The sequence below is a fragment of the Puma concolor genome, chromosome A2, assembly GCF_028749965.1.
Source record: "Puma concolor isolate L17-30 chromosome A2, mPumCon1.1.hap2, whole genome shotgun sequence".
NCBI lineage: Eukaryota > Metazoa > Chordata > Mammalia > Carnivora > Felidae > Puma > Puma concolor.
In genome coordinates this window covers 161,208,079-161,352,257 of record NC_141668.1, presented here as the reverse complement: position 1 = coordinate 161,352,257, position 144,179 = coordinate 161,208,079, and the positions used below count along the sequence as shown (strand labels likewise).

General features: G+C 40.5%; 10 protein-coding genes and 1 pseudogene across 10 annotated transcripts; 6 read left to right on the top strand and 5 right to left on the bottom strand.

The window, feature by feature from the left end:
- Positions 1-3,500: 3,500 nt before the first annotated feature.
- On the top strand, positions 3,501-4,475 carry LOC147583717 (olfactory receptor 7A10-like). Its single transcript, XM_086682769.1, has one exon. The coding sequence runs from the start codon at positions 3,507-3,509 to the stop codon at positions 4,473-4,475; it is 969 nt and encodes a 322-aa protein (XP_086538895.1). The 5' UTR covers positions 3,501-3,506.
- A 14,591-nt stretch (positions 4,476-19,066) lies between these two features.
- Positions 19,067-20,020, top strand: LOC147583716 (olfactory receptor 7A17-like). Its single transcript, XM_086682758.1, has one exon. It carries the CDS (start codon positions 19,082-19,084, stop codon positions 20,018-20,020), a length of 939 nt encoding a protein of 312 aa, XP_086538884.1. The 5' UTR covers positions 19,067-19,081.
- A 10,255-nt stretch (positions 20,021-30,275) lies between these two features.
- On the bottom strand, positions 30,276-31,244 carry LOC147583715 (olfactory receptor-like protein OLF4). Its single transcript, XM_086684889.1, has one exon. The coding sequence runs from the start codon at positions 31,242-31,244 to the stop codon at positions 30,276-30,278; it is 969 nt and encodes a 322-aa protein (XP_086541015.1).
- An 18,196-nt stretch (positions 31,245-49,440) lies between these two features.
- On the top strand, positions 49,441-50,409 carry LOC112852559 (olfactory receptor-like protein OLF4). The gene has a single exon (XM_025916073.1). It carries the CDS (start codon positions 49,441-49,443, stop codon positions 50,407-50,409), a length of 969 nt encoding a protein of 322 aa, XP_025771858.1.
- A 16,204-nt stretch (positions 50,410-66,613) lies between these two features.
- LOC112852326 (olfactory receptor 7A17-like) lies at positions 66,614-67,567 on the bottom strand. Its single transcript, XM_025915815.2, has one exon. The coding sequence runs from the start codon at positions 67,550-67,552 to the stop codon at positions 66,614-66,616; it is 939 nt and encodes a 312-aa protein (XP_025771600.2). The 5' UTR covers positions 67,553-67,567.
- Positions 67,568-76,175: 8,608 nt separating this feature from the next.
- Positions 76,176-77,153, bottom strand: LOC112852327 (olfactory receptor 7A10-like). Its single transcript, XM_025915816.2, has one exon. It carries the CDS (start codon positions 77,151-77,153, stop codon positions 76,185-76,187), a length of 969 nt encoding a protein of 322 aa, XP_025771601.2. The 3' UTR covers positions 76,176-76,184.
- A 13,268-nt stretch (positions 77,154-90,421) lies between these two features.
- Positions 90,422-91,400, top strand: LOC112852587 (olfactory receptor-like protein OLF4; annotated as a pseudogene).
- A 6,029-nt stretch (positions 91,401-97,429) lies between these two features.
- LOC112852328 (olfactory receptor-like protein OLF4) lies at positions 97,430-100,359 on the bottom strand. Its single transcript, XM_086682744.1, has 2 exons — positions 99,405-100,359; positions 97,430-97,665 (listed from the first exon to the last, which is right to left on the bottom strand). The coding sequence occupies exons 1-2, from the start codon at positions 100,357-100,359 to the stop codon at positions 97,430-97,432; spliced, it is 1,191 nt and encodes a 396-aa protein (XP_086538870.1).
- An 8,848-nt stretch (positions 100,360-109,207) lies between these two features.
- On the bottom strand, positions 109,208-110,140 carry LOC112852329 (olfactory receptor-like protein OLF4). The gene has a single exon (XM_086684854.1). It carries the CDS (start codon positions 110,138-110,140, stop codon positions 109,208-109,210), a length of 933 nt encoding a protein of 310 aa, XP_086540980.1.
- Positions 110,141-128,078: 17,938 nt separating this feature from the next.
- LOC147583714 (olfactory receptor 7A17-like) lies at positions 128,079-129,035 on the top strand. Its single transcript, XM_086684844.1, has one exon. It carries the CDS (start codon positions 128,103-128,105, stop codon positions 129,033-129,035), a length of 933 nt encoding a protein of 310 aa, XP_086540970.1. The 5' UTR covers positions 128,079-128,102.
- Positions 129,036-134,569: 5,534 nt separating this feature from the next.
- Positions 134,570-135,580, top strand: LOC147583713 (olfactory receptor 7A5-like). The gene has a single exon (XM_086684835.1). The coding sequence runs from the start codon at positions 134,570-134,572 to the stop codon at positions 135,500-135,502; it is 933 nt and encodes a 310-aa protein (XP_086540961.1). The 3' UTR covers positions 135,503-135,580.
- The last annotated feature ends 8,599 nt before the right edge of the window (positions 135,581-144,179 follow it).

Below are 144,179 nucleotides of genomic sequence, written 5' to 3'. Positions count from 1 at the left end.
CCTTCCACATGCAGTGACTTTTTCCTCAGTCTTCCTTTGTTCTTGAAGCAATTGATAGTGCTAAGAGTACTGGTCAGGCATTCCGTAAGTCTTTTGGACTTGCCTTATTATTCTTTCTTTTCATGAGAAGACTGGGACGTGGATGTTGGACAAGAATACTAGAGAGGGAAAGAGGCATGTTCATTTCCTGACATCAAGGGTACACACTATCAGCATGACTATTTCTCATTGGTGTTGATATCAATGTCCTGGATGACGCGGGATTTGTCAGATTTGCCTTTCCCCTTTCTTTCCATCCTGTACTCCTGTAGGAAATTTCTACACACAACCCCATCTTTAGGTAGTGGTAGTTATTGCACACCTCCTTAAGTGTAGAATATTTCTGTAAATCATTGGGTTTCTTCTACACTCGAGATTGTGTCTTCCATATTTTTTCAATTATTTACATTATATACTCTGTGTTATAACCCAATACTACTTTATTTTGTTGCTCAGATTGTTGCAGCTGTGGCAATGGAGAGCTCCTTCAGTTACTGACATGTCCCTTTGGCATGTCTCCATCATTCTTGGCTTTTGGAGGGTAGCATTTCATTACTGTCTTACAGGAAAAGATGCTTCACCTTTACCTTCAGCTTACTGTACTTTCCTGCAGAGCTCTACAATCAGTCATTTCTGCAAGGAGCCCTGTTTTATTTTGTTGGACCATGGGATGAGATTCAAGAGATTAGTACCTGCTGTGCTTGTTGCTACCAGGGTCTCTATATCCCCTCAACTGACCTGGCAAAGACACATGAGGGTTTACGACTTTGTGTACATGTAGACATCCATACATGTGTCTATATGTAACCCTCTGTATTTTTATATAAGCTGAAGCAAGTTCACACTGATGGCTCCAAAACTAGTTTATCACCAAAGGATCATAAGAGCTACACCACCTTGCTTACATGTAAAATGACACAACAAATGTGATACCTCATTCCCACCATTTACTATCCATTTCCTTATATGTTCAATTTCAGTTCACATGTGCAGGAGTATCAGCATTGCTAACAATAACTTCTGGATACACTTTAACAAGGATGGTGCTGGAGACCCATGGGGGAGGGGAAGGAAAAAAAAAGAGGTTAGAGTGGGAGAGAGCCAAAGCATAAGAGACTCTTAAAAACTGAGAACAAACTGAGGGTTGATGGGGGGTGGGAGGGAGGGGAGGGTGGGTGATGGGTATTGAGGAGGGCACCTTTGGGGATGAGCACTGGGTGTTGTATGGAAACCAATTTGACAATAAATTTCATATGTTAAAAAAAAAGAACAAGTATGGTGCAGCACCTGTGTGCAATTTCTTTCAAGTCCAGTTTTACACCCTTCTCTTTTCCCAGATCTTGCCTTTCTTCACATTTTTTTGCTTCACATTTTTTGTTTCACTGAGAATGTGTCATGCAATTGTAATACAGGTAGATTGTTTATTTTCACTTGGTGCACTCCATTCTAGGATTCCATCGGCCCCCTGAGTTTTATGTTTGCATTGACTTATATTCCGCAACTTTACTGAATTCGTTTATTACTCTAACAGTTTTTCTTGTTTTTAATGTCTTTTTTCAGTAACACCACCTTTTGTGAAGAGGAATCATATTGGTTTTCCATTCTGATTTTGATGCCTTTTATTGCCTTCTTTCCTTTCTTTTCTTTTTTCTTTTGTTGGCTAGTTGCTCTGTCTGGAACAGGCAATGCCACGTTGCATAAAAGGTATGAAAACAAACATGCTCGTCTTGCCTTATCTTAGGGGTCACTCTCAGTGTTTCGCTATTGAGAATGATTTTAGAGGTGGGTTTTCATATGACCTATTTTGTGTTGTGGAAGCTTCCTTCCATTCTTAGTTTTTGAATGCTGTTACTATTAAGGAGCACTCCACTTTGTACCATTTTATTTACCGTCAGTTGATATAATCATGTGCTTTTGCCCTTCATTCTGTTAATGTGCTGTACTACACTGAAGGAGAGTTATTAATTAAACCATCCTTGCCTTCCAAGTATAAATCCCACTTGGTCATGATGCAAAATCCTTTTCTACACTATGATCAAAAGCCTGCTATGCTTAAATAAGTTCTCATCAATATTTCATGGGAATATTGCTCTGTAGTCTTCTTTTCTTCCAATGGCTTTTCATGGCTTTGGTATCAGTGCAATGCTGACCTGATAGAATAAAGTACGAAATATTTCCCTTTGAAGACTTTGAGAAAGACTGGTGTTAATTCTTTTAATTCTGTGTGGTTCTAGAGGTCCTTAGCCATGGCCAGTACACTGGAATGCCTACATTACAAAATGCAATTCTCCTAGGAGAAAGGAGCTCTTTGACTTATGGTGTAGCCTGGCCTCTGCTTTCTAAAAAGATGTGCTTCAGCTACAAGAGTATACGGTACCACAATAATGGAGAACTCTGTCTCTCTCCCTACCCACACTCGTGTGTGTGTGTGTGTGTGTGTGTATGTAGATGTGTGTGTAGTGCAAAGAAAATTTATTAGTGAAATACACACCCATAAAGCATTTATAGAAAGATGAAGCTGTCTTATGCAATAGAAAATGCAGAAATTAGACCAACTGGGCCCAGAGTAAAGGTAGAGAGAAAGACAGAGAATTATGCAGGAATGAATTATGTTCCATTTGTATACATTACATAAAATGTATCCTGTTGTAGACAGACATCATATATAACATATACATATAAAAATGATGGTGAACTGTGGTGTCCATTGCCTTAGAATGTTTCCACAGATGCAGAAGGCTTTGAGCTCTTCTCTCTGTTATTTGTATCCAACTCCTACTCCTGTTGTGTTACCTGCTCTTCTCACAACATTCTCTTTGATGTTGCCTGATGTTTTCATGTGAGCTCTTGATTCAAGTTCTTTCCACATGCGATTTCTCTGCCTTAAGTGTTTTGTTCAAAGATATCTGCACGGTTCATATATTTCTTAGTTTTCCAGCTCAGAATCTCCTGATCGCACATGATACAAAGGCAGGTTTCCTTCCACTTAGGACAACGTTGTCCTGAATTATTTTACCTGTTAGTTTAACCACCACTTGAAACGTCATTTATTACTTTATTAATATTCTATTCCTCTCTGTGAGACACACACATCTTAGACTCAGTCTTGTTAAGGTAAAACACACATCACTACTTTTTGCTATGCTTTCAACAACACTTGTCACAATATAATTTGTAAATTTTGTTGGGTCAAAAAAAAAAAGGTCTCAGGAAATTTATGGAGAAGAACATTACTTTGAACAATTGTTTTGATTCAGCACAAGAATTGCAAACAGTTTCAGACTCCTGGAAAACATGGAACATTCAGATTCTCTGAAATTTTCTGGTACCTATTCAAGAATGGTAGGGAATTTATAATAATTAATGAGTGAAGTATGTTGAAAACACAGCATTTCTTTCAATTCTGTGATCACTGCCTGTGCCTTTACAATGCTCTTGTCTCTGTTCCAGCTGTTTTCACCAGACACATGGAAGGAAGAAATCAAACCCGTGTGACAGAATTTATCCTCTTGGGACTCTCAGATGAGGGGGATCTGCAGTCACTGCTCTTTTGGGTGTTCCTGTCCATGTACCTGGTCACCTTCACTGGGAACCTGCTCATGATCCTGGCCATTATCACAGACTCCCGCCTCCACACACCCATGTACTTCTTCCTCTCCAACCTGTGCTTTTCAGACATCTGTTACACCTCCACCACCATCCCAAAGATGCTGCTGAACATGCAGACGCAGAGCAAAGTGATCTCCTACAAAGGTTGTCTCAGTCAGATGTACTTTTTCATGCTTTTTGGAGTATTAGACACCTTCCTCTTGACCGTGATGGCCTATGACCGGCTTGTGGCCATCTGTCACCCAATGCACTACATGGTCATCATGAATTCCAAGTTCTGTGGCATCCTGCTCCTGGGATCCTGGGTATTGAGTATTTTTAACTCTCTATTACATGACTTGCTGATTTTGCGACTCTCTTTTTGCACAGATCTGGAAATCCTTCACTTTTTCTGTGAACTTAATCAGGTGATCCAACTTGCTTGCTCTGATACCTTCCTCAATGACCTGGCAGTGTATCTGGCAGGTGGACTTCTGGGTGTTGTTCCACTCACTGGCATCCTGTTCTCTTACTCTAGAATTGTCACTTCCATTTTGAGAATTTCATCAGTGAGGGGCAAGTATAAAGCATTTTCCACGTGTGGGTCTCACCTCTCAGTGGTCTCTTTGTTCTATGGTACAAGCCTTGGGGTGTATCTGAGTTCTGCTGCTACACAAAACTCCAGGACAAGTGCCATAGCCTCAGTCATGTACACAGTGGTGACACCCATGCTGAACCCCTTCATCTACGGCCTGAGGAACAGAGACATCAAGCAAGCCCTGGGAAAGCCCTTTAGCAGAGGGACGTTCTCAGCATATAAGATTCTTTGTTTCAGGATAAAGACTTGAGTAACAGGGCTCAAGACCTAGAAAACCTAGATCATGATATTTGTGTCAGTTCATAGGCTGACAATCTGCAGTTTATCTTCTTTTTTTTTATTTATATATGAAATTTATTGTCAAATTGGTTTCCATACAACACCCAGTGCTCATCCCAAAAGGTGCCCTCCTCAGTACCCATCACCCACCCTCTCCTCCCTCCCACCCCCCATCAACCCTTAGTTTGTTCTGGGTTCTCAACAGCCTCTTATGCTTTGGCTCTCTCCCACTCTAACCTCTTTTTTTTTTGTTCCCCTCCCCCATGGGTTTCTCTTAAGTTTCTCAGGATCCACATAAGAGTGAAACCATATGGTATCTGTCTTTCTCTGTATGGCTTATTTCACTTAGCATCACACTCTCCAGTTCCATCCACGTTGCTACAAAAGGCCATATTTCATTTTTTCTCATTGCCACGTAGTACTCCATTGTGTATATAAACCACAATTTCTTTATCCATTCATCAGTTGATGGACATTTAGGCTCTTTCCATAATTTGGCTATTGTTGAGAGTGCTGCTATGAACTGGGGTACAAGTGCCCCTATGCATCAGTACTCCTGTGTCCCTTGGATAAATTCCTAACAGTGCTATTGCTGGGTCATAGGGTAGGTCTATTTTTAATTTTCTGAGGAACCTCCACACTGCTTTCCAGAGCGGCTGCACCAATTTGCATTCCCACCAACAGTGCAAGAGGGTTCCCGTTTCTCCACATCCTCTCCAGCATCTATAGTCTCCTGATTTGTTCATTTTGGCCACTCTGACTGGCGTGAGGTGATACCTGAGTGTGGTTTTGATTTGTATTTCCCTGATAAGGAGCGATGCTGAACATCTTTTCATGTGCCTGTTGGCCATCCGGATGTCTTCTTTAGAGAAGTGTCTATTCATGTTTTCTGCCCATTTCTTCACTGGGTTATTTGCTTTTCGGGTGTGGAGTTTGGTGAGCTCTTTATAGATTTTGGATACTAGCCCTTTGTCCGATATGTCATTTGCAAATATCTTTTCCCATTCCGTTGGTTGCCTTTTAGTTTTGTTGGTTGTTTCCTTTGCTGTGCAGAAGCTTTTGATCTTCATAAGGTCCCAGTAATTCACTTTTGCTTTTAATTCCCTTGCCTTTGGGCATGTGTCGAGTAAGAGATTGCTACGGCTGAGATCAGAGAGGTCTTTTCCTGCTTTCTCCTCTAAGGTTTTGATGGTTTCCTGTCTCACATTCAGGTCCTTTATCCATTTGGAGTTTATTTTTGTGAATGGTGTGAGAAAGTGGTCTAGTTTCAACCTTCTGCATGTTGCTGTCCAGTTCTCCCAGCACCATTTGTTAAAGAGACTGTCTTTTTTCCATTGGATGTTCTTTCCTGCTTTGTCAAAGATGAGTTGGCCATACGTTTGTGGGTCTAGTTCTGGGGTTTCTATTCTATTCCATTGGTCTACGTGTCTGTTTTTGTGCCAATACCATGCTGTCTTGATGATGACAGCTTTGTAGTAGAGGCTAAAGTCTGGGATTGTGATGCCTCCTGCTTTGGTCTTCTTCTTCAAAATTTTTTGGCTATTCGGGGCCTTTTGTGGTTCCATATGAATTTAGGATTGCTTGTTCTAGTTTCAAGAAGAATGCTGGTGCAATTTTGATTGGGATTGCATTGAATGTGTAGATAGCTTTGGGTAGTATTGACATTTTGATAATATTTATTCTTCCAATCCATGAGCAGGGAATGTCTTTCCATTTCTTTAAATCTTCTTCAATTACCTTCATAAGCTTTCTATAGTTTTCAGCATATAGATCCTTTACATCTTTGGTTAGATTTATTCCTAGGTATTTTATGCTTCTTGGTGCAATTGTGAATGGGATCAGTTTCTTTATTTGTCTTTCTGTTGCTTCATTGTTAGTGTATAAGAATGCAACTGATTTCTGTACATTGATTTTGTATCCTGCAACTTTGCTGAATTCATGTATCAGTTCTAGCAGACTTTTGGTGGAGTCTATCGGATTTTCCATGTATAATATCATGTCATCTGCAAAGAGCGAAAGCTTGACTTCATCTTTGCCAATTTTGACGCCTTTGATTTCCTTTTGTTGTCTGATTGCTGATGCTAGAACTTCCAGCACTATGTTAAACAACAGCGGTGAGAGTGGGCATCCCTGTCGTGTTCCTGATCTCAGGGAAAAAGCTCTCAGTTTTTCCCCGTTGAGGATGATGTTAGCTGTGGGCTTTTCATAAATGGCTTTTATGATCTTTAAGTATGTTCCTTCAATCCCGACTTTCTCAAGAGTTTTTATTAAGAAAGGGTGCTGGATTTTGTCAAAGGCCTTTTCTGCATCGATTGACAGGATCATATGGTTCTTCTCTTTTTTTTTGTTAATGTGATGTATCACGTTGATTGATTTGTGAATGTTGAACCAGCCCTGCATCCCAGGAATGAATCCCACTTGATCATGGTGAATAATTCTTTTTATATGCCGTTGAATTCGATTTGCTAGTATCTTATTGAGAATTTTTGCATCCATATTCATCAGGGATATTGGCCTGTAGTTCTCTTTTTTTACTGGGTCTCTGTCTGGTTTAGGAATCAAAGTAATACTGGCTTCATAGAATGAGTCTGGAAGTTTTCCTTCCCTTTCTATTTCTTGGAATAGCTTGAGAAGGATAGGTATTATCTCTGCTTTAAACGTCTGGTAGAACTCCCCTGGGAAGCCATCTGGTCCTGGACTCTTATTTGTTGGGAGATTTTTGATAACTGATTCAATTTCTTCGCTGGTTATGGGTCTGTTCAAGCTTTCTATTTCCTCCTGATTGAGTTTTGGAAGAGTGTGGGTGTTCAGGAATTTGTCCATTTCTTCCAGGTTGTCCAATTTGTTGGCATATAATTTTTCATAGTATTCCCTGATAATTGTTTGTATCTCTGAGGGATTGGTTGTAATAATTCCATTTTCATTCATGATTTTATCTATTTGGGTCATCTCCCTTTTCTTTTTGAGAAGCCTGGCTAGAGGTTTGTCAATTTTGTTTATTTTTTCAAAAAACCAACTCTTGGTTTCATTGATCTGCTCTACAGTTTTTTTAGATTCTATATTGTTTATTTCTGCTCTGATCTTTATTATTTCTCTTCTTCTGCTGGGTTTGGGCTGCCTTTGCTGTTCTGCTTCTATTTCCTTTAGGTATGCTGTTAGATTTTGTATTTGGGATTTTTCTTGTTTCTTGAGATAGGCCTGGATTGCAATGTATTTTCCTCTCAGGACTGCCTTCGCTGTGTCCCAAAGCGTTTGGATTGTTGTATTTTCATTTTCGTTTGTTTCCATATATTTTTTAATTTCTTCTCTAATTGCCTGGTTGACCCACTCATTCGTTAGTAGGGTGTTCTTTAACCTCCATGCTTTTGGAGGTTTTCCAGACTTTTTTCTGTGGTTGATTTCAAGCTTCATAGCATTGTGGTCTGAAAGTATGCATGGTATGATTTCAATTCTTGTAAACTTATGAAGGGCTGTTTTGTGACCCAGTATATGATCTATCTTGGAGAATGTTCCATGTGCACTCGAGAAGAAAGTATATTCTGTTGCTTTGGGATGCAGAGTTCTAAATATATCTGTCAAGTCCATCTGATCCAATGTCTCATTCAGGGCCCTTGTTTCTTTATTGACCGTGTGTCTAGATGATCTATCCATTTCTGTAAGTGGGGGTGTTAAAGTCCCCTGCAATTACCACATTCTTATCAATAAGGTTGCTTATGTTTATGAGTAATTGTTTTATATATTTGGGCGCTCCGGTATTCGGCGCATAGACATTTATAATTGTTAGCTCTTCCTGATGGATAGACCCTGTCACTATTATATAATGTCCTTCTTCATCTCTTGTTACAGCCTTTAATTTAAAGTCTAGTTTGTCTGATATAAGGATGGCTACTCCAGCTTTCTTTTGGCTTCCAGTAGCATGATAAATAGATCTCCATCCACTCACTCTCAATCTAAAGGTGTCCTCAGGTCTAAAATGAGTCTCTTGTAGACAGCAAATAGATGGGTCTTGTTTTTTTATCCATTCTGATACCCTATGTCTTTTGGTTGGCGCATTTAATCCATTTACATTCAGTGTTATTATAGAAAGATATGGGTTTAGAGTCATTGTGATGTCTGTATGTTTTATGCTTGTAGTGATGTCTCTGGTACTTTGTCTCACAGGGTCCCCCTTAGGATCTCTTGGAGGGCTGGTTTAGTGGTGACAAATTCCTTCAGTTTTTGTTTGTTTGGGAAGACCTTTATCTCTCCTTCTATTCTAAATGACAGACTTGCTGGATAAAGGATTCTCGGCTGCATATTTTTTCTGTCTAGCACACTGAAAATCTCGTGCCAATTCTTTCTGGCCTGCCAAGTTTCAAAAGAGAGATCAGTCACGAGTCTTATAGGTCTCCCTTTATATGTGAGGGCACGTTTACCCCTTGCTGCTTTCAGAATTTTCTCTTTATCCTTGTATTTTGCCAGTTTCACTATGATATGTCGTGCAGAAGATCGATTCAAGTTACGTCTGAAGGGAGTTCTCTGTGCCTCTTGGATTTCAATGCCTTTTTCCTTCCCCAGTTCAGGGAAGTTCTCAGCTATTATTTCTTCAAGTACCCCTTCAGCACCTTTCCCTCTCTCTTCCTCCTCTGGGATACCAATGATGCGTATATTATTTCTTTTTAGTGTATCACTTAGTTCTCTAATTTTCCCCTCATATTCCTGGATTTTTTTATCCCTCTTTTTCTCAGCTTCCTCTTTTTCCATAACTTTATCTTCTAGTTCACCTATTCTCTCCTCTGCCTCTTCAATCCGAGCCGTGGTGGTTTCCATTTTGTTATGCATTTCGTTTAAAGCGTTTTTCAGCTCCTCGTGACTGTTCCTTAGTCCCTTGATCTCTGTAGCAAGAGATTCTCTGCTGTCAGCTATACTGTTTTCAAGCCCAGCGATTAATTTTATGACTATTATTCTAAATTCACTTTCTGTTATATTATTTAAATCCTTTTTGATCAGCTCATTAGCTGTTGTTATTTCCTGGAGATTCTTCTGAGGGGAATTCTTCCGCTTGGTCATTTTGGATAGTCCCTGGCGTGGTGAGGACCTGCAGGGCACTTCCCCTGTGCTGTGGTGTATAACTGGAGTTGGTGGGCGGAGCCGCAGTCAGACCTGATGTCTGCCCCCAGCCCACCGCTGGGGCCACAGTCAGACTGGTGCGTGCCTTCTCTTCCCCTCTCCTAGGGGCGGGATTCACTGTGGGGTGGGGTGGTCTGTCTGGGCTACTTGCACACTGCCAGGCTTGTGATGCTGGGGATCTGGCGTCTTAGCTGGGGTGGGTAGGCAAGGTGCACAGGGGCAGGAGGGGCAGGCTTAGCTTGCTTCTCCTTAGGTGATCCTCTTCAGGAGGGGCCCTGTGGCAGCAGAAGGGAGTCAGATCCGCTGCCGGAGGTTTGGCTCCGCAGAAGCGCAGAGTTGGGTGTTTGCGCGGAGCGAGCAAGTTCCCTGGCAGGAACTGGTTCTCTTTGGGATTTTGGCTGGGGGATGGGCGGGGGAGATGGCGCTGGCGAGCGCCTTTGTTCCCCACCAAACTGAGCTCTGTCGTCCGGGGGCTCAGCAGCTCTCCTTCCCTTTGTCCTCCAGCCTTCCCGCTTTCTGAGCAGAGCTGTTAGCTTATGACCTCCCAGACGCTAAGTCGCGCTTGCTGTCGGAACACAGTCCGTCAGGCCCCTCCGCTTTTTGCAAGCCAGACTCGGGGGCTCTGCTTGGCCGGCGAGCCGCCCCTCCGCCCCGGCTCCCTCCCGCCAGTCCGTGGAGCGCGCACCGCCTCGCCGCCCTTCCTACCCTCTTCCGTGGGCCTCTCGTCTGCGCTTGGCTCCGGCGACTCCGTTCTGCTAATCCTCTGGTGGTTTTCTGGGTTATTTAGGCAGGTTTAGGTGGAATCTAAGTGATCAGCAGGACGCGCGGTGAGCCCAGCGTCCTCCTACGCCGCCATCTTCCCTACAACTTGCAGTTTATCTTTTTACAGTATTTGATTGATAGAAGTTTTTCATACATTACGAGCAACTATTTCTTCTGTCATTTTTAGTGTTTATTTATTTATTTTGAGAAAGAGAGGAGGAATGGGTGTGGAGGGACAGAGAGGTTGAGGGAATATCCCAAGCCACGTCTATCCTATCAGCACAGAGCCTGAAGTGGGGCTCAATGCCACAATTTGTAAGATCTTGACCTGAACCAAATCAAGAGTTGGACACTTAACTGACTGAGCCACCCACGCACCCTGCCATAAAATATTTCATAAAGGAAATTCGGTGCATATTAAATGACAGGAAAAGACAAAGGAATGAGGGTATGATGTTATTCCTGCCAGGGGAAGGCATCTACCCCCTTAGATTATCTGCTTTAGGAAAAAGGAAATTTGTTATACCCAAGTCATACCAAGTATGAAGGTTTATGTTAACCACTCTAGGAAAAGGTCATATCTGGAACTGGAATCAACATGAAATTAACTCTATAACAACTCATATTTAGTCTCCAAGATCTAATTTTCTTCAACACAGTTGAAAACAGAAGTTCATTGAAGATAAAAATAGAAATCACAACCCATGATTCTTCAATTACTTTGTCACTGATCTATGTGATTCCCCTCGGCAGGCATTACTGGCTTTCTTCTAATGTTTTGATAGGCGGGACCATCCTCAGGATATATCCCTTGTCAGTTCCTACCATAATAGTCCTCATTTATAGATCACAAAAGCAAGGTGGGTATTCTGTCTGTCAGTGGCCAACTTTGTCATTTCTAAACATGCATCTCAGAAAGTGGGTATGAATAACAGAATAAATCTGTGGACTTGCCATGGTCTTTGTGAGACAGAGTAAGTGAACTCCTTCATTCACCACGCAACCTTTATGCCACCACTTTGATTGGGAAGCTGCAATGGCATTTTGCTTTAGTGTTAGAGCCAGAATCCAGTTTTCAAAAAAAAAAAAATGATCTTAGTATTTTCCTTTTTACCCCGTTCACTCTTTTCCAGGTAGAAGGCCACAGGTCTTTTGAATTCTAGCATTTTGGTCAATGTTAACTCTTGCTAAGAAAAAAAAGAGAGAGAATGCACAGAAGGGAGGGAGAAACAAAGGAGTGATGCAAGAAGGGCATAAAGAAAAATAGAAAGAATGAAAGAATGAGAAACAAGTGGAAGCCAATTTCTATGGAATAAATAGTCCCTCTATGACCATTAAGTGAACAATGTGCTGTCACTAAGGCAGGAACAGAATGGCATTACAGCTGGCACTCATGAAACATTAGGAACCTGCTGGTTCACGTCACTGCCTTTGGGTAAGGTTAGGAGGAAAATGTTGATCATAATCCATGGCGGTTTTATAGTCCATCCTCAACAGGGGTGGGACCTGGATCACTGAAAAGTCTCAGGTCTGACAATCAAGTGAGAGATTGTGACTCTTCATTTGGGTGACTCATGTCAAACCTCCTCACCTCGGAACTAGAGTTGTTTTTCTTTTAAGTGTATTTATTTATTTTGAGAGAGACAGAGAAACCTAGAGTGGGGAAGGGGCAGAGAGAGATGGAGAGAGGGAATCCCAAGAAGGCTCCATACTGCCAGTGCAGAGCATGACTTGGGGCTCGAGCCCATGAACCATGAGATCATGACCTGAGCCAAAATCAAGAGTCTGCTGCTTAACTGACTGAGCCACCCAGGCACCCCGAACTAGAGTTTTTATATTTACATAGATTGTTAGGTCTTTGAAAATTCTATTTTATGCACCCAAATACCATGATCAGTCGCCTTTTCCAAAGATCCCAGTGGCTTAATGTGTTGGAAAGAATAAGCTGGCTGTCCTGCTTATCACATTAATGCCTCTGATGGCCACGTGATTCACATATGGTGTTTGCAGTTCCGGACCACATTCTGTCTCCTGGGGTCAGAAGGAACTCATCTCAACTTCAGCAGCTCCCATCTTAGCTCTATCATACGTGGAAAACCATTACACAGCTGCTGTACTCCTCACAAATTCTTTTCTCAATCTCTTGGTGAATGTAATGACCTTTGAACCCATCTGGAGTGATATTTGGGTAGCGAGTGATTGTGCAAACACGAGAGATCTAATGCCACATTCCTGTTGGCTTGTACCTTGCTTTCCTTGTTATGTATAGCTCTATATAGCTGTACATAGTTCTCTATCTATCTATCTATCTATCTATCTATCTATATAGATAGATTAGATAACTAGATTATCTAATTTGTTGGCGTACAATGTTTCGTAACATTCTCTTATGTTCATTTTTCTATGGTCCACACTAATGTCCACATTTTTATCTCTTACTTCAGTAACTTACATCTATTCTCTTCACTTCATTTCAGTTTATCTTAACTTCTGTCATTTTTATTATTGTTCTCAACAAACCAACTTTTCATTTCATTGATTTTCTTTCTTGTTTTACTGGTTTATAGTTTTATTATCACAAATCTTTATTATTTCCTATATACATACACATATATACTGTATAATAACATACTTAGTACCCTGAACTGCTTTTAGAACAGACCATCACTGAATGCAAACTTCAGTCAACTAAGTGATAAAAATATATTTAAATATTCTCATTTGTTCAAGCTGCCATATGGACCTGGGTTTCTGTTAATCACTCCATCAATATATTTGGTTTGCTCAAAAATTCCTTTCCATATTCCATCAAGCATGATCAGTAGAATGCATTCTGTTGTGCATTCATTAAATTTTTATTAAAAAACTAGAAAAATCTCACAACTACTTGGATACCTTAATTTCCATCATATATATATATATATATATACACACACACACACACACACACACACACACACACACACACATATATATATATATGTAAATGTTTATTTTTGAGAGAGAGAGGGAGAGAGCAGGGGAGGGGCAGAGAGACAGGGAGACACAGAATCTGAAGCAGGCTCCAGGCTCTGAGCTGTCAGCACAGAGCCCAATGGGGGGCTCAAACTCATGAACCACGAGATCATGACTTGAGCCTAAACTGGACACTTAACCAGTTGAGCCAGCCAGGTGCCCCTTAATTTCATCTTATCTAAACTTTGCGTTTATCTCTGTGGTATCCTGAGATCTGATGTCAGATGTTGGTTCAGGGAAGAGGAAAAGGAATGGACATGACAAGAATCGGCAGGCATCCCCTTGCAAGGTGAGTGTGTTTTAGGTGAAGTGATTACAAAGCTTTTAGACAAGGTACTGTGTGGCTCATCAGACAGGTCAAGATGTGCTGTGTGGGCCAAACTGAAGCCTCTGTGTAGTTGGACAAATCAGAGTATTCGAATTTACCCAAATCCTAGATTCTTTCTACTCATTATTGTTCTCAACTGCCTCTTTACAAATGAGGCCTTGAATTTTATAAAAGATATTTAGCAGGCTATGAATTCAACTTATTTTGTAGCACATCCATATGTGAGATCTGACTTTGTTTTTTTTCCATTCCCATACTGAGATACAGCTTTGAGAGATCAGAGATTTGATTTATGCAGTTCTGGATATGTCCTGATTATTGTATTCTAAATAATCTGAGGATCTAAAACCCCTATCTTTGTCATGTCTTTTTGTAGCCTCTGCAGTGCAATTGAAAGCACTCAGCACACTCCCAACTTTATTCCTTTTCATGGCTGGATAACGTCCCATGTATGGATAGACTACCGTTTGTTTATTCATTCATCATTTGATGACCATGTGGGTAGTAACCATCTGTTGGCTACTGCCAATCTTTTCCCCATGTAACTACTTTACATTCCAATCAGCAACGCATGAGGCTCCCAATTTCTCCACATCCTTGTAAACATTTCTCATATTCCATTTGAAAAATAGTAGCCTTCCTATGAGTGTGATTTGGTATCTCACGGTTTTGAGTTGTAGTTCCCTAATGACTGTTGATGTTGAACACGTGCCTCTTGACCCCTTGTATGTCCTCCTTGGGGAAATGTCTACTTAGGTCTTTTGTCCGTTTTCAAATTGGGCTGTTACTTCTGTTGTTGAGTTTTTGTACTTGTTACATATTCCTGATATTCAACTCTTACCAAATGTATAATTTGCAAACATACTGTGCTCTCCTATGGGTTGTATTTCTGCTCTCTTCATAGTGTCTACTGATACACTAAAGGGTTCAATGTGGTCCCATTTTCTTTTCTTTTTCTTTTGTTGTTTGTGCTTTTGGTGTCATATTTAAGAAATCAATGTCAAAATTACCCCTTGGTCACAGTGTAGGATCTTTTTAACATGTTCCTGGATTCCATTCGCTAGTAGTTTGTAGAAGATTTTTGCAGCTATACTCATAAGAACACTGGACTGTAATTTACATTTCTTGTTTTCTTCGGTTAGGTGTCAGGGCGGTCATGGTATCATCAAATATGTTTTGGAAGAGTTTGAGAAAGTTCAGTATAAATTAAGGTTTGATAGGATTAACCAATGAAGCCATCAGATCCTGGACTTTCCTCTGTTGGAAAGGTTTTTTTTTTTTTTTTAAATTATTATTATTATTGTTCTAATATCCTTATTTGTTATAGATCTATTCAGATTTTTCATTTCTACTTGAACCACTTTGTTAGTGTATTTCTAGGAATGCATCCGTTCAACTAGATTATCTAATTTGTTGGTGTACAATGTTTCATAACATTCTCTTATGTTCATTTTCCTATGGTCCACACTAATGTCCACACTTTCGTCTCTTACTTCAGTAACTTCTGTCTACTCTTTTCACTTTATTCCAGTTTATCCTAACTTTTGTCATTTTTATTAATGTTCTCAACAAACCAACTTTTCTTTTCATTGATTTTCTTTCTTGTTTTACTGGTCTATATTTTTATTATCATGAATCTATTATTTCCTTAAGTAGCTTGGAGTTGAGTTTGCTATTATCATTATTAATTATTATTATTAATTATTTCTTTAAGGTGTAAAATTAGGATATTGATTTGAAGTCTTTCTTTTCTTTTCTTTTTTTTTTAGATGTAGACATTTATAGCTATAAGCTTACCCTCTGATCATTGCTTTTGCCAAACTCATAAGTTCTGGGAGGTTGTATTCTTGTTTTTGTTCTTTTTTTAAAACTTAATGTTTACTTTTGGGAGAGAGAGAGACAGAACACGAGTGGGGAGGAGCAGAGAGAGACGACGACATAGAATCCAAAGCAGGCTCCAGGCTCTGAGCTGTCCACACAGAGTCCGGCATGGGGCTTGAACTCATGAGCCGTGAGATCATAACCTGAACCAAAGTCGGATGGTTAACTTACTGAGCCCCCCAGGTGCCCCTTGTTTTTGTTCTTATCAAAGTGTTTTGTAATATCCCTCATTGTTTCTTCTTGGACTCACTGGTTGGTTAAGTGTGTGTTTTTGAACCTTCATGTATTTGGCAATTTTCTAGTTTTCCTTCTGATACTGATGTCTAGTTTCCCTTCATTTGATTGGAGAAGATATTTTATATTATTTTAAACTTTTAAAAATTATTGAAGCATATTCAACATTTTGATGTAGTAACAGGAATCATCAGAGTCTCCACTCTCCGCCTCCCCCCACCCCCACCCCCACCCCCAGGAATTATCTCGTTGTTTGCTGGGGGTTATAGTCTGTTGAGTATTATTCTGAACTGTTTTTGTAATGACTGCATTCTCTTTCATGTGTGATCTCTGATGTCTCTGTTCTTATAGCTTGGGTGTCAGCCTGCAGTTTGAGAGAGAATTTGTTTAATGTCATGATTGAGGACAACACCAGAGAAAATAGATGGGAGAAAGAAGATATTCTGGTATAATCATAGTGTCCCTCCAGAATCAAGGCTAGAGCAGGCATTGTGGGTTTCTCTGCATTACAGCGGCCATACCTAAAAAGTGGTGGTCTTTTTCTGGGAGGAAAGAGTCCAAAGAGATAAGAACTCCAAAGATGTCTCCCAGGATTAAATCCAGCACATGAGCACATGTCTGCACCGTGTTTTTCTCTTTTAGCTCCAGGGAACAAAATCTCTCAAGGTATAGAGAGACAAAAGAATACTTCATCAACAGGACTGTTGGGAATTCAGCTCCTAAAGCCACAGAAATTCTTAAATGCTTCCACTAGGCCCTCTAAAGTCAATTCTACTAATTTCGGATGATGAGGAAACACAGTTGTGTCTTCCAGAGACCTCATGAGTGGTTCCATCACCCTGCCCTTTCTGGGGGCAAATTTATTAATCTCAGTGGGATGGAACTTCATGAGTGAGCTCAGACATTTTTGTGATAATATCTGGGTGAACCACAGCATTTTCACAGGTACTGGGGAATATGATAATGATGCATAGGACTCTCTTTATTGGCAGTAACTTTATGTTATACAAAAGGATAACAAGTAAAGAAATGTTTGTTAATACAAAATCCTGGCACGTTTAAGTCCCAGATTTTGGAAGTCAATAAGTGGGATGCACTAAAATATCTTTTTGCACCCATCAGTCTCCTCTGGTGTTGGCTATCCATCATGGGGCCTCCCTGTCTCAATGGTTTGTTCTGTTGTTTCACGGTTTCTTCCTTTTCCCTGTTAGTGGTATCTCTTTTTTTTTTTTTTTATAAATTTTTTTTTTTCAACGTTTATTTATTTTTGGGACAGAGAGAGACAGAGCATGAACGGGGAAGGGGCAGAGAGAGAGGGAGACACAGAATCGGAAACAGGCTCCAGGTTCTGAGCCATCAGCCCAGAGCCTGACGCGGGGCTCGAACTCACGGACCGCGAGATCGTGACCTGGCTGAAGTCGGACGCTGAACCGACTGCGCCACCCAGGCGCCCCAGTGGTATCTCTTTTTAATGCCACTCAACCATTCGTTCTTTCCACAAACACTTATTGAGAAATTACTGCATGGTAGGAACTAACATATTCTGGGAATAAAGAAATTAATAAGGTATTGTTTCTTCTCTCAAGGTGCTCCTGATCTAAACAGAGGAAGAAACATAGAAATAAGTAAACGCAATCTCTGATATGGTATTCCAATTCTGGTGAAGTGGGTCCTAAAATAGTAGACTTTTCCTGAGGAGATTAGTGAAGGCTTCACAGTCAAGGTTTTAAATGTACAGAGCTTTGGGGCATCTGGGTGGCTGAGTCGATTAAGCATCCAACTTGAGCTCAGGTCATGATCTCACCTTTTGTGGGATCGAGCCCCACATTGGGCTCTGTGCTGACAGCCCAGAGCCTGGAGCCTGCTTTGGATTCTGTGTCTCCCTGTCTCTCTGCCCCTTGATGAAGGCCTTGATGAAGCTGGAGAATTGAGTCCCTAAGTCTTCTTTGCCAGTGGAAGCTGCCTATCTACCCCAATGGGTTTGGCCTCCCCATGCCTAGTGATAGGGTCACCCGTCGCCCCAGTGGTAGTAGCCTCCATACCCACAGTGGTGTCACCTCTCCACTTCAGTCTGAGGGGTTAACCCTGCTCTGCCTGAGGAAACGAATGCCTCCCCACCAGGCAGTTGCCACCCAAGACAATGCCAAATCTCCTCATGTCCCACCCTTAACACTCCTCTTTGCTTCTAGACCCATAACTAGACTCATTTGCCAGCAGGCCCCTAAGGATAAGGTGCAGTGTGATCTGTGAGAAAGTGTTCTACACTCCAGAAGAACGACTTGAGTTTTCTAATTTATACAGACAGAAATCCAGGGAACATGTGTGGGAAGGGATAGATTCAGAGTGTGGGCTAATGTGGGAAAGAACATAAAGTTGGAACGGGCTGAATGTATTGATATGGGCTCACTAAGCAGAGATTCTGCGTTTAATGTTGCAGCCTGGGAACTTACAGTTTGTTTGGTGGAACCCGGACCACAGGTAGCCCACAGTGAGTGAGTTGGAAATGCCAGACCTGCCTTGGTTTAATGTAGAGTTGTGGATTTAGAGGCTTAGGGAGATTGGAATGTTAGAATGGGTTTATCGGGTTAGACCTACTCACCCACGCTGGAAGAGTCCAGAGGACATACCTTGCACAATGACTATGAGAAATGGATTGTGAGGGGAGCCACAATATCCTTGATGAGCTCTGGGATTGCTGTTCTCTGTAGGCTAGATCTTACAGTGGAAACTTCAGCCACCGTGTTGGAAAACTTAAATGAAGTGGGAGTAATTGGGTCCTGGGATGACAGAGGCCAAGTAGCAGCATCAACAACCAAAGGCAAAGTGCAAATGATTGCTGTAGTGGACTGGAATAGTCTGACTTACTCCAATGGTTGGTGGTGACTAGTTGACCGTGGTGCTCCTGGAAGAGAAATTAGGTAGAAAGTCTACTAAATTCTTGCTTGATCTGTTTAAGCAGAAAAGTTCAAGGTCAAGTAAACAAAAACTAACCTTAATCAAAAACAGTGAGTCCCAACCTCTCAATAAATTCCCAGAGCTGGTTTACAGACCTAGAACTTTTGGAATGAAAGGGGGCCAAGTCCTCTTGAGGAAGGACCCCTGTACACTGCCCTATGCTTATTCCATTAATCTTTCTCCTCACCTTCCCAATCAGGACCTTCAGTGTTTTACCAGGGTAATTGTAGAGGGTAACTGCTTGAGGTTAAATCTGCATTTCTTTGTCTCTTTTCCACCGTTTCATCAGCCACATGGAATCAGAAAATCAAACATGTGTTTCAGAATTTATCCTCCTGGGTGTCTCAGAAGATGTATTACTACAGCCCCTCCTCTTTGGACTGTTTTTGTCCATGTATCTGGTCACGTTCATTGGGAACCTGCTCATCATCCTGGCCATTATCATGGACTCCCACCTCCACACGCCCATGTACTTCTTTCTCTCCAATCTCTCTTCGGCAGACATCTGTTTCATCTCCACCACCATCCCTAAGATGCTACTGAACATCCAGACACAGAGTAAAGTCATTACCTATGCAGGATGCATCGCCCAGTTGTACTTTTTCATGCTTTTTGGAGATCTGGACAACTTTCTCCTGACTGTGATGGCCTATGACCGGTTTGTGGCCATCTGTCACCCCCTCCACTACACGATCATCATGAACCCCCGCCTCTGTGGCCTCCTGCTTCTGGCATCCTGGATCATGACTGCCCTGCACTCATTGTTACAGAGCTTAATGGTTTTGCGACTCTCTTTTTGTGAAGAGTTGGAAATCCCTCATTTTTTCTGTGGACTTAATCAGCTAATCCATCTTGCTCGTTCTGATACTTTTCTCAACGATTTGGTGATGTATTTTGCTACTGGCCTTGTAGCTATTGTTCCACTCACAGGGATCCTCTTCTCTTACTCTAAGATTGTAACCTCCATTTTCAGAATTTCATCAGCTGGAGGCAAGTACAAAGCATTTTCTACATGTGGGTCTCACCTTTCAGTTGTCTCCTTGTTCTATGGCACAGGCCTTGGGGTGTATCTGAGTTCTGCTGCTGCACAAAACTCCAGGGCCAGTGCCATAGCCTCAGTCATGTACACAGTGGTCACCCCCATGCTGAACCCTTTTATCTATAGTCTAAAAAACAAAGACATAAAGCAAGCCCTTAAAAAGCTCTTTAGCCAAGAAACGTTCTCTACATAGGGGTGTTATTTGTATGAAGACAGAGACTTGATCGTGAGTAACAATGCTCAAAACCCCACAGGACCTAAGTCATGATAATGTTATAAGCTCACAGAATGGTAATCTGCAGTTTATGTTATCTCAAGGGTTCAGCCTCTTTAATTTTTCATACATGATAAGTAACTGTTTCTTCTGTATTTTATTTAAAACTTTGATCTCTCATATTTTGGGAGGTCAGTGTGGGAAATAGAATCCAGTGCATGAGTTTTCAGCAGCAAATATATGTAATACAGGAGGTTTAGTACTTATAATATTATAGGAAGAGCTAGAGGAATAAATGTGTAATGCTTCCCGTGCCAGATGAGAGCAGCTGCCCTCAAAGAAAATTCTGCTCTCAAAGAAAATTTACTTGACATATCAAAGGCTATATAGCAATCACTAAAGTTTGTGTGAATCCACTTTAGAAATTGAACACATTGCAGAACAGAAGGAACTGGAGTCACCATTGGGTAAAGTCTACAATAATCCACATTCACTCTCTAAGATCTAATTTTCTTCTGCACCATCTAAAACATGAGTCTGGCACAACAGAAATGACAGCCCTTGACATTCAAGAATTATAGTGTCATTGATCTTTGGAATTTCCCCAGGGATGCGTTGCTATTCTTAACATTTTTATAGGCAAGAACACTATCAGAGGATCTATTTTGCTCCCTCTTAACGTAATGTCCCTTTCTCAGATTATAAAAGCATTGTGGGTATTTTGCCAAATTCCATCTATGACTTTTCCATCTCTTGATGTCAGAAATTAGGTCATACTAACAAGATACAGTTGTGGACCTGAAATACACTTTGTGAAACATAATGAGGCTGATACTTTATCATCACCTGACCCAGAAGTGACATCACTAATTTGTATGCTATAGTGGTAATTTCCTATTTCAGACTCCCTACTTCACAATTTTCTGATAAGTTTCCACAGGAAGGAAGGAAGGGAAAGAAAGAAAGAAATGAAAGGTAGAAAAATGCCTACTTACATTATTTGCCAATTTCTATAGTATAAACCTCTCACTTTGGCTAAGTTTAAGCTACCCATGTGACTTTTACCCAACAAAGTGGGATGAGACATGCACAGTCACACCTCATAACCCATTAGGAACCAGCTCCAGCACATAAACATCTTTGTGTAAAGTCAGGAGAAAAATAAAGAGCATTAGTCTGTTGCAGTTTTAATGTTTTTTCAAGGTGAGCTGGTCCCATCATTTGAGGGTCAATGAAAAGTCTCAGGCTTGAGCAATTGCGACCCTTCGTTCTGAGGACTTAGGCCAACTTTCTTTGTATGAGAACTTGAATTTTTCTTAGTTATACAGATGGATGGGATCTTAGTAAGATGCCCATCACTTTTAATTAAGAAGGCATCAAGATCAATTGCCTATTCCAAAAAGTCCCTATGGTTCAATCCATTTTGATTAACATTTGATCCTTCTACCCATTACATTAACGATAAATTCCTCACCTCTCACTTTGCGTGACATCTGCTCGGTCTCTGCCAGTTCGGGATGTCATTCTCTCTGTTGAACCTAGGTTGAACGTGTTCCAATGTCAGCACCTCCGATGTTGTGATAAGTCCGTCACGCAGAGGACAACCACTACAGAACTCTGCAGAGATGTCACACACCTCACCAATGTATTTCTCAATCTCTTGTTGATACTATGGCCTCTGACTGCTTTCTTAAGGCATTCTTGGGAGTTTGGATGTTGAATCACTGGAGATAAATCTACACAGCACTGCTTTGGTCTCATCCCATAAGTTTATGTATGTTGTGATTTATCTGAAGATCATTTCTAATTTCCCCTATGATTTCTTCCTTAGTCAATTGATTGAGTGTGCTCTGCAATTTTCACATAGGTGTAGATTTTCCAGTTTTCCTCCTTATATTGATTTCTAGTTTCATTCCCTGTGGTTGGAGAAGATACTTAGAATAATTTCAACTTAAAAATGTACTGAGAATTGTGTTTTCAGGCCTTTTTTGGTGTCAATTTGATTTTTGTATACTGACACACTTTAACTCCCTTCTCATTTCTTTTGGCCTGTAGTTTATAGATATTTTATGTGTAGTTACCATGGGGATTACGTGTAACATCCTAAGCTTGTAACAATATCATTTGAAGTGATATCAACTTGACTTCAACCATATATAAAACTCTACTCCTACACAGTTCTACCCATCATTTTATCATTATCAAAATTCACATAATTATTAAAAAATTTTAAAGTAGGAGTATTTTTATGTATTTTTTAAATTTATCTGAGGGAAAGTGAGAGAGCGAGCAAGAAAGCATGTGAGCAGGGAAGAGGATCAAAGGGAGAGAAAGAGAGAATGTACTAAGTGTGGACCCTGACTTGGGGCTCAATCCCACAATCCTGGGATCATGACCTGAGCCTAAATCAAGAATCAGATATTCAACCAACTGAGCTACCCAGGTGCCCCCATGTAATTATTTTTAAGCAGTTGTGTTGTAAGTCCTTCCACATATGGAATGTGGAGTTAAAATCTGATATTACAAAATGCTGGTTTTTGTATTTTCCCATGTATTTAACTCCAACCAAGATATTTCTGGCCTCCTAAGGCATCACGTTACTGTGTAGTGTCCTTCCATTCTGACCTGAAGCACTCCCTTTGGCTTTTTTTGTAGGGCGGGTCCAGTAGGAATCCAACTGCCTTGGCTTTTGTTTATCTGAGAATGTCTGAATTTCTCCTTCATGTTTCGTACACTTTCATGAGGTGTAGGTTCTAAGGTGACAATATTTTCTTTCAGTAATTTAAATATATTATCCCATTGGCTCTGGCCTCCAAAGTTTCTGTGGAAAAATCGGCTTACCATCTTATTGAGGATCTCATGCATGATGAGTTCTCACTTACTGAACTCAGGATTACCTCTTCTATATTTGGCTTTCAGTAGTTTGATTATGTGTCTCAGTGTGAATCTCTTTGTTTATCCTACTTTGAGTTCACTGAATTTCTTGGATATGTAGATTAATTTACTTCATCAAATTTGGGGAGTTTCAGCAATTACTTCTTCAAATAATTACTTCTTTCTTTCAATTACTTCTCTTTGCCCATTTCTCTCTTTTCTTTCTGGACTCCCTTAATGCTTGTGTTGGTTTTGGTAATGGAGTCCCCCAAGTCTCTTAGGCTCTGTTTAGTTTTTCTTATTTCTTTTTTCTTTCTGCCCCTAACACTCAATAATTTCAACTGGCCTGTCTTCAAGTTCATGAATTATTTCTGTCTGTTCAAAGCTGCTCTTTTTAAAATAGATGGTCGCTTTCTTTATTATGATGAAGATATGTTACTTTAGACCTACATTAACATTGTACTAACTGGGGAAACCATACAAGCATTCCAATAAAATCATAAACAAATCAAGCATTTAAAAAATCATCTTTATTATAGTTCCTGCTACAACATAATAAACAAGACAAATAAAGAACAAGTAATCATTATTACATTCAGATAGCTAATACTTACATGAGACTTGCTATATGTAAATGTTGTTCTAAGCGTTTTACATACATACAGAAAAAATTTATTTCTCTCAAAAACTGTGGGGTATTTGCAATGGAGATTACGTGTTACATATGAGGAAACCAAGGCACAGAAAGGTTAAGTAACTTCTATAGTCACACATCTAACAAGTGCTAGAGCTTAGATTTTGGAATTCTTTCCAGAAATGATCTATCATATTCAGTATCATCTCAATCAAAATTCTGGCAGGCAATTTTGTAAAAACTGTTAAGCTGATTCTAAAATGAATATGCGTTTTGGAAGATCTAGAAAACCCAAAAACTATGGAAAAAGGAAAAACAAAGTTAGCATTTTTATACTACCTGATTTCCAAACTATTACAAATTTATAGTAATCAAGATATTGTGATATTGGCTTACAACATATAAATAAATCACTATAAGAAACAGAGAGCCCAGAAATAAACCCACACATATACAATCAAATTATTTTAAAAGGTGACATGATAAGTTAATAGGAAAATATATTCTCAACAAATAGTACTAGAATAATTGGATATCTATATGGCAAAAAATAAACATTGATGCCAATTTATACTATATTCAAAAATTAATGTTAAATGGATTATAGACCTAAACATAAAAGATAAGACTATAATACTTCCAGAAAATCATAAGACAGAAACTTTGTGACTTTGGAGTACCTAATATTGCTTAAAAATGAGATACTAATTATTAAAAAATTGATCGGTATTTTTTAGGAGGTAGCATTAAGAGATAGGATGAAAATATCTACCATATTATGTCTGATTAAAGGCTTGCATAGAGAATACACAAAGCACTCGTAAAACTCAATGGTAAGAAGACAAATAATGTAATAAAAATGGTTAAAAGACTTGAAGAGATATTTCACACAAAATATATATGAATGTCCAATAAATGTATAAAAAATTGCTCATCATTAGTCATTTAGAGAAATATAAACCAAAGTACAATAAGATGCCGTTGCAGATGCCATTGAAGTGGCTAAAGTGGCATTTTCAACCTGACAACACCAAATGTTGACCAGATGATGAGTGTGGTAGGCAGACTTCTAAGATGGTCTCCTGTAGTCTTCATCTCATGTTATTCATGCCTTGAATGTGAAACTGATGTAGCGAATTGTTTCTAATAAATAGGGTACGGCAGAAGTGATAGATAATTTTTGTGATTAGGTTTTCAAAGACTGTGACTTCCGTCTTACTAGCAGACTCTATTGCCTTCTTAACTTTCACATCTTGATGAAGCAAGCTGCCATACTGGAGAGTCCCATGTGGCAACTTGTGGCATGTATCAATAGTTTGTTCATTTTTATTGCTTAGTATTCCTGCTTGTTACATGCTTTCCAGCGAACATCTACAGGAGAAATGGAGCCATCAGGCCAAGAGCTCCTGAAAATTGAATGCTTCTAAAAATGATGTAAACTTAGAAATATAACTTTCCCCAGTCAAACCTTCACATAAGACCCTGACCACTTCTGATGGGTGGATTGTAGCTTTTTGAGAGATCGTGATTCAGAGAATTTAGCTAAGCCATGCCCAGATTCCCAGCCCACAGAAACTTTGAGATAATCAATATGTGAGATAATCAAGATGTCTTTCCTGAACTAATATTTACATGGGTGCATACATTTGTGAACACATTGAGTTAAAAATATTTCTGAGGGACACTGGTCCACAGGTGGCAAGTTAAAACAATAGTCATCCTAAAAGACCTTCTCTGAGTGGCTTGTGTCTTAAACCGTTTTCACAAAAGCAGTTTTTGTTTCCTTTTAATGCCCACTTCATAAGCACAGTTGAAGAAATCATCTTTTATAGATTGGGTAGCCCTATGATTGGGGCTTGGGGGAGCCTACACGTAGGCTCTAGGTAAGACTGTCCAAGAAGAATGACTTATATGGATAATACTCTACCAAAAAAGAAAATTATTCCTGGAGTATTGCTCTGAAGAGACAAGAAAAGCTTCTCCCGGGACTCAGAACCAGAGTCAGGGCACATAGAATATTACTGCCTTATACCATATATAATCTTTTCATCAAAAGACAGACTTCCATAAAAACTTCCATATATGTTTTTCAGAAATTGAAGACCATTTGGGTAATTTATCTAAGGGAAATGTACTCCTCCTTCATTCATCAAATGGGTGCTACACATTAGCTTAGATCACAGAAGTTTATTTTCTCACAGTTATAAAGGATGGAAGTCCAAGATCATGTGCCATTATCGTTGAGTTCTGGTGAGAGACTTCTTACTGACTTGTAGGAAGCCACCTTCATGCACTGTCTTCAACTGGCCTTTCCTTGGTTCATGTGGGGACAGAGAGAGAGAGAGAGATAGTGAGAGAGAGAGAGAGAGAGAGAGAGAGAGATCTTTCTCTTCTTATAAAGACACCAACCCAACTGGGTTAGTACCCCACCCTTATGACTTCACTTAACCATTATCACTTCCTAAAAATCCTATCTGCAAATACAGTCACATTGGGGATTAGATCTTCAATCTAGGAATTTTAATGGGACACAATTCAGTCTATACTACACAGCTCAAGTGTATCAGGCTCTGTGTTGGGCATGGAGGGGGAACAAATATACTTTCAGCAGAGTGAGGGTGTACAGAATTTATAGCAGCTGTATTATAACTGTTGATTTTGCCATTTGACTCTCAGCTGGCAATCTATTTCCCTTACTCTGGCTTTAGAATCTTAATATCCTTTCATTTTTATTAATGAACAAAAGAAAGGAAAGAGTCAGTACTCTATCTAGAAGGACTGAGTTAGGGAATAATTTTAATACTTGAGGCCAATTGAATTCAGTTATCTCTGCCCAAACCATCTTGAATTGCCTCAAGGCAATTCTGTAATCCAGAATCTCAGTCTGGGAGGTTTTTGCTTGTCTTATTTAGTGATGCTGGGGAAAATCAGAAAAGAGAGTCAAAAAAGATCCAGCCGGAGTTTCTACCCACTTTGCACATTTCTTTCAGCCCTTTCAACTAGCTAGCATTACCCCCGATCAGCTAGCTAACACTGGGAGCTAATATTGCTCCCTGATACGTCTTACATGGCTTCTCCTTGGACAGGTTTTTTTACTTCTCATTTACTATTCCTAGCTGACTCCATTCCTCAGTGATATGTTTTCACACTCCTTAGATCTTTTCCTCCATAGTGCAGAAAATCACACAATGCTTCTAGTTTTGTTGACAGTAATCTACCAAAGAACATGTTCACCTGACCTTGACTCTGACCTAGTCATCTTTGTCATTGACTTGGAATTTCATGTCTATTTGTACGTGTGACTTCAGAATATCATGTGACATATGTATGACAGCACAAACAGGCATGACTTGTTTTATTGCACTTTACTGCACTTCGTAGATATGGAATTTTTTAAATTTTTTTTTTTCAACGTTTATTTAGTTTTGGGACAGAGAGAGACAGAGCATGAACGGGGGAGGGGCAGAGAGAGAGGGAGACACAGAATCGGAAACAGGCTCCAGGCTCCGAGCCACCAGCCCAGAGCCCGACGCGGGGCTCGAACTCCCGGACCGCGAGATCGTGACCTGGCTGAAGTCGGACGCTTAACCGACTGCGCCACCCAGGCGCCCCTGGAATTTTTTAAAAAACAAGTTAAAGGTTTGTGGCAAGCCCGTGTGAAGGAAGTCTATTGGCACCAATTATCCAACAATACCTGTTTACTTCATGTCTCTGTATCACAATTTGGAAATTCTTGCAATATCTCATTTTTTTCATTATTATTATTGTATTCGTTATGGTGATCTGTGACCCTAATGTGACTATTGTCATTGTTTTGAGGCTTCATGAACCACACACATATGACAGAAAACTTAATGGATAAATGGTATGTATTCCGACCAATCCACTGTTTGATTGTTCCCCATCTCCTTCCCTCTCCTTAGGCCTTCCTGTTCCCCAAGACACAGCAATATTGATATTAGGTCAGTTAATAATCCTACGATGGCCTATCCATATTCAATTGCAAGACTCAGATGTCTCTCGCTTTAAATCAAAAGCAAGAAGAGAAAGACAGATACCATATGTTTTCACTCATATGTGGATCTTGAGAAACTTAACAGAAGTAATTATGTCCGGTGAGGGAAGAATGTAGAAAGCCAAGAGAGGACTCCCTGGATGGTTGATGTTGGGGACTGAAGCTCTGTCCCCACAAGATGGCACGAAGGGGTCAGGTGCTGGTCTCCCAGCCAGACTTGGGACTCCAAAGAAAGAACAATGTCCTGTACAGCCCAAAGTTGCACACGCTGTGGGACTACAGAGGAGATATTTACAGCTCCTGTGTCTGCTCATTAAGCAGCTTTTACTCTAACCTGTAAGCACATGATCTCCCTATGGGGCAATGATCCAGACACAATGGGAAATTTTCCTGCTGGTTCTCTCTCTGATCCTAGGACACTGTGTGCTAATCCAGGTGAATTCAGTTTTGATTCCTTCTTCTCCATTAATCTCCTACCTTCCAATGGTCCACACCTCCCAGCACCTCATCACAACCCTGACTTCAAGTTTTCCCAAAAATCTAATACTGAGGAACTCATCTGATTAGTTCCCTTAGGTTTTCAAAACATTGATTTATGGTGGGGACACAATCCCTGATGTCTCTAGAAAATTACTATTTCCTTCTTCAGCAGAGGGGAGAAATTTGATCCTGTAGTATAAAACCTTGGGTACTGGGCACCTGGGTGTCTCAGTCAGTTGAGCGTCCAACTTCGGTTTGGGTCATGATCTCACAGCTTGTGAGTTTGAGCCCCACGTCAGGCTCTGTGCTGACAGCTCAGAGCCTGGAGCCTGCTTTGGATTCTGTTGTCTCCCTCTCTCTCTGCCCCTCCCCTGCTCTCGCTCTGTCTCTCTATCCTTCAAAAATAAATAAACATTAAAAAAAAATTAAAAAAAAAAACAACCTTGGGTACTATACTCCTTAGCTTCATGATAGTTTAGCCAAAACAATTAGGAATTTAATGGTTAGATCACAAGTTGAGAACTGTTGTTTACTCCCTCATGATGAAGTGTATTTTAATTATAAGAGATCCGTTTAGATTTTTTGCAGCATAGGCTAGCTTAGCACACTAAAGCGATTCTATGATTTAATTTTCACAAAAGTATTATCTATGAAGTCATCCTTTCATCAGCTCTATTCTCTATTGTCTAAATGGGTCTCAGAGGAAATTAATGTTCTGCTCAAAGGCATAAACCAAGCAGGGATGTAGTCTTAATTGGAATTATCTTGGGAGCTTCCAGTTCTGAAACTCTGGGAAGCGGTTCCCAACCAGAGTTGCTCTTGGGATATTTGGCCATGTCTGAAGGGATTCTGCTGAGTACCTTCCTTCACAGGACAGCACCCAACAACAATAATTATCTATGTCTAAAGGCCAACCGTGAGAAGGTGAGAAAACCTGTTCCCCACTGAGGCTTTTCCAACCTCAGTGTGCACGCAATTCACCAGGGACTGTAGTTGAAATGCAAATTCTTATTCCTCAGGTCTCCAGGGGCCCCAGCAGCTCTGCTTCTCTAACAAGCTCCTTGGTGGTGTTGATGCTGCGGGTCCTGGATGTGGAGCACAGACTGAGAGCAAAGCCATGGTCCTTTGTTGGAGAAAATTTAAATTTAAATTTACAGTTGTTAAGATGGCAATACTACCCCAAATATCTACAAATTCAATGACAATATGAAAATAACAAAAAGGGTTTTTTTTTGGGAAAAGTTTTTTAAAAGCCATCCTAAAATTAAATTTTAAATTAAAAATTTCCAAGCATGAGCACAGAATGCCATCCCATTTATTGATGTCCTCTTTAATTTCTTTCAGCAACATTTTATGGTTTTTATTTATAAGTCTTTTGACTGTAACACCTTAACCAGTTATTCACCCCAGCAAATAAATCCCCTTAAACACTGCCACTGGTGCACCATACTTGATTGAGAGATGTACTTGAAAAGAAAATGTAGTGCCTAGTAATACAAAGGACACTTTAAAATTTGCTTTGTCATATTCGAGGTCATCTTTGACTCCAAAGCTATATTAAGTCATTCTATTCATTTGAATTCCCGTTTCCGTAGACTCCACTAATAGACGTGTATTTGATAATCAGTTTTGCCAGTGACTAATGTAAGCACTGGGGACATAGGACCTGAGAAGAGAACAGAATCCTAATTAGGGGAATAAAACCAATGGCCTGTTATAAACTATGCTAATATGTTAATCAGGAAGAGCAGTTACGTTAGTGATTTACAAAGGAATGACAGACATAAAGTGAAAAACTGTGATCTTAGAATAGAATAGAATAGAATAGAATAGAATAGAATACAAATGATCTATTGCCAGATTGAATTTTTTTCCATCAGAGCCATAACAAATGACTACTTTTTTTAGGAAAACTACAGACATTACGTGGGGTGATTTTTGTCATTGGAGAAGAAATTATTCATAAGAAATCCAAGCAGTTCCAATAGATAACTAGGAATTGCTAATTTTTTCATAAAACAGATTGGGAATTAACTTAGAAATAACAGAAGAAAATGAAGGGAAGATGGTTGGATATCAGAGAGAGGTAAAAAAAATTAATAAAATGAGTAACTACATTGTACTGTATTGAAAAAATGAAAATTACAGGGAGTTAATGAAAGCAAATTCTATGTCCACAATTTGCTTTAAAAAGATCACACCTTCTGACTCAAAGTCTTTGAGGACTGAAATCATGGGAAATTCTTCAACCGCAGGACAATTGGACCTTTTCTAACTGCCATTGCAGAGAATCTCCTCAGAGCCCCCTTTATATCTTTGTTCCTCAGGCTGTAGATGAAGGGGTTCAGCATGGGCGTGACCACCGTGTACATCACCGAGGCTGTGGCACTTGAGTGGGAGCTCTGGGTAGCAGCAGAGCTGAGGTACACTCCTAGGCTCGTACAAAAAAATAAGGAGACAACTAAAAGGTGAGATGCACAGGTGGAAAATGCTTTATACTTGCCCTGAGCTGATGAGATCCCACGAATGGAGGAAACTATCTTGGAGTAAGAGTAAAGGATCCCAACGAGGGGACCACCAGCCAGCAGCACAGCTGCAAGATACATCACCACGTTATTAAGAAAGGTGTCAGAACAGGCAAGTTGGATCAACTGATTGAGTTCACATAAAAAGTGGGGGATTTCTACCTCTGTACAGAAGGACAGCCGCAACACCATTGAAGTTTGCAACAAGGAATGCAGGACACTCGTGATCCAGGACACCAGGACCAGCAGCCCACAGAGCCGGGGATTCATGATGACCGTGTATTGCAGGGGGTGACAGATGGCCACAAACCTGTCATAGGCCATCACAGCCAGGAGATAGATGTCCAACACTGAAAAGATTAAGAAAAAGTTCATCTGGGTGATGCAGTCCTCATAGGTTATGACTTTGCTCTGGGTCCGGATGTTCCAGAGCATCTTCGGGATGGTGGTGGACGTGAAGCAGATGTCTACAAAGGACAGGTTGGCCAGGAAGAAGTACATGGGGGTGTGGAGGTGGGAGTCAGAGCCGACAACCAGGATGATGAGCAGGTTCCCAAACACAGTGATCAGGTACATGGAGAGGAAAAGCCCAAATATGAGGGGCTGCAGTTCTGGACCGTCTGAAAATCCCAGAAGCAGAAATTCTAATAGTCGTGTGTCGTTTCCTGGTTCCATGAGGTTGAACTGGCCCCCGGAAAAAGATATCAATTTTCACCTGAAGGCATTACTCACATAGTTGAAAGGGTCCAATTTATATCGTGCAGTCAAGAAATTAAATTCAGTATCTTGTGTATTGACTGTCCCCTTGAAGGGATTCCTTCTCATTTCATCTTTGATTAGGCGTTTCAGTCCCTTTCTCTGCATTCCCCAACAGAGGTCATGCATTTTACTGTTTTACCAAGAATATCTCTCATGCATTCGAAGAATATGTACTGAGTGTCAAACATGTTCCGGGTGTTGTCTAGACAATGAGCACAGGAAACTGAAAACCAACAGCCACTATGATGCAGTGATGGAGACTGAATAGAAACAAATCCAAATATTAATAGGACATCAGAGGGTGTCAAGTGCTGTGAAGAGAACAAGAGTAGGTGTAAAGGAGAGCGTGGATACAAGTGTTATTTTGTAATTGGTGTTCTGTTAAGACCAGTAAACAGGTGACATTTGAAAGGAGACCTCAGGGAAAGGAAGGCAGGAGCCACGAGCATGTCTGGGGAAGTGTGTGCTGGCCGAGGGAATGATCTCTGCAAAGACTCTGAGGATGATACTATGAGCTGTTCAATCCAAAATAGGTAGCATGTGTGGGAAGGGGAAGGAAAAGGAGAGAGATCAGATGGGGTATCAGGCAATTTCAAGGAAATAGGTGTCCTCACTGCTGGTTAACCTTCAAGAGGAAGGAGTCACTCGCCCACGGTATACACTGCTTGTATTTTAGAATCTACTTACAAAAGTGTCCTGTAAATTGACACAGAGCCCTCCTGAATGCCACGTGTTGGTTTAGTTCTGGCCTCTGTATTACAAGAATCACCTTAGAATATATTAGACCATGTCTAATATACCCCCTGCTCTGAGGATTGATCTCACTCCACAAGGCGCTCACACACGCATGCGCATGCACGCACGCACACACACACACACACACACACACACACACAGGTACACACACAGACACCCACACACACCAAATCATTGCTCCCTGGGCTGTGCTCTTAGCCTGACTTCTGACCTCCAGCCCCAATGATTAAAGTCGGAGTAGCTATAACTCAAGCTGGCCAGATCCATTATAATTCCCCCAAGCAATGTGGAATTGTACCTGAATTCCAATGCTCATGTTTCCCATGGACAAATAAAATTGACAAGTCAGACTGGCATGCTCATATTCCGTCCTGTATTTAATGAAACACAAACAATCTGCTCAAAATCACACACACACACACACACACACACACACACACATGCACACACGCACACACACACACACACACACACAGAGAGAGAGAGAGAGAGAGAGAGAGAGGAGCAAGAGAGGGAAATGTAATAGAAGTGGCACAAAAGATCTAATGGTTCAGGTAGTCACTGAAACCTAAGTGTCCATGAAGAAGAAAGCCCATCCCTGGTTCTGACAACATTCCAAGTCTTGTTACCTCCCTGATGCCCAGCAAAAATAGTAAGGAGGAACCTTAAATTCAGTCAGAAGACAAAATTAGTGGGAACTTCAGGGCGTTGCTCACCTTACAGAGTGAATGTTTCAAGAGAAACCTGTGCCAAGGAATAAATCAACACTTCAGCACAGGAAATATGCAAAGCACAGCAAAAGTTGGGCAGGTTATAATGAATCAGTAGAGGACTTGTTTTTTTTCTGTGCCTGTTTCAATCGGATGTCCTGTGATCTTAGAGAAGGTGGACAAGTCCCTTTCACTTTTCAGATGTGGCATCTTTTCTTCGTTTTTCCTGGGCTTTGCGTTGTGATCTCTTTTTTGACAATAGCAGTGGGCACACTCTGGTACTGTTTCTGGTCTTTGCACAACACTGTAAGCTCTGTTCAGAACTTTCTCTACAAAATTCTGCACATACTACGACAACCATTCTGGCTCTAAATCACTGTCTTCATAGGATTTCTGCCTGAGACTCTTACACCACACACTTATTTCATTCTACTGTGATTCCACCATAGAAGGCAAGTACCAAAGGAACAGGGCCCTCTCTGACCTTGTTCGCTGTAGTTTTTCAGAATGACATGGTCAGGCAAGCAAATGACCATAGAGATCTCAGCGTTCTGGGCTAGGCTGGTGGCCGTGTGGTGACCTCAGGTAAATGCACCTGACTTTGAGTCTCTCTGACCCTTTCCTGCCGGACCTGCCAGGCTCCTGGACTCACCTGTTTGGGAACTCTGAGGGAGAGGTCTCTGTTGGAAGTCTGAATTCCTTTCTGGATGGTTCCTGATGGTGACTAAGCTCTGTCCCCACTCAGGATGGCAGGAAGGAGGCTAGCATGAGTCTCCTAGCCAAGCTACAGGCTCTGGAAGCAACAGCCAGGTCCCATCCGCCCAAGGTGGCACAGGCAGAGGGACGGCACACAGGAGATATTTATAGTTTCCTTTGTCTGTTCTTGAGGCACATTTCCCTCCTGCTTCTCCAACACAGAGCACATGATTTCCCTGGGGGACACTGGTGTGGACACAAAGAAATGTTTTCCTAGAGATTCTGTGTTCCCAATAGATCATATTATAACCACGTGAATCCAGTGTTGATTACTCCTTCCTCATAAACTCCACTGTAGGAGATAATAATACATACAGAAATAGTTAGCTGATCATATATTGGTTCAAGAGAAAAGAGCACCATAGTCACACATGACATCATGGACGAGCCTTAGAAACACAAGGTAGAGACTCACGGCTGACTATAGACCCACGAGGAGACAAGCACAGCTCAGAACAAACTGCCAACATACAATATCATTTGGTAATAAGGACATTAGATTAAACTGTTTTCTTTTAGGATGGCTTGTTATGCAGCAATAGCTAACTGATTCAATCATCAAAGTGAACAGAAATAAAGATAATTATCACAATCTGCTACTGATTGTTCTTGGCATTTATTCTTCTATTTGAAGAATACATTCATGGTAACTGTTTTATTTTGGTTTAGTTCAGACAACTGCATATAAAAGCTCTCCTTGAGGGGTGCCTGAGTGGCTCAGTCTTATTGAGTGTCTGACTCTTGATTTTTGGCTCAGGTCGTTCTCATGGTCCTGGATTGAGCCCTGCATCATGCTTCTTGAATGTGGAGCTGTGCACTGTTTATTCAGTTCCTCTGTGCAATTTTAAATCAGATTTTTTTTTGTTACTGAGTTGTATGGACCACAGGCTTGATGCTTAAAGAGTGGCCATGGACCAGGACCTGTGGCATCAACAACTGGGAGCTAGATCCAAATACAGAATTGCTGGGCCCACGTGAGCCCTGCCCAGTCAGAATCTGCATTTGGGTAAGATAACCAAATAATTCTCATATATACTGAATTTGGAGAAGTGCTGGTCTAGTGTAGTGTTGCTCAACCTTCACACTGTTGACATTTGTAGTGGATAATTCTTTGTGATGAATGTATCCTGGGAACAGTAGATGCTGTGCATCATTCCTGGCCTGAACTGTCTAGGGGGGGCAATTGCACCTGCCCAGTTCTGACAACCAAACATTTCACTAGATCCTTCCAAGTGTTCCCAAGAGGCAAAATCTTCTCTAGATGAGAATGATTAGGTTAGAGCAAGAGGCCTGTAAACACGTTGAAGGAGTTCCAATCAAAGCCCATCCTTACTCAGTTCACAACATTGGGCAGACCACTCAACCATTCTGAGCCCCATTCTGCAAATGTGGAATGAGACTCATAAGAGTATTGGCCTCGGCAAATGGACTTGTATAAAAAATTAAAGTCAACTGGTAGAAGGTGTTATAAATATCAAGGCAATGTGCATAAGAGTTCCAAATATATATTTTTTTTAGTTAAATATTTTTTTATTGTGCTAATAATACATGTCACATATGATTTGCCATTTTATTTTTTTTATTTATTTTTTATTTTTTTTAATGTTCATTTATTTTTGAGACAGAGAGAGACAGAGCATGAGTGGGGGAGGGTCAGAGAGAGAGGGAGACACAGAATCTGAAACAAGCTCCAGGCTCTGAGCTGTCAGCACAGAGCCTGACGTGGGGCTCGAACCCACGAACCGTGAGATCGTGACCTGAGCCGAAGTCGGAAGCTCAACCGACTGAGCCACCCAGGCGCCCCTAATTTGCCATTTTAACCACTTAGTTATTCACTCTCTATATTTTTCTTATTTCATTTTTAATTCCAGTATAGTTAATGTACAGTGTTATAATAGATTCAGGTGTACAATACAGTGATTCAACAATTCCATACATCACCCAGTGCTCATCATGACAAGTGCCCTCCTCAATCCCTGTCACCTATCTCACCCCCACCTTACCATTTCTAAGTGCACAGCTCAACGGCATTAAATACACTCATATTGTTGGGCAGCCATCGCCACAGTCCATGTCCAGAATTCCTTTCCTCTTATGAAACTGAAGCTCTATACTTAAATATATACCTTTTAGTTACCAAAATATATTATAAATTAAATTGACTCAATGACAGCTCTTATTTTATGTCAAAGCATTGAACACTTAACTGTTTTGGCAAAAGTGTTGCGAGAGCCAAGGACTGTAGTACTCGTGGTTTTATGTCAAAGGAACACAGTTCTTCACATTGTTGAAGGCGGGAATAGTAATCCTCTGGGGGTATCAGTGCTGTGTTCCATCACGAATCAATATTTGGGAGACCCAAGGAACCTAGTAGGAAAACTCTTCATTCTTGGATTTGGAGAAAACTTGAACTCAGGGTTGGGCTAAGGTGCCAGGAGGTGCTAGGGAGACAGGTGAGTTCAGGGAAGAGTAATAACCAGATTCACCTGACTTGTAACCTGGTCTCTTGGGGACAGGGAAGCTACAGGAAAAAATTTTATCTGTGCAGAGCAATGTCCCATAGGGGATGGTGTGCTCAGGGATGGGAGCGACAAGGGGGAAATATGCCTAAGGAACAGATAAGGAGCTGTAAATATCTCTTCCATTGTTGTCCCTCAGCGTGTGCAACCTTGGGCTGAATGGGACACGTTTATTTCTTTTGGAGTCCTAGGTCTGGCTAGCAGACTCCCGCTGTATTGTTTGAGAACAGAGCTTCAGTCTCCATCATTAATTATAGAGGGAGGGATTCGGACTTCCACACAGAGATGTTGATCCCAGAGACCCCCTGCAGGTGAGTCCGAAAACACAGTAGGTTCTGCAGGGCAGGGCCAGAGAGAATAGAACGGTGAGAACATTTACATGAAGCCACATAAAAGTCAAGACAACCTAGCTCAGCACTGGAACAACACTGTGGTTGTTGGCTTGCTTGATTAACTAATTAATATATTTATTTAAAATCTTAGGAAAGTAAACATTGAAATCAGCAATGCAGGGGAGATTGTTGAGAATTAATTGGTGGTAATGAAAGAATGTAATGGGTGGCACAACATGGTCCCAGTAAAAGTAGAAAACAAGTCCAAGAATATTAGCAATTAAGAGGAATAGAGAAGTAGGGTATTAGCTCTGAGGGCTATGCAGTCAAGTGAGGGTGTTCCTTTTAATATTTTTAAGCAAGGGAAAATCTGAGTATGTTTCCATATAGTGAGAAAGATTTGGACCTATGGATCATGAGACAAACATTTCAGTGTCCTTTTTCTTGCTGGGTATTCCAACCAATTAAAAACAATTAATAGGTGAAAAGGGATATACCAAAAAGCTTTGCATTGCAGTTATTTCTTTACTGGTCGGGATGAGTATATTTCTGTGTTTCTTAGACATTGACTTTCTCTGTTGCAAATTGTCTGTGCCAGTTCTGTGTTTTGTTCAGTAGGTTTGGAATGTTTCTATTCCTGTTTCTGATTGCATTTTTTCAAACATAAGAACTAGAGTTTTCCACCAACTTTGCTGTTTGCTATTCAGTTCTTTTATTTACGTACAGATGTATTAGAGGGTAGTAGGAAAGTTAATACATTTTGTGTGCTCAAACCTATCATTCGGTCATATTTTCTCCCCCTTCTTGTTTTTTTAAGTGTAAAAGTTTTTCTACATTGTTTGAATTAATAAGTCACCTTTTATACATATTTTTAAACTGTCTTCATTTTCTGTTATTCCTTGTTGTACCTTTTGGCCTTTTGTGATTAGATCTATTTCTCAAAGTCACATCACCTTCAGCCATGGGTTGGAAGGGAATTCTTCTTCGTCATTTGACTAATGTTCACCTTTTCTTCCTAAAAAATATGGATTAGTGTATACATATATATATATATGCAAATATATATGTATATATATACATACACACACACACACACACACACACACACACACACACACACACCATGTTCTTTATCTACTCATTGGTTGAAGGATATTTGGGCTCTTTCCATAATTTGGCTATTATTGATAATGCTGCTATAAATATTGGGATGCATGTGCCCCTTCGAATCTGTATTTTTTTTTGGTATCCTTTGGGTAAATACCTAGTAGTACAATTGCTGAATCATAAGGTCGTTTTATCTTTAACACTGTTTCCCTGAGTGGCTGCACCAGTTTGCATTCCCACCATCAGTGTGAGAAGGTTCCCCTTTCTCTGCATCCTCACCACCATTGTTGTTATCTGAGTTGTTAATTTTAGCCATTCTGATAGTTGTGAGCTCATATTTCATTATGGCTTTGATTTCATTATGGCTTTGCATTTCCCTGATGATGAGTGATACTGAATGTTTTTCCATGTGTCTGTTAGCCATCTGGATGTGTTCTTTGGAGAAGTGTCTGTTCATGTCTTCTGCTCATTTCTTAACTGGATTATTTATTTTTTGGTTATTGAGTTTGATAAATTCTTTTTTTTTGTTTTGTTTTTGTTTTTTTTTTTTATTTTTGTTTTTCTCAATATATGAAATTTATTGTCAAATTGGTTTCCATACAACACCCAGTGCTCATCCCAACAGGTGCCCTCCTCAACACCCATCACCCACCCTCCCCTCCCTCCCACCCCCCATGAACCCTCAGTTTCTTCTTGGTTTCTAAGAGTCTCTTATGCTTTGGCTCTCTCCCACTCTAACCTCTTTTTTTTTTCCTTCACCTCCCCCATAGTCTTCTGTTAAGTTTCTCAGGATCCACATAAGAGTGAAAACATATGGTATCTGTCTTTCTCTGTATGACTTATTTCACTTAGCATCACACTCTCCAGTTCCTTCCACGTTGCTACAAAGGGCCAGATTTCATTCTTTCTCATTGCCACGTAGTACTCCATTGTGTATATAAACCACAATTTCTTTATCCATTCATCAGTTGATGGACATTTAGGCTCTTTCCATCATTTGGCTATTGCTGAGAGTGTTGCTATAAACATTGGAGTACAAGTGCCCCTATGCATCAGCACTCCTGTATCCCTTGGGTAAATTCCTAGCAGTGCTATTGCTGGGTCATAGGGCAGATCTATTTTTAATTTTTCAAGGAACCTCCACACTGTTTTCCAGAGTGGCTGCACCAGTTTGCATTCCCACCAACAGTGCAAGAGGGTTGCCGTTTCTCCACATCCTCTGCAGCATCTATGGTCTCCTGATTTGTTCATTTTGGCCACTGACTGGTGTGAGGTGATATCTGAGTGTGGTTTTGATTTCTATTTCCCTGATGAGGAGTGACGTTGAGCATCTTTTCATGTGCCTGTTGGCCATCTGGATGTCTTCTTTAGAGAAGTGTCTATTCATGTTTTCTGCCCATTTCTTCACTGGGTTATTTGTTTTTCGGGTGTGGAATTTGGTGAGCTCTTTATAGATTTTGGATACTAGCCCTTTGTCTGATATGTCATTTGCAAATATCTTTTCCCATTCCGTTGGTTGCCTTTTAGTTTTGTTGGTTGTTTCCTTTGCTGTGCAGAAGCTTTTAATCTTCACAAGGTCCCAGTAGTTCATTTTTGCTTTTAATTCCCTTGCCTTTGGAGATGTGTCAAGTAAGAAATTGCTACGGCTGAGGTCAGAGAGGTCTTTTCCTGCTTTCTCCTCTAGGGTTTTGATGGTTCCTGTCTCACATTCAGGTCCTTCATCCGTTTTGAGTTTATTTTTGTGAATGGTGTGAGAAAGTGGTCTACTTTCATTCTTCTGCATGTTGCTGTCCAGTTCTCCCAGCACCATTTGTTAAAGAGACTGCCTTTTGTCCATTGGATATTCTTTCCTGCTTTGTCAAAGATTAGTTGGCCATACGTTTGTGGGTCCACTTCTGGAGTCTCTATTCTATTCCATTGGTCTATGTGTCTGTTTTTGTGCCAATACCATGCTGTCTTGATGATTACAGCTTTGTAGTAGAGGCTAAAGTCTGAGATTGTGATGCCTCCCGCTTTGGTCTTCTTCTTCAAAATTACTTTGGCTATTCGGGGCCTTTTGTGGTTCCATATGAATTTTAGGATTGCTTGTTCTAGCTTCAAGAAGAATGCTGCTGCAATTTCGATTGGGATTGCATTGAATGTGTAGATAGCTTTGGGTAGTATTGACATTTTGACAATATTTATTCTTCCAATCCATGAGCACGGAATGTTTTTCCATTTCTTTATATCTTCTTCAATTTCCTTCATAAGCTTTCTGTAGTTTTCAGCATACAGATCTTTTACATCTTTGGTTAGATTTATCCCTAGGTATTTTATGCTTCTTGGTGCAATTGTGAATGGGATCAGTTTCTTTATTTGTCTTTCTGTTGCTTCATTATTAGTTTATAAAAATGCAACTGATTTCTGTACATTGATTTTGTGTCCTGCAACTTTGCTGAATTCATGTATCAGTTCTAGCAGACTTTTGGTGCAGTCTATCGGGTTTTCCATGTGTAATAGCATGTCATCTATAAAAATGAAAGCTTGACTTCATCTTTGCCAATTTTGATGCCTTTGATTTCCTTTTGTTGTCTGATTGCTGATGTTAGAACTTCCAACCCTATGTTAAACAACAGCAGTGAGAGTGGACATCCCTGTCGTGTTCCTGATCTCAGGGGGAAGGCTGTCAGTTTTTCCCCAGAGGATGATATTAGCTGTGGGCTTTTCATAAATGGCTTTTATGATGTTTAAGTATGTTCCTTCTATCCCGACTTTCTTGAGGGTTGTTATTAAGAAAGAATGCTGAATTTTGTCAAATGCTTTTTCTGCATCAATTGATAAGATCATATGGTTCTTATCTTTTCTTTTATTAATGTGATGTATCACATTGATTGATTTGCGAATGTTGAACCAGCCCTGCATCCCAGGAATGAATCCCACTTGATCATGGTGAATAATTCTTTTCATACGCTGTTGAATTCGATTTGCTAGTATCTTATTGAGAATTTTTGCATCTATATTCATCATGGATATTGGCCTGTATTTGTGGATCATTAATGCAAGAATAAAGTGCTAAAGACTGGAACTAGGGGTTTCTGAGGGAAACAAAAGCAAAAATGAACTATTGGGACTTAATCAACATAAAATCTTCTGCATAGTGAAGGAAACAACCAACAAAACTAAAAGGCAACTGACAGAATGGGAGAAGATATTTGCAAATGACATATTGGATAAAGGACTAGTATCCAAAATATATAAAGAATTTATCAACAGACCCATAACCAGTGAAGAAATTGAATCAGTCATCAAAAATATCCCAACAAAGTTGGGTCCAGGACCAGATGGCTTCCCAGGGGAGTTCTACCAGACATTTAAAGCAGAGATAATACCTATCCTTCTCAAGCTATTACAAAAAATAGAAAGGGAAGGAAAACTTCCAGACTCATTCTATGAAGCCAGTATTACTTTGATTCCTAAACCAGACAGACACCCAGTAAAAAAAGAGAACTACAGGCCAATATCCCTGATGAATATGGATGCAAAAATTCTCAGTAAGATACTAGCAAATCGAATTCAACAGCATATGAAAAGAATTATCCACCATGATCAAGTGGGATTCATTAGCCAAATTAGCCAAAGTAATTTTGAAGAAGAAGACCAAAGCGGGAGGCATCACAATCTCAGACTTTAGCCTCTACTACAAAGCTGTAATCATCAAGACAGCATGGTATTGGCACAAAAACAGACACATAGACCAATGGAATAGAATAGAGACTCCAGAAGTGGACCCACAAACGTATGGCCAACTAATCTTTGACAAAGCAGGAAAGAATATCCAATGGACAAAAGGCAGTCTCTTTAACAAATGGTGCTGGGAGAACTGGACAGCAACATGCAGAAGAATGAAAGTAGACCACTTTCTCACACCATTCACAAAAATAAACTCAAAACGGATGAAGGACCTGAATGTGAGACAGGAACCATCAAAACCCTAGAGGAGAAAGCAGGAAAAGACCTCTCTGACCTCAGCCGTAGCAATTTCTTACTTGACACATCTCCAAAGGCAAGGGAATTAAAAGCAAAAATGAACTACTGGGACCTTGTGAAGATTAAAAGCTTCTGCACAGCAAAGGAAACAACCAACAAAACTAAAAGGCAACCAACGGAATGGGAAAAGATATTTGCAAATGACATATCAGACAAAGGGCTAGTATCCAAAATCTATAAAGAGCTCACCAAATTCCACACCCGAAAAACAAATAACCCAGTGAAGAAATGGGCAGAAAACATGAATAGACACTTCTCTAAAGAAGACATCCAGATGGCCAACAGGCACATGAAAAGATGCTCAACGTCACTCCTCATCAGGGAAATAGAAATCAAAACCACACTCAGATATCACCTCACACCAGTCAGTGGCCAAAATGAACAAATCAGGAGACCATAGATGCTGCAGAGGATGTGGAGAAACGGCAACCCTCTTGCACTGTTGGTGGGAATGCAAACTGGTGCAGCCACTCTGGAAAACAGTGTGGAGGTTCCTTGAAAAATTAAAAATAGATCTGCCCTATGACCCAGCAATAGCACTGCTAGGAATTTACCCAAGGGATACAGGAGTGCTGATGCATAGGGGCACTTGTACTCCAATGTTTATAGCAACACTCTCAGCAATAGCCAAATGATGGAAAGAGCCTAAATGTCCATCAACTGATGAATGGATAAAGAAATTGTGGTTTATATACACAATGGAGTACTACGTGGCAATGAGAAAGAATGAAATCTGGCCCTTTGTAGCAACGTGGAAGGAACTGGAGAGTGTGATGCTAAGTGAAATAAGTCATACAGAGAAAGACAGATACCATATGTTTTCACTCTTATGTGGATCCTGAGAAACTTAACAGAAGACTATGGGGGAGGTGAAGGAAAAAAAAAAAGAGGTTAGAGTGGGAGAGAGCCAAAGCATAAGAGACTCTTAGAAACCAAGAAGAAACTGAGGGTTCATGGGGGGTGGGAGGGAGGGGAGGGTGGGTGATGGGTGTTGAGGAGGGCACCTGTTGGGATGAGCACTGGGTGTTGTATGGAAACCAATTTGACAATAAATTTCATATATTGAGAAAAACAAAAATTAAAAAAAAAAAACAAAAACAAAACAAAAAAAAAGAATTTATCAAACTCAATAACCAAAAAATAAATAATCCAGTTAAGAAATGAGCAGAAGACATGAACAGACACTTCTCCAAAGAACACATCCAGATGGCTAACAGACACATGGAAAAACATTCAGTATCACTCATCATCAGGGAAATGCAAAGCCATAATGAAATCAAAGCCATAATGAAATATGAGCTCACAACTATCAGAATGGCTAAAATTAACAACTCAGATAACAACAATGGTGGTGAGGATGCAGAGAAAGGGGAACCTTCTCACACTGATGGTGGGAATGCAAACTGGTGCAGCCACTCAGGGAAACAGTGTTAAAGATAAAACGACCTTATGATTCAGCAATTGTACTACTAGGTATTTACCCAAAGGATACCAAAAAAAAATACAGATTCGAAGGGGCACATGCATCCCAATATTTATAGCAGCATTATCAATAATAGCCAAATTATGGAAAGAGCCCAAATATCCTTCAACCAATGAGTAGATAAAGAACATGGTGTGTGTGTGTGTGTGTGTGTGTGTGTGTGTGTGTGTATGTATATATATACATATATATTTGCATATATATATATATGTATACACTAATCCATATTTTTTAGGAAGAAAAGGTGAACATTAGTCAAATGACGAAGAAGAATTCCCTTCCAACCCATGGCTGAAGGTGATGTGACTTTGAGAAATAGATCTAATCACAAAAGGCCAAAAGGTACAACAAGGAATAACAGAAAATGAAGACAGTTTAAAAATATGTATAAAAGGTGACTTATTAATTCAAACAATGTAGAAAAACTTTTACACTTAAAAAAACAAGAAGGGGGAGAAAATATGACCGAATGATAGGTTTGAGCACACAAAATGTATTAACTTTCCTACTACCCTCTAATACATCTGTACGTAAATAAAAGAACTGAATAGCAAACAGCAAAGTTGGTGGAAAACTCTAGTTCTTATGTTTGAAAAAATGCAATCAGAAACAGGAATAGAAACATTCCAAACCTACTGAACAAAACACAGAACTGGCACAGACAATTTGCAACAGAGAAAGTCAATGTCTAAGAAACACAGAAATATACTCATCCCGACCAGTAAAGAAATAACTGCAATGCAAAGCTTTTTGGTATATCCCTTTTCACCTATTAATTGTTTTTAATTGGTTGGAATACCCAGCAAGAAAAAGGACACTGAAATGTTTGTCTCATGATCCATAGGTCCAAATCTTTCTCACTATATGGAAACATACTCAGATTTTCCCTTGCTTAAAAATATTAAAAGGAACACCCTCACTTGACTGCATAGCCCTCAGAGCTAATACCCTACTTCTCTATTCCTCTTAATTGCTAATATTCTTGGACTTGTTTTCTACTTTTACTGGGACCATGTTGTGCCACCCATTACATTCTTTCATTACCACCAATTAATTCTCAACAATCTCCCCTGCATTGCTGATTTCAATGTTTACTTTCCTAAGATTTTAAATAAATATATTAATTAGTTAATCAAGCAAGCCAACAACCACAGTGTTGTTCCAGTGCTGAGCTAGGTTGTCTTGACTTTTATGTGGCTTCATGTAAATGTTCTCACCGTTCTATTCTCTCTGGCCCTGCCCTGCAGAACCTACTGTGTTTTCGGACTCACCTGCAGGGGGTCTCTGGGATCAACATCTCTGTGTGGAAGTCCGAATCCCTCCCTCTATAATTAATGATGGAGACTGAAGCTCTGTTCTCAAACAATACAGCGGGAGTCTGCTAGCCAGACCTAGGACTCCAAAAGAAATAAACGTGTCCCATTCAGCCCAAGGTTGCACACGCTGAGGGACAACAATGGAAGAGATATTTACAGCTCCTTATCTGTTCCTTAGGCATATTTCCCCCTTGTCGCTCCCATCCCTGAGCACACCATCCCCTATGGGACATTGCTCTGCACAGATAAAATTTTTTCCTGTAGCTTCCCTGTCCCCAAGAGACCAGGTTACAAGTCAGGTGAATCTGGTTATTACTCTTCCCTGAACTCACCTGTCTCCCTAGCACCTCCTGGCACCTTAGCCCAACCCTGAGTTCAAGTTTTCTCCAAATCCAAGAATGAAGAGTTTTCCTACTAGGTTCCTTGGGTCTCCCAAATATTGATTCGTGATGGAACACAGCACTGATACCCCCAGAGGATTACTATTCCCGCCTTCAACAATGTGAAGAACTGTGTTCCTTTGACATAAAACCACGAGTACTACAGTCCTTGGCTCTCGCAACACTTTTGCCAAAACAGTTAAGTGTTCAATGCTTTGACATAAAATAAGAGCTGTCATTGAGTCAATTTAATTTATAATATATTTTGGTAACTAAAAGGTATATATTTAAGTATAGAGCTTCAGTTTCATAAGAGGAAAGGAATTCTGGACATGGACTGTGGCGATGGCTGCCCAACAATATGAGTGTATTTAATGCCGTTGAGCTGTGCACTTAGAAATGGTAAGGTGGGGGTGAGATAGGTGACAGGGATTGAGGAGGGCACTTGTCATGATGAGCACTGGGTGATGTATGGAATTGTTGAATCACTGTATTGTACACCTGAATCTATTATAACACTGTACATTAACTATACTGGAATTAAAAATGAAATAAGAAAAATATAGAGAGTGAATAACTAAGTGGTTAAAATGGCAAATTAGGGGCGCCTGGGTGGCTCAGTCGGTTGAGCTTCCGACTTCGGCTCAGGTCACGATCTCACGGTTCGTGGGTTCGAGCCCCACGTCAGGCTCTGTGCTGACAGCTCAGAGCCTGGAGCTTGTTTCAGATTCTGTGTCTCCCTCTCTCTCTGACCCTCCCCCACTCATGCTCTGTCTCTCTCTGTCTCAAAAATAAATGAACATTAAAAAAAATAAAAAATAAATAAAAAAAATAAAATGGCAAATCATATGTGACATGTATTATTAGCACAATAAAAAAATATTTAACTAAAAAAAATATATATTTGGAACTCTTATGCACATTGCCTTGATATTTATAACACCTTCTACCAGTTGACTTTAATTTTTTATACAAGTCCATTTGCCGAGGCCAATACTCTTATGAGTCTCATTCCACATTTGCAGAATGGGGCTCAGAATGGTTGAGTGGTCTGCCCAATGTTGTGAACTGAGTAAGGATGGGCTTTGATTGGAACTCCTTCAACGTGTTTACAGGCCTCTTGCTCTAACCTAATCATTCTCATCTAGAGAAGATTTTGCCTCTTGGGAACACTTGGAAGGATCTAGTGAAATGTTTGGTTGTCAGAACTGGGCAGGTGCAATTGCCCCCCCTAGACAGTTCAGGCCAGGAATGATGCACAGCATCTACTGTTCCCAGGATACATTCATCACAAAGAATTATCCACTACAAATGTCAACAGTGTGAAGGTTGAGCAACACTACACTAGACCAGCACTTCTCCAAATTCAGTATATATGAGAATTATTTGGTTATCTTACCCAAATGCAGATTCTGACTGGGCAGGGCTCACGTGGGCCCAGCAATTCTGTATTTGGATCTAGCTCCCAGTTGTTGATGCCACAGGTCCTGGTCCATGGCCACTCTTTAAGCATCAAGCCTGTGGTCCATACAACTCAGTAACAAAAAAAAATCTGATTTAAAATTGCACAGAGGAACTGAATAAACAGTGCACAGCTCCACATTCAAGAAGCATGATGCAGGGCTCAATCCAGGACCATGAGAACGACCTGAGCCAAAAATCAAGAGTCAGACACTCAATAAGACTGAGCCACTCAGGCACCCCTCAAGGAGAGCTTTTATATGCAGTTGTCTGAACTAAACCAAAATAAAACAGTTACCATGAATGTATTCTTCAAATAGAAGAATAAATGCCAAGAACAATCAGTAGCAGATTGTGATAATTATCTTTATTTCTGTTCACTTTGATGATTGAATCAGTTAGCTATTGCTGCATAACAAGCCATCCTAAAAGAAAACAGTTTAATCTAATGTCCTTATTACCAAATGATATTGTATGTTGGCAGTTTGTTCTGAGCTGTGCTTGTCTCCTCGTGGGTCTATAGTCAGCCGTGAGTCTCTACCTTGTGTTTCTAAGGCTCGTCCATGATGTCATGTGTGACTATGGTGCTCTTTTCTCTTGAACCAATATATGATCAGCTAACTATTTCTGTATGTATTATTATCTCCTACAGTGGAGTTTATGAGGAAGGAGTAATCAACACTGGATTCACGTGGTTATAATATGATCTATTGGGAACACAGAATCTCTAGGAAAACATTTCTTTGTGTCCACACCAGTGTCCCCCAGGGAAATCATGTGCTCTGTGTTGGAGAAGCAGGAGGGAAATGTGCCTCAAGAACAGACAAAGGAAACTATAAATATCTCCTGTGTGCCGTCCCTCTGCCTGTGCCACCTTGGGCGGATGGGACCTGGCTGTTGCTTCCAGAGCCTGTAGCTTGGCTAGGAGACTCATGCTAGCCTCCTTCCTGCCATCCTGAGTGGGGACAGAGCTTAGTCACCATCAGGAACCATCCAGAAAGGAATTCAGACTTCCAACAGAGACCTCTCCCTCAGAGTTCCCAAACAGGTGAGTCCAGGAGCCTGGCAGGTCCGGCAGGAAAGGGTCAGAGAGACTCAAAGTCAGGTGCATTTACCTGAGGTCACCACACGGCCACCAGCCTAGCCCAGAACGCTGAGATCTCTATGGTCATTTGCTTGCCTGACCATGTCATTCTGAAAAACTACAGCGAACAAGGTCAGAGAGGGCCCTGTTCCTTTGGTACTTGCCTTCTATGGTGGAATCACAGTAGAATGAAATAAGTGTGTGGTGTAAGAGTCTCAGGCAGAAATCCTATGAAGACAGTGATTTAGAGCCAGAATGGTTGTCGTAGTATGTGCAGAATTTTGTAGAGAAAGTTCTGAACAGAGCTTACAGTGTTGTGCAAAGACCAGAAACAGTACCAGAGTGTGCCCACTGCTATTGTCAAAAAAGAGATCACAACGCAAAGCCCAGGAAAAACGAAGAAAAGATGCCACATCTGAAAAGTGAAAGGGACTTGTCCACCTTCTCTAAGATCACAGGACATCCGATTGAAACAGGCACAGAAAAAAAACAAGTCCTCTACTGATTCATTATAACCTGCCCAACTTTTGCTGTGCTTTGCATATTTCCTGTGCTGAAGTGTTGATTTATTCCTTGGCACAGGTTTCTCTTGAAACATTCACTCTGTAAGGTGAGCAACGCCCTGAAGTTCCCACTAATTTTGTCTTCTGACTGAATTTAAGGTTCCTCCTTACTATTTTTGCTGGGCATCAGGGAGGTAACAAGACTTGGAATGTTGTCAGAACCAGGGATGGGCTTTCTTCTTCATGGACACTTAGGTTTCAGTGACTACCTGAACCATTAGATCTTTTGTGCCACTTCTATTACATTTCCCTCTCTTGCTCCTCTCTCTCTCTCTCTCTCTCTGTCTCTCTCTCTCTGTGTGTGTGTGTGTGTGTGCGTGTGTGCGTGTGTGTGTGTGTGTGTGTGTGTGTGTGTGTGTGTGTGTGTGATTTTGAGCAGATTGTTTGTGTTTCATTAAATACAGGACGGAATATGAGCATGCCAGTCTGACTTGTCAATTTTATTTGTCCATGGGAAACATGAGCATTGGAATTCAGGTACAATTCCACATTGCTTGGGGGAATTATAATGGATCTGGCCAGCTTGAGTTATAGCTACTCCGACTTTAATCATTGGGGCTGGAGGTCAGAAGTCAGGCTAAGAGCACAGCCCAGGGAGCAATGATTTGGTGTGTGTGGGTGTCTGTGTGTGTACCTGTGTGTGTGTGTGTGTGTGTGTGTGTGTGTGTGTGCGTGCGTGCATGCGCATGCGTGTGTGAGTGCCTTGTGGAGTGAGATCCATCCTCAGAGCAGGGGGTATATTAGACATGGTCTAATATATTCTAAGGTGATTCTTGTAATACAGAGGCCAGAACTAAACCAACACGTGGCATTCAGGAGGGCTCTGTGTCAATTTACAGGACACTTTTGTAAGTAGATTCTAAAATACAAGCAGTGTATACCGTGGGCGAGTGACTCCTTCCTCTTGAAGGTTAACCAGCAGTGAGGACACCTATTTCCTTGAAATTGCCTGATACCCCATCTGATCTCTCTCCTTTTCCTTCCCCTTCCCACACATGCTACCTATTTTGGATTGAACAGCTCATAGTATCATCCTCAGAGTCTTTGCAGAGATCATTCCCTCGGCCAGCACACACTTCCCCAGACATGCTCGTGGCTCCTGCCTTCCTTTCCCTGAGGTCTCCTTTCAAATGTCACCTGTTTACTGGTCTTAACAGAACACCAATTACAAAATAACACTTGTATCCACGCTCTCCTTTACACCTACTCTTGTTCTCTTCACAGCACTTGACACCCTCTGATGTCCTATTAATATTTGGATTTGTTTCTATTCAGTCTCCATCACTGCATCATAGTGGCTGTTGGTTTTCAGTTTCCTGTGCTCATTGTCTAGACAACACCCGGAACATGTTTGACACTCAGTACATATTCTTCGAATGCATGAGAGATATTCTTGGTAAAACAGTAAAATGCATGACCTCTGTTGGGGAATGCAGAGAAAGGGACTGAAACGCCGAATCAAAGATGAAATGAGAAGGAATCCCTTCAAGGGGACAGTCAATACACAAGATACTGAATTTAATTTCTTGACTGCACGATATAAATTGGACCCTTTCAACTATGTGAGTAATGCCTTCAGGTGAAAATTGATATCTTTTTCCGGGGGCCAGTTCAACCTCATGGAACCAGGAAACGACACACGACTATTAGAATTTCTGCTTCTGGGATTTTCAGACGGTCCAGAACTGCAGCCCCTCATATTTGGGCTTTTCCTCTCCATGTACCTGATCACTGTGTTTGGGAACCTGCTCATCATCCTGGTTGTCGGCTCTGACTCCCACCTCCACACCCCCATGTACTTCTTCCTGGCCAACCTGTCCTTTGTAGACATCTGCTTCACGTCCACCACCATCCCGAAGATGCTCTGGAACATCCGGACCCAGAGCAAAGTCATAACCTATGAGGACTGCATCACCCAGATGAACTTTTTCTTAATCTTTTCAGTGTTGGACATCTATCTCCTGGCTGTGATGGCCTATGACAGGTTTGTGGCCATCTGTCACCCCCTGCAATACACGGTCATCATGAATCCCCGGCTCTGTGGGCTGCTGGTCCTGGTGTCCTGGATCACGAGTGTCCTGCATTCCTTGTTGCAAACTTCAATGGTGTTGCGGCTGTCCTTCTGTACAGAGGTAGAAATCCCCCACTTTTTATGTGAACTCAATCAGTTGATCCAACTTGCCTGTTCTGACACCTTTCTTAATAACGTGGTGATGTATCTTGCAGCTGTGCTGCTGGCTGGTGGTCCCCTCGTTGGGATCCTTTACTCTTACTCCAAGATAGTTTCCTCCATTCGTGGGATCTCATCAGCTCAGGGCAAGTATAAAGCATTTTCCACCTGTGCATCTCACCTTTTAGTTGTCTCCTTATTTTTTTGTACGAGCCTAGGAGTGTACCTCAGCTCTGCTGCTACCCAGAGCTCCCACTCAAGTGCCACAGCCTCGGTGATGTACACGGTGGTCACGCCCATGCTGAACCCCTTCATCTACAGCCTGAGGAACAAAGATATAAAGGGGGCTCTGAGGAGATTCTCTGCAATGGCAGTTAGAAAAGGTCCAATTGTCCTGCGGTTGAAGAATTTCCCATGATTTCAGTCCTCAAAGACTTTGAGTCAGAAGGTGTGATCTTTTTAAAGCAAATTGTGGACATAGAATTTGCTTTCATTAACTCCCTGTAATTTTCATTTTTTCAATACAGTACAATGTAGTTACTCATTTTATTAATTTTTTTTACCTCTCTCTGATATCCAACCATCTTCCCTTCATTTTCTTCTGTTATTTCTAAGTTAATTCCCAATCTGTTTTATGAAAAAATTAGCAATTCCTAGTCATCTATTGGAACTGCTTGGATTTCTTATGAATAATTTCTTCTCCAATGACAAAAATCACCCCACGTAATGTCTGTAGTTTTCCTAAAAAAAGTAGTCATTTGTTATGGCTCTGATGGAAAAAAATTCAATCTGGCAATAGATCATTTGTATTCTATTCTATTCTATTCTATTCTATTCTATTCTATTCTATTCTAAGATCACAGTTTTTCACTTTATGTCTGTCATTCCTTTGTAAATCACTAACTTAACTGCTCTTCCTGATTAACATATTAGCATATTTTATAACAGGCCATTGGTTTTATTCCCCTAATTAGGATTCTGTTCTCTTCTCAGGTCCTATGTCCCCAGTGCTTACATTAGTCACTGGCAAAACTGATTATCAAATACACGTCTATTAGTGGAGTCTACGGAAACAGGAATTCAAATGAATAGAATGACTTAATATAGCTTTGGAGTCAAAGATGACCTCGAATATGACAAAGCAAATTTTAAAGTGTCCTTTGTATTACTAGGCACTACATTTTCTTTTCAAGTACATCTCTCAATCAAGTATGGTGCACCAGTGGCAGTGTTTAAGGGGATTTATTTGCTGGGGTGAATAACTGGTTAAGGTGTTACAGTCAAAAGACTTATAAATAAAAACGATAAAATGTTGCTGAAAGAAATTAAAGAGGACATCAATAAATGGGATGGCATTCTGTGCTCATGCTTGGAAATTTTTAATTTAAAATTTAATTTTAGGATGGCTTTTAAAAAACTTTTCCCAAAAAAAACCCTTTTTGTTATTTTCATATTGTCATTGAATTTGTAGATATTTGGGGTAGTATTGCCATCTTAACAACTTTAAATTTAAATTTAAATTTTCTCCAACAAAGGACCATGGCTTTGCTCTCAGTCTGTGCTCCACATCCAGGACCCGCAGCATCAACACCACCAAGGAGCTTGTTAGAGAAGCAGAGCTGCTGGGGCCCCTGGAGACCTGAGGAATAAGAATTTGCATTTCAACTACAGTCCCTGGTGAATTGCGTGCACACTGAGGTTGGAAAAGCCTCAGTGGGGAACAGGTTTTCTCACCTTCTCACGGTTGGCCTTTAGACATAGATAATTATTGTTGTTGGGTGCTGTCCTGTGAAGGAAGGTACTCAGCAGAATCCCTTCAGACATGGCCAAATATCCCAAGAGCAACTCTGGTTGGGAACCGCTTCCCAGAGTTTCAGAACTGGAAGCTCCCAAGATAATTCCAATTAAGACTACATCCCTGCTTGGTTTATGCCTTTGAGCAGAACATTAATTTCCTCTGAGACCCATTTAGACAATAGAGAATAGAGCTGATGAAAGGATGACTTCATAGATAATACTTTTGTGAAAATTAAATCATAGAATCGCTTTAGTGTGCTAAGCTAGCCTATGCTGCAAAAAATCTAAACGGATCTCTTATAATTAAAATACACTTCATCATGAGGGAGTAAACAACAGTTCTCAACTTGTGATCTAACCATTAAATTCCTAATTGTTTTGGCTAAACTATCATGAAGCTAAGGAGTATAGTACCCAAGGTTTTTTTTTTTTTTTAATTTTTTTTAAATGTTTATTTATTTTTGAAGGATAGAGAGACAGAGCGAGAGCAGGGGAGGGGCAGAGAGAGAGGGAGACAACAGAATCCAAAGCAGGCTCCAGGCTCTGAGCTGTCAGCACAGAGCCTGACGTGGGGCTCAAACTCACAAGCTGTGAGATCATGACCCAAACCGAAGTTGGACGCTCAACTGACTGAGACACCCAGGTGCCCAGTACCCAAGGTTTTATACTACAGGATCAAATTTCTCCCCTCTGCTGAAGAAGGAAATAGTAATTTTCTAGAGACATCAGGGATTGTGTCCCCACCATAAATCAATGTTTTGAAAACCTAAGGGAACTAATCAGATGAGTTCCTCAGTATTAGATTTTTGGGAAAACTTGAAGTCAGGGTTGTGATGAGGTGCTGGGAGGTGTGGACCATTGGAAGGTAGGAGATTAATGGAGAAGAAGGAATCAAAACTGAATTCACCTGGATTAGCACACAGTGTCCTAGGATCAGAGAGAGAACCAGCAGGAAAATTTCCCATTGTGTCTGGATCATTGCCCCATAGGGAGATCATGTGCTTACAGGTTAGAGTAAAAGCTGCTTAATGAGCAGACACAGGAGCTGTAAATATCTCCTCTGTAGTCCCACAGCGTGTGCAACTTTGGGCTGTACAGGACATTGTTCTTTCTTTGGAGTCCCAAGTCTGGCTGGGAGACCAGCACCTGACCCCTTCGTGCCATCTTGTGGGGACAGAGCTTCAGTCCCCAACATCAACCATCCAGGGAGTCCTCTCTTGGCTTTCTACATTCTTCCCTCACCGGACATAATTACTTCTGTTAAGTTTCTCAAGATCCACATATGAGTGAAAACATATGGTATCTGTCTTTCTCTTCTTGCTTTTGATTTAAAGCGAGAGACATCTGAGTCTTGCAATTGAATATGGATAGGCCATCGTAGGATTATTAACTGACCTAATATCAATATTGCTGTGTCTTGGGGAACAGGAAGGCCTAAGGAGAGGGAAGGAGATGGGGAACAATCAAACAGTGGATTGGTCGGAATACATACCATTTATCCATTAAGTTTTCTGTCATATGTGTGTGGTTCATGAAGCCTCAAAACAATGACAATAGTCACATTAGGGTCACAGATCACCATAACGAATACAATAATAATAATGAAAAAAATGAGATATTGCAAGAATTTCCAAATTGTGATACAGAGACATGAAGTAAACAGGTATTGTTGGATAATTGGTGCCAATAGACTTCCTTCACACGGGCTTGCCACAAACCTTTAACTTGTTTTTTAAAAAATTCCAGGGGCGCCTGGGTGGCGCAGTCGGTTAAGCGTCCGACTTCAGCCAGGTCACGATCTCGCGGTCCGGGAGTTCGAGCCCCGCGTCGGGCTCTGGGCTGGTGGCTCGGAGCCTGGAGCCTGTTTCCGATTCTGTGTCTCCCTCTCTCTCTGCCCCTCCCCCGTTCATGCTCTGTCTCTCTCTGTCCCAAAACTAAATAAACGTTGAAAAAAAAAAATTTAAAAAATTCCATATCTACGAAGTGCAGTAAAGTGCAATAAAACAAGTCATGCCTGTTTGTGCTGTCATACATATGTCACATGATATTCTGAAGTCACACGTACAAATAGACATGAAATTCCAAGTCAATGACAAAGATGACTAGGTCAGAGTCAAGGTCAGGTGAACATGTTCTTTGGTAGATTACTGTCAACAAAACTAGAAGCATTGTGTGATTTTCTGCACTATGGAGGAAAAGATCTAAGGAGTGTGAAAACATATCACTGAGGAATGGAGTCAGCTAGGAATAGTAAATGAGAAGTAAAAAAACCTGTCCAAGGAGAAGCCATGTAAGACGTATCAGGGAGCAATATTAGCTCCCAGTGTTAGCTAGCTGATCGGGGGTAATGCTAGCTAGTTGAAAGGGCTGAAAGAAATGTGCAAAGTGGGTAGAAACTCCGGCTGGATCTTTTTTGACTCTCTTTTCTGATTTTCCCCAGCATCACTAAATAAGACAAGCAAAAACCTCCCAGACTGAGATTCTGGATTACAGAATTGCCTTGAGGCAATTCAAGATGGTTTGGGCAGAGATAACTGAATTCAATTGGCCTCAAGTATTAAAATTATTCCCTAACTCAGTCCTTCTAGATAGAGTACTGACTCTTTCCTTTCTTTTGTTCATTAATAAAAATGAAAGGATATTAAGATTCTAAAGCCAGAGTAAGGGAAATAGATTGCCAGCTGAGAGTCAAATGGCAAAATCAACAGTTATAATACAGCTGCTATAAATTCTGTACACCCTCACTCTGCTGAAAGTATATTTGTTCCCCCTCCATGCCCAACACAGAGCCTGATACACTTGAGCTGTGTAGTATAGACTGAATTGTGTCCCATTAATATTCCTAGATTGAAGATCTAATCCCCAATGTGACTGTATTTGCAGATAGGATTTTTAGGAAGTGATAATGGTTAAGTGAAGTCATAAGGGTGGGGTACTAACCCAGTTGGGTTGGTGTCTTTATAAGAAGAGAAGGATCTCTCTCTCTCTCTCTCTCTCTCTCTCTCACTATCTCTCTCTCTCTCTCTGTCCCCACATGAACCAAGGAAAGGCCAGTTGAAGACAGTGCATGAAGGTGGCTTCCTACAAGTCAGTAAGAAGTCTCTCACCAGAACTCAACGATAATGGCACATGATCTTGGACTTCCATCCTTTATAACTGTGAGAAAATAAACTTCTGTGATCTAAGCTAATGTGTAGCACCCATTTGATGAATGAAGGAGGAGTACATTTCCCTTAGATAAATTACCCAAATGGTCTTCAATTTCTGAAAAACATATATGGAAGTTTTTATGGAAGTCTGTCTTTTGATGAAAAGATTATATATGGTATAAGGCAGTAATATTCTATGTGCCCTGACTCTGGTTCTGAGTCCCGGGAGAAGCTTTTCTTGTCTCTTCAGAGCAATACTCCAGGAATAATTTTCTTTTTTGGTAGAGTATTATCCATATAAGTCATTCTTCTTGGACAGTCTTACCTAGAGCCTACGTGTAGGCTCCCCCAAGCCCCAATCATAGGGCTACCCAATCTATAAAAGATGATTTCTTCAACTGTGCTTATGAAGTGGGCATTAAAAGGAAACAAAAACTGCTTTTGTGAAAACGGTTTAAGACACAAGCCACTCAGAGAAGGTCTTTTAGGATGACTATTGTTTTAACTTGCCACCTGTGGACCAGTGTCCCTCAGAAATATTTTTAACTCAATGTGTTCACAAATGTATGCACCCATGTAAATATTAGTTCAGGAAAGACATCTTGATTATCTCACATATTGATTATCTCAAAGTTTCTGTGGGCTGGGAATCTGGGCATGGCTTAGCTAAATTCTCTGAATCATGATCTCTCAAAAAGCTACAATCCACCCATCAGAAGTGGTCAGGGTCTTATGTGAAGGTTTGACTGGGGAAAGTTATATTTCTAAGTTTACATCATTTTTAGAAGCATTCAATTTTCAGGAGCTCTTGGCCTGATGGCTCCATTTCTCCTGTAGATGTTCGCTGGAAAGCATGTAACAAGCAGGAATACTAAGCAATAAAAATGAACAAACTATTGATACATGCCACAAGTTGCCACATGGGACTCTCCAGTATGGCAGCTTGCTTCATCAAGATGTGAAAGTTAAGAAGGCAATAGAGTCTGCTAGTAAGACGGAAGTCACAGTCTTTGAAAACCTAATCACAAAAATTATCTATCACTTCTGCTGTACCCTATTTATTAGAAACAATTCGCTACATCAGTTTCACATTCAAGGCATGAATAACATGAGATGAAGACTACAGGAGACCATCTTAGAAGTCTGCCTACCACACTCATCATCTGGTCAACATTTGGTGTTGTCAGGTTGAAAATGCCACTTTAGCCACTTCAATGGCATCTGCAACGGCATCTTATTGTACTTTGGTTTATATTTCTCTAAATGACTAACGATGAGCAATTTTTTATACATTTATTGGACATTCATATATATTTTGTGTGAAATACCTCTTCAAGTCTTTTAACCATTTTTATTACATTATTTGTCTTCTTACCATTGAGTTTTACGAGTGCTTTATGTATTCTCTATGCAAGCCTTTAATCAGACATAATATGGTAGATATTTTCATCCTATCTCTTAATGCTACCTCCTAAAAAATACCGATCAATTTTTTTTTTTTATTTATATATGAAATTTATTGTCAAATTGGTTTCCATACAACACCCAGTGCTCATCCCAAAAGGTGCCCTCCTCGATACCCATCACCCACCCCCTCCTCCCTCCCACCCCCCATCAACCCTTAGTTTGTTCTCAGTTCTCAACAGTCTCTTATGCTTTGGCTCTCTCCCACTCTAACCTCTTTTTTTTTGTTCCCCTCCCCCATGGGTTTCTCTTAAGTTTCTCAGGATCCACATAAGAGTGAAACCATATGGTATCTGTCTTTCTCTGTATGGCTTATTTCACTTAGCATCACACTCTCCAGTTCCATCCACGTTGCTACAAAAGGCCATATTTCATTTTTTCTCATTGCCACGTAGTACTCCATTGTGTATATAAACCACAATTTCTTTATCCATTCATCAGTTGATGGACATTTAGGCTCTTTCCATAATTTGGCTATTGTTGAGAGTGCTGCTATGAACATTGGGGTACAAGTGCCCCTATGCATCAGTACCCCTGTGTCCCTTGGATAAATTCCTAGCAGTGCTATTGCTGGGTCATAGGGTAGGTCTATTTTTAATTTTCTGAGGAACCTCCACACTGCTTTCCAGAGCGGCTGCACCAATTTGCATTCCCACCAACAGTGCAAGAGGGTTCCCGTTTCTCCACATCCTCTCCAGCATCTATAGTCTCCTGATTTGTTCATTTTGGCCACTCTGACTGGCGTGAGGTGATATCTGAGTGTGGTTTTGATTTGTATTTCCCTGATAAGGAGCGACGCTGAACATCTTTTCATGTGCCTGTTGGCCATCCGGATATCTTCTTTAGAGAAGTGTCTATTCATGTTTTCTGCCCATTTCTTCACTGGGTTATTTGCTTTTCGGGTGTGGAGTTTGGTGAGCTCTTTATAGATTTTGGATACTAGCCCTTTGTCCGATATGTCATTTGCAAAGATCTTTTCCCATTCTGTTGGTTGCCTTTTAGTTTTGTTGGTTGTTTCCTTTGCTGTGCAGAAGCTTTTTATCTTCATAAGGTCCCAGTAATTCACTTTTGCTTTTAATTCCCTTGCCTTTGGGGATGTGTCGAGTAAGAGATTGCTACGGCTGAGGTCAGAGAGGTCTTTTCCTGCTTTCTCCTCTAAGGTTTTGATGGTTTCCTGTCTCACATTCAGGTCCTTTATCCATTTTGAGTTTATTTTTGTGAATGGTGTGAGAAAGTGGTCTAGTTTCAACCTTCTGCATGTTGCTGTCCAGTTCTCCCAGCACCATTTGTTAAAGAGACTGTCTTTTTTCCATTGGATGTTCTTTCCTGCTTTGTCAAAGATGAGTTGGCCGTACGTTTGTGGGTCTAGTTCTGGGGTTTCTATTCTATTCCATTGGTCTATGTGTCTGTTTTGGTGCCAATACCATGCTGTCTTGATGATGACAGCTTTGTAGTAGAGGCTGAAGTCTGGGATTGTGATGCCTCCTGCTTTGGTCTTCTTCTTCAAAATTACTTTGGCTATTCGGGGCCTTTTGTGGTTCCATATGAATTTTAGGATTGCTTGTTCTAGTTTCGAGAAGAATGCTGGTGCAATTTTGATTGGGATTGCATTGAATGTGTAGATAGCTTTGGGTAGTATTGACATTTTGACAATATTTATTCTTCCAATCCATGAGCAGGGAATGTCTTTCCATTTCTTTAAATCTTCTTCAATTACCTTCATAAGCTTTCTATAGTTTTCAGCATACAGATCCTTTACATCTTTGGTTAGATTGATTCCTAGGTATTTTATGCTTCTTGGTGCAATTGTGAATGGGATCAGTTTCTTTATTTGTCTTTCTGTTGCTTCATTGTTAGTGTATAAGAATGCAACTGATTTCTGTACATTGATTTTGTATCCTGCAACTTTGCTGAATTCATGTATCAGTTCTAGCAGACTTTTGGTGGAGTCTATCGGATTTTCCATGTATAATATCATGTCATCTGCAAAGAGTGAAAGCTTGACTTCATCTTTGCCAATTTTGACGCCTTTGATTTCCTTTTGTTGTCTGATTGCTGATGCTAGAACTTCCAGCACTATGTTAAACAACAGCGGTGAGAGTGGGCATCCCTGTCGTGTTCCTGATCTCAGGGAAAAAGCTCTCAGTTTTTCCCCGTTGAGGATGATGTTAGCTGTGGGCTTTTCATAAATGGCTTTTATGATCTTTAAGTATGTTCCTTCTATCCCGACTTTCTCAAGAGTTTTTATTAAGAAAGGGTGCTGGATTTTGTCAAAGGCCTTTTCTGCATCGATTGACAGGATCATATGGTTCTTCTCTTTTTTTTTGTTAATGTGATGTATCACATTGATTGATTTGCGAATGTTGAACCAGCCCTGCATCCCAGGAATGAATCCCACTTGATCATGGTGAATAATTCTTTTTATATGCCGTTGAATTCGATTTGCTAGTATCTTATTGAGAATTTTTGCATCCATATTCATCAGGGATATTGGCCTGTAGTTCTCTTTTTTTACTGGGTCTCTGTCTGGTTTAGGAATCAAAGTAATACTGGCTTCATAGAATGAGTCTGGAAGTTTTCCTTCCCTTTCTATTTCTTGGAATAGCTTGAGAAGGATAGGTATTATCTCTGCTTTAAACGTCTGGTAGAACTCCCCTGGGAAGCCATCTGGTCCTGGACTCTTATTTGTTGGGAGATTTTTGATAACCGATTCAATTTCTTCGCTGGTGATGGGTCTGTTCAAGCTTTCTATTTCCTCCTGATTGAGTTTTGGAAGAGTGTGGGTGTTCAGGAATTTGTCCATTTCTTCTAGGTTGTCCAATTTGTTGGCATATAATTTTTCATAGTATTCCCTGATAATTGTTTGTATCTCTGAGGGATTGGTTGTAATAATTCCATTTTCATTCATGATTTTATCTATTTGGGTCATCTCCCTTTTCTTTTTGAGAAGCCTGGCTAGAGGTTTGTCAATTTTGTTTATTTTTTCAAAAAACCAACTCTTGGTTTCATTGATCTGCTCTACAGTTTTTTTAGATTCTATATTGTTTATTTCTGCTCTGATCTTTATTATTTCTCTTCTTCTGCTGGGTTTAGGCTGCCTTTGCTGTTCTGCTTCTATTTCCTTTAGGTGTGCTGTTAGATTTTGTATTTGGGATTTTTCTTGTTTCTTGAGATAGGCCTGGATTGCAATGTATTTTCCTCTCAGGACTGCCTTTGCTGCGTCCCAAAGCGTTTGGATTGTTGTATTTTCATTTTCGTTTGTTTCCATATATTTTTTAATTTCTTCTCTAATTGCCTGGTTGACCCACTCATTCGTTAGTAGGGTGTTCTTTAACCTCCATGCTTTTAGAGGTTTTCCAGACTTTTTTCTGTGGTTGATTTCAAGCTTCATAGCGTTGTGGTCTGAAAGTATGCATGGTATGATTTCAATTCTTGTAAACTTATGAAGGGCTGTTTTGTGACCCAGTATATGATCTATCTTGGAGAATGTTCCATGTGCACTCGAGAAGAAAGTATATTCTGTTGCTTTGGGATGCAGAGTTCTAAATATATCTGTCAAGTCCATCTGATCCAATGTCTCATTCAGGGCCCTTGTTTCTTTATTGATCGTGTGTCTAGATGATCTATCCATTTCTGTAAGTGGGGTGTTAAAGTCCCCTGCAATTACCACATTCTTATCAATAAGGTTGCTTGTGTTTATGAGTAATTGTTTTATATATTTGGGCGCTCCGGTATTCGGCGCATAGACATTTATAATTGTTAGCTCTTCCTGATGGATAGACCCTGTCACTATTATATAATGTCCTTCTTCATCTCTTGTTACAGCCTTTAATTTAAAGTCTAGTTTGTCTGATATAAGTATGGCTACTCCAGCTTTCTTTTGGCTTCCAGTAGCATGATAAATAGTTCTCCATCCCCTCACTCTCAATCTAAAGGTGTCCTCAGGTCTAAAATGAGTCTCTTGTAGACAGCAAATAGATGGGTCTTGTTTTTTTATCCATTCTGATACCCTATGTCTTTTGGTTGGCGCATTTAATCCATTTACATTCAGTGTTATTATAGAAAGATATGGGTTTAGAGTCATTGTGATGTCTGTATGTTTTATGCTTGTAGTGATGTCTCTGGTACTTTGTCTCACAGGGTCCCCCTTAGGATCTCTTGGAGGGCTGGTTTAGTGGTGACAAATTCCTTCAGTTTTTGTTTGTTTGGGAAGACCTTTATCTCTCCTTCTATTCTAAATGACAGACTTGCTGGATAAAGGATTCTCGGCTGCATACTTTTTCTGTCTAGCACACTGAAAATCTCGTGCCAATTCTTTCTGGCCTGCCAAGTTTCAAAAGAGAGATCAGTCACGAGTCTTATAGGTCTCCCTTTATATGTGAGGGCACGTTTACCCCTTGCTGCTTTCAGAATTTTCTCTTTATCCTTGTATTTTGCCAGTTTCACTATGATATGTCGTGCAGAAGATCGATTCAAGTTACGTCTGAAGGGAGTTCTCTGTGCCTCTTGGATTTCAATGCCTTTTTCCTTCCCCAGTTCAGGGAAGTTCTCAGCTATTATTTCTTCAAGTACCCCTTCAGCACCTTTCCCTCTCTCTTCCTCCTCTGGGATACCAATGATGCGTATATTATTTCTTTTTAGTGTATCACTTAGTTCTCTAATTTTCCCCTCATATTCCTGGATTTTTTTATCCCTCTTTTTCTCAGCTTCCTCTTTTTCCATAACTTTATCTTCTAGTTCACCTATTCTCTCCTCTGCCTCTTCAATCCGAGCCGTGGTGGTTTCCATTTTGTTATGCATTTCGTTTAAAGCGTTTTTCAGCTCCTCGTGACTGTTCCTTAGTCCCTTGATCTCTGTAGCAAGAGATTCTCTGCTGTCAGCTATACTGTTTTCAAGCCCAGCGATTAATTTTATGACTATTATTCTAAATTCACTTTCTGTTATATTATTTAAATCCTTTTTGATCAGCTCATTAGCTGTTGTTATTTCCTGGAGATTCTTCTGAGGGGAATTCTTCCGCTTGGTCATTTTGGATAGTCCCTGGCGTGGTGAGGACCTGCAGGGCACTTCCCCTGTGCTGTGGTGAATAACTGGAGTTGGTGGGCGGAGCCGCAGTCAGACCTGATGTCTGCTCCCAGCCCACCGCTGGGGCCACAGTCAGACTGGTGCGTGCCTTCTCTTCCCCTCTCCTAGGGGCGGGATTCACTGTGGGGTGGGGTGGTCCGTCTGGGCTACTTGCACACTGCCAGGCTTGTGATGCTGGGGATCTGGCGTCTTAGCTGGGGTGGGTAGGCAAGGTGCACAGGGGCAGGAGGGGCAGGCTTAGCTTGCTTCTCCTTAGGTGATCCACTTCAGGAGGGGCCCTGTGGCAGCAGGAGGGACTCAGATCCGCTGCCGGAGGTTTGGCTCCGCAGAAGCGCAGAGTTGGGTGTTTGCGCGGAGCGAGCAAGTTCCCTGGCAGGAACTGGTTCTCTTTGGGATTTTGGCTGGGGGATGGGCGGGGAAGATGGCGCTGGCGAGCGCCTTTGTTCCCCACCAAACTGAGCTCTGTCGTCCGGGGGCTCAGCAGCTCTCCTTCCCTTTGTCCTCCAGCCTTCCCGCTTTCTGAGCAGAGCTGTTAACTTATGACTTCCCAGACGCTAAGTCGCGCTTGCTGTCGGAACACAGTCCGTCAGGCCCCTCCGCTTTTTGCAAGCCAGACTCGGGGGCTCTGCTTGGCCGGCGAGCCGCCCCTCCGCCCCGGCTCCCTCCCGCCAGTCCGTGGGGCGCGCACCGCCTCGCCGCCCTTCCTACCCTCTTCCGTGGGCCTCTCGTCTGCGCTTGGCTCCGGCGACTCCGTTCTGCTAATCCTCTGGTGGTTTTCTGGGTTATTTAGGCAGGTGTAGGTGGAATCTAAGTGATCAGCAGGACGCGCGGTGAGCCCAGCGTCCTCCTACGCCGCCATCTTGCTTCCTTTATCCCGATCAATTTTTTAATAATTAGTATCTTATTTTTAAGCAATATTAGGTACTCCAAAGTCACAAAGTTTCTGTCTTATGATTTTCTGGAAGTATTATAGTCTTATCTTTTATGTTTAGTTCTATAATCCATTTAACATTAATTTTTGAATATAGTATAAATTGGCATCAATGTTTATTTTTTGCCATATAGATATCCAATTATTCTAGTACTATATGTTGAGAATATATTTTCCTATTAACTTATCATGTCACCTTTTAAAATAATTTGATTGTATATGTGTGGGCTTATTTCTGGGCTCTCTGTTTCTTATAGTGATTTATTTATATGTTGTAAGCCAATATCACAATATCTTGATTACTATAAATTTGTAATAGTTTGGAAATCAGGTAGTATAAAAAATGCTAACTTTGTTTTTCCTTTTTCCATAGTTTTTGGGTTTTCTAGATCTTTCAAAATGCATATTCATTTTAGAATCAGCTTAACAGTTTTTACAAAATTGCCTGCCAGAATTTTGATTGAGATGATACTGAATATGATAGATCATTTCTGGAAAGAATTCCAAAATCTAAGCTCTAGCACTTGTTAGATGTGTGACTATAGAAGTTACTTAACCTTTCTGTGCCTTGGTTTCCTCATATGTAACACGTAATCTCCATTGCAAATACCCTACAGTTTTTGAGAGAAATAAATTTTTTCTGTATGTAAAACACTTAGAACAACATTTACATATAGCAAGTCTCATGTAAGTATTAGCTATCTGAATGTAATAATGATTACTTGTACTTTATTTGTCTTGTTTATTATGTTGTAGCAGGAACTATAATAAAGATGATTTTTTAAATGCTTGATTTGTTTATGATTTTATTGGAATGCTTGTATGGTTTCCCCAGTTAGTACAATGTTAATGTAGGTCTAAAGTAACATATCTTCATCATAATAAAGAAAGCGACCATCTATTTTAAAAAGAGCAGCTTTGAACAGACAGAAATAATTCATGAACTTGAAGACAGGCCAGTTGAAATTATTGAGTGTTAGGGGCAGAAAGAAAAAAGAAATAAGAAAAACTAAACAGAGCCTAAGAGACTTGGGGGACTCCATTACCAAAACCAACACAAGCATTAAGGGAGTCCAGAAAGAAAAGAGAGAAATGGGCAAAGAGAAGTAATTGAAAGAAAGAAGTAATTATTTGAAGAAGTAATTGCTGAAACTCCCCAAATTTGATGAAGTAAATTAATCTACATATCCAAGAAATTCAGTGAACTCAAAGTAGGATAAACAAAGAGATTCACACTGAGACACATAATCAAACTACTGAAAGCCAAATATAGAAGAGGTAATCCTGAGTTCAGTAAGTGAGAACTCATCATGCATGAGATCCTCAATAAGATGGTAAGCCGATTTTTCCACAGAAACTTTGGAGGCCAGAGCCAATGGGATAATATATTTAAATTACTGAAAGAAAATATTGTCACCTTAGAACCTACACCTCATGAAAGTGTACGAAACATGAAGGAGAAATTCAGACATTCTCAGATAAACAAAAGCCAAGGCAGTTGGATTCCTACTGGACCCGCCCTACAAAAAAAGCCAAAGGGAGTGCTTCAGGTCAGAATGGAAGGACACTACACAGTAACGTGATGCCTTAGGAGGCCAGAAATATCTTGGTTGGAGTTAAATACATGGGAAAATACAAAAACCAGCATTTTGTAATATCAGATTTTAACTCCACATTCCATATGTGGAAGGACTTACAACACAACTGCTTAAAAATAATTACATGGGGGCACCTGGGTAGCTCAGTTGGTTGAGTATCTGATTCTTGATTTAGGCTCAGGTCATGATCCCAGGATTGTGGGATTGAGCCCCAAATCAGGGTCCACACTTAGTACATTCTCTCTTTCTCTCCCTTTGATCCTCTTCCCTGCTCACATGCTTTCTTGCTCGCTCTCTCACTTTCCCTCAGATAAATTTAAAAAATACATAAAAATACTCCTACTTTAAAATTTTTTAATAACTATGTGAATTTTGATAATGATAAAATGATGGGTAGAACTGTGTAGGAGTAGAGTTTTATATATGGTTGAAGTCAAGTTGATATCACTTCAAATGATATTGTTACAAGCTTAGGATGTTACATGTAATCCCCATGGTAACTACACATAAAATATCTATAAACTACAGGCCAAAAGAAATGAGAAGGGAGTTAAAGTGTGTCAGTATACAAAAATCAAATTGACACCAAAAAAGGCCTGAAAACACAATTCTCAGTACATTTTTAAGTTGAAATTACTCTAAGTATCTTCTCCAACCACAGGGAATGAAACTAGAAATCAATATAAGGAGGAAAACTGGAAAATCTACACCTATGTGAAAATTGCAGAGCACACTCAATCAATTGACTAAGGAAGAAATCATAGGGGAAATTAGAAATGATCTTCAGATAAATCACAACATACATAAACTTATGGGATGAGACCAAAGCAGTGCTGTGTAGATTTATCTCCAGTGATTCAACATCCAAACTCCCAAGAATGCCTTAAGAAAGCAGTCAGAGGCCATAGTATCAACAAGAGATTGAGAAATACATTGGTGAGGTGTGTGACATCTCTGCAGAGTTCTGTAGTGGTTGTCCTCTGCGTGACGGACTTATCACAACATCGGAGGTGCTGACATTGGAACACGTTCAACCTAGGTTCAACAGAGAGAATGACATCCCGAACTGGCAGAGACCGAGCAGATGTCACGCAAAGTGAGAGGTGAGGAATTTATCGTTAATGTAATGGGTAGAAGGATCAAATGTTAATCAAAATGGATTGAACCATAGGGACTTTTTGGAATAGGCAATTGATCTTGATGCCTTCTTAATTAAAAGTGATGGGCATCTTACTAAGATCCCATCCATCTGTATAACTAAGAAAAATTCAAGTTCTCATACAAAGAAAGTTGGCCTAAGTCCTCAGAACGAAGGGTCGCAATTGCTCAAGCCTGAGACTTTTCATTGACCCTCAAATGATGGGACCAGCTCACCTTGAAAAAACATTAAAACTGCAACAGACTAATGCTCTTTATTTTTCTCCTGACTTTACACAAAGATGTTTATGTGCTGGAGCTGGTTCCTAATGGGTTATGAGGTGTGACTGTGCATGTCTCATCCCACTTTGTTGGGTAAAAGTCACATGGGTAGCTTAAACTTAGCCAAAGTGAGAGGTTTATACTATAGAAATTGGCAAATAATGTAATTAGGCATTTTTCTACCTTTCATTTCTTTCTTTCTTTCCCTTCCTTCCTTCCTGTGGAAATTTATCAGAAAATTGTGAAGTAGGGAGTCTGAAATAGGAAATTACCACTATAGCATACAAATTAGTGATGTCACTTCTGGGTCAGGTGATGATAAAGTATCAGCCTCATTATGTTTCACAAAGTGTATTTCAGGTCCACAACTGTATCTTGTTAGTATGACCTAATTTCTGACATCAAGAGATGGAAAAGTCATAGATGGAATTTGGCAAAATACCCACAATGCTTTTATAATCTGAGAAAGGGACATTACGTTAAGAGGGAGCAAAATAGATCCTCTGATAGTGTTCTTGCCTATAAAAATGTTAAGAATAGCAACGCATCCCTGGGGAAATTCCAAAGATCAATGACACTATAATTCTTGAATGTCAAGGGCTGTCATTTCTGTTGTGCCAGACTCATGTTTTAGATGGTGCAGAAGAAAATTAGATCTTAGAGAGTGAATGTGGATTATTGTAGACTTTACCCAATGGTGACTCCAGTTCCTTCTGTTCTGCAATGTGTTCAATTTCTAAAGTGGATTCACACAAACTTTAGTGATTGCTATATAGCCTTTGATATGTCAAGTAAATTTTCTTTGAGAGCAGAATTTTCTTTGAGGGCAGCTGCTCTCATCTGGCACGGGAAGCATTACACATTTATTCCTCTAGCTCTTCCTATAATATTATAAGTACTAAACCTCCTGTATTACATATATTTGCTGCTGAAAACTCATGCACTGGATTCTATTTCCCACACTGACCTCCCAAAATATGAGAGATCAAAGTTTTAAATAAAATACAGAAGAAACAGTTACTTACCATGTATGAAAAATTAAAGAGGCTGAACCCTTGAGATAACATAAACTGCAGATTACCATTCTGTGAGCTTATAACATTATCATGACTTAGGTCCTGTGGGGTTTTGAGCATTGTTACTCACGATCAAGTCTCTGTCTTCATACAAATAACACCCCTATGTAGAGAACGTTTCTTGGCTGAAGAGCTTTTTAAGGGCTTGCTTTATGTCTTTGTTTTTTAGACTATAGATAAAAGGGTTCAGCATGGGGGTGACCACTGTGTACATGACTGAGGCTATGGCACTGGCCCTGGAGTTTTGTGCAGCAGCAGAACTCAGATACACCCCAAGGCCTGTGCCATAGAACAAGGAGACAACTGAAAGGTGAGACCCACATGTAGAAAATGCTTTGTACTTGCCTCCAGCTGATGAAATTCTGAAAATGGAGGTTACAATCTTAGAGTAAGAGAAGAGGATCCCTGTGAGTGGAACAATAGCTACAAGGCCAGTAGCAAAATACATCACCAAATCGTTGAGAAAAGTATCAGAACGAGCAAGATGGATTAGCTGATTAAGTTCACAGAAAAAATGAGGGATTTCCAACTCTTCACAAAAAGAGAGTCGCAAAACCATTAAGCTCTGTAACAATGAGTGCAGGGCAGTCATGATCCAGGATGCCAGAAGCAGGAGGCCACAGAGGCGGGGGTTCATGATGATCGTGTAGTGGAGGGGGTGACAGATGGCCACAAACCGGTCATAGGCCATCACAGTCAGGAGAAAGTTGTCCAGATCTCCAAAAAGCATGAAAAAGTACAACTGGGCGATGCATCCTGCATAGGTAATGACTTTACTCTGTGTCTGGATGTTCAGTAGCATCTTAGGGATGGTGGTGGAGATGAAACAGATGTCTGCCAAAGAGAGATTGGAGAGAAAGAAGTACATGGGCGTGTGGAGGTGGGAGTCCATGATAATGGCCAGGATGATGAGCAGGTTCCCAATGAACGTGACCGGATACATGGACAAAAACAGTCCAAAGAGGAGGGGCTGTAGTAATACATCTTCTGAGACACCCAGGAGGATAAATTCTGAAACACATGTTTGATTTTCTGATTCCATGTGGCTGATGAAACGGTGGAAAAGAGACAAAGAAATGCAGATTTAACCTCAAGCAGTTACCCTCTACAATTACCCTGGTAAAACACTGAAGGTCCGGATTGGGAAGGTGAGGAGAAAGATTAATGGAATAAGCATAGGGCAGTGTACAGGGGTCCTTCCTCAAGAGGACTTGGCCCCCTTTCATTCCAAAAGTTCTAGGTCTGTAAACCAGCTCTGGGAATTTATTGAGAGGTTGGGACTCACTGTTTTTGATTAAGGTTAGTTTTTGTTTACTTGACCTTGAACTTTTCTGCTTAAACAGATCAAGCAAGAATTTAGTAGACTTTCTACCTAATTTCTCTTCCAGGAGCACCACGGTCAACTAGTCACCACCAACCATTGGAGTAAGTCAGACTATTCCAGTCCACTACAGCAATCATTTGCACTTTGCCTTTGGTTGTTGATGCTGCTACTTGGCCTCTGTCATCCCAGGACCCAATTACTCCCACTTCATTTAAGTTTTCCAACACGGTGGCTGAAGTTTCCACTGTAAGATCTAGCCTACAGAGAACAGCAATCCCAGAGCTCATCAAGGATATTGTGGCTCCCCTCACAATCCATTTCTCATAGTCATTGTGCAAGGTATGTCCTCTGGACTCTTCCAGCGTGGGTGAGTAGGTCTAACCCGATAAACCCATTCTAACATTCCAATCTCCCTAAGCCTCTAAATCCACAACTCTACATTAAACCAAGGCAGGTCTGGCATTTCCAACTCACTCACTGTGGGCTACCTGTGGTCCGGGTTCCACCAAACAAACTGTAAGTTCCCAGGCTGCAACATTAAACGCAGAATCTCTGCTTAGTGAGCCCATATCAATACATTCAGCCCGTTCCAACTTTATGTTCTTTCCCACATTAGCCCACACTCTGAATCTATCCCTTCCCACACATGTTCCCTGGATTTCTGTCTGTATAAATTAGAAAACTCAAGTCGTTCTTCTGGAGTGTAGAACACTTTCTCACAGATCACACTGCACCTTATCCTTAGGGGCCTGCTGGCAAATGAGTCTAGTTATGGGTCTAGAAGCAAAGAGGAGTGTTAAGGGTGGGACATGAGGAGATTTGGCATTGTCTTGGGTGGCAACTGCCTGGTGGGGAGGCATTCGTTTCCTCAGGCAGAGCAGGGTTAACCCCTCAGACTGAAGTGGAGAGGTGACACCACTGTGGGTATGGAGGCTACTACCACTGGGGCGACGGGTGACCCTATCACTAGGCATGGGGAGGCCAAACCCATTGGGGTAGATAGGCAGCTTCCACTGGCAAAGAAGACTTAGGGACTCAATTCTCCAGCTTCATCAAGGCCTTCATCAAGGGGCAGAGAGACAGGGAGACACAGAATCCAAAGCAGGCTCCAGGCTCTGGGCTGTCAGCACAGAGCCCAATGTGGGGCTCGATCCCACAAAAGGTGAGATCATGACCTGAGCTCAAGTTGGATGCTTAATCGACTCAGCCACCCAGATGCCCCAAAGCTCTGTACATTTAAAACCTTGACTGTGAAGCCTTCACTAATCTCCTCAGGAAAAGTCTACTATTTTAGGACCCACTTCACCAGAATTGGAATACCATATCAGAGATTGCGTTTACTTATTTCTATGTTTCTTCCTCTGTTTAGATCAGGAGCACCTTGAGAGAAGAAACAATACCTTATTAATTTCTTTATTCCCAGAATATGTTAGTTCCTACCATGCAGTAATTTCTCAATAAGTGTTTGTGGAAAGAACGAATGGTTGAGTGGCATTAAAAAGAGATACCACTGGGGCGCCTGGGTGGCGCAGTCGGTTCAGCGTCCGACTTCAGCCAGGTCACGATCTCGCGGTCCGTGAGTTCGAGCCCCGCGTCAGGCTCTGGGCTGATGGCTCAGAGCCTGGAGCCTGTTTCCGATTCTGTGTCTCCCTCTCTCTCTGCCCCTTCCCCGTTCATGCTCTGTCTCTCTCTGTCCCAAAAATAAATAAACGTTGAAAAAAAAAATTTATAAAAAAAAAAAAAGAGAGATACCACTAACAGGGAAAAGGAAGAAACCGTGAAACAACAGAACAAACCATTGAGACAGGGAGGCCCCATGATGGATAGCCAACACCAGAGGAGACTGATGGGTGCAAAAAGATATTTTAGTGCATCCCACTTATTGACTTCCAAAATCTGGGACTTAAACGTGCCAGGATTTTGTATTAACAACATTTCTTTACTTGTTATCCTTTTGTATAACATAAAGTTACTGCCAATAAAGAGAGTCCTATGCATCATTATCATATTCCCCAGTACCTGTGAAAATGCTGTGGTTCACCCAGATATTATCACAAAAATGTCTGAGCTCACTCATGAAGTTCCATCCCACTGAGATTAATAAATTTGCCCCCAGAAAGGGCAGGGTGATGGAACCACTCATGAGGTCTCTGGAAGACACAACTGTGTTTCCTCATCATCCGAAATTAGTAGAATTGACTTTAGAGGGCCTAGTGGAAGCATTTAAGAATTTCTGTGGCTTTAGGAGCTGAATTCCCAACAGTCCTGTTGATGAAGTATTCTTTTGTCTCTCTATACCTTGAGAGATTTTGTTCCCTGGAGCTAAAAGAGGAAAACACGGTGCAGACATGTGCTCATGTGCTGGATTTAATCCTGGGAGACATCTTTGGAGTTCTTATCTCTTTGGACTCTTTCCTCCCAGAAAAAGACCACCACTTTTTAGGTATGGCCGCTGTAATGCAGAGAAACCCACAATGCCTGCTCTAGCCTTGATTCTGGAGGGACACTATGATTATACCAGAATATCTTCTTTCTCCCATCTATTTTCTCTGGTGTTGTCCTCAATCATGACATTAAACAAATTCTCTCTCAAACTGCAGGCTGACACCCAAGCTAAAAGAACAGAGACATCAGAGATCACACATGAAAGAGAATGCAGTCATTACAAAAACAGTTCAGAATAATACTCAACAGACTATAACCCCCAGCAAACAACGAGATAATTCCTGGGGGTGGGGGTGGGGGTGGGGGGAGGCGGAGAGTGGAGACTCTGATGATTCCTGTTACTACATCAAAATGTTGAATATGCTTCAATAATTTTTAAAAGTTTAAAATAATATAAAATATCTTCTCCAATCAAATGAAGGGAAACTAGACATCAGTATCAGAAGGAAAACTAGAAAATTGCCAAATACATGAAGGTTCAAAAACACACACTTAACCAACCAGTGAGTCCAAGAAGAAACAATGAGGGATATTACAAAACACTTTGATAAGAACAAAAACAAGGGGCACCTGGGGGGCTCAGTAAGTTAACCATCCGACTTTGGTTCAGGTTATGATCTCACGGCTCATGAGTTCAAGCCCCATGCCGGACTCTGTGTGGACAGCTCAGAGCCTGGAGCCTGCTTTGGATTCTATGTCGTCGTCTCTCTATGCTCCTCCCCACTCGTGTTCTGTCTCTCTCTCTCCCAAAAGTAAACATTAATTTTTAAAAAAAGAACAAAAACAAGAATACAACCTCCCAGAACTTATGAGTTTGGCAAAAGCAATGGTCAGAGGGTAAGCTTATAGCTATAAATATCTACATCTAAAAAAAAAAAAAAAAGAAAAGAAAGACTTCAAATCAATATCCTAATTTTACACCTTAAAGAAATAATTAATAATAATTAATAATGATAATAGCAAACTCAACTCCAAGCTACTTAAGGCAATAATAGATTCATGATAATAAAAATATAGACCAGTAAAACAAGAAAGAAAATCAATGAAATGAAAAGTTGGTTTGTTGAGAACATTAATAAAAATGACAAAAGTTAAGATAAACTGGAATAAAGTGAAAAGAGTAGACAGAAGTTACTGAAGTAAGAGACGAAAGTGTGGACATTAGTGTGGACCATAGGAAAATGAACATAAGAGAATGTTATGAAACATTGTACACCAACAAATTAGATAATCTAGTTGAACGGATGCATTCCTAGAAATACACTAACAAAGTGGTTCAAGTAGAAATGAAAAATCTGAATAGATCTATAACAAATAAGGATATTAGAACAATAATAATAATTAAAAAAAAAAAAAAACCTTTCCAACAGAGGAAAGTCCAGGATCTGATGGCTTCATTGGTTAATCCTATCAAACCTTAATTTATACTGAACTTTCTCAAACTCTTCCAAAACATATTTGATGATACCATGACCGCCCTGACACCTAACCGAAGAAAACAAGAAATGTAAATTACAGTCCAGTGTTCTTATGAGTATAGCTGCAAAAATCTTCTACAAACTACTAGCGAATGGAATCCAGGAACATGTTAAAAAGATCCTACACTGTGACCAAGGGGTAATTTTGACATTGATTTCTTAAATATGACACCAAAAGCACAAACAACAAAAGAAAAAGAAAAGAAAATGGGACCACATTGAACCCTTTAGTGTATCAGTAGACACTATGAAGAGAGCAGAAATACAACCCATAGGAGAGCACAGTATGTTTGCAAATTATACATTTGGTAAGAGTTGAATATCAGGAATATGTAACAAGTACAAAAACTCAACAACAGAAGTAACAGCCCAATTTGAAAACGGACAAAAGACCTAAGTAGACATTTCCCCAAGGAGGACATACAAGGGGTCAAGAGGCACGTGTTCAACATCAACAGTCATTAGGGAACTACAACTCACAACCGTGAGACACCAAATCACACTCATAGGAAGGCTACTATTTTTCAAATGGAATATGAGAAATGTTTACAAGGATGTGGAGAAATTGGGAGCCTCATGCGTTGCTGATTGGAATGTAAAGTAGTTACATGGGGAAAAGATTGGCAGTAGCCAACAGATGGTTACTACCCACATGGTCATCAAATGATGAATGAATAAACAAACGGTAGTCTATCCATACATGGGACGTTATCCAGCCATGAAAAGGAATAAAGTTGGGAGTGTGCTGAGTGCTTTCAATTGCACTGCAGAGGCTACAAAAAGACATGACAAAGATAGGGGTTTTAGATCCTCAGATTATTTAGAATACAATAATCAGGACATATCCAGAACTGCATAAATCAAATCTCTGATCTCTCAAAGCTGTATCTCAGTATGGGAATGGAAAAAAAACAAAGTCAGATCTCACATATGGATGTGCTACAAAATAAGTTGAATTCATAGCCTGCTAAATATCTTTTATAAAATTCAAGGCCTCATTTGTAAAGAGGCAGTTGAGAACAATAATGAGTAGAAAGAATCTAGGATTTGGGTAAATTCGAATACTCTGATTTGTCCAACTACACAGAGGCTTCAGTTTGGCCCACACAGCACATCTTGACCTGTCTGATGAGCCACACAGTACCTTGTCTAAAAGCTTTGTAATCACTTCACCTAAAACACACTCACCTTGCAAGGGGATGCCTGCCGATTCTTGTCATGTCCATTCCTTTTCCTCTTCCCTGAACCAACATCTGACATCAGATCTCAGGATACCACAGAGATAAACGCAAAGTTTAGATAAGATGAAATTAAGGGGCACCTGGCTGGCTCAACTGGTTAAGTGTCCAGTTTAGGCTCAAGTCATCATCTCGTGGTTCATGAGTTTGAGCCCCCCATTGGGCTCTGTGCTGACAGCTCAGAGCCTGGAGCCTGCTTCAGATTCTGTGTCTCCCTGTCTCTCTGCCCCTCCCCTGCTCTCTCCCTCTCTCTCTCAAAAATAAACATTTACATATATATATATATATGTGTGTGTGTGTGTGTGTGTGTGTGTGTGTGTGTGTGTATATGATGGAAATTAAGGTATCCAAGTAGTTGTGAGATTTTTCTAGTTTTTTAATAAAAATTTAATGAATGCACAACAGAATGCATTCTACTGATCATGCTTGATGGAATATGGAAAGGAATTTTTGAGCAAACCAAATATATTGATGGAGTGATTAACAGAAACCCAGGTCCATATGGCAGCTTGAACAAATGAGAATATTTAAATATATTTTTATCACTTAGTTGACTGAAGTTTGCATTCAGTGATGGTCTGTTCTAAAAGCAGTTCAGGGTACTAAGTATGTTATTATACAGTATATATGTGTATGTATATAGGAAATAATAAAGATTTGTGATAATAAAACTATAAACCAGTAAAACAAGAAAGAAAATCAATGAAATGAAAAGTTGGTTTGTTGAGAACAATAATAAAAATGACAGAAGTTAAGATAAACTGAAATGAAGTGAAGAGAATAGATGTAAGTTACTGAAGTAAGAGATAAAAATGTGGACATTAGTGTGGACCATAGAAAAATGAACATAAGAGAATGTTACGAAACATTGTACGCCAACAAATTAGATAATCTAGTTATCTAATCTGTCTATCTATCTATATAGATAGATAGATAGAGAACTATGTACAGCTATATAGAGCTATACATAACAAGGAAAGCAAGGTACAAGCCAACAGGAATGTGGCATTAGATCTCTCGTGTTTGCACAATCACTCGCTACCCAAATATCACTCCAGATGGGTTCAAAGGTCATTACATTCCCCAAGAGATTGAGAAAAGAATTTGTGAGGAGTACAGCAGCTGTGTAATGGTTTTCCACGTATGATAGAGCTAAGATGGGAGCTGCTGAAGTTGAGATGAGTTCCTTCTGACCCCAGGAGACAGAATGTGGTCCGGAACTGCAAACACCATATGTGAATCACGTGGCCATCAGAGGCATTAATGTGATAAGCAGGACAGCCAGCTTATTCTTTCCAACACATTAAGCCACTGGGATCTTTGGAAAAGGCGACTGATCATGGTATTTGGGTGCATAAAATAGAATTTTCAAAGACCTAACAATCTATGTAAATATAAAAACTCTAGTTCGGGGTGCCTGGGTGGCTCAGTCAGTTAAGCAGCAGACTCTTGATTTTGGCTCAGGTCATGATCTCATGGTTCATGGGCTCGAGCCCCAAGTCATGCTCTGCACTGGCAGTATGGAGCCTTCTTGGGATTCCCTCTCTCCATCTCTCTCTGCCCCTTCCCCACTCTAGGTTTCTCTGTCTCTCTCAAAATAAATAAATACACTTAAAAGAAAAACAACTCTAGTTCCGAGGTGAGGAGGTTTGACATGAGTCACCCAAATGAAGAGTCACAATCTCTCACTTGATTGTCAGACCTGAGACTTTTCAGTGACCCAGGTCCCACCCCTGTTGAGGATGGACTATAAAACCGCCATGGATTATGATCAACATTTTCCTCCTAACCTTACCCAAAGGCAGTGACGTGAACCAGCAGGTTCCTAATGTTTCATGAGTGCCAGCTGTAATGCCATTCTGTTCCTGCCTTAGTGACAGCACATTGTTCACTTAATGGTCATAGAGGGACTATTTATTCCATAGAAATTGGCTTCCACTTGTTTCTCATTCTTTCATTCTTTCTATTTTTCTTTATGCCCTTCTTGCATCACTCCTTTGTTTCTCCCTCCCTTCTGTGCATTCTCTCTCTTTTTTTTCTTAGCAAGAGTTAACATTGACCAAAATGCTAGAATTCAAAAGACCTGTGGCCTTCTACCTGGAAAAGAGTGAACGGGGTAAAAAGGAAAATACTAAGATCATTTTTTTTTTTTGAAAACTGGATTCTGGCTCTAACACTAAAGCAAAATGCCATTGCAGCTTCCCAATCAAAGTGGTGGCATAAAGGTTGCGTGGTGAATGAAGGAGTTCACTTACTCTGTCTCACAAAGACCATGGCAAGTCCACAGATTTATTCTGTTATTCATACCCACTTTCTGAGATGCATGTTTAGAAATGACAAAGTTGGCCACTGACAGACAGAATACCCACCTTGCTTTTGTGATCTATAAATGAGGACTATTATGGTAGGAACTGACAAGGGATATATCCTGAGGATGGTCCCGCCTATCAAAACATTAGAAGAAAGCCAGTAATGCCTGCCGAGGGGAATCACATAGATCAGTGACAAAGTAATTGAAGAATCATGGGTTGTGATTTCTATTTTTATCTTCAATGAACTTCTGTTTTCAACTGTGTTGAAGAAAATTAGATCTTGGAGACTAAATATGAGTTGTTATAGACTTAATTTCATGTTGATTCCAGTTCCAGATATGACCTTTTCCTAGAGTGGTTAACATAAACCTTCATACTTGGTATGACTTGGGTATAACAAATTTCCTTTTTCCTAAAGCAGATAATCTAAGGGGGTAGATGCCTTCCCCTGGCAGGAATAACATCATACCCTCATTCCTTTGTCTTTTCCTGTCATTTAATATGCACCGAATTTCCTTTATGAAATATTTTATGGCAGGGTGCGTGGGTGGCTCAGTCAGTTAAGTGTCCAACTCTTGATTTGGTTCAGGTCAAGTTCTTACAATTTGTGGCATTGAGCCCCACTTCAGGCTCTGTGCTGATAGGATAGACGTGGCTTAGGATATTCCCTCAACCTCTCTGTCCCTCCACACCCATTCCTCCTCTCTTTCTCAAAATAAATAAATAAACACTAAAAATGACAGAAGAAATAGTTGCTCGTAATGTATGAAAAACTTCTATCAATCAAATACTGTAAAAAGATAAACTGCAGTTTGTCAATCTATGAACTGACACAAATATCATGATCTAGGTTTTCTAGGGTTTGGACCCCTGTTACTCAAGTCTTTATCCTGAAACAAAGAATCTTATGTGCTGAGAACGTCCCTCTGCTAAAGGGCTTTCCCAGGGCTTGCTTGATGTCTCTGTTCCTCAGGCCGTAGAGGAAGGGGTTCAGCATGGGTGTCACCACTGTGTACATGACTGAGGCTATGGCACTTGTCCTGGAGTTTTGTGCAGCAGCAGAACTCAGATACACCCCAAGGCTTGTACCATAGAACAAAGAGACCACTGAGAGGTGAGACCCACACGTGGAAAATGCTTTATACTTGCCCCTCACTGATGAAATTCTCAAAATGGAAGTGACAATTCTAGAGTAAGAGAACAGGATGCCAGTGAGTGGAACAACACCCAGAAGTCCACTTGTGAGATAGATCATCAGGTCATTGAGGAAGGTTTCAGAGCAAGCAAGTTGGATCACCTGATTAAGTTCACAGACAAAGTGAAGGATTTCCAGATCTGTGCAAAAAGAGAGTCGCAAAATCAGTAAGTCATGTAATAGAGAGTTAAAAATACTCAATACCCAGGATCCCAGGAGCAGGATGCCACAGAACTTGGAATTCATGATGACCATGTAGTGCAGTGGGTGACAGATGGCCACAAACCGGTCATAGGCCATCACGGTCAAGAGGAAGGTGTCTAATACTCCAAAAAGCATGAAAAAGTACATCTGACTGAGACAACCTTTGTAGGAGATCACTTTGCTCTGCGTCTGCATGTTCAGCAGCATCTTTGGGACGGTGGTGGAGGTGAAACAGATGTCTGAAAAGCACAGGTTGGAGAGGAAGAAGTACATGGGTGTGTGGAGGCGGGAGTCTGTGATAATGGCCAGGATCATGAGCAGGTTCCCAGTGAAGGTGACCAGGTACATGGACAGGAACACCCAAAAGAGCAGTGACTGCAGATCCCCCTCATCTGAGAGTCCCAAGAGGATAAATTCTGTCACACAGGTTTGATTTCTTCCTTCCATGTGTCTGGTGAAAACAGCTGGAACAGAGACAAGAGCATTGTAAAGGCACAGGCAGTGATCACAGAATTGAAAGAAATGCTGTGTTTTCAACATACTTCACTCATTAATTATTATAAATTCCCTACCATTCTTGAATAGGTACCAGAAAATTTCAGAGAATCTGAATGTTCCATGTTTTCCATGAGTCTGAAACTGTTTGCAATTCTTGTGCTGAATCAAAACAATTGTTCAAAGCAATGTTCTTCTCCATAAATTTCCTGAGACCTTTTTTTTTTGACCCAACAAAATTTACAAATTATATTGTGACAAGTGTTGTTGAAAGCATAGCAAAAAGTAGTGATGTGTGTTTTACCTTAACAAGACTGAGTCTAAGATGTGTGTGTCTCACAGGGAGGAATAGAATATTAATAAAGTAATAAATGACGTTTCAAGTGGTGGTTAAACTAACAGGTAAAATAATTCAGGACAACGTTGTCCTAAGTGGAAGGAAACCTGCCTTTGTATCATGTGCGATCAGGAGATTCTGAGCTGGAAAACTAAGAAATAGATGAACCGTGCAGATATCTTTGAACAAAACACTTAAGGCAGAGAAATCGCATGTGGAAAGAACTTGAATCAAGAGCTCACATGAAAACATCAGGCAACATCAAAGAGAATGTTGTGAGAAGAGCAGGTAACACAACAGGAGTAGGAGTTGGATGCAAATAACAGAGAGAAGAGCTCAAAGCCTTCTGCATCTGTGGAAACATTCTAAGGCAATGGACACCACAGTTCACCATCATTTTTATATGTATATGTTATATATGATGTCTGTCTACAACAGGATACATTTTATGTAATGTATACAAATGGAACATAATTCATTCCTGCATAATTCTCTGTCTTTCTCTCTACCTTTACTCTGGGCCCAGTTGGTCTAATTTCTGCATTTTCTATTGCATAAGACAGCTTCATCTTTCTATAAATGCTTTATGGGTGTGTACTTCACTAATAAATTTTCTTTGCACTACACACACATCTACATACACACACACACACACACACACACACACACGAGTGTGGGTAGGGAGAGAGACAGAGTTCTCCATTATTGTGGTACCGTATACTCTTGTAGCTGAAGCACATCTTTTTAGAAAGCAGAGGCCAGGCTACACCATAAGTCAAAGAGCTCCTTTCTCCTAGGAGAATTGCATTTTGTAATGTAGGCATTCCAGTGTACTGGCCATGGCTAAGGACCTCTAGAACCACACAGAATTAAAAGAATTAACACCAGTCTTTCTCAAAGTCTTCAAAGGGAAATATTTCGTACTTTATTCTATCAGGTCAGCATTGCACTGATACCAAAGCCATGAAAAGCCATTGGAAGAAAAGAAGACGACAGAGCAATATTCCCATGAAATATTGATGAGAACTTACTTAAGCATAGCAGGCTTTTGATCATAGTGTAGAAAAGGATTTTGCATCATGACCAAGTGGGATTTATACTTGGAAGGCAAGGATGGTTTAATTAATAACTCTCCTTCAGTGTAGTACAACACATTAACAGAATGAAGGGCAAAAGCACATGATTATATCAACTGACGGTAAATAAAATGGTACAAAGTGGAGTGCTCCTTAATAGTAACAGCATTCAAAAACTAAGAATGGAAGGAAGCTTCCACAACACAAAATAGGTCATATGAAAACCCACCTCTAAAATCATTCTCAATAGCGAAACACTGAGAGCGACCCCTAAGATAAGGCAAGACGAGCATGTTTGTTTTCATACCTTTTACGCAACGTGGCATTGCCTGTTCCAGACAGAGCAACTAGCCAACAAAAGAAAAAAGAAAAGAAAGGAAAGAAGGCAATAAAAGGCATCAAAATCAGAATGGAGAACCAATATGATTCCTCTTCACAAAAGGTGGTGTTACTAAAAAAAGACATTAAAAACAAGAAAAACTGTTAGAGTAATAAACGAATTCAGTAAAGTTGCGGAATATAAGTCAATGCAAACATAAAACTCAGGGGGCCGATGGAATCCTAGAATGGAGTGCACCAAGTGAAAATAAACAATCTACCTGTATTACAATTGCATGACACATTCTCAGTGAAACAAAAAATGTGAAGCAAAAAAATGTGAAGAAAGGCAAGATCTGGGAAAAGAGAAGGGTGTAAAACTGGACTTGAAAGAAATTGCACACAGGTGCTGCACCATACTTGTTCTTTTTTTTTAACATATGAAATTTATTGTCAAATTGGTTTCCATACAACACCCAGTGCTCATCCCCAAAGGTGCCCTCCTCAATACCCATCACCCACCCTCCCCTCCCTCCCACCCCCCATCAACCCTCAGTTTGTTCTCAGTTTTTAAGAGTCTCTTATGCTTTGGCTCTCTCCCACTCTAACCTCTTTTTTTTTTCCTTCCCCTCCCCCATGGGTCTCCAGCACCATCCTTGTTAAAGTGTATCCAGAAGTTATTGTTAGCAATGCTGATACTCCTGCACATGTGAACTGAAATTGAACATATAAGGAAATGGATAGTAAATGGTGGGAATGAGGTATCACATTTGTTGTGTCATTTTACATGTAAGCAAGGTGGTGTAGCTCTTATGATCCTTTGGTGATAAACTAGTTTTGGAGCCATCAGTGTGAACTGGCTTCAGCTTATATAAAAATACAGAGGGTTACATATAGACACATGTATGGATGTCTACATATACACAAAGTCGTAAACCCTCATGTGTCTTTGCCAGGTCAGTTGAGGGGATATAGAGACCCTGGTAGCAACAAGCACAGCAGGTACTAATCTCTTGAATCTCATCCCATGGTCCAACAAAATAAAACAGGGCTCCTTGCAGAAATGACTGATTGTAGAGCTCTGCAGGAAAGTACAGTAAGCTGAAGGTAAAGCTGAAGCATCTTTTCCTGTAAGACAGTAATGAAATGCTACCCTCCAAAAGCCAAGAATGATGGAGACATGCCAAAGGGACATGTCAGTAACTGAAGGAGCTCTCCATTGCCACAGCTGCAACAATCTGAGCAACAAAATAAAGTAGTATTGGGTTATAACACAGAGTATATAATGTAAATAATTGAAAAAATATGGAAGACACAATCTCGAGTGTAGAAGAAACCCAATGATTTACAGAAATATTCTACACTTAAGGAGGTGTGCGATAACTACCACTACCTAAAGATGGGGTTGTGTGTAGAAATTTCCTACAGGAGTACAGGATGGAAAGAAAGGGGAAAGGCAAATCTGACAAATCCCGTGTCATCCAGGACATTGATATCAACACCAATGAGAAATAGTCATGCTGATAGTGTGTACCCTTGATGTCAGGAAATGAACATGCCTCTTTCCCTCTCTAGTATTCTTGTCCAACATCCACGTCCCAGTCTTCTCATGAAAAGAAAGAATAATAAGGCAAGTCCAAAAGACTTACGGAATGCCTGACCAGTACTCTTAGCACTATCAATTGCTTCAAGAACAAAGGAGACTGAGGAAAAAGTCACTGCATGTGGAAGGTCAACAGATAGGACGATTAAAAGTAACATGTGTAAGAGAGAGGATGTGCTCATAACAGGAGAAACTGGAAAGGAGCTTATGAGAACCGTCTGAAAAATCACAGCAAGTTTGTTTTGTAAATGTACCACTGTTCAAATACGAAAGCCAATTAAAGTTAAAATTATTATTGAATTTAAAAAATCTTTGGAAACGCCGTGTTCTGAGATTGTCCCAAAGAGTCTGGTATGTGCCCAAATGACCAGTGTCACTGCTGTCAGTAACTCTTCACATCAGTAACATTGAATAATCATACCACATACAGTTTTTGAAATTTTTCAATGAAATAATGACTATACGGTATCTGCATTGTTTCTAGTAAACACTTAAGAATGAATGAAAAAATTCATCTGAATTTCTGGATTCACGATTTCCACCCCTCCGAGACCCATTCTGTGCCTGGTGCTGTTTCTATCCCTCAATAACACTCTCCCACTCTGAATGCAGCAATAGTTTCTTCCTCACAATAACCTGGGTCGTTTTTCCATAGACAAGACCTTGTCATAGCTGTCCCCTGACATAAAAGCGGCACTTACACGTCACAATTTCAGATTTCAATTTCGATCTTCTAGCCAAAATGTAAGATTGTCTCTTAATCTGACTATTGCCTACCCAGCCAGGTTCATTTGGGTTCACTTTGCAGACCTGCTCCTGACTGTTGGTTAGACAGTAAGAAGTATTTCTAATTCCAGCAGCACAACTCCCACTCTACTTAATCTCTAAATTTCCTTCTCTGCTCTTTCTTCCTGGACTTCTCACATCCCTTGTCTCCATGAAAAATCCCCAACACCCCTTTAAGGCTCAGCACCTATAAGCTTCTATGCAAAGCCTTCACTGACTCCTGTCAAAGAGTGGTCTTTCATGAAAACAATTACAAATAAAATAAAGAGACAACGTTAGGGGGAGGACATGTGTTACGGAGGAGACAGATCAGGGAGAGATGGTCTAGTGTATCCAGAGTTGCCCTCCAGAATCAAAGCCTTAATGGGCAGGACTTGGCATCAAAATTCTCCTTAACTTATTGTCCCTGTTGATGTCCCCAAAGTAACTACAGATACAAGGGGTCCCTCCCACCATAACACATTTATGCAGTCCTTCTAAAGATGCCCTGACTCACCCAGATGTTAGCACAGAACAGCGGGAGATCAATGACCCAGTCTCTCCCATGGATGAGTGACGTGGTTGGAAGTTATGTCCCCAGGAAGGGAAGAGACATGGCCCCACTCGTGAAGGCTCTAGAACACGGCTATGTGCTCATATCATCAGAGATTACAGGAGTCGGCTTCCTGGGTGCGGCAAAGGCATTTTCAATTTCTGTACCTGCAGGGAATAAACTCCCATGAGTCTCATTAAAGAAATAATATTTTGTCTCTCTTTCCCTTATGAGCCTAGGGTCTCTGGAGCTAGGAGAGAAAAACAGAATGCAAACTCATCCCAGTGTTGGAACACAGCCTGGAATTCCCTGAATGTCTCTTATGCCATTAAACTCTCTTATCTCAAAAGGAGATCCACTGTCTTTAGACATTCTCGCCAATAAGTCAGAGCACCCCGTCATAAGTATACAATTCTTTATTCAGAAATTCTGTGTTCCTTGACTCTTTTCTTTCTCCCATCTGTGCACATTCTGTTGGCTCACAATCATGGAACTCCCAGCCTCCACAGTGTCTCTCCTTTTCTCCTACTTCTCCTTTCTCCTTCATTGTGGGCAATGTCTGTTTAATATCACTCAACCATTTGCTTCCTTAAGCGTCTTACTAACCCTTCGTTAGCAGTTGCTTTACACTAGGCACTAAACTACATCCTGGGAAGGATGAAAGTTGTAAGAAATGGTCTCTTCTCTTGAGGAGCTCACAGTCTCAACAGAGTGAGAAAAAAAGATAAATGAATGTGCTAAGTTGAAGAGGCCCTGACACCTGATGAAGAGAAGACCAACATAGTCACCTCTTCCAGAAGAGATGGGTGAAGGCTGCACAAACAAGCCACTAATTGTCCCGAGTCTTCATGTGGGTGAAGGTGGTAAGGGCACTCCAAGATGAAATCCGGCAGCCAATGAGGGAAATACTTCACACTCGCTACCAACAATCAGAAGACAAGAATGACAATTCAAAAATTACCCTGAGCCGTTAGACAGCATTCAGAGAGCAGAGATGCTGATATTTTGGCTCTCAGCTTGACACGTATTTAGGAAAATAGCTGCAAGTCAGTGCAGATCTCATGACGGGATGTCCAGGACCAAGCTCTCCCTGTGAAAAACTCATCCTGCAACAATGTTAGGCAGAGACTGTTGCTACTACAATACCCTAAGAAAAGTGTAGATGGAAAAATAGGGAGTCAATGAACCCCATCGAAGAACAAAAAAGTAATAAACATTATGTAAGTTTGCGACGTGGAAGGACCTAGAGGGTATGGTGCTCAGGCAAATGAGTCCGTCAGAGAAAGACAAACACCATTTGATTTCACTCCTGTGTGGAATGTAAGAAACGAAACAAATGAACAAACATGGAAAAAAGAAGAAACAAAAAACCAGACTTTTAACACGGAGAACAAACTGGTGGTTGTCAGAGAAAAGGTGGCTATGGTTGGGTGAGATAGATAAAGGGAATTAAGGGTACACTTATCCCCATGAGCACTGAGCAGTATATAGAATTGCTGATGCATTACATTGTGCATCTGAAATTCATATAGCTCTGTAAAGTATACGTCAATAAAAATAATGGTTGGGTAAGGAGGAAAATATAATACTCAGAGGAGTTACCACATTTTAATTTTTAAATGACCAGCTTTCACAACAACAAGAAAAATAGATATATAACTCAATGAAATAAGAGGGAGCCCAGAAATAAGTCCTCATACATACTACTAAATGACTTTTGACAAGACTGCAGCATATTTCAATGGTACATAGGCAGTCCTTTGAAGCAAATGTGATGGAAAACTGGATATCCACGTGCAAAATGAGGAAGGTGACCCTTCTTTCCACATCTACAAACATGACTCCTAATGGGTCACAGATCTAACCATAAGATCTTGAGAAACTTGACAGAAGACCATGGGGGAGGGGAAGGGAAAAAAAAGTTACAGAAAGGGAGGGAGGCAAACCATAAGAGACCTGGATATGAGAATGGACTGAGGGTTGATGGGAGGTAGAGGAGAGGGGAAAGTGGGTGATGGGCATTGAAGAGGGCACTTGGATGAGAACTGGGTGTTGTATGGAAACCAATCTGACAATAAATTATATTAAAGAAATAAAAAACAAACATAAGACATAAAACTGTAAATAAACACTTAGAAGAAAACATACAGATACATCTTTGTGACTCTGGATTTGACAAAGATTTCTTGGATATAACACCAAAGACACAGGCAGCTAGAGAAACAATTACATCAGCAAAATCAAAATATTTGTGCGTGAAGGGCACTATTTCCAAATGAAAAGGCAACCGCAAAATGGAGAAACTATTGCTGAATCACACACCTGATAAAAGATTAATATCCAAACTGTGTCCAGAATTTCAAGAATTCTTGAAAAAAGAAACCCAACTCAATTTTAAAAAGGTGGCGCTGGGGCAAATTGGTATCTCAGTCGGTTGAACATCTGCACTAGATTTGGGCTTGGATCATGACCCAGGATTCTTGGATCGAGCCCTGTGTCAGGCTCTGTGCTGTGCATGGAGCCTGCTTGGGATTCTCTCTCTCCCTCGCCCCTCTATCCCACTTACATGCTCTCTCTCTTTAAACTTTTTTCTTAAGGCAAAACTTATTTAAATACCTGTTAGTTAACACACAGTGTCATATTAGTTTCAGGTGTACAATACAGTGAATCAATACTTCCATAATACAAACTTTTACAATATATATTTAAAAAAAATACTGCCCATGAGGATGTGGAGAAAGGGGAACCTCTTGCACTGATGGTGGGAATGCAAACTGCTGCAGCCACTGTGGAAAACGGTATGAAGATTCCTCAAAAAGTGAAAAATAGAAGGGCATTTGTTGCTTCACCGTCATAAAGAATGAAATCTTGCCATTTGAAATGACATGGATAGAACTAGCATGTATCGTGCCACACAAAATAAGTCAGAGAAAGACAAATTTCATATGATATCATTTATATGTGGAATTTAAGAAACAGAACAAACAGGGAAAGGGAGAGAAAACTAATATGAGATAAAAACATAGACAGCAGCAAACCATAAGAGACTCTGAACCACAGAGAACAAAGTGAGAGTTGCTGGAAGAGAGGTGGATGGGGGAGAGACTAGATGGGGGATGGGCATTAAGGGAGGCACTTGTTGCAATGAGCACCGTGTAGTCTATGCAGACAACGAATCACTAAATTCTACTCCAGAAACTAATAGTGTACTCTATGGTAACTAATTTGAACTTAAATAAAATCTTGGAAGAAAAAAAACAGAGGTACCCTACAATCCAGTAATCACACTACTGGGTCATTACCCCCCAAAATACAAAACACTCATTCGAAGGGATAAATGCACTTCTGTGTTTTTAGCACTATCACTTACAGTAGCCAAATAATGGAAGCAGCCTACGTGTCCATTGATAAGATGAATGGATAAAGATCTGGTATAGACGTACATTGGAATACTAGTCACCCATAAAAATGAATGATGCCTTCCCATTTGCAACAACTTGGATGGAGTCAGTGAGTATAACGTTGGGCAAAATAAGTCAGGTAGAGAAAGACAAATACCACATGACCTCACTCATATGCGGAATTAAAGAAACAAAACAAATGAGTACAAGAGGAAAAGAGAGAGAGGAGAAGCTTATGGTTACCAGAAGGGAAAGGAGGAGATGGGGGAATAGGTGATGGGGATCAAGCGGTGCATTTGCTGTGATGAGCACTGGGTGTGTCATGGAGGTGTTGAAGCACTACCTTATACACCTGAAACTGATATTACGCTGTATGTTAACTACATAGGAATTAAAACTTTTAAATAAATTTTTAAAAAAGTAAAACTAATGGGGAGCCTGGTTGCTTCTGTCGGTTAAATGTCTGACTCTTGGTTTCAGCTCGGCCATGATCTCACAGTTTGTGAGTTCGAGCCCCACGTCTGGCTCTGCACTGACTGCATGGAGCCTGCTTGGGATTCTCTCTCCCTCTCTCTCTGCCGCTCCCCTCCTCATGCTCGTGTGATCTCTCTCTCTCTCTCTCTCTCTCTCTCTCTCTCTTTCTCTCAGAATAAACAAAGTTAAAAAATAAAAAATACATTTACAAAAAAACTAAAACTAATTTTGAAAAACAAAAAAAGGCAATGGACTCAAGAATTTATAGCAATGGCTACTTAGCACATGAAAGATGCGCAACATGACTAATCACTACAGAAACGCAAATAAAAACCATAGCGTGATACCACGCCACACACACTAGGATGGCTGTTGTAAAACCAAAACAGAAAATGAGTGTTGGTGAGGAGGTGAAGAAACTGGAACTCCGCTGTGCTTTGCTGATGAGAATAAAATGTAGAATTATCATTCGATGCAGTAATTTTCCTTCTGTTTATATACCCACTTAAACACCCCAAAAGAATGCAAAGCAGGGAGCAAAACACATATTTCTACACCAGTTTTCATAACAGATTATTCACAGTAATGAAAATGTGGAGACAAGCCAAATGTCCACCAACAAACTCACAGATAAACGAAGTGTCGTGAACGCAGACAGTGGGACAGCATTCAGCCTTTACAATGAACGGAATTCTGGCATAGTCTACAACATGGGTGAAACTCTCAAACACAAGGCTAAGTGTCAGAAGCCAGACACAAAAGGACCAGTTTCACACAATGACATCTACGTGAGGTATCTAGAGTACTCGGTTTTAGAGAAAGAAGGTAGGATGGTGGGAGACGGGCTGGGCTAAGGGGCAATGCGGATATAGTATTTCAAGGGCACAAAGGCTCAGTTTGAGACAATGAGAAAGTTCTGGAGATTGATAGAGGTGGTGGTTGCTCAACAGAGAGAAAATACTTAATGCCACATAAGTATATCTCAAAGTGTTCAAAATAATAAATTTTATATAGACTTTACCCTAACAAAAAAGAATTTTAAAAGAGTGACGTGTTCTAAAAGAATTTCAGGGGTTCCTGGTGGTTCAGTTGGTTAGGCATCTGACTCTAGATTTCGGCTCAGGTCATGATCTGACCTGAGGCCATGTTCCTGAGTTCAAGCCCCACATTGGGCTCTTCACTGGCAATATGGAGCTTGCTTAGGATTTTCTCACTCTCCCTCTTTCTATCCCAATCCAGCTACTTCTTTCTCTCTCTCAAAGTAAATGAATAAACTTTAAAAAAAAAAAAAAGGAATTTCAGTGTCATAAATAGTTTAATATGACGTAGAGGAAGGAATCCAAAATACAAGGAGACAGGGCATCGTGATATGTTTATCTTGTGTGATTCAATGTCTCAACCCCAAAGTATACCAAAACTGAGGTTTCAGACGACATAAATTCATAAGGCCATTGAGAACTACCTTGGGAAGCACCTAAAGTCTTCCCTCACAAGCTCTACAGAGCTTGCCCTCCATATGACAGACTTACCATGGACATGCTGAAATTGAAATGCCTTTGTCCTGACTTCAGCCCCTCCTGAACTGCCAGAGGCCATGTCAGCAGCAGTCCAACACCATTTGAGGTATGCTATTCATAGTGCATGTAAGAGTTAATCATTTTCATCCAAATCGGTGAGGCCACAGGAATTTTTAGAAATGACAAATTCATCAGGGTGTCTCCAAGAGACAAAATTGATGGGCAGCTCACCAAGGGCACATCTGATTTGTGTAACTAAAAAAAAAAAAAAATCCACCTCTAATAATCATGAAGACAAGATTGACCTGAGTCACCACAATAAGGGGTCATAATCTCTATGAGTCCTGAGACTGTTCACTGACCCAGATCCTCAATTGATGGGACCATTTACACCTGATGGAAGGCTGTAAAATGACAACCAATGTTTACATTTTCCTCCAAACACAACCCAAAGGCTCTGAGATGATGGCGCTGGCTAGCTTATAATGGTTCATGGGGACTGTGGTCTGAACCAAAACTGGCGCCTTGATATTGGGCAGTACGAGAGCAACTATACCATGGAAATTGGCAAATGCTATAAAGAAGCTTTCTTCTTATTCCTTTGTTTTTATTTTCTGCCTTTCTTCTTGCTTTCCCTGCTTCTTTTTGTCTGTGCATTTGAGATATCGTTCCATGAACGTTTATCTGCCTACTAGTGTTCGAAAAGACCTGTGAACTTTTAGCTGGAAAACTGTGTATCAGGTAATAGGGAATTACCATGATCGCCTACAATCCAAGTGGGGGACTCTGGCATCAGGTGATAAGGAGACATTCGTCTTACTCTGTCTCACACAGCACAGGTTAGGTCCATAAGTGTATCCTGATCTCACTGCTAATTTCTGGGATGCAGCATTAGAAAAGATGGAGGTGGCAATAGGCAGAGTAGCCTTATTGTGCGTGAGATCTGTGAAGAGCCTATGACGGTAGGAGGTGCTGAGGGAAATCACAAGACAGTGCTGCCGCCTACCAAATATTAACAGAAAAGTAATAATGCATCCCTGGGAAAAATCACCAAGGTTGACACCATCAAGGCCTGAAACATCAGGAGCTGCGATTTCTGTTATCTTCACACTTAATTTATGGTTAGGACTGTGTGAGGGGAAACTACAGATGGCATACTGAATGTGGATTATTGTAAACTAATCACACAGGGTTCCCGGTGGCTCTGCTTTTATAAATATGATCACTTGCCAAGGTGAATTGGCATAAAACCCTGGAAACTCATCTATAAATTCTGGTATGTTCAATGATTTTCCTCCAAAAGCAGATACTCTAACAGGTACCTGTTTTCAACCCACAGAAGAAGCATTTCACATTTACTCCCTGTCTCCTCCTATCACATTTTAAGTATTCAATTTGCCATATTGTTTATATGTTTCTAAAAATACATGAAATGGGAGCCCCTGGGGGTCTCAGTTGGTTGAGTGTCCATCTTTGGTTCAGGTCATGATCTCCCAATTCCTGGGTTCATGCCAAGCATCAGGCTCTGTGCACACGGCTCAGAGCCTGGAGCCTGCTTCTGATTCTATGTCTCCCTCTGTCTCTGGCCTTCCTCTCTCTCTCTCTCTCCCTCTCTCTCTCTCTCAAAAAATGAATAAACATTAATTTTTTTTAATCCATGCAATAGAATTTAATGAGAGGTCTAAACAGTTTTAAAGAACTACAGAAGACTGCAAAGGAAACAATCAACAAAACTAAAAGGCAACCGATGGAATGGGAAAAGATGTTTGAAAATGATATATCACACAAAGGGCTAGTATCCCAAATCTATAAAGAACTCACCAAACTCCACACCTGAAAAACAAATAACCCAGTGAAGAAATGGGCAGAAGACATGAATAGACACTTTTCTAAAGAAGACATCCAGATGGCCAACAGGCACATGAAAAGATGCTCAACGTCACTCCTCCTCAGGGAAATACAAATTAAAACCACACTGAGATATCACCTCATGCCAGTCAGAGTGGCTAAAATGAACAAATCAGGAGACTATAGATGCTGGAGAGGATGTGGAGAAACGGGAACCCTCTTGCACTCCCACTGATGGTGGGAATGCAAACTGGTGCAGCCGCTCTGGAAAACAGTGTGGAGGTTCCTCAAAAAATTAAAAATAGATCTACCCTACGACCCAGAAATATCACTGCTAAGAATTTACCCAAGGGATCCAGGAGTGCTGATGCATAGGGGCACTTGTACCCCAATGTTTAGAGCAGTACTTTCAACAATGGCCAAATTATGGAAAGAGCTTAAATGTCCATCAACTGACAAATGGATAAAGAAATTGTGGTTTATATACACAATGGAGTACTACGTGGCAATGAGAAAGAATGAAATATGGCCTTTTGTAGCAACGTGGAAGGAACTGGAGAGTGTGATGCTAAGTGAAATAAGTCATACAGAGAAAGACAGATACCATATGTTTTCACTCTTATGTGGATACTGAGAAACTTAACAGAAGACTATGGGGGAGGGGAAGGGAAAAAAAAGTTACAGAGAGGGAGGGAGACAAACCATCAGAGACTCTTAAAAACTGAGAATAAACTGAGTGTTGATGGGGGATGGGAGGGAGGGGAGGGTGGGTGATGGGTGTTGAGGAGGGCACCTGTTGGGATGAGCACGGGGTGTTGTTGTCACATAAATGGAATTATTTTATTTTGTTTTCAGATTGTTTACTCTTCATATATAAAAATGCAGTTGAGTTCTTGAGGGTTGGCTTTGTATCCAGTTACTTGGCTGAATTGATTTATTAGTGGTATTAGTCCTTTTGTGGCATCTTTAGGATTTTCTACATATAAGATCACATCATCCACATACATAAATTTCTTTCTTTCTTTCCAGTTTGGATACCTTTTATTTCTTTTTCTTTCTTTAACTGCTCTGGCCAGAACTTGCAATGTTATGTTGAGTAGAAGATGTGAAAGTGGGCACCCTTTCCTTATTCCTGATCATACAGAAAAATGCACACTGTATCACCCTTGAGTATCATGCTTGGTGTGGGTTTTTCACTAATGGCTTGATGTTGAGATAAGCCCTTCTATTCCCACATTTTAGTGTTTTTATCATGTTCCATACAGAAATATAAAAAATTAATTTCTTGAGTGCAGAATATAAACAATAATGTACCAGCCAGGTTAGTAATGCATGATTGTGTCATGTTCTTCTTATTTTGATAGTCACATCAACCATACGGAACTAGGCAACGATACACGAAGTTCAGAATTTCTTCTTCTGGGACTTTCAGAGGAACCGGAATTGCAACCCTTCCTCTTTGGGCTGTTCCTGTCCATGTACTTGGTCACCATACTTGGGAATCTGCTCATCATCCTGGCTGTAAACTCTGACTCCCACCTCCACACGCCCATGTACTTCTTCCTCGCCAACCTGTCCTTTGTAGACATCTGTGTCACTTCCACCACAGTCCCCAAGATGCTGGCGAATATACAAACACAGAGAAAGGTCATAACTTATGAAAGCTGTATCACGCAGATATACTTTTTCATACTCTTTGTAGTTTTGGACAATTTCCTCCTGACTGTGATGGCATATGACCGCTTTGTAGCCATCTGTCACCCACTGTGCTACACAGTTATCATGAACCCCAAGTTCTGTGGGCTGCTGGTTCTGGTGTCCTGGATCGTGAGTGTCCTGAATTCCTTGTTACAAACCTTAATGGTGTTGCAGCTGTCCTTCTGTACAGGCATGGAAATCCCCCACTTTTTCTGTGAACTCAGTCAGATGATCCAACTTGCCTGTTCTGACACCTTTCTTAATGACATGGTAACGTGTTTTACAACTGTGCTGTTGGGCGGTGCTCCCCTGGCTGGGGTCCTTTACTCTTATTCTAAGATAGTTTCCTCCATATGTGGGATCTCATCAGCTCAGGGCAAGTATAAAGCATTTTCCACCTGTGCGTCTCACCTCTCCGTTGTCTCTCTATTTTATTGTACTGGCCTGGGAGTGTACCTTAGCTCTGCTGCTACCCAGAGCTCACACTCAAGTGCCACAGCCTCGGTGATGTACACGGTGGTCACGCCCATGCTGAACCCCTTCATCTACAGCCTGAGGAACAGAGACATAAAGGAGGCTCTAAATGTATTTTTCAGAGGGAGGCCATAAAAAGGCCATTTCTTAAGAAGTACCAGTCATTGCAGGCTTAATGCTTAATAGCCTGAATTTGTGATTTTTTAACCAGATCATGAAAGAAGAACTTAATGCCTCTATTTATATCCTAGAGTTTCAGTTTTTCTAACATTCAACTGCTTTATTGAATTTAAATAAGTCCCTGTGGTTAACTCTCTGCTCCTGATACCCAATAGTTTTTCCTTTTTTTCTCCCTAGTTTCCAAAGTTAGTCCCAACCTTGAATCAGAACAATTGGGAAATTCCCATTTGCCTCATATAGTGATGAATGGTCCTAGTTTTATGGAATAAACTACATTTGGCAACTGAGGCCATGTATATAATTTTATTGTAGAGGAAATTGTGAGATCACAGGGTTTTTTTTTTTTTTTTTTTTCACTCTGTGTCTGCCATTCCTTTATAGATTCTACCTTAAATGCCCTTCCGGATAATGTAGACATTAACATACTAGTTTGTTTTGTCACTAGTCGTGGGGTTTTGGGATCCTCGTTAGGATCCTGTTCTCTTATCAGCTCAGCATCCACAGTATCCCTGGCACAGAATAGTAAGGCAAAAATTCCTTATGAAAAACATGCTCTGCTCCAAGTGTAAACTACAGAAAGACAAATTTGCATAAACCAAGTGACCAATATGGGGTTACTATCCGAGAAGACCTGAAAAAAATGATGACATAAAACTTTCAATCACGCTGTATTTTATTGCACAAAATCTGTTTTTGATGATGTATAACTACTTATTGAGGTGTGGGATATTTGGTGTCCATGTTTAAAGGGATTTATTAATTGGAGCGAAGAATTTAGTGGCAGATTTTATACTATTTCATTGGATGATACTGCTGTTTCTATTTGAAAATTTCTAGTGCTGCCTACAAATACTATGATTTCCATTGCCCTAAACTTAATATCTCCCCCTTTAAAAATGATGTCCTAAAAATGATAGAGTGAGTGAACAATATGTGTATGCACTCTCTCATTACGTTCTTTCACTTTTTTATGCTCTGAAATCTCTTCAATCCTCATGATCAAAGGATGACTCAGACAAGAGCTTGAATTCATGCCCAGCGATGTTCTGGGAATGGAGACTTGTGCCTGAGAGTCCTACAAGTTATCCGTGCAAAAACATACAGGTCTTTCCAATCTCTACCTGGAAGAGAAACTCAGTGATAGTACCTTTTTAATACAGTTACCTAAAATTAATTTGACTAACCAGGTCATTATGAATGCTCCCATCAAATATCAGAACAAATGTCAAAAAAGAAGCAGCAGTAGGTTATTCTTAATATTCTCAGTACTATTTACATTGATTATTGTGTCAGTAAGCTATATGCTTACTGCATGACAAGCCATGCCAAAAGTAAATGTTTTAAGCTAATGCTTTAAACATTTTTTTAAATATGAAATTTATTGTCAAATTGGTTTCCATACAACACCCAGGGCTCATCCCAACAGGTGCCCTCCTCAATGCCCATCACCCACACTCCCCTCCCTCCCACCCCCCATCAACCCTCAGTTTCTCAGTTTTCAAGAGTCTCTCATGTTTTGGCTCCCTCCCTCTCTAACCTTTTGTTTGTTTTTCCTTCCCCTCCCCCACGGTCTTCTGTTAAGTTTCTCAGGATCCACATAAGAGTGAAAACATATGGTACCTGTCTTTCTCTGTATGACTTATTTCACTTAGCATCACACTCTCTAGTTCCATCCACGTTGCTGCAAAAGGCCATATTTCATTCTTTCTCACTGCCAAGTAGGATTCCATTGTGTATATAAACCACAATTTCTTTATCCATTCATCAGTTGATGGACATTTAGGCTCTTTCCATCATTTGGCTATTGTTGAAAATGCTGCTATAAACATTGGGGTACAAGTGCCCCTATGCATCAGTACTCCTGTATCCCTTGGGTAAATTCCTAGCAGTGCTATTGCTGGGCCATAGGGTAGATCTATTTTTAATTTTTGAGGAACCTCCACACTGTTTTCCAGAGCAGCTGCACCAATTTGCATTCCCACCGGCAGTGCAAGAGGGTTCCCGTTTCTCCACATCCTCACCAGCATCTATAGTCTCCTGGTTTGTTCATTTTAGGCACTCTGACTGGCATGAGATGGTATCTCAGTGTGGTTTTAGTTTGTATTTCCCTGAGGAGGAGTGACGTTGAGCATCTTTTCATGTGCCTGTTGGCCATCTGGATGTCTTCTTTAGAGAAGTGTCTATTCATGTTTTGTGACCATTTATCCACTGGGTTATTTGTTTTTCGGGTGTCGAGTTTGGTGAGCTCTTTTGGATACTAGCCCTTTGTCCGATATGTCATTTGCAAATATCTTTTCCCATTCCGTTGGTTACCTTTTAGTTTTGTTGACTGTTTCCTTTGCAGTGCGGAAGCTTTTTATCTTTTTATCTTTTATCTTTTTTAGCTTTTTAAATATATGTTTTAGTTAGTTAATATGTAGTGAAGTAGAATTCAGTGATTCATCACTTACATACAACACCCAGTGCTCACCACAACAAGTTCCCTCCTTAGTACCCATTACCCATCTAGCCCATCTCTCACCCACCTCCCTCTGTCAACCCATAGTTTGTTCTCTATCATTAAGAGCCTCTTCTGGTTTGTTTGCCTCTCTTCCCTCTCCCTTATGTTCATGTGTTTTGTTTCTTAATATCCACACAGGAGTGAAATCATATGATCTTACTCTTGTCCTTACTGACTTATTTCAGTCAGCATAATACATTCTAGCTCCATCCATCACATGGGGGTGTGTATTGTCTTTTGGTCTCTGTTGGTCTCCTCATGAGGTGGTGGTCAGCTGTGGGTCAGCTGGAGGAGCTCTGTTAATCTTGGCTGTGTTCTCACATATGGGGGCTTGCTGGTGATAGGCTGGTCTAGGCTGGCTTTCATTAGAGCAACAGGGCTCTGCTCCACGTGATTTCTCTTCTTACAGCAGGCTAGCTTGGACTTGTTTCCATGGCAGAGACAGGGTTCCAAGAGCGCAGCAGAAACACACCAAGGACCCTTCAGACACACTGTCATTTTCACCATACACTCTTAGCCAAGGCAAATAAAATACTAAATTCAGTCCAGATTCGAAAGTGGAGAAATCGACCCCACCTCTCAATGGGAGGAGCTTCGCAGTAACATTGCAAAGTACACGGATACAGAGATAAGTGGTGAATTGGGTCCACCTCTGCAAAAGGTCTACCATAAGTGTACTTTTCAATTCAATAAAGTTTATTGGTGTGGGGCAGAAAATCAACACACAAAACAATATAGTGCAGTACAATATAGTGATTCAACCATTCAACACATTACTCATTGCTCATCACTGTGAGTGTGCTCTTAAGGATTGAGTCTATAGGATTTTCTTTACTTTTTTTTCAATGTTTATTGATTTTTGAGGGACAGAGAGAGACAGATCATGAATGGGGGCGGGGCAGAGAAAGAGGAAGACACAGAGTCCAAAGCAGTCTCCAGGGTCTGAGCTGTCAGCATAGAGCCCGATGCAGTACTCAAACTCATGAACCCTGAGATCATGACTTGAGCCAAAGTCGGACTCTTAACCAACTGAACCACCTAGGTGCCCTGACTTTACAGGGTTTTCTATATTCAGTTTGTATCATCTGTGAATAAAGACAATTTTACTTCTTTCTTTCTGATTTGTAATCCAGTGAAGAAATGGGTGGAAGACATGAATAGACACTTTTCCAAAGAAGACATCTGGGTGCTTTTTACTTTCTCAATCTTTCCTGATTGTTCTAGCTAGGACATGAAGGATTATGTTGAATGGGAGCAGTGAGAGTGGACCCCCTTGTGTTGCTGCTGATCTCAGAAGAGACATTTTCTAATCTTTCACCACTGAGTACAATGTTATTGTGGGTTTGTCATATACAGCCTTTTGCTTTTCTTGTTGAGGTATGTTCTCTTATACCCAGTTTGTCAAAGATTTTTAAAAAAATCATTAAAGGATGCTATATTTTGTCAGATGCCTTTTCTGCATGTATTGAAATGATCATATGATTGTTGTATTTCACCCTATGAATGGGGTGTATCATATTTAGTGATTTGTTTGTGCTCAACAATCCCTGTATCCCAGGGATAAATCCCACTTGATCATGGTGTAAAATCCTTTCAATGTGTTGTTTGGTTCATTTTGCTAGTATTTTTCAAAAATTTTGTGTCTGTGTTCATCAGGGACATTGGTCTATAGTTTTATTTTTTTGTACTGGCCTTTTCTGACTTTGGTATTAAGGCAAATCTGGCCTTGGAAAATGAAGTTGAAATGTGTCTTCCTCTCTAGTTTCTGGAAGGGTTTGAGAAGAATTTGTCATTAATTCTTCTTTACATGAGTGGTAGAATTCACCTATGAAGGTCTCTGCTCATGGGCTTTTGTTGCTGGGAGATTTTTGATTACTAATTTAATACCCTTACTCATTATTGGTCTGTTCATATTTCCTATATCTTCCTGATTTTGTCTTGGTAAATTGTATGTTTCTAGGGATTTATCCATTTTTTTTCTAGGTTGTCCAAATTGTTGGAATGAGATCATTCATAGTAGTCTCCTATTATTCTTTGCATTTCTATGATATTGGTTGTAAGGTATAATATTTTGCTGCTGATTATATTTATTTAAGCCTTCTCCTCCTTTTTTTTTTGTCTACCTAAGGGCTTGTCAATTTTGCTTCACTTTAAAAAATTGGCTCTTCACTTTGTTAATCTTTTCTATTGGTTTTCTGGTCTATATATCATTTATGTATTCTCTGATATTTATTTCTTTTCCTTTGTTGATTTGGACTTAGTTGGTGCTTCTTTTTCCAGGCCTTTGAATCAAAGTTTAGGTTATTTACTTAAGGTCTTTTCATTTGTCTTAATGTAGGCATTTATTGCTATAAACTTCTCTATTGGAGCTGCTTTTGTAACATACCATAAATTGTGATATGCGGTGATTCCATCTTCATTTGATTCATGAGTTTTAAATTTCAGGTTTCATTTCTTCTTTCACCCATCAGCCACTCACAAGTGCATGGTTTAAATCCCACAAACTTGTGACCATCTCAGGTATCTGTACTTTTACATTAACTACAGCATTATTCAGGATAGCCACGATTTGGAAACAGCCCAGCATCCATCAACAGATGAATTAATAATGATGGCATATCTATCAGTGGAGTTCAGCAATAATAAATGAAGACATTTTTTCCTTGCTCAACCACGAATGGACCCCAAGGGCATTATGCTAAGTGACATAGTCAGACAGAGAAAGACAAATACTGTATGATCTCACTTACATGTGAAATATAAAAATCTGAACCATAGAAACAGAGAGTAGGTTGATGTTTGATAGTGGCTTGGGTTTGGGGAAATGAGAAGATGTTAGTGAAAGTCTATAAACCTTCAGTTATAAGATGAATAAGTTCTGGGGACTTAATGTACAACATGGCTATTATGATTAACTCTATTGTGTTGTATACTTGAATGTTGCTAATAGAGTATATAGTAAATGTTCTTACAACAAAAAGAAGTGGTAACTATGTGAAGTGATGGATGTGTTCACTGACCTATTATGGTGATCATTTCACAACATATATGTACATGAAATCACCAAGTTGTATGCTTAAATTTCCGCAATTTTATATGTCAATTAAATTTCAAGAAGGCTGGAAAAATGAAGAAAAACATTCCTATGTCTCTGTCTTCCATTGCATTTCAAATGTCACCTCATCCTAGCGGAATTATACCCATAAAAAAGATACCAGAGTGGAAACTATTATGAGTATTTCAATGGTGAGGTCTATCAATAGGAAAACAGTATCTACAGAAGGATTCTGTGAAGATAGTATCAGTGATAGAACACTTGTTAGCTCCATTACTCAATGAAATAGATACAAGGTCCCTGGTATCTCTGAGCCATCTGGAAAGTAAACCTTTTATTTATTTGATCTTTCCTTATACTAGGAAAGGTGATGTATAGGCAAGAGGCATGGAGGAAATATTTACAACCTGACCCTCTGAAGTAGGGTCATTAGACGCTTAATTCATTCTCACTGTCTTCTCTTAGATCATTCCACTGCTGAATGTGGATTGGAAATAAACCTTTTGAATTGAAATTAACAGCAGTGGTAGACTGTTTGCAGAGATGGCCCAAGTCCTGGTCTTTCTCTGTAGTCATATCTTTGGCAATGTGCGCAGTACCTTCCATCAGGAGGTGGAGACTATTCTTCCATCTTTGATTCTGGATGGAGTAGAACTTTTTATTTACTGTGGCCAACAGAATATGATAGAAGTGGCAGTGGACCTTAGAGGCCCTGTGAATTTCTGCTGCTCTCTCTTGAAATACTGCTCTGAAAAGAGAATAAAACCAGATGGGCTGCCAGAAGAAGTGAAGACGTGTGGAGCACAGCCCAGTTGTCCAAGCCAAGGCCACTCTGATCAGCCACAGCTAGCTAGCCAAGACCCAAACCCTGGCAAGATCAGCAGAGCCTTCCCAGGTGACACAGAATCTGATTCAAGATCCTTGAGGACATCAACAGAGATTAGAACAACTCATCACCATACAATTCTACTTGATACTAAAGATATTCTACCAAGCCATTTGTTTTCAGGATGGTTTGCCATTCAGCAACATTCATGATCATTTTGTTATTCAAATTTATTTTGGATGACTATTAAAAAAATCCTCTCCATTGAAGATTCTATTCAGGTAACCAGTAGAGGTTGGAAGGACATGCATTTTTGTGGAGAAAAAATGGTGACCTGGAATCACATAAGTGGGCAGGAATTCAAGCTCTCTTCTTTCTTGCAGAGACATCTTAATTTTAGCCCAAATGTGATTCATTTTTGGCATTGACCTCCAGACCTGGAAGAGTAGAAATTTTTTTCTTTTAAACCCTTAGTGTGGTAACTGGATATAGCAGCAATAGTAAATAACAAAGACACTTATCCAATAAATGTTTTAAATGATTTTTGGGAGAGTAAGAGAGAGAGAGAGAATATGCAAGTGGGGGAGGGGCATAGAGAGAGGGAGAAACAGAATCCAAAGCAGGCTCCAGGCTCTGAACTATCACCAGAGAGCCCAACGCAGGGCTCAAGCTCACATACTACAAGATCATTACCTAAGTTGAAGTTGGACACTTGACTGACTGAGCCACCCAGGTGCCCCAATTTTTTTAATAAAAGGAATTTAAGCCTCTCAACTCACTCATTCACTTAGCTTTCTTGGATAAAGGCGTTTTGTGTTGAAACTCTACTTAAGTAGAAGAAACAAAATAAGGTCAGTTTGGGGGATATTCAGCCTATTGCCTGGTTCAGAGAATGTCTCCTTGCATAAATGTAAATATGGTTCTGTCTTTGAGGCCTCTGGGCATTAAGATAGGAAAAGCCATATATCATTAACTTATGGCTACCTGTTCTATTATAATTTATTTTGCCTAAATTTCTACATTCCTTGAATTCCATGTTAATGAAAACCTCCATTCTCTTCCTTTCTTTACCCTCCAAGTTTCTTTCAAGCTTGCTTTCAACACAGCAGATAGGTTACAATGATTTCTAATGACTCTCTTATACTCTTATATCAATAAGAGTCATGGCCAAGAGTAGACTTTCATAGGAGTAGTATAACTCATGACTGGGTTTTTTTTTTTTTTTTTTTTTGGTCAAACCAAAGAAAAAATACTCACTATGATACACTTGATTTGAGAAGAAATTATTTGTAACAGATCCATGTAGTCCTTTGAAATGAGTGAGAATTCCAAATATTTCACATCAAAGGTGAGGAATCACATTGGGAGAGTAGGAAAATGACAAAGGGAAAATCTTTTAGATATAAGAGATATCAAAAAGCTTAACATAGGGAGTTACATAAATTGTACACAGATATCGAAATTAAAAAAAAATAGAAATTCCAGGAAAAAAAACAGAAGAGGCATGTTCCACTCCCACAATCTGATCAAAGAATCTCAACATTTGGGTCAGACTTTGGACCCTGCAATCATGGGTACTTTTCAGCACAAGACAATTGGCCCTTTTATAGCTGCCATACCAGAGAATCTCATCAGAGGAACTAATGTCTTTGTTCCTCAGGCTATAGATGAAGGGGTTCAGCATGGGTGTGACCACCGTGTACATCACTGAGCCTGTTGCACTTGAGTGGGAGCTCTGGGTAGCAGCAGAGCTGAGGTACACTCCTAGGCTTGTACAGTAAAATAAAGAGACCACTGAAAGGTGAGACACACAGGTGGAAAATGCTTTATACTTGCCCTGAGCTGATGAAATCCCACGTATGAAGGAAATTATCTTATAGTAAGAGTAAAGGATCCCAAAAAAGGGACCACCAGCCAGCAGAATAGCTCCAAAATACACCACCATGTTATTGAGAAAGGTGTCAGGACAGACAAGTTGGATCATCAGATTGAGCTCACAGAAAAAGTGGGGGATTTCCCAGACTGTACAGAAGGACAGCTGCAACACCATTAAGCTTTCTAACAAGGAATGCAGAGCACTCAGGATCCAGGACACCAGGACCAGGAGTCCACAGAGCCAGGAGTTCATAATGACCATGTAGTTTAGCGGGTGGCAGATGGCCACAAACCTGTCGTAGGCCATCACATTCAGGAGAAAGTCATCCATCCTTGCAAAGGTTATGAAAAAGTTCATTTGTGTGATACAGTCCTCATAGGTTATGACTTTGGTCTGGGTCTGGATGTTCCAGAGCATCTTCAGGATGGTGGTGGAGGTGAAGCAGATGTCTACAAAGGACAGGTTGGCCAGGAATAAGTACATGGGGGTGTGGAGGTGGGAGTCAGAGCTAATGGCCAGGAAGATGAGCAGGTTCCCAAACACAGTGATCAGATACATGGAGAGGAAAAGCTCAAATACGAGGGGCTGCAGTTCTGTTTCTTCTGAAAATCCCATAAGAAGAAATTCTGAAATTCCTATATCGTTTCCTGGGTCCATGTGGTGGAAGTGACTACCAATAAAGGGGAAAATAACATGACTAATTTTCACATCAATAGACATGGCTCACATTGTTGAAATGCTACAATTTACATTTTCCAGTCAAGAAAGTTATTTCAATATTTTGTGAATGGATGGGTGCTCTGGAGGGGATCCCCATTTCCTCTCTTATTAGGAATTTTCATCCCAACATCAGATGTTCCCCAAAAGGCTGGGTATTGTGCAGTTTTAATAAGAACTTATCTCATGCATTTGAGGAATATATAGACCATCAACCATGTTTTCAGCATTTCCAAGTCATAAAGTAGACGGTGCTGAAAAGCAAAGGTACCTACTAATCATTGCTGGTGATAGGATATACACGTATATAAAAATTAAATAATCCTGAGATGTGGACTGAGGCTATGAAGAAAATGAAGGCAAGTCAAAAGAAAGAGTGGATGGGCTGTTATGTTGGGTGTTCAGTCAAGATTGACTAAGAAGGTGACATTTGAACAGAGACCTCAAGGAAGAGAGAGTGCAAGACAGAAGGTCTTCCTGGCAGGAGGAAGGACAGTGAAAAGGCCCTGCGGAAACACTTTTTTTTTTCCAGAAAATCAAGGCTCAGAAGGAAGCCAGTGTAATGGCGGGGAGTTGAAAAGAGGGAGAGTGATGACAGGTACTGGCAGTGAATTTTGTGGATCCATGTGGCCTCGCAGCTGCTTAAAATTCAAGACAGAGGGAGCTCCTGGTCCACACTATGTACCTCTTGCACTTTGTTAATCTGGTTGTAATAGCATCCTGTCAACTGAACATCCCTTGTCAGTATCATCTGTTGATTGAGTCTGACCTGTGTATTATAGGGTGAACCTGGAATAGAGGCACCTATAAACCCCTGCTCTGAGACCTGCTCTCACTGCATGCACACACACACGCACACACACACACACACACACACACACACACACACACTGCACCGTATCCTCCTGGTATGTATTACTTGTATGTCTTCACCCCCCCCCCCCCACCTGCCCCAACACACTTTTTAGGATATGAATGCATACACATCATATTACCTTTCCCAGAAGGAAAGTAGAAATAGTACCAGAAAGTCCTATTCATTGCTTCCTAAGGACAAATAATCCTGGGGCTCCATTTTGGAATGGTCTTCTGGCCTGTATGCAAAGAAAAATTAAAAAATTGTGTTCAACGAACAGACAGAGAGACAGAGACAGAGAGAGAGGGAGAGAATGATGTTGGTGGCCTCCAATCCTAATTATATCGTATTTACACCCAGCAAAAATAATTAAAGGGCAAAAATAAATTTCTCTAAAGGAAAAAAGTAGCGACATCTTTATGACGTGAACATCACAGATCGAACATCGCAAGAGAATAAACCAACACGTCTCATAATCTGGGCATTTTTATTGGCAGAGAGCAGACTTGATTTTCCTGTGTTTATTCCATATTCATTTGATTAATCAGTTTTTATATGGCCAAATAGAGGATGAGGTAAGCCTCTTTGCCACTTGTCTTATGTGGCATTTTTTTGGTGTGTATTTGATGTTCTTATGCTTTGAATTTTAGTCACTTTCTTGACAAGTCTGATGAGCACAACTAGTCATGGTTCTGTTCCTTGTCCAACAGGTAACGTGCTCTCCAGACCCTATGAAATCCTAAACACCCCCTGACAATCTATCCCCTAACTCTGAATAAGCTTCATGTAACTTATCCAAGTACATTATTTTGTACTCACATTTATTTTTACTGCACTCCTGTGTGTCATTGTGACGTGATTACCAAAGGAGCAGGAACTTCTGCTCATCTTCCCTTTACAAAAGTATGTGGATGTATATGCACTTATATAGAAACGGATTCATGAAAATGAGACATTATGAAATACAAACAATGACAGACAGAATAAAACCAGGTTAAAGAGCAGTTTCAGTACAACCATGTTACACAAAACTGAATTAAGTTTTGAGCAGTAACTGAAACATGATCTACAGAACCAGTAAGTCAACAAATCAACAGAGAAAAATAATAAAATTCCCCAAGACCTGGATAAAAAAAGAGGATAGCATATAAAGCTCTTAAAAATTTCTGGCACCATAGCAGATGCTCTTTCAGTATTAATTGAATGAGTCAGGAATTAGGTCTCATTATATATGGACATTTAATACTTGACAAAGCTGCATTTAAGTGTCGTCAGAAAAGACTGGGTTGTTGAGTGAAAGCTGGCACAAAGGCTTTCTACGTGGAAGGAAGTGTGATGCTTGCTTATTTCACACATCTCACCAAAAATCCAAAAGAGGAAGTAAACCCCCAGTGTAAGAGTAACCATTCCATTTTAGATGCACATCTAAATTACATATAATTACATATAAAATTACATATAAAATTACATATAAAATCTACTGGTGGGAAAATCATCATTTGTAAGGCAAGAAAAAAAAACTCAGAAGGTAGAAGATACATACATTTCACTAAATGAATTTTAAAACTATTTTATGGGCCAAAAGACCTAACTAAAAGTCAATAGAGAAGCTGTGATTTACAACAATTATTTCAAATGCTCATAATTATAGATAAATAGGCATATAATATGTGGACATATAATAATAATAGGCAAATTAAATCAAATATGTGAATCTTTAATTGAGCTCACTAATAGTTTTAAGAATCAACAAGTAATCTTTTTCACACTGATCATCTTGTGAAAATACTCAAAGGGCTGTCCCACTGATTGTGATCAGAATTTTTAAACAAGTAGCAAAAAGGCACTTTTTTTAAATTTTATTTTTTAAATTTACACCCAAGTTAGTTAGCATGTAGTGCAACAATGATTTCAGGAGTAGATTCCTTGATGCCCTTTACCCACTGAGCCCATCCGCCCTCCCACAACCCCTCCAGTAACCCTCTGTTTGTTGTCCATATTTAATAGTCTCTTATGTTTTGTTCCCCCTCCTTGTTTTTATATTATTTTTGCTTCCTTTCCCTCGTGTTCATCTGTTCTGTGTCTTAAAGCCCTCATATCAGTGAAGTCATATGATATTTGTCTTTGTCTGACTAATTTCACTTAGCATAATACCCTCTAGTTCCATCCACCTAGTTGCAAATGGCAAGATTGCGTTCTTTTTGATTGCCGAGAAATACTCCATTGTATATATACACCACATTTTCTTTATCCATTCATCCATCAATGGACATTTGGGCTCTTTCCATACTTTGGCTATTGTTGATAGTGCTGCTATAAACATAAACATGGGGGTGCATGTGTACCTTCAAAAGAGCACACCTGTATCCCGTGGATAAATGCCTAGTAGTGAAATTTCTGGGTCTAGTGTAGTTCTATTTTTAGTTTTTTGAGGAACCTCCATACTGTTTTCCAGAGTGGCTGCACCAGCTTGCATTCCCACCAACAATGCAAAAGAGATCCTCTTTCTCTGCATCCTCGCCAACATCTGGTGTTGCCTGAGTTGTTAATGTTAGCCATTCTGACAGGTGTGAGGTGGTATCTCATTGTGGTTTTGATTTGTATTTCCTTTATGATGAGTGATGTCGAGCATCTTTTCATATGCTGGTAACCATCTGGATGTCTTCCTTGGAGAAGTGTCTATTCATGTCTTTTGCCCATTTCTTCACTGGATTATTTGTTTTTTGGGTGTTGAGTTTGATAAATTCTTTATAGATTTTTGGATACTAACCGTTTATCTGATATGTCATTTGCAAATATCTTCTCCCATTCTGTTGGTTGTCTTTTAGTTTTGCTGATTTTTTCCTTTGCTGTGCAGAAGCTTTATTTTATTTTATTTTTTATTTTTTAAAATTTACATCCAAATTAGTTAGCATATATTGAAACAATGATTTCAGGAGTAGATTCCTTAATGCCCCTTACCCATTTAGCCCATCCCCCCTCCCAAAACCCCTCCAGTGACCCTCAGTTTGGTCTCCATATTTATGAGTCTCTTCTGTTTTGTCCCCCTCCCTGTTTTTATATTATTTTTGTTCCCAGAAGCTTTTTATATTGATGAGGTCCCAATAGTTCATTTTTGCTTTTGTTTCCCTTGCCTCCAGAGACGTGTTGAGTAAGAAGTTCCTGCAGCCAAGGTCAAGGAGGTTTTTGCCTGCTTTCTCCTTGAGGATTTTGATGGCTTCCTGTCTTACATTGAGGTCTTTCATCCATTTTGAGTTTATTTTGGTGTCTGGTGTAAGAAAGTGGTCCAGGTTCATTTTTCTGCAAGTTGCTGTCCAGTTTTCCCAGCACCACTTGCTGAAGAGACTGTCTTTATTCCATTGGATTTTCTTTCCTGCTTTGTCAAGGCCATAGGTTTGTGGGTCCATTTCTGGGTTCTCTACTCTGTTCCATTGACTTGAGTGTCTGTTCTTGTGCCAGTCCCACACTGTCTTCATGATTACAGCTTTGTAAAACATCTTGAAGTCTGAGACTGTGATGCCTCCTGCTTTGGTTTTCTTTTTTTCTTTTTTTTTATTTAAAAAAAAATTTTTTTTTAACGTTTATTTATTTATTTATTTTTTTTGGGACAGAGAGAGACAGAACATGAACGGGGGAGGGACAGAGAGAGAGGGAGACACAGAATCAGAAACAGGCTCCAGGCTCTGAGCCATCAGCCCAGAGCCTGACGCGGGGCTCGAACTCACGGACCGCGAGATCCTGACCTGGCTGAAGTCGGACGCTTAACCGACTGCGCCACCCAGGCGCCCCTGGTTTTCTTTTTCAAGATTGCTTTGGCTAGTTGGGGTCTTTTCTGGTTCCATACAAATTTTAGGATTGTTTGTTCTATCTCTGTGAAGAATGCTGGTGTTACTTTGATAGGGAATGCATTGGATGTGTAGAAGTCTTTGTGTAGTATTGACATTTTAACAATATTTGTTCTTCCTATCCAGGAGCATGGAATCTTTTTCCATTTTTTTGTGCCATCTTCAATTTCTTTCATGAGCTTTCTATAGTTTTCAGTGTATAGATTTTTTACCTCTTTGGTTAGAATTATTCTTAGGTATTTTATAGGTTTTGGTGCAATTGTAAATGGGATCGATTCCTTGATTTCCCTTTCTATTGCTTCATTATTGGTGTATAGGAATGCAATTGATTTCTGTGCATTGGTTTTATATCCTGCAGCTTTGCCAAATTCATGAATCGGTTCTAGCAGTTTTTGGTGGAATCTTTTGTGTTTTCCATATAAAGTATCCTGTCATCTGTGAAGAGTGAAAGTTTGATCCCCTCTTGGCTGATTTGGATGCCTTTTATTTCTTTGTGTTGTCTGATGGCTGAGGCTAGGACTTCCAACACTATTTTGAATAACAATGATGAGAGTGGACATCCCTGTCTTGTCCCTGACCTTAGGGGGAAAGCTCTCAGTTTTTCCCCATTGAGGATGATATTAGCATTGGGTCTTTCATATATGGCTTTTATGATCTTGAGATATGATCCTTCTGTTCCTACTTTCCTGAGGGTTTTTATCAAGAAATGATGCTGTATTTTATCAAATGCTTTCTCTGCATCTATTGAGATGATCATATGGTTCTTGTCCTGTCTTTTTTTTGATGTGATGAATCACATTGGTTGTTTTGTGGATATTGAATCAGCCCTGCATCCCAGGTATAAATCCCACTTGTTCATGGTGAATAATTTTTTAATGTATTGTTGGATCCAGTTGGCCAATAACTTGTTGAGGATTTTTGCATTGATATTCATCAAAAAAGGAGCCAGCATTACATTAGTGGATTGGAGACAAGTCCATGAGGAATTGTTAGGAAAGAAGGAAAAGGGACACAAGGTAGAAGAAAAGCCTGCACTGAAATATAAAGAGCATTCATGATGTGCATAGGATCTTACTGAAACATTTGTATGAAAGTGTATGAATAGGAATTCATGCATAAAATGGAAGAGAAATTTTATAAGACTTCTGGAACAAAGAAAATCAGTGAGAATAACATTTGGTTAAGTCTACTGTTTCTAAACAACTATATTGAATGAAAACAACAAAATTGAATGAATATGTGCTACTAACTTACATAAAGACCTACAAGAACAATAACCTAATGATACCAACATTGGTCACTAATTCAAGGGCAGATTGCCAAAGACTTGGAAATGAAAAGGTATATCAGAAGGGCATTTACAACGTGGGGAAGAAGCAGTAAGTAAGTTGTGATTTCATCTTACACACAGATACACAGATTCATATAGACTTCTAGAATGGAAAGGTGATCTTTAGTCAAATGATGAAGAAAAATACCTTCCAGATGATGGCCAAAGGTGATGCAACTTTCAGAAATAGATCTACTCCCCAAATGCCAAGAAGACCAATAAGGAATAACAAAGATGTGAAAACAAGTCAGAAACATGCCTAAAGGGTAATTTATTATGGCTAAGAATGAAGCACTTTATTTCTTGTGTATAGCAAGGACTGACACAAGAAGAGTATTGAAGTGCCTGCTCAACCCTGTCAGTAAGAAAATGAAAAATAGGAGTGCCTAGGTGGCTTGGTAGCTAAGCGTTTGACTCTTGATTTCGGCTCGGGTCATGATCTCACGGTTCATGAGTTTAAGACCTGCATCAGGCTCCATGCTGAATGTTAAGCCTATTTGAGATTCTCTCACTCTCTCTCTCTCTCTCTCTCTCTTTCTTTCTCTTTCTCTCTCTCTTCCTTTGCAGCTCTTCCCCACTCATGTGCTATCTCTAAAATAAAATAAAATAAAATAAAATAAAATAAAATAAAATAAAATAAAACAAAATAAAATAAAGTAAGATAAGATAAAATAAAAGTTTCTTTAAAAAAAAAAAAGAAACACAATGTAGAGACTGATAAGTAGCACAGAATTGAATAGATCAGAACAACTCCCACCAGAAAATCCCATTCGATTACAAAGACATTATATTAAAACAGGTGTTTTCAGAAGGGTTTGTTACACAGTCCTAGGGAACAGATATAATTATAACAGCAACCAGAACCCAGAGGAATTATAATAATATGCTTCTTCCCATTTTAGGTATTTGTGCTGATATTTGGGGACAGAAGTCACGGTTACTCTGTTATTAAAATTTATTTTAGATAGGCTGTGTTATAAAGAGACTTTGTTAGGGTTCCAACCAGGTAATCAAGAGAAGTTGGAAGGACAAGGCTCTTGGCACCAAAGTTGTGACCTGAATCATATGACTGGACAGGAATTCAATGTCTAAAGAGTCATCCTTTGATCATGAGGATATATATGTATGATATATAAAAGATGATATTGATATTGTTCAATTATTGCCCATAGCATGGTTATGATCTTTCATTTAGAGCAGTGGAATGAGTCCTATCTGTATGCAGCAGAAAGAGTAAGATGATTCAGTAAAAACACCATAAACATGTTTTTGGAAAACATGGAAAAAATACAACTCTAGTACATGGACACCAAACTAACTCCACACTTCAGTGAGTAGATGGACAGCACAAAATGAAATATTTTGCTCAGTAATACCCAGTATAATTTTGATTTTTCTTCATCATAGTTAAGATCTTCCTTGACTCAAAGGCCATATGAAGTTAATCTATTTATTCAAATATGTGTTTCTGTTGTAAACGCCATTTGGAGACATGTATTTGGTGATCATTTTGCCAATCACTGTTGTAAGCACTGTGGATACAGCTGCATAGGAGAACATATCATAATAAGGAGAATGGAATGCAATGGCTTACCTATAAGATGAACTATATTAGTCTACATTGTCAGAACGAGAAGTCAAGGCAGTGAAGGACAAAGTATTGATATACACAAGTGAAAAACTGGGGTCTCATACTTTCCTGTATTATGAAATTATATGAATGGTCTTGGTTATCAAAAGTAGTTTTTTCTTTTTTTTAAATATAATTTATTGACAGATTGGTTTCCAAACAACACCCAGGGCTCATCCCAACAGGTGCCTTCCTCAATGCCCATCACCCACTTTCCCCTCTCCCCCACCCCTCTTCAACCCTCACTTTGTTCTCAGTATCCAAGAGTCTCTTATGGTTTGCCTCCCTCCCTCTCTGTAACTTTTTTTTTCCCTCTGCCTCCTCCATGGTCTTCTGTTAAGTTTCTCAAGATCCACCTATGAGTGAAAACATATGGTATATGTCTTTCTCTGCCCAACTTATTTCACTTAGCATAATATCTTCCAGTTCCATCCATGTTGCTGCAAATGGCCAGATTTCATTCTTTCTCTTTGCCAAGTAGTATTCCATTGTATATATTAGTCACATCTTCTTTATCCATTCATCAGTTGATGGACATTTAGGCTCTTTCCATAATTTGGTTATTGTTGAAAGTGCTGCTATAAACATTGCGGTACAAGTGCCCCTATGCATCAGCACTCCTATATCCGTTGGGTAAATTCCTAGCAGTGCTATTGCTAGGTCATAGGGTAGTTCTATTTTTAATTTTTTGAGGAATATCCACACTGTTTTCCTTTTTCTATATGAGTAATATAACTCATGGCTATCCTTTTAGTAAAACAGGAGAAAAATTACTTGGAATGATATATGTTGTTTGAGTAGAAATTATTTTTAAGAAATTCATGTTACCCCAGGAGACAAGTGGGAATTTCCAAATATTTTTTTATCAAAACTGAAAAAATATTTGAAAAAGTAGGAAATAGACAAAGGGGAAACTGTCTATATATCAGACAGAGCAGAGGCTTAATAAGTGAGTTACTTAAAAAAATATGGAGAAGTTGAAGTCAAGCAAATGAAATTCTGGGAAATAAAAGCAGAAGAAAAGCAGATTCTTCTTCCAGAGTCTGATCAAAGAACGGCAGATTCTAGCTCTGAGGCTTTGAGCCCTGCAATCATGGGCATGTCTTCAGTCCCCGGACAATTGGTCCTTATGTCACTGGAACCCCAACGATTCTTTTCAGAGCCCTCTTTATGTCTCTGTTCCTCAGGCTGTAGATGAAGGGGTTCAGCATGGGCGTGACCACCGTGTACATCACCGAGGCTGTGGCACTCGAGTGGGAGCTCTGGGTAGCAGCAGAGCTAAGGTACACTCCTAGGCTGGTACAATAAAATAAGGAGACAACCGAGAGGTGAGATGCACAGGTGGAAAATGCCTTATACTTGCCCAGAGCTGATGAGATCCCACGTATGGAGGAAACTATCTTAGAATAAGAGTAAAGGACCCCAGCCAGGGGAGCACCACCCAGCAGCACAGTTGCAAAATACATCATCATGTCATTAAGAAAGGTGTCAGAACAGGCAAGTTGGATCATCTGATTGAGTTCACAGAAAAAGTGGGGGATTTCCATGTCTGTACAGAAGGACAGCTGCAACACCATTAAGGTTTGTAACAAGGAATTTGTAACACTGATGATCCAGGACACCAGAACAAGCAATCCACAGAGCTGGGGGTTCATGATGACAGTGTAGTGCAGGGGGTGACAGATGGCCACAAACCGGTCATAGGCCATTGCAGATAGGAGAAAGTCATCCAGCTCTGCACAGAGTAAGAAAAAATACATCTGGCTAATGCAGCCTGCATAGTTAATGACCTTGCTCTGAGTCTGGGTGTTCAGAAGCATCTTCGGGACAGTGGTGGATGTGAAGCAGATGTCTACAAAGGACAGGTTGGCCAGGAAGAAGTACATGGGGGTGTGGAGGTGGGAGTCAGAGCTGATGGCCAGGATGATGAGCAGGTTCCCAAACACAGTGATCAGGTACATGGAGAGGAAAAGCCCAAATATGAGGGGCCGTAATGCTGGTTCCTCTGAAAATCCCAGAAGAAGAAACTTTGAAATGTGTGTATCATTGCCTAGTTCCATCTGGTGGAGTTGACTACTTAGGAAAGAAAAAAAATAACATGATTAATTTTCAAGCAAATGGCTTTATTTATACATTTTCTTTTTTCCTTTTATTTATGTTCCAGGTAGTTGATATACAGTGTAAAACTAGTTTCAGGTGTAGAATACAGTGATTCAACAGTTGCACACTTGACCAGCACTCTTTAGGACCAGTGCGCTCCTAAATCCCCATCAGCTATTTCCCCCAAATCCCATCTCCCTCCCCATTGGCAAGTTTGTTCTCTACAGTTAAGAGTGTATTTTTTGGTTTACCTCTCTCTTTTCTCCCTTTGTCCATTTGTTTTCTTTTTTAAATCCACAGGTGAGTGAAATCATATGGTATTTGTCTTACTCTGACTTATTTTGCTTAGCATAATAAACTCTAGCTCCATCCACATTGTTGTAAATGGCAAGATTTCATTCTTTTTGATGGCTGAGTAAGATTCCATTGTATATATTAATATATGTGTGTATATATACATGCACACAGCACACATGTGGACACATACATGTCCATGTATGTATAGATAGTTGGGCCATTTCCGTAGTTTGGCTGGTGTAGATATTGCTGCTATAAACATCTGGGTGCATGTATCCCTTTGGGTTAGTATTTTTGTGTTCTTTAGGTAAATATCTAGTAGTGCAACTGCTGGATCATAGGATAGTTTTGTTTTTAATGTTTTGAGCAATCTTCATACTGTTTTCTAGAGCGGATGCACGATTTGCCTTCCCACCAACAGAGAGAGAGGGTTCCCCTTTTTCCACGTCCTCTCCAACATCTTTTGTTTCCTGTGTTCTTGATTGTAGCCATTCTGACAGGGGTAAGGTAATATCTCATTGTAGTTTTGATTTGTATTTCCCAGACAATGGGTGATGTTGAGCATCTTTTCATGTGTCTGTTAGCCATTTGGATGTCTTCTTTGGAGAAAAATGTTTATTCATATTTAATGCCCATTTTTTTAACTAGATTATTTGTGTTTTGGGTGTTGAGTTTGATAAGTTCTTTATAGATTTTGGATGCTAACCCTTTATTAGATAAGCCTTTTGCAAATATCTCCGCCCATTCCATAATTGCAGTACATAGTATTTTCCCAAAGCATATAAAATTACTAATTCAAAGAGATACCCACACCCTGATGCTTATAGCAGCATTATCAACAATAGCCAAGTTATGGAAAGAGCCCAAATGTCCGTAGACTGATGAATGGACAAGGAAGGTGTGGTATATGTTATGTGTGTATATACATACACACACACACACACACACACACACACACACACACACACTGAAATGACACAGACACAAAAAGAATGAAATCTTGCCATTTGCAACAATGTAGATGGATCTAGAGAGTATTATGGTAAGCAAAATAAGTCAGTCAGAGAAAGACAAATGCTGTATGATTTTACTCATATGTGGAATTTAAGAAACAAACCAAATGAACATGGGGGGGGGGGAAGAGGCAAACCAAGAAACAGACTTGTAAATCTAGAGAACAAAATGAGGGTTGCTACAGGGGGATGGTGGAGGGGGTGGGTTAAATATGGGTTGAGGATTAAGGAGGACACTTTTGATGAGCACTGTGTATTGTATATAAGTGTTGAATCACTAAATTCTATTCTTGAAACTAATATTACACCATATGTTAACTAGCTGGAATTTAAATAAAAACTTGCAGGAAAAAAGTCCCTACAATGCAATTATGGAGAAAGAGTATATATATAAAAAATAAAAAATCATATACCATGTCAGATGGTGACAGGTGCTATGCAAAAAAAAAAGTAGGTATAGAAAGGAATGGATGGGGAGGGCTCTATTTTTTAATAGGTGTTCAGGAAGGCCTGCAAAGAAGGTGACACTTTAACAGAGGCTTCCAGAAAGATTTAGCAGGAGGCAGGAGGATATTGGGGGAAGCGCATGCCCTGCAGGGAAAACAGAGCCAAGGCCCTGGAGAAGGTGTTTAGTCCAGATATTCAAATCTCACAATGAAGTCAGCATGGGGAGGGAATGCATAGGGATGAGAGGTGTTGGCAGAGAATACTGAGGGGCAAGGTGGCTCTCCTGCCACTGTTGAAACTTGAAAAGACAGGCAGTCCTTCCTTCCCAAGATGTTCTTGGCATTTTAAAAATTTTGTTCCAAGGTATTCTGTGAATTGAGATAGATCCCTTCCTTATTTCCATCCGTTGGTTAACATCCTAGCATTTAAAGGTCACATATTGGAGTATATGAACTCAGGTACCATTGCCCTGAGGACTGCTTGTGCCCCACAACACACACGTGCACACACACGCACATGCACACTCACACGTGCACACACACACGCACACACAGAGTGCACTGTGGCCTCCTGGCGCTGCGTTACTATCATGCTTTTCTCACATGCAACCACCGTAATTTTGAAAGAAACGATACAAGGCAAGCTGTCAACATCAGATTACCTTTACCCTAAAGAATGTGTAAATAGTACTTAAATTCTAGTTAGAAAGCCATGGACATGTAAATATGGGGCTCCATTTTAATTAGATCATCTTGTGTCCTGTATTTAAATAAACAAAAGAAATCGGTTCCAGGAACACAGAGAGGAAAGAAATGGACACAGGGGAAAGAAGATCTAAGAAACTCAGGTTGTCCCTGAGAGACTGTGATGAGAAAGCTTCCCTGGTTCTGGCAGCATTCCAGCCCCAGTTACATACCTTCATGCCCAGAATAATTAACAAAACCAGAACAAAACAGTATATCTAACCCAGAGAGGAGTGGCGTTATTTATGATGTTAAGACATTTTAATGATTGAATATCCCTCTAGAAAAATGTGCAAAGGGAAGAAACCTACGTAAGACAACAGAAATTACACAGTGTACAACAACAGAAGGGATTTTTCAAGATGCAGAACAAGAGTTTTCTGAACGATTTTAAATGCAAAACTTTTGGAATCAGAAAACCAGCTTTTGAATGTCAGATCTATCCTATTAAGCTATTTGAACTTGGGAAAGACAATGAATCCATTCCAAATGTGAATATCCTTACTCAAAGAGGGGGGAGAGCAGTGTCCATCCTCCTAGGGTGGTAGACGGCGTTAGTCAGTGTATGTAAAAGGCTTACAATGGTTCCTTCTCGTTAGCAAGTGGATGGTTATCACTGGTGAAGAGATTGGCTGAGTTTTTTCTTCTATGTTGAACAAATATCTTCCTAGTTTCTATACAACTTGGTAATGAAGTATTACGCAGTAAAGCTAGTTGGCATACCCTCTTTTGCATATGGAATACAAATTTTATGTGAATACTCCATGTGAAAGGTGATGCTGAGAAATGTGTCTCAAGAAGTGCTGTTGCAAGGAAACAGCTACCTCCATGGCTCTGGGTCTTTCTACAAATACAGAACATGCTCAAAAACACCACATCTTGAAAAGCTCACGGCACATGCCTCCAAGCTTCATTCTCTGTTTTCCTACTCCCCTTAGCTGCAAAACTCCTAGGTATGTTCTAATTTCACTGTGACCAGTTTGTGTCCTCCCCCCCCACCATTCCTTCCTCATTCTCATCCAACTGACTTCCATTCCCACCGCTCATTGTCAACAATGATCCCTGTATTGCTGAGTCCAGTGGAGCTTCTCTTTTGAACATATTACGTAAATTAATTATAAATGAGTCTACCTCGTCTCAGGTGACCTCAGGTAAAATCTCTCAGATTCCATTCTCTCAGAATCTTTCCCAAAATAACCACTGAACTCTGAGACTCACATGGATGGGGTCTATAAGAAGAACGTCTCTGTGTGGAGGTCCGACTTCGTCCCTGGATGGTTGATCATGGAGACCAAAGCTCTGTTCCCAGACAGGACAGCAGGATGGAGTGAAGCATTGGTCTCCCTGCACAGACCTGGATCCCAAGAGCAACAACCATGCCTTGCCATATACAAGGTTTTGGATGATGACATTCTGCAGTGGAGGAGATATTTATAGCTCCCTGTGTCTGCTCATTAGACACTGTTTCCATTGTTACTCCCACATTGGAGCACATCATTTCCCCGTGGGCCACTGGAGCGGTGGGAAAGGAAAAGTTTCCTGCTGATACTCTGTTGCTGGGATATCAGATTGGAAGTCAGGTGAATCCAGTTTTGTATTACTCACGCTCATGAACTTGCCTGCTTATCAGAGGTCTAACCAGCTTGCACTTTACCTTCACCTTGAGCTGATTTTGAATTCATTGAGTTGAGGGTTTACCATTTATAACTCTGGGTGATTTTCATAAATGAGCCATGAGATCCTCTTTATGTGTGGTTTTGAAAGAAAAGTCTAAGGACTCACCCTAGAGTCTGAAAACAAGTCTGTATTTGATTCTTTAATCTGAGGACCCTGAGTTGGCCTCAAATACACCCATGAAAAAGACTTTTAGTAGGCAGAATAATGCCCCCCAAATATTTCCACATCTTAATCTCCAGACTTTTCGAATATATCTTGTGTCATGGCAAGTGAGAATTAGGGTGACAAATGGTGTTAACATTGCTGGTCAGCTGACCTGAAGATAAATTTGTTCTGATGATCCAGGTGGGCTCAATAGATCACAAGGTGCCTCCAGATATGGAAGACAGAGGCAGAAGAGTAGGAATCACAGAGAAATTTGAGATGCTATGTTGCTGGCTTTGAAGATAAAGGGAGGGACCATGAGTCAGGGAATACAGGTGGCTTTAGTTCCCCAGGACCTCCCCCAGACAGAGTGATTTTAGCCCAGGGAGACCCACTTCAGACTTCTGACTTCCAGAACTATCAGAACATAAATTTATTTGTTCTAAGCCAGCGGCATGGAATTTGTCACAACCACAATAAATATCTATTCCGGATAGTTATCCAATAACACTCTGTTTAGAGAAATGAAATTCAGCCTTGGATCATGTTTATATTCTTTCAAATAAGGCTATTTGGTGTTGAAATACCACTTTATGTAAAACACAAAATCTGAAGTCACTTTGGAGTCTCTCAACCCCAACAGCTGGTACAAAAAACCCCCTAAGCCATGAGCTGTACTGTCTTGCAGGCACTGAAGTAGACAAACTAAAACATTAAGGCCACTTGTTCTACCTTAAATCTTTATGTTCAAATTTTTACCTACTTTTATTTTCATGTTAATCCAAATGTTCTTTTCATTTTTGTCCTCTCCCACTTTCTCTCAAGTTTATTTTGACATGAAAGCTTTCCTAATAATGAATCTGTGTGTGCACACATGAGTGTCCATGTTTACTTGAAAGAAAAATGTATAAACACACACACACACACACACACACACACACACACACACACACCATATCTACCCCTCACCATTGAACATTTTCTTTGGAATCCACATAATGTTACCACACAGTTGTTTCTTTCCCACAATATCCCTCTGAAATTAGTTTTATTATCCCACATTATCTGCAGAAATAAGAAAACTGAACCTCAAGGGGATTAAATTTTAATAAGTTACAGAACAAAGCAATTAAAGCTTATTGTGCACTTTCTGGAATTACATACAAATGAATGTTCAGAAGGTGCTCCTAAATATTTATGATTCCCTTAATAGAACAAACCGTTTAATTTACTAAAAAATTTTATTGAAGTATCATTGACACACAAAATCATTAATTTCAGGTATACAACATACTGATTCGACAGACTCTTTATGTTATGCTGTGCTCGCAAGTGTCAAACTATAAACTTTAAATGTACACAGATGATTATATATAATTAAGCTACAATGATAGAGTTAAAAAGAAAAAAGTCTAGTGGAGCGTGGCTGAGGGGAGGACCGAGAACATTGGTAGCTGATTCACATCGAAGAAGGATGAAGGATCTCTCTTCTAAATAGAAAGAGGCTAACTGTCTATATGGATATAGGACCAATGAAATGAAGTTAAGGCTGCTCACGTTTGATATGCCTCTAAGTCACTATCCAATACTGATTTTATATTCAAAGTACTCTTTCCTGAAGAATAAACCAAGCCAATGAGAGTAGAAGAAAGGAAATAACACAGAGCTGAAATAAATGACACAGAGATTTAAAAAATGAATGGAATGAAATCAATGAGAGCAACAGCTGGTTCTTTGAAAAGATAAACAAAATTGACAAAACCTTAGCCACATTCATCAAGAAAAAAAAGGGCAAGGACCCAAAGAAGTAAAATCATAAATGAGAGAGAAATAACAACTGACACCATATAAATACAAAGAATTGTAAGAGAATGTTATTAAAATATATATGCCAACAAAGAGGATGACCCAGATGAAAGGATAAAGTCCTAGAAAAATACAAACTTCCAAAACAGAACTGGGAAGAAATACAGGATCTGAACAGATTAATTGTCAGTAACAAAGTTGAATTGGTAAACAAAAAGTTACTTAAAACTAAAAGTTCAGGACCAGATGGAATCACAGGTGAATTCTACAAGACATTTATTTTTTTTATGTTTATTTATTTTTGAGAGAGAGAGGGAGAGAGGGAGAGAGAGAGAGAGAGAGAGAGAGAATGGGGGAGGGACAGAGAGCAAGAGAGAGACACAGAATCTTTTTTTAATATGAAATTTATTGTCAAATTGGTTTCTGTACAATACCCAGTGCTCATCCCAACAGGTGCCCTCTTCAATGCCCACCCCACCCCCCATCAACCCTCAGTTTATTCTCAGTTTTTAAGAGTCTCTTATGGTTTACCTCCCTCTTTCTCTTTTTTCCCCCTTCCCCTCCCCCATGGTCTTCTGTTAAGTTTCTTAGTGTCCACATAAGAGTGAAAACGTGTGGTATCTGTGTTTCTCTGTAGGACTTATTTCACTTAGCATAACACTCTCTGGTTCCATCCACGTTGCTACAAAAGGCCATATTTCATTCTTTCTCATTGCCAAGTAGGATTCCATTGTGTATATAAACCACAATTTCTTTATCCATTCATCAGTTGATGGACATTTAGGTTCTTCCATAATTTGGCTGTTGCTGAAAGTGCTGCTGTAAACATTGGGGTACAAGTGCCCCTATGCATCAGCACTCCTGTATCCCTTGGGTAAATTCCTAGCAGTGCTATTGCGGGGTCATAGGGTAGGTCTATTTTTAAATTTTTTGAGGAACCTCCACACTGTTTTCCAGAGTGGCTGCACCAGTTTGCATTCCCACCAACAGTGCAAGAGGGTTCCCATTTCTCCACATCCTCGCCAGCATCTATAGTCTCCTGATTTGTTCATTTTAGCCACTCTGGCGTGAGGTGATATCTGAGTGTGGTTTTGATTTGTATTTCCCTGATGAGGAGCGACATTGAGCATCTTTTCATGTGCCTGTTGGCCATCTGGATGCCTTCTTTAGAGAAGTGTCTATTCATGTTTTCTTTCCATTTCTTCACTGGCTTATTTGTTTTTTGGCTGTGGAGTTTGGTGAGTTCTTTATAGATTTTGGATACTAGCCCTTTGTCTGATATGTCATTTTCAAATATCTTTTCCCATTCTTTTGGTTGCCTTTTAGCTTTGTTGTTTGTTTCCTTTGTAGTGCAGAAGCTTTTTATCTTCATGAGGTCCCAATAGTTCATTTTTGCTTTTAATTCCCTTGCCTTTGGAGATGGAGACACAGAATATGAAGCAGGCTCAATGCTCCAAGATGTCAACACAGAGCCCAATGCCCAGATCCCAATGTGGGGCTCAAACTCATGAACCATGAGATCATGACCTGAGCTGAATTTGGATACTCAACCAACTGAGCCACCCAAGCACCCCATCTACAAGACATTTAACGAAGAATTAGTATATATTCTCCTCAAACTACTCCAAAATATTGAATAAGAGGGAAAGCTTCCAAATACATTCAATCAGGCCAGCATTACCCTGATGCTGGAACAAGACAATGACACCTCCAAAAAAGAAAACTATAGACCAGTATCCTTGATGAAGATAGATGCAAAAATCCTCAAGAAAATACTAGCAAACCACACACAACAGTATATTAAAAAGATCATTCACCATGGTCAGGTAAGATTTATTTCAGGGATACAAAGGTGTTTCAATATTTTCAAAATCAATGTTATACACATCAACAGAATGAAGGGTAAAAATCATATGATCATCTCAATAGATGAAGAAAAATCATTTGACAAAATTCAACATTCATTCATGATAAAAATTCAATAAAGTGGGGTTAGAGGCAACATACCTCAACATATAAAGTCCACCTATGAAAATCCCATAGGTAGCATCATACTCAATGGTGAAAAATGGAGAGCTTTCCCCCCAATGTCAGGAAGAAGAAAATATGTCCACTCACACTTATTCAACATAGTACTGGAGGTCCTAACCACAGCAATCAGACAAGAAAAAGAAATAAGGGATATCCATATTGGTAAAGAAGTTAAACTGTCACTATTTGCAGATGACATGATATTATACATGGTAAGTCCAAAAGAATCTACCAAAAAATTACTAGAAGTATGGATAAAGAAGATGTGGTACATATACATACAATGGAATAATATTCAGTGATCAAAAAGAGTGAAATCTTGCCATTTGAAAGAATGTGGATGGAACTAGAGTGTATTATGCTAAGCGAAATAAGTCAGTCAGAGAAAGACAAACATCATATCATTGCACCCATATGTGGAATTTAAGAAACAAAACAGATGAACATAGGGGAAGTGAGGGAAAATAAGTTAATAACAGAGGGAGTAAAACCATAAGAGACTCTTGAATGCAGAGAATAGGCTGGGGGTTCCTGGAGGGGAGGTGGATTGGGGGTTAGCTAAATGGGTGATGGGCATTTATTTAAGGAGGGCACTTATTGGAATGAGCACTGAGTGTTCTATAGAAGTGGTGAATCACTGGGTTCTACTTATGAAACTAGTACTACAGTGCATGTTAACTAACTTGATTTTACATACATACATACATATAAAATTACTAGATGCATTACATTAATTCAGTAAAGTACAAGATACAAAATAAATACCCAGTAATCAGCAATGTTTCTGTACCTTAACAATGAAGCAGCTGAAAGAAAAACATTTAAAAACACCATTTACAATTGCACCAAAAAGAATAAAATATTTAGGAATCAACTTAGCCAAAAAGTGAAAGACCTATGCTCCAAAACCTATAATACACTGGTGAAAGAAATTGAAGGTAACATAAATAAATGGAAAGATATTCCATGCTCATGGATTGGAAGAATTATTCTTGTGAAAATGTCCATATTATCCAAAGCAAAGCAATCGACAGATTCATTGCAATCTCTATCAAAATACCAACAGCAGTTTTCACAAAACTAGAACAAATAATACTAACATTTGTATGGAACTATAGAGGACCCTGCATAGCCAAAGCAATCCTGAGAAAAAAGAACAGACCTACCAGATTTCAAGATATACTCCAAAGCTGTAGTAATCAAGACAGTATGCTTTTGGCACAGAAATAGACACATAAGTCAGTGGGACAGAATAAAGACCCCAGAAATAAAACATGACTAAATGGGTTTAATCTGTTACTTGGATGTAAATTAAAAAAAAATTTTTTTTAAGGTGAGACTATGGGGAAAAGACAGTCTTTAGTTTTTTTTTTTTTCAATATATGAAGTTTATTGTCAAATTGGTTTCCATTCAACAACCAGTGCTCATCCCAAAAGGTGCCCTCCTCCATACCCATCACCCACCCTCCCCTTGCTCCCACCCCCCATCAACCCTTAGTTTGTTCTCAGTTTTTAAGAGTCTCTTATGCTTTGGCTGTCTTCCACTCCAAGCTCTTTATTTTTTTCCTTCCCCTCCCCCGTTGGGTTTCTCAGGATCTACATAAGAGTGAAACCATATGGTATCTGTGAAAAGACAGTCTTTTCAATAAATGGTGCTGGGAAAACTGGGCAGATACATGTAAAACAATGAAACAGGACCACTTTCTTACACTATACACAAAAACAAACTAAAAATGGATTAAAAACCTAAATGTGAGATTTGAAACCTCATGAAAAGAACACAGGCAGTAATTTCTCTGACATCAGCTATAGCAACATTTTTCTAGACAAGTCTCCTAAGGCTAGGGAAACAAAGTAAAAATAAACTATTGGGATTCCATCAAAAGTAAAAGATTTTACACAGCAAAGGAGACAAGAAAACAAAACAAAACAAAACAAAACAAACCTGATCTCTTGAATGGGAGAAGGTATTTGCAAATGATATATCTGATAAAAGGTTAATATCTAAAATACACAAAGAATTCATACAACTAAACAACAACAAAAAAACCCAAACAATCCACTTAAAAATTGGGCAGAGGTTCTGAATTGACATGTCTCTAAACAAGACATCCAGATGGCCAACAGACAAATGAAAAGATGTTCACCTCACTCATCATCAGGGAAATGTAAATCAAAACCACAAGGAGATACCACCTCACACAGGTCAGAAGGGCTAAAATCAGAAACATAACAAACAAGTGCTGGTGATGAAGTGGAGAAAAAGGCACCCTCACACACTGCTGGTGGGAATGCAGCCACTGTGGAAAACAGTATGGAGGGTCCTCAAAACTTGGAAATAGAACGACAACATGATCCAATAAGTCCATTACTGTTTCCAAAGAAAAGAAAAATGCCAATTTGAAAACATATATGCACCCCTATGTTTATTGCAGTATTCTTTACAACAGACAAGATATGGAAGCAACCTAAGTGTCTGTCAATAGAGGAATGGATAAGGAAAATGTGGCACACAAACACACACACACACACACACACACACACACGAATATTGATCTGATGTGTCATTTACAAACATCTTCTCCCATTCTGTAGGAAGCCTTTTAATTCTTTTGTTTTCTTCACTGTGCAGAAGCTTTTTACATTGGTGAGGTCCCAATAGTTCATGTTCGCTTTTGTTTCTCTTGCCTACGGCAACATGGGTAACAAGAAGTTGCTATATTTGAGGTCAAAGAGATAGCTGCCTGTGTTCTCCTCTAGGATTTGGGTGGTTTCCTATCTCACATTTAGGTCTTTCATCCATTTTGAATTCATTTCTGTGAATGGTGTATGGTGTAAGAGAGTGGTCCAGTTCCACTGGCATGTTGCTCTCCATTTTGCCAATACCATTGTTTAAGAAACTGCCTTTTTCCCTTTGGACACTTTTTCCTTCTTTGTGGAAGATTGACCATATTGTTTTGGGTCCATTTCTGGGTTTTCTATTCTATTCCATTGTTCTATGGGTCCGTTTTTGTGTCAGTACCATACTGTCTTGATGACTACAGCTTCGTAATACAGCTAGAATTACCAAATGTTTTATAAACGTCAACTTTTAACCTGTCTTAAACATACGAAACTCCTAGATGATTTGTCAAAAGAATATCAAATCCAAGGATTATTAAACCCATGGTTGTATAGCAAAGGAACACACTTTTTCTTGTTGAAGAAAGAATAGGTATTTTCTTTTTTTTTTTTTTAATTTTTTTCAACGTTTATTTATTTTTGGGACAGAGAGAGACAGAGCATGAACGGGGGAGGGGCAGAGAGAGAGGGAGACACAGAATCGGAAACAGGCTCCAGGCTCTGAGCCATCAGCCCAGAGCCCAACGCGGGGCTCGAACTCACGGACCGCGAGATCGTGACCTGGCTGAAGTCGGACACTTAACCGACTGCGCCACCCAGGCGCCCCAAGAATAGGTATTTTCTAGACTATCAGGAGTTGTGTTCCCACCACAACTCAATGTTTCCGAGAGCCAAAGGGCATAGTCAAGACAGGTTCCTGAGTCCTAGATTTGGAAAAAAAAAACTTTCACTCAGGTCTGTGAAAAGTTTCAATGTTAGACAAGCCAGGGAAGTTCGAGGAGGAGTAATAAAAATTGGATATGCCTGAATTCTAATATGATCTCTTGGGAACAGGGAATCTACAGGAAAAAATTCCATTCTGTCCAGATAAGTTCCCATGGGGAGATGGGCTCAGGGGTTGGAGTAACAATGGGAAATGTGTCTAACGTTTCAGACACATTTTGCTGTGTCAGATGCAGCAAACATAAAGAGCTGTAAATATCTCCTCGGCTGCAGATCCAGAACATGTTTAATCTGAAGCCGGAGGAGACATGGTCTTTGCACTTGGATTCTTAAGTCTGGTTTGGGGACCAATGCTTCACTCCTTCCTGTTCTGGGAATAGAGCTTGCTTTCCATCATCAACAAACAGGGAGGAAGTCTGACTTCCACCTGGAGACCTTCCTCTCAGAGACCCCATCTAGGTGAGTCCAGAACTCAGCAGGTATTCCAGGGAAGTTTCCAAGGGAATGGAATCTGAAAGCTTTCCTCTGAGGTCACCTGACAGCCTAACCATCCTGGTCTCGGAGCCGAAATATCATTGTGTTTGTTGGCACGGTGAACTCTTGCAATTTTTTAAGGTTTACTTATATTTGAGAGAGAGAGACGGAGACAGGGTAAGAGTGTGGGAGGGGCACAGAGAGAGGGGGACACAGAATCTGGAGCAGATTCCAGGCTCTGAGCTGTCAGCACAGAGCCTGACGTGGGGCTCGAACTCACGAACTGCGACATCATGACCTGAGCCAACGTACTGAGCCACCCAGTCTCCCCCATTTATTTTTTTTATGTTTATTTGCTTTTGAGAGAAAGAGAGAGAGAGGCAGAGTGTGAGTGGGGGAGGACCAGAGAGAGAGGGAGACATAGATCTGAGGCAGGTTCCAGGCTCTGAGCCATCAGTACAGAGCCTTCTGTGGGGTTGGAACTAACCAACTGCGAGATCATGACCTGAGCTGAAGTCGGACGCTTAACCGACTGAGCCACCCAGGTGCCCAACCCACTCATTTATCATCAATTTATTTAAGATGTGAAAAAAAGGAAGTGTCTGTTGAAATTAGCAATATAAGGATTATTGTTGACAATTAAGTGGTGGGAATAAAAGATCAGTTGGATGCGACTAACGAGGGAACGCCGGGTACTGTCTTTGTCTTCCAGGATAATCTGAACATTTCCCAAGAGTTTTGCAGTTAAAGGAAATATGAAAATACACTATTAGGTATGGAAGGAGGTGCAGTGAGGGAATTTAAACAATATTTTTAAGATGGGGTATTTTGGAGCATATTCTGTATCTTTTAGAAAGGTCCAGACCAATGGAGGGAGCCAAGACCTTGCAACTGCAGTTCTGGAGACATACATTTCACAGAATCTTCTCTCCATTAGGTCACTTAAAAAGTTTATTTAAAACGCAAACAGGCAGGGGCGCCTGGGTGGCTCAGTCGGTTGAGCATCCGACTTCAGCTCAGGTCACGACCTCACGGTTTGTGAGTTCGAGCCCCGCGACGGGCTCTGGGCTGACGGCTCAGAGCCTGGAGCCTGCTTCCGATTCTGCGTCTCCCTCTCTCTCTGCCCCTCCCCCGTTCATGCTCTGCCTCTCTCTGTCTCAAAATAAATAAACATTAAAAAAAAATTTAAAACGCAAACAGGCATATGCTAGAGGGTTTTATTTTGCACTTATTTCATTACCTGGAGGACGAATTTATGTTGGGCTTTATTGGCCATTTACTTTCCCTGTCGTAAATTACCAGTGTAATTTCTTTGCCTTTTACATTGAGTCTGAGTGTTCCTATTCTTTTCTTCGTTTGTTGCTCCTGCTGAATCATTTTCTTCCTTCCTCTTAATTGCATTTTTTTCACACAAATAATTCTACTCCTGAAACCAATATTACACTATATTTTAACCAACTAGAATTTAATAAAAACTTAAAAAAACAAAAAAAAATTTGCAAATTTTAAGCCACGTTTACTATTTGCTGTTTGATTCTTGTATGTATGTACGGGTATATTTTCTGGGTGGTGTGAGAGTTTATAAACTTTGGTCAAATCTACCAGTCGGCCATACTTTCTCCCCCACCCATTGCTTTCTATGTGCCTTGTAGTCATAAACTGCCTTTTGTATGTATTGCCACCTACCTCCCATCTGTGCTTCCTCGCTGCCGCCTTTTGTTTTGTGATTGGATCTATTTTCTAAACTAGTAATCGTCCTTCTGCCGTCCTGTGGAAACGTGAATTTCTCTTGCATTCAACTTATATCTTTCTCACAAGTGTGTGTGACCCCACTTACGTTTGTATAGAATGAAATTATAATTTTATAGTCTGCTCCCTGCATTAATTTTTTAAAATTTTTTTAACGTTTATTTATTTTTGAGACAGAGAGAGACAGAGCATGAACAGGGGAGGGGCAGAGAGAGAGGGAGACACAGAATCTGAAACAGGCTCCAGGCTCTGAGCTGTCAGCACAGAGCCTGACGCGGGGCTCGAACTCACGGACTGTGAGATCATGACCTGAGCTGAAGTCAGATGCTTAACCGACCAAGCCACCCAGGCGCCCCCCTGCATTATTTTTAAAGTCAGTTATAATCATAATTCTTGTTTTCCTCTTCTTTTTTGGGGTTTTTGACTCTTCCATTTTGATTTTGAGACGTGTGTTAATGTGATGAAATTATATTTTATATCTTCTCCTACAGAAGAGTCTTTTTAACTCAATTTTAATTAATAAGTTTATTTTGAATTCACTATTTATCCCGGTTTTCTACTCCCTGCTATTCCTTTTATTTTATAAATTCCATTTTGTAAAATGTGTTACTATATAAATGCACACCTTTATTAAACAGCAAAAAAAAAAAAAAAAATGAATGAAAGAAGTGAGGTCCTGCTCATTTGGATCTTACATTCAATGAAGAAAGCAGAGTGGGGGAAATAAATGTGTATCTGACTCACGTGCACACACATGTAATTCAACAAGGAGAACCACGAGTGATTGGTCTGCACCCTGACCACGTACGACGTGCTCTGATATTTTCTATTGTGCCTTAGTTTTTCTATTCTAGTTTATTCTTGCAAAACACACCCTGACCCCACAAATGGTCCCAGTCTCAGAATATGGAAAACATTCCTCTCCCTGGTTCTTTGTTCCTGTGCTAACAGCTCCCTGTTTGTGTTCTCTCTCCTTTCATTGCCAACTCCTGTGAGCACAATCTCTCATTCCTTCATGCAATACGTATGTATTACTACTGTCCCCAACCAAACTATGTCTGGGGTAAAGGATGGGAGTAGGTATAACATGCCCAGGGCACCCACAGTCTAGCAGGGAAACATATATGGAGTTAAATAAAAATTACAGTGATAACACCACATCTAAATTATCACAAAAGAAACTCTTTTTTTTCTTGTGGGAATGTCAAAACACACACGCACACACACACACTCACACACACACACACATTCATGAAGGAGATGACTCCTTGCTGTCTGAAAGAGGAGGTGGGAGTTTCAAGACAGAAGAGGCGAGAACTTCCAAATAGACCAGTGGATGATTCCAACCAGAGGGGAAGCAGGTGTGTAGGGGCTCGGAGTCTTGAGACTGGGGCTTGAGATGAAGCTACAACTCAAGTTCAGTGTCGGTAGAATTGATGTGGGTGAGGCAGCATGAGTGCAAAGCTGTTGGGTCAGTCAGGGGAGGCAAGCCAAGTGTTGGAAATATGGATGTGGGGTTCATTCTCCAGGGGGGAGTCAGATGAAAGCATTAAATCAGGAAGGTGGACAGTAACGTAATTGTAATATAGACAGATCTCTCGGGGGTAAATGTGAATATTGGCTAGAGGGGTGCTAGCCTGTGATGGGTGGAGAGAGGAAGAAAACTGAAATAGGGCTCTATAACTGGGGCCCCAGAAGTGGGGAAGTGATGGGGACTTTGAGAGAAGAAAAAGTCGGTCAAATCTCCTCACCAGTAAGAAGCAGTCATGAGCCATTGAGGGAACTATGCTAAGTTCTTTATGGCGTTTTCACTAAATCTGCCAACCACCTGAGCAGGATAGATACTTCTAGCCCTACTATTTGGGGAAGGATATTAGCATTTACAATAGTTTGGTTGGGAAGGTGGGGGAAGAGAAGAGAGGGAAACAAACCACAGGAGATTCATAGGGGTAGAGAGCAAACTCAGGGTTGATGGAGCAGGTGGGTGGGGATGGGCTAGATGGGTCATGGGGATTAAGGAGGGTAATTGCTGTGATGACAACTGGGTGTTGTAAGTGATGAATCACTGAATTCTACTCCTGAAAACAATATGTTGCACTGTATGTTACCTGAGTAGAATTTAAATGAAAAAAAAAAGAGTAGTTTGCTTGGTTCTCCAAATTCAAAAAGCAAACATATGTAGATCCAAAATTCAAAACTCGAGTCTCTGATGATGAAGGTTTTGCATTTTATATCATTTATAAGAGGTGGGGTTTTGTTAGCAAATAATCTTTTAAAATTCGCCACTTTTTTTGTACTCTGTGTATTACCCTTAGAGAATTGTGGGGGTTTTCCCTTGCTTGTCATTTAGCGGGATGTCTTGATAACTTAGACATCCTAACTTTTCCATTTAGATACATTGCTTTTTGCTGCTTCATTATTCTGGGCTTGAAGGAGACGTACCTGGGGTTGGGGTGTTGCCGGAACAAAAGACACATTCTCATCCCGCTGCTAGGGGCCGCCTCAACTCATAGATCTTTCTCCCCACTTTTCTTGCTCTCAGTTTTTGAAAATGATATTTTAATTTCTTTAAACACTGGCTATGAAAAGTTCATATTAATGCGGAGACCCTTGTTTACATGCTCATAGAAGACTTAACTACTGGAACTTGGATGGATTTTCACATCTTTAGAGGAAAGAAAATCTCTTGTCAACAGCTTGCCTTGTATCAGTGTTTAGCTAATTAATGTGCCTTGAGGTGAGAATAGTCTAGTTGTGACATGGTCCTAGGAGACTAGGGGGCACGCACGTGTGTGTGTGCGTGTGTGTGTGTGTGTGTGTGCCATGAGCGGTTCTCAAAGCAGAGGTCCTGGAAACCATAGCTCCATAATGTGACCCTTAATATACAGATGCCAGATTATTACCCAACACATGAAGATAAGAAGGGGGCCCATTTCTATCCAAAGATTCTTTGGAAACAAAATCAATAAAGTGCAAGGGACGCTATGTGAAGGAGGGATTCCTTGTGCCGTGAAGTTTCATCAGTACCGGGGAGGCCACCTTGTTCCTCAACATTCCCTGCCACCATCTGTCACCACTCTTCCTCTTGCTCATTCCCCTCAACGCAATGGCTTTGGTTGACCATTGAATGACCAATGAATATTGGTTTTTAAAACAACAAGCAAACCAACAAAAGGAAAGATGGTGACAGGGAGTGGGAGATACTGGCTTCCAGTTAAGGAACGAAGGACACACAGGACTAAAAGGCACAGCAAAGGGAATATAGTCAGTGATACTATGGCGGCTCCACGTGTGGTGAGCATGGTGTGATGTGTAAAACTGTTGGACTGTACACCCCACACTGCTGTAACATGGTGCATCAACCACCCTCAGGTTTTAAAAATTGATTAAAAAAAATGACTTTTCTCAGAGCCTCTGCACTGGTTGTTCCCTCTGATTGGTGTACTTTTCCCCAGAGGACTTTGTGTCTCCTTCTGTCTCCTTGAGGCCTCTGTTTAGATGTGTTTTGGTATGCCCGAATAACCAGTAAAAAGTAACATCTCCACCCGTTCTTTCCTTTACACAGGCTTTGTTTTTCTTCATAGCACCTGTCACCTTCTCATATTTTATCCACTCTTTCATTTGCTTATCCTCTGTCTCTATCACTGAACCTTATAGACTTTTATTTTTTTGACACCTGTACTCTTTGTCCGGAGATGAGTCAGTGCTCAAGGTTATTCCTCAAATGGGTGACAGAATTTCTCATTAAAACTATAGAATCCATGAGTATTGGGGGAAAAAGCTAAGTGTGGGATGTGAATTCCTATTCAGAGCTGGCATGAAGGAGTTCCCAGAGGGGGAGTTCTATCCAAAAAACTATGGATATTGAATTTTTGAAAGAAAAATAAAAATTATAGAATTCCAATGATACTTGCCTTGTTCATTGTTGAGAAACTCGGTCATGCTATTTTTTGTTCCCTGATAGTCCCCTCTAGCCCATGGAACCAGGAAATGATTCACAAGTTCCAGAATTTTTTCTTCTGGGATTTGCAGAGAGACCAGAGCTGCAGCTCCTCACTTTTGGGCTTTTCCTCTCCATGTACCTGATAACTGTGTTTGGGAACCTGCTCATCCTCCTGGCCGTCAGCTCTGACTCCCACCTCCACACGCCCATGTACTTCTTCCTGGCCAACCTGTCCTTTGTAGACATCTGCTTCACCTCCACCACCGTCCCGAAGATGCTCTGGAACATCCAGACACAGAGCAAAGTCATAACTTATGCAGGCTGCATCACACAGATGTATTTTTTCCTACTCTTTGCTGGATTGGATAACTTTCTACTGTCTGTGATGGCTTATGACCGGTTCGTGGCCATCTGTCAACCCTTGCACTACATGCTGATCATGAAACCCACCTACTGTGGGCTGCTTGTTCTGGTGTCTTGGATGATGAGCACCCTGAACTCCTTATTACAAACCTTAATGATGTTGTGCCTGTCCTTCTGTACAGAGGTGGAAATCTCCCACTTTTTCTGTGAAATCAATCAGGTGGTCCTGCTTGCCTGTTCTGAGACCTTTCTTAATGACATGCTGATGTATTTTGCAGCTGGATTGTTGGGTGGTGCTTCCCTAGCTGGGATCCTTTACTCTTATTCTAAGATAGTTTCCTCCATACGTGGGATCTCATCAGCTCAGGGCAAGTATAAGGCATTTTCCACCTGTGCGTCTCACCTCTCGGTTGTCTCCCTATTTTATTGTATTGGCCTGGGAGTGTACCTTAGCTCTGCTGCTACCCAGAGCTTCCACTCAAGTGCCACAGCCTCGGTGATGTACACCGTGGTCACACCCATGCTGAACCCCTTCATCTACAGCCTGAGGAACAAAGACATAAAGAGGGCTCTGAAAAGAATCGTTGGGGTTCCAGTGATGTAAAGGCCAATTGTCCTGGGGCTGAAGACATGCCATGATTGCAGGGCTCAAAGCATCAGAGCCAGGAACTGCTATTCTTTGATCAGACTGTGGAAGTAGAATCTGCCCCCTCTATTTATTTCTTGGAATTCCCATTTGTTTGATTTCCACTTCTCCATACATTTCAATAACTCACTTTATTAAGCTTCTGATCTGTCTGATATACGGTTTCTCCTTCGTCCACTCTCATACATTCCCAGTGTTTTCCCTAATGTTGGATCACAGATGCCTGTACATTTCTGTATCTTACAATGGGCAAGTTGGATTTTATTTTATTTCTTTCCGAGATTTTATTTAAATTTACATAGTTAGCATATAGTGTAGAATTGGTTTCAGTAGTGTAGTTTAGTGATTCTTCACTTACCCAGTTCCCATCACAAGCACCCTTCTTTTTTATTTTTTTTTATTTTTTTTTAACGTTTATTTATTTTTGAGACAGAGAAAGACAGAGCATGAACATGGAGGGGCAGAGAGAGAGGGAGACACAAAATCTGACACAGGCTCCAGGCTCTGAGCTGTCAGCACAGAGCCCGACGCGGGGCTCGAACTCACGGATGGCGAGATCGTGACCTGAGCCGAAGGTGGCCGCTTAACTGACTGAGCCATTAAATAACTGAGATATGCAAATAACTCATACAACTAAACAGCAACAAAAAACAATGGGCAGAGAATCTGAATAGACATTTCTCTAAAGGAGACATCCAGGGGCGCCTGGGTGGCTCAGTCGGTTAAGCATCCGACTTCAGCTCAGGTCACCATCTCGCGGTCCATGGGTTCGAGCCCCGCGTCAGGCTCTGGGCTGATGGCTCAGAGCCTGGAGCCTGCTTCCGATTCTCTGTCTCCCTCTCTCTGTGCCCCTCCTCCGTTCATGCTCTGTCTCTCTCTGTCTCAAAAATAAATAAAAAACGTTAAAAAACATTTTTAAAAAAATAAAAAATAAATAAAAAATAAAAAAAAATAAAAGAGACATCCAGATGGCCAACAGACAAATGAAAATATGCTCAGCATTTCTCATCATCAAGGAAATGTAAATCAAAACCACAATTGAGATACCAACTCACACATGTCGGAAAGGCTAAAATCAAAAGCACAACAAACAACAAATGCCGGTGACAATGTGGAGAAAAAGGTACCTTGCACACTTTGGGTCGGAACGCAAACTGGTGCAGCCGCTGTGGAAAACGGTGTGGAGGGGCCTCAAAATTTAAAAAGGACTACCTTACGATCCAAGAATTCCACTACTGTTTCCAAAGAAAACAAAAATGCTACATTGAAAAGATATACGCACCCCTGGGTTTATTGCAGCATTCTTTACAACAGACAAGATATAGAAGCAACCTAAGTGTCTATCAATAAATGAATGGATAAGGAAAATGTGAAACACAAACACACACACACACACACACACACACACGAATATTGATCTGATGTGTCATTGACAAACATCTTCTCCCATTCTTTGGGCAGCCTTTTAATTCTCTTGCTTGCAGAAGATTTTTACTTCGGTGAAGGTCCAATAGTTCATGTTTGCCTTTGCTTCCCTTGCCTCCTGCAACATGTCTAATAAGAAGTTGCTAAATCCGAGGCCAAAGAAATAGCTACCTGTGTTCTCCTCCAGGATTTTGATGGTTTCCTGCCTCACGTTTAGGTCTTTTGTCCATTTTGAATTTATTTTTGTGTATGGTGTAAGTAAGTGATCCAGCTGACTTTGCCTGTTGTTACCCAATTTTCCAGCATCATTTTTGAAGAGACCGCTTTTTTTCCATTGGATATTCTTTCCTGCTTTGGTGAGATTGCCCGTATCATTGTGAGTCCATTTCTGGGTTCTCTATTGTGTTTCATTGATCTGTGTGTCTGTTTTTGTGTCAGTACCATACTGTCTTGATGACTACAACTTTGTAATACACCTAGAATTACCAAATGTTTTATAAATGTCAACTTTTAACCTGTATTAAAAATACAAAACTCCTAGTTGATTTGTCAAAAGAATTATGAATCCAAGGATTATTGTAGCCATGGTTTTACAGCAAATGAGCACATCTTTGCTTGGTGGAGAGGGAATAGGTATTTTCTAGACTATCAGGATTTGTGTTCCCACCACAACCCATGTTTTAAAGAACCAAGGGTCATAGTCAACACAGGTTCCTGAGCCATAGATTTGGAAAACAACTTTCACTCAGGTCTGTGAAAAGTTTCAATGTTAGAGCTCTGGAAGCCAGGAAAGTTCGAGGAGGAGTAATAAAAATCGGATATGCCTGAATTCTAACCTGTATCTTGGGAACAGAGAATCTACAGGAAAAAATTCCATGCTGTCCAGATATGTTCCCATGGGGAGATGGGCTCAGGGGTTGGGGTAATAATGGGAAACGTGTCTAAGGAGTTGGTGCAGAGAACAGATACAGCAAACATAAGGAGCTATAAATAATTCCTCCGCTGCAGATCCAGACATGGTTAACCCGAAGGTGGAGGAGACGTGGGTTTTGCATTTGGATTCTCAAGCCTGGCTTGAATGCTTCACTCCTCCCTGCTCTGGGAATACAGCTTCACTCTCCATCATCAACCAACAGGAAGGAATTCAGACTTCCACCTGGAGACGTTCCTCTCACAGACCCCATCCAGGTGAGGCTTAGAGCTCAGCAGGTATTTCAGGAAAGGTTCAGAGAGATTGGTAGCTGGAAGCTATTTAATAGACTATTTAGTAGACTATTTAATAGTCTGTGAGAATATTAAAAGGAACTACACCCACGAAGACTCATGAGGGAGAGGACTCCTTGCTTCAGAAAGAGGAGATAGGATTTTCAGGATAGAGAAGAGATGAAAAACTCCAAACGGACCAGGGGGTGACTCCAAGCAGAGGGAAGCAGGGGTGTAGAGGCTCCGAGACCTGAGCCGGGCCTTCCGGAGAAGCTACAACTCAGGCTCGGTGTGTGGGAGATCGAAGGGGTGAGGCGGTGTGAGTGTAAAGCTGGTGGGTCGGTCAAGGGAGGCAAGCCAAGTGTTGGAAGGTATGGGATTGGGGGTTCATTCTCCAGGGGGGAGTCACTGGGAAGGGGTTAAGGTGGACAGTCGTGTAATTGCAATATTAGAAAGACCTCTTGGGTAATTGTGACTATTGGCTAGAGAGGTGTCAGTCCATAATAGGTGGAGACAGGACAAGGAACTGAAATAAGGCGGTGGATTTGGGACCCCAGAGGTGGGGAAGCGATGGGATGGGAACTTTGAGAGAAGAAAAAAAATCAGCCAAATCTCCTCACCAGTGAGAAGCACTCATTGTCAACACAGGGAGCTGTGCTAAGCTCTATACGGCGTATTCACTAAATCTGCCAACTACCTGAGCAGGATAGATACCTCTAGCCCTACCATTTGGGGAAGGATATTAGCATTCACAATAGTTTGGTTGGGAAGGTGGGGGAAAAGAAGGGAGGGAAACAAACCAGAAGAGACTCATAACGATAGAGAACAAATTGAGGGTTGATGGAGGCAGGTGGGTGGGGATGGGCTAGATGGGAGGTGGGGATTAAGGAGGGCAATTGCTGCCATGAGCACTGGGTGTGGTAAGTGATGAATCACTGAATTCTGCTCCTGAGACCAATATTACACTGTATGTTACCTGACTAGAGTTTACAGGGGGGAGAAAAAGAATAGTTTGGTTGGTTCTCCAAGTCCAAATAGCAAATGTGGAGATCCCCGATTCAAAACCGGTTTCTGATTGTAAAAGTTTAGCATTTTATATCATTTAGAAAAGTTGTTCTTTAGCAAATAATTTTCTAAAATCCCCCACTTTTCTTGTACCCTGTGTATTTCCTTTTGTGAATTGTGGGTGTCTTCCCTTGTTATTCTGGTGGGATGTCTCGATAACATGAAGACATTCCTACTTTTTCTTTTGGATAAATTGCTTTTTGCCGCTTTATTATTCTGGGCATCAAGGAGATGTACCTGGGGTTGGGGTGTCCCCAGAACCAAGGACACTTTCTCGTCATCACCACCAGGGGCCACCTGAGCTCATTAGATCTTTCTCCCCACTTTTCTTGCTCTCAGTTTTTGAATTTGATTTTTGTTTCTGTAAATACTGGACACAAAATGATCACCTTAAAATTCAGACCCATATCTACATGCTCACGGGAGACTTATCTACTAGAATTTGGATGTTTTTGCAACTTATAGGAAAGACAATCTGATATTGAACAGCTTGCCTTATATCATTGTTTGCCTAATTATTGTGACTGGAGGTGAGAATAGTCTGGTTGTGACATGGTCCAAGGAGGCTATAGAGCGTGTGTGTGTGTGTGTGTGTGTGTGTGTGTGTGTGTGTGATGAGCAGGTCTCAAGACAGAGGTCCTGGAACCCATACCTCCAATACATGACCCTTAAAATAGAGGTGCCAGATTACTACCAACATATGAAGCTAAGAAGGCCCATTTCTATTCAAAGATTCCTTGGAGAGGAAATTAATAAAGTGCAAGGAACACCATGTGAAGGAGGGGTTCCTTGTGCAGGGAAGTTTCGTCAGTGTCCGGGAGGCCACCGCATTCCTCCACATTCCCTGCCACCACCTCTCATCAGTCTTCCTCTCACTCCTTCCCCTGGACACACTGGCTTTCTTTTGAGCCTGGGTCTTTAACACAATATGCAAACAACAAAAGGCAGGATGGTGAAGGGGAGTGGGAGACACTGGCTTCCGGTTGAGGAATTCCTTCCATGTTCAGGAAGGGGAGACTCAGAGGAGGTAAAGGCCCAGTGGAGGGAATACTGTCAGTGATGCTGTCACAGGCTGTGTGGTGACAGATGGCAACTCCATGCCTGGTGAGCAGGGCGTGATGTTGACACTTGTTGAATCACTGTGTGGCGCCCCCCAAACTAACGTGACCTGGTGTGTCGGCCACCCTCATGCTTTAAAAAAATTTAGAAAAACCCACGTCTTTCCTCAGAGCCGTCGCACTCATAGTTCCCTCCGATGGGCACGCTCTTCCCCAGAGGACCTTGTGTCTCCTGTCTCCTCGAGGGCTCTGTTTACATGTGTGCCGGTGTGCCCGAACAACCAGGAAGAGCCATCCCTCCATCCACGCTTCCCTTTACACAGGCTTTGTTTTTCTTCACGGCACCTGTCACCTCCTGATATTTTATCTGGTCTCATTTGCTTATCCCCTTTCTCCATCACTGAGCCCTCCAGGCTTTTGTTTCTAGACACTTAGACACTTTGCGTGAAGGTTAGTCAGTGCTCAAGGTTATTCCTCAAATGCGTGACAGAATTTCTCATTAAAAGTAAAGAAAACATGAGCACTTGGGGAAAATGTTAAGTGTGGGAAGTGAATACCTATTCAGAGGTGGCATGGAGATGCTGAGAGGGGACAAGTTCCATACAAAAACGATGGATATTCACTTTTGAATGCAAAATAAGAATTGTAGCATTTCAATGATATTTGCAAAGTTCATTATTGAGAAAATCAGTCATGTTATTTTTGTTGTTGTTGTTGTTCCCTGGTAGTCACCTCCAGCACATGAATCCAGGAAATGATACACAAATTTCAGAATTTTTTCTTCTGGGATTTGCAGAGAGACCAGAACTGCAGCCCCTCATATTTGGGCTTTTCCTCTCCATGTACCTGATCACTGTGTTTGGGAACCTGCTCATCCTCTGGGCCGTCAGCTCTGACTCCCACCTCCACACGCCCATGTACTTCTTCCTGGCCAACCTGTCCTTTGGTGACATCTGTGTCACCTCCACCACCGTCCCAAAGATGCTCTGGAACATCCAGACACAGAGCAAAGTCATAACCTATGAGAACTGCATCACACAGATGTATTTTTTCCTGCTCTTTGCAGGATTAGACATCTTTCTTCTGACAGTGATGGCCTATGACCACTTTGTGGCCATCTGTCATCCCCTACACTACATGGTCATCATGAATCCCCGGCTCTGTGGACTGCTGGTTCTGGTGTCCTGGATCATGTGTGTCCTGAATTCCTTGTTACAAACCTTAATGGTGTTGGGGCTGTCCTTCTGTACAACCTTGGAAATCTCCCACTTTTTCTGTGAACTCAATCAGATGATCCAACTTGCCTGTTCTGACACCTCTATTAATAACTTGGTGATGTATCTTGCAGCTATGCTGCTGGGTGGTGCTTCCCTGGCCGGGATCCTTTACTCTTACTCTAAGATAGTTTCCTCCATACGTGGGATCTCATCAGCTCAGGGCAAGTATAAAGCATTTTCCACCTGTGCGTCTCACCTATCGGTTGTCTCCTTATTTTATTGTACGAGCCTAGGAGTGTACCTCAGCTCTGCTGCTACCCAGAGCTCACTCTCAAGTGCCACAGCCTCGGTGATGTACACGGTGGTCACGCCCATGCTGAACCCCTTCATCTACAGCCTGAGGAACAGAGACATAAAGAGGGCTCTGAAAAGAATCGTTGGGGTTCCAGGGACGTAAGGGCCAATTGTCCTGGGGCTGAAGATGTGCCCATGATTGCAGGGCTCAGAGCCTCAGAGACAGGAACTGCTATCCCTTTATCAGACTGTGGAAGTAGAATCTGATCTTTCTTTTTCTTTCCTGGAATTTCCATTTGTTTGATTTCAACTTCTCTATACATTTAAGTAAATCATTTTATTAAGCTTCTGCTCTGTCTGATGTACAGTTTATCCTTTGTCCATTTTCATATGTTCCCAATGTTTTCCCCATCCTTGGGTCACAAAGGCCTAGAAATTTCTGTATCTTACAATGGGAAAGTTGGATTTATTTTTCTTTTTCTTTTCAAGATTTTATTTAAATTCATGTTAGTTAACATATCGTGTAGTATTGGTTTCAGGAGTAGAACTTAGTGATTCATCATTTACATGCAACACCTACCACTCATTACAAGTGCCCTCGTTCATGCCCATCACACATTTAACCCATCCCCCCACTCACCTCCCTCCAGCAACCCTCACTTTCTTCCCTATCATTAAGAGTCTCTTATGGTTTGCCTTCCTCTCATTTCTATTTTATTTTTCAGAGGTTGGATTTCTTAAAAATCTTTTCATTTCAAATGACTTCTATCATGCCAAGTAGATTTCCCCAAGATTTCCCAAAAGAATAATCATTCCTCATATGGGAGAAAACTACACTTGGCCACTAAGCTCTTTACATAATACTATTGTGCAGGAGAATACAACACCACAGTGTTCACCTTGAGTCTGTCAATCTTTTTATATCATTACCTTAACTACTCTTCCTGAGAATGTGGACTCTAACAGTGTTCCTTAAAATGAACAGGCTAAATGTCAGGCTATTGACATCGATGTCTAACGTAGGAAAGCCCAGGCACTCACCTAAGCCCATGAACATTCCCACAGACATTTCCCTGACCAGAGCCTATGCTGTGACTGCACTGGCCCTTGGGGTACCTACTGTGATTGCAAGGCACACCTCCACAACACCCATCTGGGAACTCTAAAAACGCAAGGTTCATTACTCTCAAATGCTGAGGGCACATGGGATTCCCAAAGGCCATACAAGGAGGTCTCAGAGAGGGAGAGACTTTAACAGGGAAGGAAAGAGAGCACTATGAAGGATCTGACTTTTGGGGGGTCCATGGGGGGAGTGACTATGTTTTTCTGGGCTCATTTTTTTTAATCTATTTTTTTCAACGTTTATTTATTTTTGGGACAGAGAGAGACAGAGCATGAACGGGGGAGGAGCAGAGAGAGTGGGAGACACAGAATCGGAAACAGGCTCCAGGCTCTGAGCCATCAGCGCAGAGCCTGACGCGTGGCTTGAACTCACGGACCGCGAGATCGTGACCTGGCTGAAGTCGGACGCTTAACCGACTGCGCCACCCGGGCGCCCCTGGGCTCATTTTTTATGGATGAATTTAAAACACGAGTGGAGTTGGAGGATGGGCCGAATGGGCCAAGGAGAGGGGGAATGGAGTGATGGAAAGATCAATAATGAGAATGGAAGACACAGTGTGTGGAATATAGTCATCGATGATGTACTAGCGGTATAATGGGACAGGTGTCAGTACACCTGTGTGAGCCCCGCATAATGTACAGAGAAGTTGAATCACTGTATTGCAGACCTGAAACTAAGGTAACATCGTGTGTCAACTACGCTCATGTAAACAGTTAAAGAAAAAGAATAGTAAAATATTATCCCCCAGTACTCAAAAATAACAACAGCAAAAACCAGACAAAAAGCCCAGTAACGGAACATGGGCACCGAACGGGAAAAGCGGGGTCACTCACAGTTGTTACCTAGATTACCAGGGCTTTCTAATGGGGGGATTTATGGGAGGGGGGCCTGCATGTTTGTATAGTAACTGAATCATATGCCTGCCAATGTGTTAATATGAATGGTGTTTGAAATGGATGCTTCAGCAATCAAAAGCTTAATGTCAGGCAATTACTGTACAAACACGCTTCTGTGTCTCATAACTGGACTCTGTTGTTGTTGTTGTTGTTGTTGTTTTTCTGTTATTCAGCCCGGCGTCCAGAGGCCTATCATAGCCACTGGCAAAAACTGATGAGCAAATATGTACCTCCCCGTGGAGTCAACATGGAAAGACAAATTGGAATAAACAGATTGATCTAATATGTTCTTGGTGTCAGAGGAGACCATAAACCCGAGGAAGCAAAACACCCATTGTGTTCCTATGCAAAATATTTCTTTTTCATGCGCTGCCTCTGTTTATTGAAGCATGGAGGCTTTTGTCCGCAGCTGAGGTGGTTTGTTCACTGAGGTAAGGGGTTGCTTAGTGTCTTCTGTTTTATCTCCGAATTCGCTTCCCGTTTCTTCTGAAAGCTTTGCAACGCTACCTGCTATCATGAGTCTTCCTACCGTCGCATGAAATAGGTTCCTTTTCCCAGTATTTGTCACAAATGATGGCAAATGAACAGTATGAGCCCCACCCATTTCGTGCCTCCGTCCCTCTCTGAAATCTCTCCCACCTGCATGACCAGAGGATGCTTCACATGAGAGGTGGATGTCCTGCTGGCATGTGGCTCAGGGTCCCCAGTTCTTCTGCACAAACATGGATGTCCTTCAAACTCTCCCAGTTACCCAGAAGGGAGCCCACTTGTCCGTAACGTCGTGGGAAATAAACTTGAATCACAGAACGATCATGAGTGCTCTCCTCAACGTCAGATCATTTGCCACAAATAAAAATCAGCATATCTTCTAATTGTCTAAGGTCCGTTCGCTTGGGTTATTGTGTCAGTCAGCTACTGCTGTATAACAGGCGGTCCTTGTCAAATGAGATATCATAATACCTTTACAATCAAATGGAATCATATGTGGGGGAGTGTTTCTGATCTCTGCTGGGCTCCTCGTGGGTCTGGGGTCAAGTGTGAATGTCTATATTGTGTTTCTAAGGCTCATGCGTGGTTTTGGGCTTGGCTGTAGTGCTCTTCTGTCCTCAACCAACTTATGGTCAGATACGGTTCCCATATGGAGGTTAATCTTTTCTTTATGGAAACAAACTGCTTTATCATGTGAATTACTTAAATGTAATTCCATTGTTCATACATCCATATTAACATTTGGCTTCCTTCCCCATTAGAAGTGCTATCTCCCAGCTCTCTTAAGTGAGAATCAGCTACCCGTTCTCTAGATCCTAACCTTAGCCATGACCCATTCGATTTTTTCCACTGAATTAAATCATCGGAGTGTAATTACACACTATAACCTGCATATGTAAAGTGTGTGCTTTGGTGAATTAAAGGAGCCACACGCAAATGAACAGGAGATATTTTGAGTTTCTATTTCTGTATATTTTAATACTGTCACATAAGCTTTAACTGCTTTGTTGGAGAGTTTCTTTTCTAAGTTTATTTATTTATTTTGAGAGAGAGAGGAGAGAGAGAGAGAGAGATGGGGGAGGGGCAGAGACAGGGAGAATCCCAAGCAGGCTCCACAGTGTCAGCCCTGATGCAGGGCTCAGTGCCGTGATGTTAGGTAACTTCTAAACACTCAAGCATCCTGAGACTTTGCTGAGTTCATGATTCAGCTCTAGCAGTTTTTTGGTGGAGTCTTTCGAGTTTTCCATGTTCAGTGTCATGTCATCTGCAAAAAGTGAAAGTTTGACTTCTTTGCCAATTTGGATGCCTTTATTTCATTTTGTTGTCTGATTGCTGAGGCTAGGACCCCCAACACTATGTTAAACAGCAGCGGTGAGAGTGGACATCCCTGTCATGCTCTTGATATTTGGGGGAAATCTCTCAATCTTTTCCCATGGAGGGTGATCATTAGCTGTGGGCCTTTTTTGTATGGCTTTTATGGTGTTAAGGGGTGTTCCTTCTATCCCGACTTTCTTGAGCATTTTTATCAAGAAAGATTCTGTATTCTGTTGAATGCTTTTTCTGCATCCACTGACAGGATCATATGGTTCTTGTCCTTTCTTCTGTTAACGTGCTGTATCACATTGATTTGCAAACATTGAACCAGACTTGCAGCTCAGGAATGAATCCCATGTGATCATGGTGAATAATTCTTTGGATCCACTGTTGAATTCAATTTGCTAGTATCTTGTTAAGAATTTTTGCAGGATATACAATCAATGTACAGAAATCGGTTGCATTTCTATACAGCAATAATGAAGCAACAGAAAGAGAAATCAAGGAATTGATCCCATATACATAGACCTGGAGGAAACTGTAACTCACAGTGGTGCTGTGAGCTTACTCGTCAGGAAGGGGTCACATTCATGGAAAAGGAATAACAAAAAACCTAACTGCACTTAGTGCTTCCAAACTGGTCTCTTGGGATCAGAGATTCATTAGAGAAATGTCCTTTGTGTGCCAAAGGGTTGTCCACTTGGGAGCCATGCTGGAGTAAGAAGAGAGACATGTACCTAACGAGCAGATACAGGGTGCCGAAAATGCCTCCTAGTCTCCTGTGTGTCAGTGTGTGCACCTTAGACAGGAATGGGTGTGGTTTTCGTCTGGTGTTCTGAGTACTAATAATGCCTGGGGGCTGATGCGTCTCTGACCTTCCTGCTTTCTCCATTGAGGAGAAAATGATCTATAATCTAGCATCCAGGGAGGAATTCAGCATCCAGGGAGGGATTCAGACTTCCACAAGGAGACCTTCCTGTCAGACAACTCAGCCTCGTCATCCGTGGATGAGAGGGTCAGAGAGAGTGGAAGTCGAGAACATTAAATGTCATCTCCTGAGGGCCAATCCAATTTAGCCCAGAGCATATCGCTGTGTCTGTGTGTTTGCTCCTTTAATTAAGTTATAATGTATTTATTCAGTGTTAATATCAGTTTCACCGAATGACTGCCGTTCACACTTTTGAAGATCTTTCTTATTCTATATCATTCAGTTGCTATTATGGCCATGCTAGAAAAAATATGTTGAGATTGTTAAATTCACTGTGTGTTTCTAATGGAGTATAATTTTGTCCCCCAGGGGACATTGATCAATGTCTGGAGACACTTTGTCTGTCACGCTGGAGAGGGGTGCACAGAGGTCAGGGATGCTCTGAACATCTTACAGGGCACAGGACACTCCCCACCACAGGGCAGGCTCTGGGCAGGATGGGTGCAGAGAGTGGGAAACTCCTGGTGAAAGAATGTCTGTATCTGTAATACAGCTGCTTTCATGTTCTGCCTTCAACCTTGTAACACTTGCTCTTAGGCCAACAAATTGAGAATAACCCTTTGGCTCCTTTTTGAAAGTTTCAACCACAAACATGTAACAGCCCTGTAAGGTTTTTTCCAGGCTGCTGGGTGAAAGAGGCAGTTCTTGTTATTTTCCTAAACCATCCCTCAGTTTCAGCCAAGGTCATATGTTTGATGACCATTCTGATTGGTTTTATTATTATTATATGCCCATAGGTTATTCTCTCTCTCTCTTTTATTTTTAAAACATTATCAACATTTTAAATGATTTCCTGAGATCATTGTTTCTCAATTGATTTTTGCAATATATTTTGATCATAAAAAATTTTAATTTTATTTAAACAAATCTATCTTCTTACTTCTGAGATTATGGCTTTATTTAGTGGGTTTGCTCACCTGTGAATGTTATATGTAGTTTCCTTGATGTTCTGCTATATTGTATGGTTCCACTTACACTGAGGTCATAATCCCTCTGATGTTGGTAACGTGTCTGCGGGATAGGACTAGTTTCATATTCTTCCAGATAGATATCCATTGACGCCAGTATTAGTTTAGATATCCCTTCATTCTAGATGTTATTTAGCAATTCAACCTTTTCCAAGGAAATGAAATACAACCTTGCCAAATGGTCAATGTCCTTATACTTTGAGACCTAATTTCTGAGTCATCCCACAAATACAAACTGAGCATTGTAGGAACATTATATATTACATTTTTTCGCGTGTAGGCCATTGACAATTTAGTTATGAATCCATGTTGAGATCATTAACAATTTCTCTTTTATACCAATTTCAATTAGCTTTTAGTTTTCACATAATTTTGCTGTGGACAGTTGTTTGGAAACTAGTCATTTTAACCTGGTTTCATTATCCTTTATTTTTTAAATTCTATAATTTTTCATATCTTTGGGTTTTTCATACTAACCATCTATTCATATACATTGTGACAAAAACAAAAGTGAACAAAGAAGGTGAAATCCGTTCACTAGGTATGTTTCTGTGTAGCACCAAGGACAGAGAACAATAATATAAATATACGGATGGCATCATGCAGTCAAGCATAATCATGTGAAACAAGTTTTTTGGTACAAAACTGGACTGTCGTGATGTCGGGAGCATTTACAGAGCATGGTCTGGGGAAGCCTCTGTCCACTGGCTGACATACAGAATGAGGATTCGAGGTGCCCCTTGGGTTTGTGAAAAAGAGACCAATACCCAGAGTCTAAGAGTATCGATGAGAGGACGTCACATAGGGAAGGGAGACGAGTGCCTGGGTGGCTCAGTGGGTTAAGAGACCGCTTCTTGGTTTCGGCTCAGCTCAGATCCCACCGTTCGTGAGATCCAGCCCCTTGTTGGGCTCTGTGCTGACAGCATGGAGCCTGCTTGGGACTCTGTGTCCCTCCCCTGCTTTGTGCTCTCTCTCTCTCACCCTCCCTCCCCTGCTTGTGCTCTCTCTCTCTCAAAGAAATAAATACTAAAAAGCAAAAGGGATAACAGGGCTGCCCTCACCTGCTGTCAGCCCCCATAAAAGCAAATTGCCCAAGTAATGATGCGAGAGGCACGTGAAAGCGAAGTCTTCCGTGGTTGACCTTGTAACTGCGCACCTTGCAGCCAATCGCGTGCACTTCCTTTTGTGAAGTGTTGGCTTATCCCCTTGCTCATTTTTTCCCTTGGCCCCGCCATATGTAAGGTGTTTGACATTAGGAAGATATCGGCACTTTCGTCTTTGGGGGGAGGTAAATGTGTTCTCGCATGGTTTTTGCTGGGCATCGGGGGAGGTGGTCGGGTGCAAAGCTGCCAGAAGCAAGGAGGTTACTGTTCGTCACAGTCCCTCGGGGACCCTCTGAGCTTCTTGGATCCTTGAATTTCAATAAATACATTTTAAAAAGTTGGGGTACTAACCTCTTCGGTTGTGTAATAGTTTAGCAGAAACAAGTAGGAATTTCATTATTAGATCACAAGTTACAAACTGTCATTTTTCCCTCCTGATGAAGTGTTTATTAATTATAAGAGATACATTTCGATTTTCTGCAGCATAGACTAGCTTAGCACACTAAAGGGATTCTATGGTTTAATTTTGACAAAAGTACAATCTATGATGTAGTACTTTCATGAGCTGTTTCTCTATTGTAGAAATGGGCTCAGAGGAATTCAATGTGCTGCTCAAAGGCACAAACCAATCAGCATATAGTCTTCATTGGAATGATGTCCGGATGTTTCCGGTTCTGAAACTCTGGGAAGTGGTTCCCACCAGAGCTGCTCTTGGGATTTTTGTCCATGTCTGAAGAGGTGCTTCTGAATATCATCAGCCGCAGGACAGCACCTGACAGAAATAGTTACCCTGCTCCAAGGGTCAATGGCGAGAGGTGAGGAAACCTGTTCCACACTAAGGTTTCTCCACTTCACTGTGCACACAATTCACCAGGGACTGTAGGGAAATGCAAATTCTGATTCCTCAGGTCTCCAGGGGCCCCCAGGACCCTGCTTCTCTAACAAGCTCCTTGGTGGTGGTGTTGCTGCGGGTCCTGGATGTGGAGCCCAGACTGAGAGCAAAGCTGTGGTCCCTCGTTAGGAGAAATTTAAGTTAGAATTAAAGTTGTGAAGATGGCAATACTAACCCGAAGATCTACAGATTCAATGATAATTTGAAAATAACAAAAATGGGGTATTCTTGGAAAACATTTTTAAAACCATCCTAAAATTAAATAAAAAATCTTTGAAGCATGAGCACAGGATGTCATCCCATTTATTTATGTATTCTTTAATTTCTTTCAGGACCATTTTATTGTTTTTATTTATAAGTCTTTTGATGGCAATAAGTAACCAATCATTCACCCCAGCGAATAAATCCCCTTAAACACTGCCACTGCTATTCCATACTTGATTGAGAGATGTACAGCTTGAGAAAAAATGTAGAGCATAGTAATACAAAGGAGAATTTAAAATTTGCTTTATCATAGTCAAGGTCATCTTTGACTCCAAGGCCGTATTAAGTCATTCTACTTATTTGAATTTCTGTTTCCGTGTAGACTCCACTGGCAGACAAGTTTTTGATAATCAGTGTTGCCAGTGACTAATGTAAGCACTGGGGACATAGAGCCTGAGAGGAAGATGGGATCCTAATTCGGAGAAAAAAGCTGATGGGCTCTTATAAAACACACTTTTCTGTTCATCAGGAAGAGCAGTTATTGTAGTGATATACAAAAGAATGACAGACACAAAGTGAAAAACTGTGGTCCCAGAGTTAGAATAGAATAGAATGGAATAAATAGAATAGAATAGGATAGAATAGAGAATAGAATAGAATAGAATAGAGCATAGGATAGAATAGAATAGAGAATAGAATAGAATAGAATAGAATAGAATAGAAATGGCCTATTTGCCTAATTGAATTTATTCTAACAGAGAGGTAACAAATGAGTATTCTTTTAGCAAAACTAAAAACATTATTATGTGGAGTGATTTTGTCATTGGTGAAGAAATTATTCTTTTTTCCTCAAAAAATTTGTA

What these genes read in the sequence shown, in the direction of transcription:
- LOC147583717 (XM_086682769.1), top strand. Translation starts at nt 3,507, where the DNA reads ATGGAAGGAAGAAATCAAACCCGTGTGACAGAATTTATCCTCTTGGGA.
- LOC147583716 (XM_086682758.1), top strand. Translation starts at nt 19,082, where the DNA reads ATGGAATCAGAAAATCAAACATGTGTTTCAGAATTTATCCTCCTGGGT.
- LOC147583715 (XM_086684889.1), bottom strand. Translation starts at nt 31,244, where the DNA reads ATGGAACCAGGAAACGACACACGACTATTAGAATTTCTGCTTCTGGGA.
- LOC112852559 (XM_025916073.1), top strand. Translation starts at nt 49,441, where the DNA reads ATGGAACCAGGAAACGACACACGACTATTAGAATTTCTGCTTCTGGGA.
- LOC112852326 (XM_025915815.2), bottom strand. Translation starts at nt 67,552, where the DNA reads ATGGAATCAGAAAATCAAACATGTGTTTCAGAATTTATCCTCCTGGGT.
- LOC112852327 (XM_025915816.2), bottom strand. Translation starts at nt 77,153, where the DNA reads ATGGAAGGAAGAAATCAAACCTGTGTGACAGAATTTATCCTCTTGGGA.
- LOC112852328 (XM_086682744.1), bottom strand. Translation starts at nt 100,359, where the DNA reads ATGGACCCAGGAAACGATATAGGAATTTCAGAATTTCTTCTTATGGGA. An exon ending in CAATTGTCTTGTGCTGAAAA is followed by an intron (nt 97,666 to 99,404) that starts GTACCCATGATT and finishes TGTTGGCCACAG; the next exon opens with TAAATAAAAAGTTCTACTCC.
- LOC112852329 (XM_086684854.1), bottom strand. Translation starts at nt 110,140, where the DNA reads ATGGAACTAGGCAATGATACACACATTTCAAAGTTTCTTCTTCTGGGA.
- LOC147583714 (XM_086684844.1), top strand. Translation starts at nt 128,103, where the DNA reads ATGGAACCAGGAAATGATTCACAAGTTCCAGAATTTTTTCTTCTGGGA.
- LOC147583713 (XM_086684835.1), top strand. Translation starts at nt 134,570, where the DNA reads ATGAATCCAGGAAATGATACACAAATTTCAGAATTTTTTCTTCTGGGA.